Source organism: Scyliorhinus canicula, chromosome 3 (assembly GCF_902713615.1).
Source record: "Scyliorhinus canicula chromosome 3, sScyCan1.1, whole genome shotgun sequence".
In the NCBI taxonomy this organism is placed as follows: domain Eukaryota; kingdom Metazoa; phylum Chordata; class Chondrichthyes; order Carcharhiniformes; family Scyliorhinidae; genus Scyliorhinus; species Scyliorhinus canicula.
Window position 1 is genome coordinate 105620280 of NC_052148.1, and position 102715 is coordinate 105722994.

Genomic DNA, 102715 nt, shown 5'->3' on the forward strand with positions numbered 1-102715 from the left:
GTGACCCAAGCCGGGAATCAAACCTGGGACCCTGGAGCTGTGAAGCCACTTTGCTAACCGCTGTGCTACCGTGCTGGCCCCAGGGTTTCTGGAGGGGAGGAATTTAGCGCCGAACAGAAGGCTGCTAAATGTGATTATGATGTCCTCCGAGGGAAGGGAGGTGGAAGTCGCCATGGATGCAGAGAAGCCTTTGATTGAGTGCAGAGAAGGCCTTTGATTGGGTGCAGTGGGAGTATTTGTGTGAGGTGCTGGGGCGGTTTGGGTTTGAGCAGTGTATTGTGGACTGGGTCCGGTTGCTGTACCGGTGGCAAGCTTGCGGACGAACCAAGTGAGCTCGGATTATTTTAGGCTGCATTGGGGGACGAGGCAGGTATGTCCACCCACCCCACTGTGGTTTGCCTTGGCCATAGAGCCATTGGCGATGGCGTTGAAAGTGTCAAAGGATTGGCAAGGGATAGTACGGGGGGGGGGGGGGGGGGGTGGGTGGGGGGTGGTGGAGCACATGGTCTCACTATACGCTATCCCGCTGGGGGGGCATTGGAGAGATTATGGGGATCCTAGCAATAATCAGGAAGTGGGTAGTGGGGGAGGGGTCAGTGTGGGAATGGGTGGAGGTGGCCTCATGTAGGGGCACTGGTAATGACACTTCTGCCGTTCTTGCCGGCTCGGTACTCCAGAGGCCCGGTGGTAGTGGCTGACTTGAGGGTGTGAGGACAGTGGCGGAAGCATATGGGAGTGGAGGGGGCGTCGGCATGGACACCTATTTGTGGCAACCACTGGTTTGCACCGGGGGAGGGGGGGGCTTGATGGAGGGTTTTGGAGGTGGCAGCGAGCTGGGATCGAGCGGTTTAGGGACCTGTTTGTCGACGGCAGCTTTCTGTGCTTGGAGAAGGAGTTTGAGCTGCCCGCTGGGAATGGGTTCCGCTACCTGCAGGAGAGGGACTTTGTGCGGAGGCAGGTTTCGACCAGGAGATACAGGACAAGGTAGTATTGAAAATGGTAGAGAGGGAGGGGAAGGTCTCGGAAATTTATAAATAGCTGATAGAGTGGCAGGGGGCCCCGATAGAGAGAGGTGAAACGAAAATGGAAGCAAGGACTGTGCAGGGAGTTAGAGGCGGGGTTGTGGGAGGATGCCCTGAGTAGAGTCAAGCCGTCCTCATCGTATGCCAGGCTTAGCTTGATACAATTTAGAGTCCCCAATTATTATTTTTTTCCAATTACAAGGAAATTTAGCATGGCCAATCCCCCTAACCTGCACATCTTTGGGTTCTGGAGGTGAAACCCACGCAGACATGGGGAGAATGTGCACACTCCACACAGACAATGACCCAGGATTCGAACCCAGTTCCTCAGTGCCGCAGTCCCAGTGCGCCACATGCCGCCCTCCACAGGGCACATATGACTGTGATTTATGGATCAATCATGTCGACATGTTTCGGGCATGTCCGAGGCTTAGGAGATTTTGGCAGGGATTTGCCAATGTCATGTCAAAAGTATTGAAAGTACAGGTGGTTCCGAGTCCAGAGGTGGCGTTTTTTGGAGTGTTGGAAGACCCGGGAGAGGCTGATGTTTTGGCTTTTGCCTCCCTGGTAGCCCAGAGGCAGATGGCATGGAGGGGGCTGGTTGAGGTGGGAAATAATTAGTGGGATTGGTTGGTTTGGTGTTATTTGCTTTGTTGCTTTTTCCTCTTGAAAATTGTTAAAATTATATATCTGTAATGAAATATTTTCAAAAACAAATGTAGGTCTACCCCTTTCCTTCCCTCTCGGATGATAATTTCAGAGTCTATACCGAACCCAGCTGAGTGCATTAAATGATCAACATTTACAATTCAATTCATCTCATTATTCTATTAACTGGTTATTGTACCACTGATATAATATGAACATCAGTACTCTGCTCTCTTCAATATTAATCAATACTCCCAACCACTTTATAGTACATTCACTCTAACAATCACTCTGGGAAGTATATTCCCATCTGTGTGGAGTATCAAAACCACCAAGTTATTCTTGCAAGTCTAGCTTGATATCTCTACGACAGTACAAATTTCACATGTGACAATGATTGATGTAACCCATGCCCCCAATTTGGGCTGAGCTGAGCATTTCCTAAAGAAGAATGTTCAGTCACAGATGCTGCTTCTTATAGACACTCTGAGCCAACATAGATGTCCAACAACCTTCATCTGTTGCTTCTGTGCAGATTCTTGACCAGGGACTCCCAGCTTCACAGCCCTGCCCCCCACTGCTAATTTTCCATCATCACAGGAACCTTGGTAGAATTCTGTGTGTGACGTTGTTTAGATTGGGACATTGGGAACTTGTACACATAATCTTGATGGGTTGGTGATCAGGTTTCTGTAACATGTCAAACCCCAATGATGTGGACGATCTTGTCACTGCAGCCTTCTTCCACTTCATGGCTGGTCAGACATACAGGACAGGATTCTCCATCGCTGACGCCAAAATCAGGAAAGTTGATTGGGCGGAGAATCGGTCTGTCGCCAAAATCGTAGCTGGTGCTGATTTGACACCAAATCGCAATTCTCCAGCACCTCGACAGCGTTGTCAATGCATTCTGGAATGCATGTACAGTAAACACCGTTTGCATATCATTAGCGGGCCCGACCCGGTATTCTCCGGGCCTCCACGACTCCCCTCCAAAGGGCCGAGTTCCCGACAGCGCGGTTCATTTGTGTTTTTAAAAATCATGAAACCAACGTCGTGGCTGCTGAGGGAGACAGGATGTCGGACACAGAAAGGTCCAACCATGGGATGCCGGACTGGACACTGACTGGGCTGGCTGGGCCTGGGGGAGAGAGGGGATGACTGGGGAATGGACCGAGTGGCCGGGGTGACCCCCCACAGTGCTGGGGTGTTGTCCAGTCATGGAACACCATTGCCATGGCCTGCAAGTGCACCCCACTGATAACCCACCTTGGCCCCTGGTTCTGCAGAGTGATGCCGTTTGGGTGCTCCCCCACCCCCACCTAGCCGCCACCCACCGGTGGGGCATCACGCGGCCCTACCAAGGGCAATGACCACAGTAGCACCTACGGGGGTGCCAGGCGCGGGCCGTGGAGCATTCTGCTGGCAAGGGCAGTGCCATCTGACTTTACTCTTGGCATCAGGACCGGTGCCAGCATCAGAGACCCCATGGTGCCAGGCAACGACAAGGCCACGGGTGCAGCAGCAGAGCCCGCAGTGCCAATTGGGGCCGCCATGTACCTGTTGGACCTGGTTGGGCATAGGGATACGCACCATGCTAACATGTTGACCTTTCACCCCCCTGTAGACAATGGATATTGGAATTCAACCAGCAATGGTAGCCTTCCTGCCAGTTGCCACAGCCCTGGGAGATGCCCTGCGGCTATACGAGCTGGCGCTGCCTGAGGAAGAGGAGGAAGCTGCAGTAGCAGAGCATGCCCCAGAGGAACAGGACGCTACCACCCAGGATGGAGAGGTGGCCGCTCAACTGACCAAGCGGAAGGAAGTGCAAAGGAGGCGCCGCATGAGACCTTGTGTGTACCGGCAGCGCCTGTCTTTTGACGATATGTCGGACTGGACATGCCATTGAAGACTCCGGCTGAGCAGGGAAGCAACTGAGGTCTCCCATGCCTGCTTGGCCCCATGTCCAGCCCATTCCTCCCCTTCCCCCACATCCTCCTCGTCGGACGAGGCCTGGCATTCAGCCTCCTCCTCCAGCACGTCTGCGCAATGTTGTGGGGGATGCAGCAGGCGTGCTTAGGCCGCCACGATACCGCTGACCCTCTAGGCATCATACTGGAAGGCCCCTCCAGAGTGGTTCAGGAACCTGAACCTTGAGGGGGCTGAAGCACCGCTCGATCACACCCCTGGTCGCTGCATGGATGTGGTTGTAGCGGGTCTCAGCATCTGGATAGGAGTCATCAGCCACAACCACAGCAGGTAATCCCTGTCGCCTGGAGCCAACCCTCCAGCCGGGGTCGTGACGCATCTCAAACATGTCAGAATTTGTGCAAGATATCCGCACGATCATGGCACAACTGGCACCATGGGGATATGGGGGAGGTTCCCACTGGCCATCAAGGTGACAGTCAGCCTGACCTTTTATGCGGCAGGGACCTCCCAGGCGCCACGTGGGGGGCAGTCTGGGATCTCACAGACTTCGGTGCACAGGTGCTCGGGGTCATCATGGAGGCCCGGTCTGCCCAGTCAGCACATCAAAGTGGATTAGCCAACCAGGATGCCCGAGCAGCGGGATTTTCCGCCATCACCGACATGCCCCGCGTCCAGGGGGTGATCGGCAGGATGTATGTCACCCTATGAGCACCTGCAGATGACAGGCCGCTCTACACAAACCGAAAGGGGTTCCACTTGATGAACGTGCAGCTGACATGTGACCATCAGCTGCGCATCACACACGTCTGTACCCGATACCTGGGCAATGTGCATGACTCCTTCATCCCGGCACACTCAACAAATTCTGACATGTTTGAGATGCGTCATGACCCCGGCTGGAGGGTTGGCTCCAGGACATGGGCCCAAGCAGGCATGGGAGACCCCACGACATGTGCACCAGGGCCAACGCGCACGGGACACTCTGATCACCTCCAGATTCACCGAACGGGATGCGGGGGAACTGGCCAGGGGCACGGATACCACATCCCACCCCATACCACCAGCCCCCCTCCCTGCCACCCCCACATCGGCACCCCTCACCGTGATACATACCTCCCGCACTACGTGATTTGGGCCCTGAGTTGGCAGTGCTACCCGGTTCTGCCCGTTTCCCACCAGATGCTCCAAGGACAGGAAGTGGGGGACGGGGTGGAGTCCAAGGTGCGGTGTTCCAGCACCTCCCCTGTGGGAGTCACCGGCACGGGCCCCATCACGTCCTCCTCCCTCGGGGTGCCTGATGGCTCCAGGGTTACACCATTGGATGGGGTGTGAGCAGCCCCTGAGGCTCCCCCGATGCCTGGCACTGCCAGTCCTGGAGGCCCCACTCTGGTCTTGACCAGGGTCTGCATGCTCGTGGCTATGGAGCAAAGGGAGTGGACCATTTCTTTTTTTTTAAATTTCGAGTACCCAATTATTTTTTTTCCAATTAAGGGGCAATTTAGCGTGGCCAATCCACCTAACCTGCACATCTTTGGGATGTGGGGGTGAAACACACGCAGACATGGGGAGAATGTGGGAGTGGACCATTTCTGTCTGGGACTGTGCCACATCACCCATTGACTGTGTTACCACCTTCTGGGTCTGTGTCACATCAGCCAGTGACTGCACCATCTCCCTATGGGACTGGGCCACCTTCCTCTGTGTCTGTGCCACATCGACCAGCGCCTGGGCATTGCTGCCGATGTTCCCAGCCATGGCCTGCTGTGACTGGTGATGCGCAATCAATAACTACTGAAACGATGATGTAGTCCGAATTGAAGGCTCTAATCAACAAGATGTTTCCCCAGCAGCTCGAGTACAGAAAGAAGGCCGGCTGCTGGGCAACACGGGTTCTTGTACCGCGCCTCACTGGGCGAAGCTACCTTACGTTCCGACCAATGAAATGCAAACACTTGGGCCAATGAGCAGCGAACCTTCTCCACCAATGGTAGCTCACACTCCCAGGTACCGTAGTACCTCTAGTCATACTACCACAACTGGGTAATGCTGAGAAGCGCCGCTGCAATTTCCAGGTGGCTCTGGCACATGGCTGCCTGTGAGTCGGAAACCCTGTCCTGGGCCTCTGCCAGCGCCTGCACTCAATGCGCCAGGCATTGGACATGCTGATACGTAGGCAAAACCCTTGCCCACAATGTCTCCACCGTGGACGCCACCTGTGCGGTGTTGTCATGGGTGGCACGCATGGACGACACCACCTCCGGCTCCTGCACAGGTTTGGACTCCTCCACCTGCGGGTGTTGGATGTTCGCCGATAACCACTCCTGTAGTCCCTGGCTCTGTGACTGCATCTCCACAATCATTGGGACTGTTTGTTCCAGAAGCCCGAAACCCCTATGAACGGCAGCTAGTTCCTGGAGCCAGCCTGCCCTCTGTCTGTCCGCCCACTCTGGACTTCCTACCTCCACCTGATGTACCGGATCAGCTGTGTGGTATGCACCAGAGAGAATGTCCCAGGAGCCTCTTCACTAAAGTGCCCAACCGAGGTGAGTGTCTCTGGGATGGTGGCGCCAATTCAGACTCGAGCTCTGTGGTGTCCTGTGTCTCGGGTCGAGGGCTGCTGTTCAAGCTGCTCTTCTCATCATTGCTTGGCTCATGGGGGAGCTCTGACTGTGCCACTGGCTGGGGGCGGGAGACACCTGATGGACCCGCCTCATCGCTAGCAGGTCCTGCAAGACACAAGATAATGTTTAGCCCGTGGGCCAAGGGAAGAGTGGGGACACGGGTGAGAGTGGTGTGGAAATGTTGTTCGGGGGGGGGGGGGGTGGTTGACACATGCGTCACGGGGAACCACAACACAATGGGGTCTCAGTTCCTTGCCCACAGACGACCTTCACCCTGGTGACCTCCCTTTCCTCCAGGTCCTCGACCATGTCCAGGGCCCTCTGCTCTGCCACAGTGAGGGGCCGCAGGTCCGGTGCCCCCCTTCCATTTTTCTCCCTCTCCCGCCGGTGGGGAAAAACAGAAAACAACAGCGTTAGTCAGTCTGGTGCATGCAGCCCAGGGGGTGGGTAGCAGGTGGCCTCAATGGCCACGGCACCCAGCCATGGCGGCTGGCATGGGTGTCGGCTAGTGTTGCAGGGTGGGAGTTTGGCCACCCTCTGGGTATGGGGGTCTCGGGGTTATGGGTGTGTGGGACAGGTTAGTGCTGCCTGATGTGTTGGGTTTGCTGGGTCTGTGATGACTGCGTTTACCAGAGCAGTAGAAGAGACAGGCTACCAACACTTGTAATAGCACAACTCTATTTTATTTAACTATGAGCTGTTAAACATACTTGCACTGTGGGTCGACACTATGTTAGGTTGACTGAGGACCTATGGCTAACCTGACCAGCCTATACTGCTAGCACATGGCAGATGTTCGTGTTACTGATTACGGGCTCTGGCTGTCTCAGAGGCTGCATCCCGAATGAGCAGGAAAACTAAAGTCACTCTGGCTTTATAGTGACCGTGCCCTGTCTGGTGATTGGCTGCTGTGTTCTGTGTGTTGATTGGTTTTTCAGTGTGTCAGTCAGTATGTGTGTCTATGCACCATCATATACTTGTGTGTATATTATGACACTGCCTACTCACCCTGGCTACCGTGAAGAGGTCGTGCAGTTTTTCTGGGACTGCCGACCATTGGCACTCACCAACTCTGCCACATGCGCCCAGTCATGGTGAATGGTTGCAGATAGCAACCTCCTGAGTCAGGATCAGGATCAACCGTCTCTCCTCCACCGTGTCCAGGAGGGACTCCAGCTTACGGCCGCTCACCTCGCTGCCATCTTGTTGGCTGAGATGGTGTGTGGGGGCCGTGGAGTGTGTGTTCACGGCTCCAGCTTATCAGCCTCTGGAGTGTGAATCTCGGACCCGGCGAATCCGGCACTGTTTCTCATTGGAATCGATTGTGTTATGTGGTACCCGTACTAGCCCATTTACAGTAGCTGAATCAATTCGGATGTGCCGCCAGTATTGCTGCCATGGAATTTCACGAATCCTGCGCTGGTGTCAAAACTTCAGAAACAGGGGCCGGGATTCTCTGAGCCTCCGCGCCAAAATCACACTCGGTGCGAGGGCGGAGAATGGGGCGTCAGACCCATGATCGTGTCCGACGCCGGGACGTGAACCTACGCCGACCGGAGAATTAGCACTAGTCATGCCCGCGCGGTCAATGTGGCACCGGTCGGGGGCCGTTGAAAGAGTCCCCCGCGGCAATTCTCTGCGGTTGACCGGCCGAGTTCTCGCCGGCGTGGTTCATGTATGGTTCCACCCGGCGAGAGCTCGGCATCGTGGCTGCAGTGCCCGTCCTGGTGGGGGGGATCAGTCTCTGGGGGAGGCATCCACGACAGCCAGGCCCACGATTGGGGGCCACCGATCGGTGGGCGTGCGTTATCTGGGGGGGCCCTACCTTCTTGCCCACCGGCCCGTTGTGTGGGTCCACCATGTTGCGCTGGGCCGGCGTGGAAGTGGCCACCGCACGGTCCCGCGGCCTGCAGTTCAGGGCGGCGTATCGGCAGCCAGAGCTGTGTGGAGTACTCCACGCCGTGCTGGCCCCCTGTGGGTCACAGAATCGCTGGGCCAAGAGGCCGTTGTCGTCGGCGAGAAACACTCCGGCGTCAACACTTCACTGCGGTTCCGGAGAATCCCAGCCAGAGAATTCCGCTGACAGTCTTCCTTTGTCTGTTCTGCAATGGACAACGTTTTGGATCACAATGTGTCCGGCATCTTTCACCGACCTTGCTGCCATGTGTGGCTGTACCAGGAGCACCATTCAAGGGTTCACTGGAGAGCACAACATATCCACCTTGTCAAGATGGGGATCCATGGAAAAGATACTATTAACATACATAGGTCTTTTGATGGGGACTATCCTGGGCTTACCACCGAGCGGTATTGTAATTGTAAATCCGCCTCTGGATTGGTGAATAAGTTTTGTCCTCTGAAGAGGCTTTTGAATTAGCATTTCCAAGAATCAGCGCGCCAACCCAGACATAATGGAAGCACAGTGATTAGTTATGATGGGGAGATGCCGGCATTGGACTGGGGTGGGCACAGTAAGAAGTCTTACAACACCAGGTTAAAGTCCAACCGGTTTGTTTCGAATCACTAGCTTTTGGGGCACAGCTGATCTGCGGACCACTTAAATCTGGACAAATACCATTGCGTGGTCAGATTTCATCAGCTATCTTATTGGTTCATTCACCTGAGGAAGGAGCAGTGCTCCAAAAACCTGTTGGACTTTAACCTGGTGTTGTAAGACTTCTTACATTTATTAGTTTCTAAGTGCTATCTATAGCTTGGTCACAGGAGTGCATTGGTCAAGGCAGTGGCTTAAATCTGGACAAATACCATCGCGTGGTCAGATTTCATCAGCTTTTTATTGGTTCATGAAATGAAATGAAATGAAAATCGCTTATTGTCACGAGTAGGCTTCAATGAAGTTACTGTGAAAAGCCCCTAGTCGCCACATTCCGGCACCTGTCCGGGGAGGCTGGTAGGGGAATTGAACCGTGCTGCTGGCCTGCTTGGTCTGCTTTAAAAGCCAGCGATTTAGCTGAGTGAGCTAAACCAGCCCCAGACCTGAATTAGGTCTTAGTGCAATATATGTGAGTTCGTGATTGAATGGGTGAGTGGGCGATTGGGTAGCCGGGTGGGGGATAGTCGGGTCAGGTCAAGGAGGTGATTGAGGTCAGCAGTGGTACGCTGGCTAAGCACTGAATTAGACCAGGTATTAACCAGCGTAACATTTCCAGGTAAGTCTCACATATCTCGGCCAAGTGTCTGAGCTCAGATTTTCAAGGAGGGTCCTGAACAGCGGCAACAGCCCATCGGAAGTTTCAGCGTATGTGCACCAGGACTTCCGTGGGGCCTGTACTCATGTCTCCCAATTTCAGTCCAACAGTCCAGATGCTGTCGGGTCTGGACCATTGGTTTCAGATCCATCTCCTTTGAAAATCAGAGCTGACTCCTCAAGCCACGCCTCCTGATTACGCGTCTCAACAAGCCCGCCCTCAGGCCATCTTGAGCCAATGAGGTGGAGGCTCCGCCCCTTTCCGGTGTCAATCAGTCGGCGGGGAAAGGTCAGAGGTTTTGTTAATGCAACATGGCGGCGGCCAAGAAGCGAGAGCAGTCGGCAGCAGAAAGCGGGTCGGAGTCGGCGGACGAGGAGTGGGTGGGACCGCTGCCCTCTCAGGCTGTGCAGCCGAAGAAAAGGAAAGGTAGCTGAGCCCGTCCGATTGCCGGCGACACCTAATCCGAATTAGATTGAGGAACATTCCCCATCATCAACATGCACCACCCCGACTATATAATTGCTCCAAGAAAACTGTGATGTGGAGATGCCGGCGTTGGACTGGGGTGAGCACAGTAAGAAGTCTTACAACACCAGGTTAAAGTCCAACAGGTTTGTTTCAAACACAAAGTGTTTGAAACAAACCTGTTGGACTTTAACCTGGTGTTGTAAGACTTCTTACTGTCCAAGAAAACTGACCAAGAGCATGGTCAACGCTGCCCCTGAAAGAATTCCGGAAAGGGTTTCAAGCAAAGCAGCATTTTGGGTTAAAATAAGCCCTCTCCAGTAAGGGATTAAGAATCCGTTTGTGCAGGAATGTGACCTTAAAAGTGGCTTGCAGACATGCAGTATTGATGTTATATCTGCTGGTCTCTGGTGTGACATCTCTGTGGATTCTAACTCTTAGACTGCCTGATGCCCTTATGAGACTGAGAGTTTGGAGTGAGTGGAGGTTTCACTTACCCTGGCGGAGTGCATCAGGTCATTCCTATGTTTCCCGGACTGCAGGGCCAAAGCCATGGCTGCTGACCTCACTGGCGACCACCTTCCAGGCTGGTTTGGTTAGGTAGAAAGACCTCCTGATCCAATCCCTCGGAAGAGTATCTCCCACTTTTACTGTACGGCCATAGAGACCTCGCTGAACCATGCAGTGGAGGATTGTGGCAGCCATGGTGAAGCAGGGACTTTACAGCACACCTGGTCTGCAGTGAGTGAATGTCTGTGCGTGTTCCATTTAAATATGATGAAAGGATCTTCAACTCTGTGAGGTAACGGCAGGCTGAACAAAGCCCTGCCCTCGCTGCTGCAAGTTTCAATAAGGTCTTTGTTGATGCATAATTAATAGGAAAGTCAGGCAGATAAATCTGACGTGACCAGCAGGAACCAAGCCAGCTCCCCCATCTGTCACCGCGTTTGATCTCCAGAATGGGAAATTCTGCAGTTTCGCCTATCTTTTCTAAAAATTAAGTATCCGTTGTCCAAACTTTGTCATGTTGCAGCTACATCGGCTTAAAGGCTATTAAGGGGACAGCATAGTAGCACTGTGGTTAGCACAGTTGCTTCACAGCTCCAGGGTCCCAGGTTCGATTCCCGGCTTCGGTCACTGTCTGTACGGAGTTTGCACGTTCTCCCCGTGTCTGTATGGGTTTCCTCCGGGTGCTCTGGTTTCCTCCCACAGTCCAAAGATGTGCAGGTTAGGTGGACTGGCCATGATAAATTGCCCTTAGTGTCCAAAAAAAGGTTAGGTGGGATTACGGGGATAAGATGGAGGTGTGGGTTTTGGGAGGATGCTCTTTCCAAGGACCGGTGCAGATCCGATGGGCCAAATGGCCTCCTCCTGCACTCTAAATTCTAAGCAAAACTATTAATTTCTATCTGTGCTTTTAATTTAGTGCACTTTCTGCAAATACTTTGCACATTCAGATGTGATGTTGTTATCTTTGTTTTTTTTCTAATTTCCTTGGTGTCACTAATGCCTGTTTATCTTTGCTACTTTCACTGTCTGTTCCTTTTTTGTTATCCCTGTTTGTTTTCACCCAAAATGCTGCTTTGCTTGAAACCCTTTCCTGAATTCTCCTACTTTATCTTTGTTTGCTTAAAGCAGTGAGTATTACCTTGTTATGTGATTTGCCAGGGCATTGGCCCTAGCATGCTTTAAGTGAAGCCCACCCCAACAGAACAGCTCCCTCTTTTCCCAGTATTGGTGCCAGTGAAATTAAGCCTTGAAATTAAACCACCGTCTTCTACACAAGCCACTAGCTACACATTTAACTTCTAATCTCTTTATCCCTATGTACCAGCACATGGTTTAGGTAACAATCCAGGAATTATTACTCGTTGCTTTGTAACTTAACTCCTTAAATACACTCAGCAGAATATAATTCATAGTTCTATGTTATTAGTTCCTATGTGGATCATGACAACTGAATCCTTCTACTCTCACTCCAATATCTATTCCAGCTGCTTTACCCTGGCACTGGGTGGGTACAACTTTCAGAACTCCTGATTGTGGCTGCAGAGAACAGTGTTTACTCTCCCTGAGCATACTGTCGTCTATCACTACCACTCACCCACTTGAATGGTCTCCTGCACAGTGGCATTATGGTAGCTTGCCCATCAGTCCTGCACTCCATGTTCTCATCCAAAGGTAGCAGTTGGTCAGAAGTCTGCTATTGTCAGATGCAGAAAAAAGTGTAATTGAAATGGTGGGGTAGGAATGATGCGATTAGGAATCACAAAGGTGATTTATGCATGCAGGCAAAAGACATGGCTGAGGTACTGAATGTGTACTTCACAGCCATCTTTACCAAGGAAGAAGATGCTGTCAAAGTCATAGAAAGGCTAACTATATAAAATTGATAGTTCACAAGGACTGGATGAAATGCACCTGAAGATAATGAGGGTAGAAATTACTGAGATGCTAGCCATAATCTTCCATTCTTCCTTGGATACAGTGATGGTGCCAGAAGATTGGAAAATTGCAAATGTTACACTCTCTTTTTCACAAAAAGTGTAATAAATGGATCCAGCAACCAGCAAGGTGCTCTGGATAGACCTACAAAGTGAAGTAAGCCCAGAGCTATAACAGTTTTCCTTTCATGTGAATGAAACTCCACTTCACAGATGGGTCTAAAGAAATTAGTTAGCAAGCCAAATTCTGCCCAACAGCAAACCTGGGTAGCTTCGTTACGATGGGGAGAAGGAGGCCCAGGGTGAAACTTACTGGGAGCGCAACGTAAATTGTTCACATCTGAACACACCTGGAAACAAAGGCAAAAACAACTGAGCTGACAGTGGATAAACTTTCGGTATCCGAGAGTTCTGGTAGAAGGAGAGAGGGAGGTCTCACACAGAGTCAGAGGACTGCAGCTAATGTGATGAGACAAGTGTGTGTCTTTTATGTCAGCTACCAGGCAAAATGTGAGGGAAGATAATCTTGGGTTGAAGATGTGAGTCCTGTGGAAATCTAAGGAATAGGGAAGATTTGGCCTGGGATGGGTGGGAGGAGGAAAGAATCTCTGGAGTGGGCCTTACTACTGATATTTGGTTCTGTACTTATCTGGAAACTGAGAAATGCTGTTTGATGGTCACTCAATCTTGTACCTTGGCGAAATGGGGGGAAGTGAACCCATTAGAAGCTAGGAGTGATGTTGAACTGGCTCTTGTGAAAAAAGTTTATGCAGAGAGCCAATGTAAAGTATAACCATGGTGTGTGGTTTGCTATCATGTTAAGAGTCAAAGGAGGGTGATCTTTCTTTATTAGTTGCCCAATAGCAATTGTTTAGTTGGTGTTGCTTTTAGTTGGTTTGTTACAATAAAAATATTAAAACTTGAAATCTTGATGTACAATTCCTTTATGTGGGTCACTGGGAATTCAAATCTTTTATTTAAAGTTATTAGTCTCCACTGGGATTGTAATATCTGCTATAATTAGAAATACACTTGCTTTGTTTCTTCGCAGTTCTTGACTTTGAACATGTGTATCTGGACAACTTGCCGAGTGCTTCAATGTATGAGCGTAGCTACATGCACAGGGATATTATTATGCACATGGTGTGCACCCGGTGAGATCTTCTTTCATTTTTTAAAACAAGAAACAAACTAGAATTTATATGCCGTTCAAGTGATTTGATGTTTATTATTGTCATATTTATTTTGGATGTTGTCTTAGTGTGGGAATTATATAAGTTACTTGCTAATTTTGACAATTAACAAGTAATTCTGCAGACAAATGTACTGTTTTATGACCAAGCAATGTAATTTATTTGAGTAGTTATTTAAATTTAATTCTTGTGATGTTTCTTTGTTTTTATCTGTCTCTCATGTAGCTCTTTGTATTGATCCACAAATTGAAGATTTCCCTTTTTTTCCATTTGCTTGCTGCCACATGGGCCTAAGGTTCCCACTCCCTTTTAAGGGATTTTCTGGCACATGCTCTTACTGCTCCCATCCTCCCATTCAGTCACACTTCCTTTCATCAGACCCTTTTTCAGCATTCTACTTTTGTCGATATTTTATCTCGCTTGACACTATTTCTCTTGTCCCAAACCTGTCTCCCCAATGCCCTTCTTCCTACCTTTCATCTTCTATGAGCCTCATCTTGTTGCACACTGAAGTTTCATTCGCTCTTCGCTGATTTGTATTGGTCCCCATTCCTCCAGCACATTACATTTAAAGTCATCATAGCCTTCTAATGCCCTGTCTCACCCTCAACCTCCTTCATTTTTTGTCTCGGCCTGATCCTCTATCTTCTTTTAAAACTACTCTTCCTGCATACCTTGTAACTTCATCCTCCAGAACTTTCAACCACTTTGGCGCTTCATGGTTTCCCTCTCAATCCTCAATTTCTCCTCATTCCACCTTTTAAAATCTTCCGAAAATCAAGATTTAGGTCACTCCACCGAATCTGGTGTCCTTTGTCTTATTTTTGTATTTCCTTTTTTTTTTCTCTCCTTGCTACCTACCCCCATTCCTCTGCTGCCCACCATTTCTACTTCACGTGAAGCTGCTTGGATTGCTTATTGTTTTAGAAGTGCTGTATACATGCAAATTGTGTGGAATATCCCAGAGGATTTTTTCAGTGTTTTTTCCGCCCATCTGCATTGGGAAAGTTGATGCAAACCATTGTCTGATCGTAAAGGTAAAAAAAAATAAGATGTGGTTAAATTTGCTACTATTATACAATTCCAAAGCACAACTACTAATTGTATTCTTTGTGTGCAATTGAAAGTAATTATTTCTGACCCTGATGAAAATTATTCAAGTTTAAAATTCAAAGCATAAGCAATAGAGACTTTGGAAGCAAAGATGTATGCATAAAATTATAATTATTGTTGTAATTAACTTGTTACATTTGAATATTGTTGATTGGACATTGATTTTTTTTTTCTCTTACAGTTAAATTGCTGAAAGATTCCCCTTTATGAGTCCAATTCTACAATGAGGCCAGTTTTCCAATGAGTGTGCTTACTAAGCCATTATTGTTTCATTTGTAACCAGGACCGATTTCATAATAACCGCCAGTCAAGATGGACATGTCAAATTCTGGAAGAAGAAGTATGACGAAGGAATAGAGTTTGTTAAGCACTTTCGCAGTCATTTAGGTAAAATACTCTAATTTTCTAAGTTTTATATGTGTATCTTAGAATTTTAAGTGACCATCAAAGCAAAATAAAATATATTTGGATAATCACACTTGTTAAGAATAAGCTGCAGCAAACGAATGGCACTTTGATGTTGAGATTTGTGCCTCGATGCTAACAAGAAAGTAAAAAATATCTAACGTGTAACTTCTATCTTGCTGTAACCAGGCAGATAGATTGAACTCTCTGTTGCAGAGAAAACCCCCATTTTGTGTGTTTTTGTTTAGCGTGACTGTATAAATAGGAAACTTTCCCAAATGGCACTGCCAGCCACAGCCTCAATCCCTGGTTTAGTGCAGTTGATGCTCATGCATTAAGAAACATGCCAAAATTTAGTTTCAGCTTCAATGATGTCAGCTTTCACAACTGAGGTTTATTAAAATACCCCACTGAGCTACTGGTTCCACAGGCTGTTGATATCCCCATTCTCTAGTAATTGGCTGGCTCAACAGCCTGCACCCTGTATTCGCAACCCTCCAGCAGCCTCTGACCTGCCACTTAATCAGCAGGTCATCACCTCAAGGTTATCCCACCAGGACAGGGCCTCCACTTCGACCACATGCATAGCCATGCTCTCAAATTCCTCAAAGTTGATGTGGGTTGTGACGATGAAGAGTGGTCGGGAGCCAGTTAGGCCAGCCCAATGCAGATTCCCGTGGAGATGCTCGCTCAGGCCCAAGCTGGTATCCGCCATCAGGTCCTCATGCAAACCCTACAACACCTAGATGTTAACCAGACCACCGGCGGCGACCACCGGCCCCACTCCTGTAAGAGTGATCCTGTCCATATATGGAAGATTTCTGAGAGCTGTTTTGGTTCTGATGCCATTTCTGCTATGAGAACCGAGGTAAAATAATGTTGGTTCTCCTTATTATGCATTGTGGAAGAAACTTTATTTGTTGCTATCGACATTATAGGAATTTCATGCTGCAAATGTGGACTGAGGCTATCTTAACTAATACAGTAAAGATAACATTTCACTATTTGGCGTATTCTGTTTAATAAGATCATGGCTGATCTAATAGCACCCTCAAATCTCTCAACTAATGGAAAGATTTTGGAGGAACAAATTTGCAAGGAAATTACAGAGAAGTGCAAAATCTAGAGCAGTTATATGAACGTATAAGCAATGAGCAGGAGTAAGCCATTCAGCCCCATGCCATTTAATAAGATCATGTGTGATCTAATAGCACCCTCAAATCTGTATTCCGCCGACCCCGATAACCTACCACGCCTTTGCTTATCAAGAATCTATCTACCTATGCCTTAAAAATATTCAAAGACTACCTCCACCACGTTTTCAAGAAAAATGTTCCAAAGACTCACAGTGACAAATCTTAACCTCCCATCCATTTTAAATGGGTGACCCCTTATTTTTAAACAGTAACTACAGGTTCTAGACTCTCCCTCAAGTGGAACCATCCTCTCCACATCCACCCTGTCAATACCCCTCAGGATCTTGTATATTTCAATCAAGTCACATCTTTCCTTCATCGGAAGGGGTATTGAGTACAAGAGTTGGCAGGCCATGTTACAGTTGTATAAGACTTTGGTTCTGCCACATTTGGAAGACTGCGTACAGTTCTGGTCGCCACATTACCAAAAGAATGTGGATGCTATGGCGAAGGTGCAGAGGAGGTTCACCAGGATGTTGCCTGGTATGGAGGACGCTAGCTATGAAGAGAGGTTGAGTAGATTAGGATTATTTTCATTAGAAAGACGGAGGTTGAGGGGGGACCTCATTGAGGTCTATAAAATCATGAGATATAGACAGGGTGGATAGCAAGAAGCTTTTTCCCAGAGTGGGGGACTCCATTACTAGGGGTCACGAGTTCAAGGTGAGGGGAGAAAAGTTGAAGGGAGATTGCATGGAAAGTTCTTTACGCAGAGGGTGGTGGGTTCCTGGAACGCATTCCTGGAGGAGGTGGGCACGATAGTGTCATTTAAGATGTATCTAGACAGGGCAACACGGTGGCCTAGTGGTTAGCACAACCGCCTCACGGCGCTGAGGTCCCAGGTTCGATCCCGGCTCTGGGTCACTGTCCGTGTGGAGTTTGCACGTTCTCCCCGTGTCTGCGTGGGTTTCGCCCCCACAACCCAAAAATGTGCAGAGTAGGTGGATTGGCACGCTAAATTGCCCCTTAATTGGAAAAAATAATTGGCTAATCTAAATTTAAAAAAAAAAATGTATCTAGACAGATACATGAATGGGCAGGGAGCAGAGGGATACAGATCCTTAGAAAATAGGTGACCGTTTTAGATAGAGGATCTGGATCGGCGCAGGCTTGGAGGGCCGAAGGGCCTGTTCCTGTGCTGTAATTTTTCTTTGTTCTAAACGCCAGTGGTTACAAGCTTAGCCTGTCCAACCTTTCCTCATAAGACAGCCCACCCATTCCATGTATTAGTCTGGTAAACCTTCTCTGAACTGCTTCGAAAGAGTTTACATCCTTCCTTAAATAAGGTGACCAACACTATACATAGTATGCCAGGAGCAGCATCAGGCATAATGAAAAATGAAGTGTCAACCTGGTGAAGCTACAACATAGGACTACTTGCATGGCAAACAACATAAACAGCAAGTGATAGACAGAGCTAAGTGATTCCACAACCAGTGGATCAGATCTAAGCTTTTCAGTCCTGCCACATCCAGTTGTGAATGGTTGCTGCACAAACAACCCCATCCTCAATGATGGAGAAGGCCATCACATCTGTGCAAAAGACAAAGCTGAAGTATTCACAGTAATCTTTAGTCAGAGGGGCAGAGTGGATGATCCATCTCTGTCTCCTCCAGAGGTCCCCGGCAACACAGATGTCAGTCTTCAGCCAATTCGATTCTCCTCACTTGATATCAAGAAATGGCTGAAGGCACGGAATACTGCAAAGTCTATGGGACCTGACAAAAATATTGAAGACTTGTGTTCCAGAACTTGTCGCACCCCGAGCCAAGCTACAGCTACAGCACTGGCATCTACCCAGCAATGTGAAAACTGTCCAGATACGTCCTGTACACACAATGCAGGACAAATCTAACCCGGCCAATAACCGCTCTATCAGTCCACTCCCTTATCAGGAAAGTGATGGAAGGGGTCATCAACAGAGCTATCAATTAGCACTTATTCTGAAATAACCTGCTCACAGACACTCGGTTTGGATTCCGCCAGGGCCACTCGGATCCTGACCTCAGTACAGCCTTGGTTCAAACATGAACAAAAGGGCTCCACTCCAGAGGTGAGGTGAGAGTGACTGCCTTTGACATTAAGGCATTATTTGATTAAGTATAGCTTCGAGGAACCCTAGCTAAACTGGAGAATGCAAATTGGTGGGGGGGGGGGGACTCTGTACTGATTGGAGTCATACCTGGCATCTCGAATAACGACGAGTCCGAATACAGGAGGGAGATAGAGAACCTAGTGGAGTGGTGTAACGACAACAATCTCTCCCTCAATGCCAGCAAAACTAAAGAGCTGGTCATCGACTTCAGGAAGCAAGGCACTGGACACACCCCTGTCAGCATCAATGGGGTGGAGGTGGTTACCAGTTTCAAATTCCTAGGGGTGCGCATCACCAAAAGTCTATCCTGGTCCACTCACGTCGACGCTATCACCAAGAAAGCACAACAGCGCCTATGCTTCCTCAGGAAACGAAGGAAATTTGGCATGTCCACATTAACCCTTACCAACTTTTACAGATGCACTATAGAAAGCATCCTATCGGGCTGCATCACAGCCTGGTATGGCAACTGCTCGGCCCAGGACCACAAGGAACTTCAGAGAGTCGTGAATACCGCCCCGTCCGTCACACGAACCTGCCTCCCATCCATTGATTCCATCTACACCTCCCGCTGCCGGGGGAAAGCGGGCAGCATAATCAAGGATCCCTCCCACCCGGCTTACTCACTTTTCCAACTTCTTCCATCGGGCAGGAGATTCAGAAGTCTGAGAACACGCAAGAACAGACTCAAAAACAGCTTCTTCCCCACTGTCACCAGACTCCTAAATGACCCTCTTATTGACTGACCTCATTAACACTACACCCTGTATGCTTCATCCGATGCCAATGCTTATGTAGTTACATTGTATATCTTGTGTTGCCCTATTATGTATTTTCTTGAATTTTGTTTAATTCCCTTTTCTTCCATGTACTGAATGATCTGTTGAGCTGCTTGCAGAAAAATACTTTTCACTGTACCTCGGTACACGTGACAATAAACAAATCCAATCCAATCCAAGATGTGGTTGTTTCAGGTCAGCCGTCTCCGTGCCGGGACACCACTGCAGGAGTTCCTCAGGGTAGTATCCTGAGCTGAACCATCTTCAACTGCTTCATCAATGACCTTCCCTCCAACATAAGGTCAGATGTAGGGAAGTTCATTGATGATTGCACAATATTCAGCACCATTCGTGGCTCCTGAGACAGTGAAGCAGTCCACGAGCAAATGCAGTAAGACCTGGACAATATCCAGTGGCAAATAACATTCGTACCACAAGTCCCAGGCAGTGATTATCTCCAGTAAGAGAGAATCCAATCATGCCCCTGATATTTAGTGGCATTACCATTACTGAATCCCCTATCATCATCCTGGGGGAATACCATTGACTAGAAACTGAACTGGACTAGCTATATAAATACTGTGGCAGCTAGAGCAAGTCAGAGACTAGGAATCCTGCGGTGAGTAACTCACCTGACTCCCTAAAGCCTGTCCACTATCTACAAGGCACAAGTCAGGAGCGTGATGAAATACTCTCCACTTGCCTGGATGTGTGCAGCTCCAACAATGTTCATCTACAAGATGCACTGCAGGAACTCACCAAGGCTCCTGAGGCAGCACCATCCAAACTTACGACCACTGCCATCTCGAAGGACAAGGGCAGCAGATACCTGGTAAAACCACCCCGGAAATTCCCCTCCAAGTTACTCACCATCCTGATTTGGAAACATATCGCCACTCTTTCACTTTTGCTGGGTCAAAATCCTGGAACTCCCTCCCTTACAGCATTGTGGGTCCACCTGCACCACATGGACTGCAGTAGTTCAAGAAGGGAATTCACCACCACCTTCTCGAGGGCTTTTTTGGATGGGCAATAAATGCTGGCCTAGCCAGTAAAACCCACATCTGTAAAGATGAATTTTTAAAAATTGATCTTGCCAGTGCCCTGTATAATTGAAGCATGATCCCCTTCCACTTTTCTATTCTATTCCCCTGACAATAAATGATAACATTCTATTAGGTTTCCTAATTACTTGCTGTACCTGCATGCTAGTCTTTTGTGATTCATGCACTAGAACACCCAGATCCTTCTGCAATCTCTCATCATTTTGATGATGCTTTTTAATCTTCCTGTCAAAATGGGCAATTTCACATTTTCCCACATTACACTTAATTTGCCAGATCTTTGACTACTCGACCTATCTATATTTTTTGCAGCCTCCTTCTGTCCTCTTCACAGATTAACTTGCCCACCTATGGGTCAACTGCAAATCTGGCAAGCATCCCTTTAATCACTTCATCCAAGTTCTTTATGTAAATTGTAATCATTGATTCCTGTGGCACACCACGCGTTACATCTTGCCAACCTGAAAAAGACGTCTTATACCTACCCTTTGTTTCCTTTTAATCAGTCAACCATCGATCCATACCAATATGTTACCCCCTTTGAATGAGCTTTTATTTTCTGCAATAACCATGGAGGGGGCTTTAATTATCTTAACATAGACTGGTGTATGATGTTTGAAGGGTTTCTGACGTCTGTGCAGAGGAAGTTTCTTGGATCAGCATGTTTCTGCCTCAACGAGGAAGGAGGCGTAATGCTTCTGATTCTGACATGTGGATCAAGTGTCAGTAGGGGAATATTTAGGAGACATTGGTCATAGCTAACCTAACCCATACAATAATATGGGAAAGGACTCTGGGGCAATCCAAAAGAGAAAACAAAAATAGGGGAGAGCCAATTTCATTGGAGCGAGAAAAGATCTGGTTCAGCTAAATAGGAATCAAAGATTGGCATGCAGAACTGTAATTGAGCAATGAGCTACCTTTAATGAAGAGAGTTCAGATATAGTTGAGGTACATTCCCAAGAGGGGGTGAGGGAGAGCCACAGCGCTCTGGATGACAAAAGAGAGAGCAAGGTGAAGCAGAGCAAGTTTCAAATTGTTGGGTTGAGAGTACAGGTGAATACAAAGTTCAAACAGGAAGTGATAGAAAGAAAACAAAGAGAGAGTATGAGAAGAAATTGACAGCTAATATTTAAAGGGAATCCAAAGGTTTTTTATTGGCGGATGATTATAAAAGAGTGGTAAAAAGAAGATTGGGACTGATTAGTGACCATAAAGGGGTTTACTCATGGGCTCAGAGGGTATGGCTGTCTAAATGAGTACTTTGCATCTCACTTTACCAAGGAGCAACAGACTGCTAAATTCAAAGCAAAAGAGGATGTATTAGGAACAGTGCATATGGTTAAAATTGACAAAAATATATTAGAACGGCTAGCTGTACTCTGATCTCCTGATTGTGGCTGCAGAGAACAGTATCTATCTCCCACCACATTGTCCCATATCACTATCAGTTTGCCCATCCACCCTGCAGTCTTTGATCTCATCCTTAGCAACCTTGGTAACCACTGGCCAAAATCCTCTATCAGCATATACAGGGTAAAAGTATAATAAAAGGAGGGTGGTGCAGATTAGGGACCAAAAAGTAGATTTATGCATGGAGGCAGAGATTGTTAAAGTACTAAATAAATATTTCACATTTGTCTTTGCCAAGGGAGAAGGTGCTACAAAACCATAGAAAACCTAGCTATTCTTAAAGTTGATAAGTTACCAGGACTAAATGAGATGCATCCAAGGATACTGAGAGAAGTAAGGGTAGAAATTGTAGAGGTACTGGTCATAATCTTCCAATCCTTCTTGAATAAGGTAGTGGTGCCAGAGGTTTGAAGAATTGAAAGCGATACGTTTGTTCAAAAACATGGTGTGGAGGTAAATCCACCAACTTCAGATGAGTCACTTAAACTTTGGTGGTGGGAAAGCTTTTAGAAACGATAATCCAGGACAAATTAACAGTCACCTGGGCAAACGTGGATTGGTTAAGGAAAGCTGGCATGAATTTGTTATGGGCAATAATGTTTAACTAACTTGCTTGAGTTTTATTTATGAGCTAACCGAGAGGTTGATGAGCATAATATGGTTAACATGGTGTACATGGACTTCCAAATGGGTTAGTCGCTGATAAAAATACACTATACCAATATAGTTTTTTAAAAATACTATAAATCACCTTGATAGGAAGGATAGGAAACAGATTTTTTTTTAATTGTTGAGAAACTGCTAAATGTCTTTAGTGATTTAGATGCCCTTGTAAACAAAACATAGAGAGTTAATATGAAGGTGCAGCAAGTATTTAGGTAGAATTGAATGTAATGTTTATTGCAAGGTGGCTGAAGTATAAGGAGAAGGCTGTACAGGGCTGGGGTGAGACCACAATGGAGTACTGCACACAATATTGACCAGGGACTAATATATTTGCAGCAAAGATTCATTTTTTTTTTAATAAATGTTTTTATTCAGTTTTCATATTTTATATTGAACAAATTACAAATTGTTAGGAGAGAGAGAAAAAAAAAACAAACACGCAAAAATTAACATACATATTTACAGGTAAGCATCTTCGTAGTAGTAACTGCCCCCCCCCCCCCCCCAACATGTTTATTTAGTTTGGTTTTGGGCCTTAGCTAGCCATCGAACCCCCGTAACGAACCTGTAGCCCCCCCCTCCCCCTACCTTCCCCCGACTATTCTTCCTCTTGTACATTGGCCACAAATAGGTCCCGGAACAGTTGCATGAATGGCTCCCACGTTCTGTGGAAGCCGTCGTCCGACCCTCGGATGGCAAATTTGATTTTCTCCATTTGGAGAGATTCCGAGAGGTCGGACAGCCAGTCCGCAGCTCTGGGCGGTGCTGCTGACCGCCAGCCAAACAGGATTCTACGGCGGGCGATCAGGGAGGCAAAGGCAAGGGCGTCCGCCCTCCTCCCCAGGAATAGATCTGGCTGTTCTGAAACCCCGAAGACCGCCACTATCGGGCATGGCTCCACCCTCACTCCCACCACTTTGGACATAACCTCGAAGAAGGCTGTCCAGTACTCCACGAGTCTGGGGCAAGACCAGAACATGTGGGCGTGGTTGGCCGGGCCTCTTTGGCACCGTTCACATCTGTCTTCCACCTCCGGGAAGAACCTACTCATACGGGTTCTTGTTAAGTGGGCTCTATGTACCACTTTTAGTTGCGTCAGGCTGAGCCTTGCGCACGTGGAGGTGGAGTTGACCCTATGCAGTGCTTCGCTCCAGAGTCCCCACCCGATCTCCATCCCCAGGTCGTCCTCCCATTTCCTCCTTGTTGCGTCCAGTACGGTGTCGTCCCTATCTACCAGTCGGTCATACATGTCACTACAGTTCCCTTTCTCTAGGATACTTGCGTCCAGTAGGTCTTCCAGTAGTGTCTGTCGTGGCGGTTGTGGGTACGTCCTTGTCTCCTTTCGTAGGAAGTTTTTGAGCTGCAGGTACCGTAGCTCGTTCCCCCCAGCTAGCTGAAATTTCTCTGTCAGTTCGTCCAGTGTTGCGATCCTGTCGTCCGTGTATAGGTCCCTGACTGTCAGTGTCCCCCCGTCCTGCCTCCACCTTTTGAAGGTGGCGTCGGTCAGTGCTGGTTTGAACCTATGGTTGTTGCAGATGGGAGCCCTGTTCGACATTTTGGTCAGGCCAAGTTGCTGCCGCAGTTGGTTCCAGGATTGGAGGGTGGCTGTCACCACTGGGCTGCTGGAGTGTTTTTTGGGTGGGGATGGGAGTGCTGCCGTGGCGAGGGCCCGGAGGGAGGTTCCCATGCAGGAGGCCTCCTCCGCACGCACCCACTCAGCTTCTGGCTCCTGGATCCATCCCCTTACTCGCTCGGCTGTTGCTGCCCAGTGGTAGAATTGTAGATTCGGGAGGGCTAACCCTCCCCTGGTTTTTGTTTTTTGTAAGACCTTCTTTGGGATCCTAGCATTTTTACCCCCCCATACGAACGCCATGATGAGTTTGTCCAGCGCTTTGAAAAAGGCCTTGGGGATGTAGATCGGAATGGATCTAAACAGGAAGAGGAACCTGGGCAGTACGTTCATTTTGATCGTCTGAACTCTCCCCGCGAGGGAGAGCGGGAGTGTGTTCCATCTTTGCAGGTCCTTTTTAACTTCCTCCGTCAGGCTGGTGAGGTTCCATTTGTGGATCCCTTTCCAGTCATGGGCTATTTGGATCCCCAGGTAGCGGAATTTATGTCGGGCTTGTTTGAACGGCAGCCCCTTTAGTGCTGCCCCCCCCCCCCCCTTGCGGGTGTACTGGGAAGATCTCACTTTTGCTCATGTTGAGTTTGTAGCCCGAGAAGGCTCCAAACTCTTTCAGGAGCGCGATGATTCCGTCCATGCTGCTTTGTGGGTCCGAGATATAGAGGAGCAGATCATCCGCATAGAGTGAGACTCTGTGCTCTCTACCTCCCCTTCGGATCCCCCTCCAATTTTTTGCTGCCCTGAGCGCGATTGCTAGCGGTTCAATTGCTAGTGCGAACAGCAGCGGGGACAGTGGACATCCTTGTCTGGTGCCCCTGTGCAGCTGGAAGTATTGGGAATTGGTATTGTTGGTCTGTACACTCGCCATGGGAGCGTTGTACAGGAGCTTTACCCAAGCGGTGAACCCTGTTCCAAGCCCGAACCGCTCCAGTACCTCTATGAGGTATTTCCACTCGACTCTGTCGAAGGCCTTTTCTGCGTCCAGGGAGACGATCACCTCTTGTGTTCTCTCCCCGGAGGGGGTCATTATCACGTTCAGCAGGCGCCTGATGTTCGCGGTCAGCTGTCTACCTTTGACAAAGCCCGTCTGGTCCTCTGTGACCACCTCAGGTACACAGTCTTCTAGCCTTTTGGCTAGGATTTTGGCCAGTATTTTGGCGTCTGCATTCAGCAGAGATATGGGTCTGTATGACCCACATTCCGTTGGGTCTTTGTCTTTCTTAGGTATCAGCGAGATTGAGGCCTGTGCTAACGTGGGTGGCAACGTGCCCCTAGCTAGCGAGTCTGTGAACATCTCCCGCAGGTGCGGGGCCAGCGCTGTCGCAAATTTTTTGTAGAAGTCCGCCGGGAATCCGTCCGGTCCCGGCGCCTTCCCCGCCTGCATGGAGCTAATGCTCTCCATGATCTCTCCCAGTGCTAGTGGTGCTTCCAGATCCCGTTTTCTGCCCTCTCCCACAACTGGTATGTTCAGTCCGTCAAGAAACCGGTTCATCCCAGCCTTCCCCGTTGGGGGCTCTGAGGTGTACAGCTCTTGGTAGAAGGCCTTGAAGGTTTTGTTAATCCTCTCTGGTTCTGTTTCCAACGTGCCTCTGGTATCTCTGATTTGCGCAATTTCTCTGCTGGCTGCCTGCTTTCTCAGCTGGTGGGCCAACAGGCGGCTGGCTTTGTCTCCGTGTTCGTATAGGGCCCCGCGTGCCTGGCGGAGTTGGTGTACTGCTTTCCTGGTGGAGAGCAGGTCAAAGTTCCTTTGTAATTCTTTTCTCTCCGCCAGGAGTTCTACAGTCGGGGCCTCGGAGTATTTATGGTCTACCTCCAGTATGGAGTCGACCAGCTTCTGCCTAGCCACCCTTTGCAGCAAAGATTCATGATATTGATTCCTGGAATGAGAGAGCTGTCCTATTAATCAAGATTGAGAAAAATGGGTCTATACTCTGGAGTTTAGATGAGAGGTGATCTTATTGACCCATACGATTCCAAGAGTGCTTGACAAGATCACTTCTGAGTGGCTGTTTCCCCCTGCCAGGAGATTTTAAAACTGGGGGACATAGCCTCAGCTTGCCATTTAGGACTGAGTTAAGGAGACATTTCTTCACTTTGTGGCCTGTGAATCTTTGGAATTGTCAACCCTAGAAGGCTGTGTATGTTAAGTTATTGAATATATTCAACTTGGATCGCCAAGAGTTTTGGGCACCAAGGGGCTCAGGGGATGTGGGGATTGGGCAGTAAAGTGGAGTTGAGGCCAAAGACCAGCTATGATATTGAACGGTGGAGCAGTCTTGAGGTGCTGTATTGCCTACTCTTGCTCCAAGGTCTTATGTTCTTGCCATTTAGTTTGAGATAATATTCATAAACTGGACAAAGATTATGCACACAAGTTCAAACTGGTATAAGGCAAATTTAGAACTAAATCCCTAGAGTGGCAACTAATGTTGGGCTGAGTTGAAACATGCTTTTAAAAATAACTAATCTTATGAAATTATCGTAAGAAGTCTTATAACACCAGGTTAAAGTCCAACATGTTTGTTTCAGACACTAGCTTTCGGAGCACTGCTCCTTCCTCAGGTGAATGACGAGGTATACAGTGCTCCGAAAGCTAGTGTTTGAAACAAACATGTTGGACTTTAACCTGGTGTTGTAAGCCTTCTTACTGTGCTCACCCCAGTCCAACGCCGGCATCTCCATATTATGAAATTATCAGTAGTATGTACAAGAAAAATCAATGAAAAGCTGCAGAAAGACTTTAGTGAATGTTACATGATAGTATTGCAGGCTCATTTGTATTTCTTTTTTTTTTAAATGCAGGAGTTATTGAATCTATCTGTGTTAGTGCAGAAGGAGCTCTGTTCTGTTCTGTTGGTGATGACCAGGCAATGAAGATTTTTGACGTAGTGAACTTTGATATGATTAACATGCTCAAATTAGGGTAAGGAATGAACAATTAAGCATTGTTTTTTTTCCCTGTTTGGAGCAATGCATTTGGTAGTATATTAATGCTATGAAACTGAAATTGCACAACTCAACATGGCATACATTTCCTGATGTTCGATAAAATTGCTGTTTTTAAATAAGAAGTATTAATAGCCACCAGTGCACTTTTTAAAGAATAATGATGAAATGGAGCCATTGTTTCATGAAATTGGTCACGGTGAGCATTCATAACTTACCTGTCTGCTCTCCAATAACCCTTGGTTCCCTTGTAGGTCAAAAGTCAGTCTAACTCGGCCTTGAATACATGTTTCAATAAGATTACCTCTCATTCTTCTAAACACCAATTAGAACAGAAGCTGAACCTTTCCTCATAAGGCAATACGTTCGTCCTCGGAATCAGCTTAGTGAACCTTCTGTGAACTTCTTCCAATGAATGTATATCTCTCCTTAAGTGGCCAAAATGTCACCCCACCTGTGCTAAGGACTCCATACTATTCTCCCAGTTTTTCCATATTCATCACATCCATTCACTTAATGCTGCATTCCACATCAATTCTTCCAATACGTTTTCCTTTTTCGTTAACGCAGGATTCTGCATTATTATGTTTGATGGGGTACTCTACCTTGGCTGTCACATTTTCCTACTTCGAGACTCATCCCTTCCCTGGACCACCAAAGGATCCCTTGTCCTCATCGACCCCAGCGTCCTCCACATTAATATTGCCATAACCTCCAGCATAATGCCACCTCCAAGTGCATCATCCCCTCTGCCTTTAGCGTTCTGAAGGGGCTTTCCACAAAACCCTGGTCCATTCCTCAACCACCCGCACCTGCACTAACCCATGCAAGCACGCAAGATGTGACACTTGCCCTTTTAACTTTCTGCTGTACCGCCCCAAACATTCCTTCCCAGTGAAACAATATTTTCTTTCAATTTAATTTATTGTTTTTGTTGCTCATGATGCAGCCTCCTTTACATCAAATGCAGATTGGCTGATTACTGAATACTTCGATTCAGTCCACAAACGTGAACCTGAGCTGCTTGCTGTTTTAATTCTTCTCACTTCCATTCTGACCTTTCTTCCTTTGGCCGTTTACGCTGTCCCAGTGAAGCTAGAGGTTCAACATAGCATCTTTGATTAGGCACCTAAAACCTTCCCGATTCAATAATTTCAGACCACAGCCACTGCTTCCATTGTTTTGGACAGCAAATTCTGGTAATGATAGAGAACTTGTGTTTCTTTAAACACACATGAAGAAGGCAACAGGAACCAACCTCCTGTAGTCTTTTCCCTAGTCTTATATTTTATTTTTTCATGCAATGTGAGCTTCGCTGACAAGGCCAGCATTTATTGTTTAGCATCCCTAATTTTTCTTGGGAAAGGGATAATAAAACACCTTTTTGAACTCCTGCATTTTATCTGGTGTAGGTAACCACTGTGCTGTTAGGGAGGCAGTTCCAGGCTTTTGACCGACTGCCAATAAAGGAACAGCGATATAGTTCTAAGTCGGATGGTATCTGATATGGAGGGAAACTTGCAAGTGTCTTGGCTGCCCTTTTCCTTGTAGGTTGTTGAGGTTGTGGGCTTGGCAAGTGTTGTCGAAGGAACTTTGGTAAGTTGCTGCAGTGCATCTTGTGGATTATACACACTGCTGCTACTGTATGTCGGTGGTGGAGAGAGTGAATGTTTGTGAATGGGGGGCCAATCAAGCGGGCTGCTTTGTCCTGGACGATGTAGAGTTTCTTGAGTGTTGTTGGAGTTCATCCAGACAAGTGGAGAATAAATATTCTATCACATTCCTGGGGCAAAATTCTCCGACCCCCAGCAGGGTCGGAGAATCGCCTGGGGCCGCCGAAAATCCCGCCCCGCCGTGGCAGAGATTCTCCGCCACTCAGGAAGTGGCGGGGGCGGGAATCTCGCCACTCCGATCGGAGAGGCCCCTGCGGTGATTCTCCGGCCCAGATGGGCCGAAGTCCCGCCGCTGGGAGGCGTCTCCTGCCGCCGAGGTTTGAACCAACTCTGGTGGCGGCGGGATTGGTGCCGGGTCCGGGGGGGGGGGGGGGCGATCGGACCCCGGGGGGTGCCCCCACGGTGGCCAGGCCCACGATCGGGGCCCCCCGCTCAGACTCTGGGCCAGTGCCCTGGGTGCACTCTTTCTCCAACCGCCGCCGCCATGGCGGAAGCGGAAGAGAAACTCACATCGCGCATGCGCCGGTGGTGACGTCACCGACGGTGCATGCGCCAACCGGCGAAAGCCTTTCGGCCAGCCCCGCTGCCGGGCGGCGGGCCTGAAAGGCCGCTGGCGCCGGTTTTTTGCGCCAGTCTTCTGGTGCCAACCGCTCCGGCGCGGGGCTAGCCCCCAAAGGTGCGGAGAATTCCCCACCTTTGGGGAGGCCCAACCCCGGAGTGGTTGGCGCCACTCCCCTAAGCCAGGACCCCCCGTCACGCCGGATAGGGGAGAATCCCGCCCTAGACTTGTGCTTTATAGATGATGGCCAGGCTTTGAGAGTCGGGAGGTGCGTTACTCACTGCAGCATTGCTCGTTGAAATTGAAAATGTGAGTGTCTTTATGGGCAACTGAATAAAGCTCCATAAATTGTGGAGAAATGATCAGAGGACCTGCCCGTGGGCAGGTCATAACTACAATAAATCAATATATAGATGAGAAACCAACAAGAAGTATTGAACTAAATGAGTCAAAATTAACTTTAGATAAAAGTAGCCACAGTCCCAGATGCTTTCCCCTTTGAAGGGGAGAGCTGACTGGTGGTATTTTAACCTGAGGATCACCACCCCTTAGACGAGGGACAAGGTTGAGAAGGCGAGCCTTCATGAATAACCTTCATGAGTAAATTAACTTTATCTTTTACAGGTACCATCCTGGCAAGTGTGGGTGGATTTATTCACCAGGCGATGCTATATCTGCTGTGGCCTGTTCGGAAAAAGTCACTGGCAAGATCTTTGTATATGATGCCAGAGGAAGCAACCAACCACTCCATGTGTTTGAAAAACTGCATTGTTGTTCTCTCACCGAGATTAACTTAAATTCTGTCTACAAGGTTGTAGTATCGACTGACAAATCAGGAATGTTGGAATACTGGACTGGGCCACCCACAGAGTACAGGTTCCCCAAAAATGTGCAATGGGAGTACAAGACAGATACAGACCTGTATGAATTTGCAAAATGTAAATCATACCCAATAAGCATCACTTTCTCTCCTGATGGGAAAAAAATGGCTACTATTGGTTCTGACCGCAAAGTACGGATTTTCAGGTTTTTGACTGGAAAGCTCATGAGGGTGTTTGATGAATCCCTTACAGTAAGTGAAAAACCTATTTTTAAGAATCTAACATTTTTTACCCTCAATTATTGTCTGTAATGGGAGATGAAACACTTTTTCCACTTGTTGCAACAATTCATGTACAGATCCCAGATGTAACCTGCCATAAAGCTGCCTGCATTCGTGTTTGAGCTAACCTTAATTCAACTTTGTCTCTCAACAGCCAGTCATTAGCCACTGTGAGATTGCTAATTTAGACCCAATTTTGTCCTGAACTTTAGGCAGAATTTTGCTGTGAGCTTGCATTCAACAGACTGGATTAGGATTGTGAATATTTACCAAAGAAACCATTTTCATGTATGGAAATGGACGGTGTCTGTTGGCTGTTCAGCCATAGGAGGGCATTTGGGCTAAATCGAATCCTGCCCACTGTCCCAAGACATTTTATTCAGCAGTGACAGATATTGATGTTGGGCCTCTTGAAGCACACATTTAAAGCAGCTCCTTGCTACAAGCAGTAATCAGTGAATTAACTTCACGTTCTTTGTTCCATTTTGCCTATACCATTCTCCTGACTTTGATTTTATGCATCTTTCTTCCATCTGGCAAAGACTTCAGTTATCCTTCTGCTATAAGCTGGTATTCTCCTGTTGTGTTATGCTGCTTCGGATAACACAGGCTGCTACTTGATGCAGTCTTAACTAGAGGATGCTCCAGATTCTGAAATGAGTTCAACGTGTTTATTGAACTATTAACACAGTTCTCAAATGAGTTTGACTCTCTGCTAATCTAACTGTAGTAACTCCGTCTAACTGTACCAGCTTGCTCTAAGCAACGTGCTGGGGTGTGATGCTGCTGATCAACCCTGTCTAACTCTCCTAGATGTCTGTCTGTGGAAAGAGGCAGGGTGTTAGTGCCTCATCCCTTTTATAGTGTTTATGTCATGCCCCCTTGTGGTGATGCCACCTCTGTGTGTCCTGACTGCCCATTGGTTGTGTCCTATTGAGTGTTCACTGGTTGCATGTTTGCATATCATGACATTCTCCCTCAAACCCTCTTTCCTGCCTCAAGAGTTCATTGATGTTTACAGTCATTCCTTCAGTAACTGCCTGATTCTTTCAGTTCTTATCTCTGTGTTCTGTGTGAAGCACCTCCATGTTTATTTTTCAAAAAAATTTCTGTTTCCAATTAAGGGGCAATTTAGCGTGGCCAATCCACCCACCCTGCACATCTTTTGGGTTGTGAGGGTGAGACCCACGCAGGCATTGGGAGAATATGCAACCTCCACGCGGACAGTGACCCGGGGCCGGGTCCTCGGAGCTGTGAGGCAGCAGTGCTCACCACTGTGCCACCATGCCGCCCTGCCTCCGTGTTTCTGTTCCAGTGGTATGCAGGTTATAGCATTAAGGGCACCACTGAATTTGTATATGGTGTATAGTAGTTGACAGATGGAGCTTTTATTTTTACATACAGACTGGGAGCTACCATTTACTTGTAGCCCTTGCTCTTGTTCTCTGCTTGAAATGCTTTTTTGGAATATCTTGTATCATCCAGGGGGAAAATTGCAAAAAGATGGCACTTCCATTTTGCCAATAATGTAAGGCCACCTTAAGGTACTCTTAACTTGGCACCAAGCAAGATTTTACAGCCTTTCCTGCCGACGGGATCTTCTGGTCCCGTCAAAATCAACCCCTACCTCAGGTTCTCTGGCAGGTGGGACTGGCAAACTATACAAATTGTCATTGATTTCGGTGAGACCAAAAGATCTCGCCAGCAGCCAATGGCGAGCTGCCTCTGCCGTAGCAAAAGCCATGGCGGGGGGCACTGGAAAGTTCCAGCCACTGTCTTTTAACTATACCTGCTAAAATATTCCCATGTCGTCTCCTGGACTTTATCACAAACTGTCATGAAACAGAGTCAATTTTCCTATCAGCTCTTTGCTAACATGTATATTTAAAGAAAACATTTGGATGCTAACATGGCAAGCCCTGTGCCTGTGTCATTAATTATTCCTTTCTGAACAGCAAGATGTAAAACCAGCAGTCTAGCTCAGCTCTGCCAACATTGTTCAACACTTGGCACTTGCAGCCTAACTGGGCCATTAGATCCCAGAAGTGTTAAAGTTAAAAGCTTACATGTGATTTCCATTTTCATCGATGTCTGTGGGAAGGAAATTGTAAAGCTTGACCCATCCCCTAAACTGCTGTAGATCTATTCAGTGTATTCCACCAGGTCTGGAATTCATAGAAAGTTTATGAAGAATCTTCATTCATAATTATTCTGTCATAGAATTCAGTGCTCTATGAATGGAACTCTTTTATTTTAATGTTTTTAAGATGTTTACAGAACTGCAACAGATGAGACCACAGCTTCCTGACATGGAGTTTGGCCGGCGTATGGCTGTTGAACGAGAACTGGAAAAAGTGGATGGAATAAGGCTAACAAATATCATTTTTGATGAAACTGGACATTTTGTGCTGTATGGTACAATGCTGGGAATCAAAGTAATAAATATAGAAACAAACAGGTATATAATCCATGAAAATAACACTGCACAAAGTAAATGCAATAGTAGACTGGCAATGATTAAAATAGTGGTAGAATTGAAAATTTGATTTCCTATTACATGATTCTTTAGGTTTTTTTTCTCTTCCCTTCCTGTATAGTTTGTGACAATTTGCGTTTATTTGCCACCTTCAATTTAATGGGTATCTGCAAATACAGAAGCAGAAAAGAAGGCGAGCCAGCTATTATTACAGGATGTGGACTTCACTGGCTAGGCCAGCATTTGTTGTCCATTCCTAATTGCTCTTGAGAAGGTGGTGGTGAGCTGCCTTCCTGAACCGCTGCAGTCCATGTGGTGTAGGTACACCCACAGCGCTGTTAAGGTAGGGAGTTCCAGGATATTGACCCAGCGACGGTAGAGGAGTGACAGTATATTTCCAAGTCAGGATGGTAAGTGGTTTGGAGGGGACTTGCAGGTGGTGGTGTTTCCATGTATCTGCTGCTCTTATCCTTCTAGATGGTGGTTGTTGTGGTTTTGGAAGGTGCTCCCTAAGGAGTCTTGGCAAGTTCCTGCAGTGCATCTTGTAGCTGGTACACACTGCAGCTACTGTGTGTCGGTGGTGGAGGGAGTGAATGTTTGTGGAAGGGATAGCAATTAGGCAGGCTGCTTATCCTGGATGGTATCAAGCTTCTTTAGTGTTGCTGGAGCTGCACTCATCCAGGCAAATGTGGTTTATTCCATCACACTCCTGAATTGTGCTTTGTAGGTGATGGACAGGCTTTGGGGTGTAAGGAAATGAGTTACTCGCCGCATTATTCCGAGTCTCTGACCTCTTGTAGCCATAGTATTTACATAGCCAGTTCAGTTCAGTTTCTGGTCAATGGAAACTGGTGTTTTGAGATTTTTCTTCCACCAAACAGTCTCACAAATAAAATGTCATGGGGAGAGGGACTTGGTGAGATGTGTAAGACCCAGATACATGAAGACTGTGTCACTGATGACAGAATAGAAGAAGAAACGCCAGAATGGGAAGACTATGATTGGCATCATTTACCACGCAGTGATTTTGGCTGTCAGTTGTGGTAATGGCGTCTTGATACAGGATGCAGCACAACTGGAGCCCATCTTGAGTACCAGCTCTCTTGAAAGAGCTATCCAATTAATCACATTTCCCCCACTCTTGCCCCATAGCCCTACAAAAGTTTCCGTTTCAAGTATGTATCCAATTCCCTTCCGAAAGTTATTGTTGAAACTGTTTCCATCTCCCTTTCAGGCAGGGCATTTTAGATCATAACATCAGTAATCTACTCATTCACTATTGAACAGAATATACAACATCCAAACAGGTAATTTGACCCAATTACGAAGATGCATTGAATGAAAGTGTTTTTGATTATTTTGCATCTCAATAGTAACTTCCAATTCTGGTGGGGATCAAATTAAGGGCTTTCTTCAGCCACACAAGCTTTCAGTACAAGTTAAACTTGTGCTCTACAAGACATATATTCAAATCATTCTCCTTATGGTTTGGCATCAGAAGCAAGCGGCATTTGTTTAGCAATAACCTCCTCACTGACGCTCCGTCTGGGTTCCGTCAGGGTCACTCAATTCCTGACATTACAGCCTTGGCTCAAACGTAGACAAAGGAGTTGAACTCCAGAGGTGAGGTTGAGTAACTGCTCTTGACATGAAGGCAGCCTTTGACTGAGTGCAGCATCGAGGAGCCCTGGCAAAACTGGAATCAGTGGGAATTGGAGAAAAGACCCCTGCTGGATGGAATCATACCTTGCACAAAAGAAGGTGGTTGTGATTGTTCAGTTCCAGGATACCATTGCTGGAGTTTCTCAGCTTCAAGTCCTTGGCCCAGCCATCTTCAGCTGCTTCATAAGGTCAGAAGTGGGACGTTTGCAGATAATTGCACAATGTTCAGAGCTATTTGTCACTCCACAGATACTGAAGCAGTCCAGATCCAAGTGCAGACAATGTCCAGCTTGGGATAACAAGTGCCAAGTAATATTTGTGCCACACAAGTTTGAGGCAATGACCATCTCCAACAAGAGAATCTAACTATTGTCCCTTGATATTTAGTAGCATTACCGTGCTAAATCCCCCAATAACAACATCCTGGGGCTTATCATTGACCAGAAACTGAACTGGACTAGCCATAAAAATACTGTGGCTACAAGAGCAGGTCAGAGGCTAGGAATCCTGACTCCACAAAGCCTGTCTACCACCTACAAGGAACAAGTCAGGAATGTGATGGGATACTCTCCATTTGCCTGGATCAGTAGCGCTCCAACAACACTCAATAAGCTTGACATCATCCAGCACAAAGCAGCCCGCTAACCAGAATACTTAGACAGCACCTTCCAAACCTCGGACCACGATCGTCTAGCAGGGTGAGGGCATCAGAGACATGGGAAAGCCACCAACTGAAAGATCCCCTCCAAGTTGCTCACCATCCTAATTTGGAAATACATCGCCGTTCCTTCACTGTCACTGGGTCAAAATCCTGAACTCCCTAACAGCACTCTGGGTATACCTACACCATGTAGACTGCAGCAGTACAAGAAAGCAGCTCACCACCAACTTCTCGAGTTCGCGATGGGCAATAAATGCTGACCTAGCTGTCAATGTCACATCCCTATGAATGAATTATAAAAAATAGAAGATTAAACTGAGTCAACTGTCCATTTGAGACTTAATAGCAATTATTGCACAGAACCATGACCATATCCTATCTAGTGTTTTTCAGCATTCCAATTTCTTTCGGCACTGAACCTCTGGAAAGTTATATGCCTTGGAAGGGATACTACAAAATTTGGGAATTGGTATCTGAATGATACCAGATTTTAAATGGTTGAATTAGGAGGACTAGTTGCATAAACTTGATTTGTATTCCCTTAAAGTTTAGACAGTTGGGTGTCAAGGTCTTGAAAATATGATTTGATTTTTTTTTTCTTGTGTGGAATTCCAATAGGGAGATTGGGTGGGGGGAGCACAATCTAAAAATTAGTACTAAGATATTTTGCAGTGAAATCAAACATTTTTCATGCAGGGTAGTGGAACTCTAGAACTTCCTCCAGCCCCTCCTCCCACACACCCACAAAGCTGCAGGTGCCAGATCAGCAGCATTTTTGAAGACTATTGGTTATTGTTGAGTAAGGATGGCGAGAAATGGTGTAAAGGCAGAAACATTAGCATGGTGTTTAGCATAAATGCTTCACAGCTCCTAGGGTCCCTGGTTCGGTTCCCGGCTGGGTCACTGTCTGTGCGGAGTCTGCACGTCCTCCCCGTGTGTGCGTGGGTTTCCTCCGGGTGCTCCGGTTTCCTCCCACAGTCCAAAGATGTGCAGGTTAGGTGGATTGGCCATGCTAAATTGCCCGTAGTGTACTAAAAAAGTAAGGTTAAGGGGGGGGGGGGGGGGGGGGGGTTGTTGGGTTACGGGTATAGGGTGGATACGTGGGTTTGAGTAGGGTCTATTGAGTTGATGTGCAAACCAATTGTATCTGATTGACTGGCTGAATGTACTCAAGTACAGGAAGGATTAAAAGCATTTTGCCTTTACTGGAGGAAAAAGCGTATCCTTAACACGATGGAGAAAATAAATAGAAAAGTTGATGGGCAAAAACATTCCATATAATTTTAAAAATATCTTTTGGAAGTGAAGAGGTACTTCGGGAAATGTTTCCAGATGGCAGGAGCACAGTGACTGAAGAGTGGCTGGCAGTGGTTGAGTAAAGGGAGAGGAATGAGGAGTGAACTGAAGTTCAAGAGATGAGGAGTGAACTGAAGTTCAAGAGATGGAGGGTGGCATGGTGGCACAGTGGCTAGCGCTGCAGCCTCGCGCCAGTGGTCTGATTCATTTCTGGCCTTGGGCTACTCTATAGTTTGCACATTCTCTCCGTGTCTGCGTGGGTTTCCTCCAGGTGATCTGGTTTCCTCCCACAATACAAAGATGTGCAGTTCAGGTGGATTGGCCATGCTAAATTGTCCCTTTGTGTCCAAAGATGTGTAGCTTAGTTATGGGGATAGGGCTGCACAGTGGGCCTAGGTAGGGTGCCCTTTTGGGGATCGGTGCAGACTCGCTGAGCTGAATGACCGCCTCCTGCACTGTAGAGCTTCTATGGGTATGGAAATGTGCAACCAGAGGACATTAGTGCAGTAAGTGGAGTGATTTTAAAGCAATGTGTGGGCCTTGAAATCAATCTGCGGCACTTAGCAGAGCTATGAAAGGACATGGTAAAGTTTGTTTTAAATCTGAACAAAGTTGACACAAAAGGTGAAACCTTAGTGAAAGTGGCTTCCAAAGAGACAGAAAAGCACAAGATTTTGTTCCTTGGTCCAGGTTCTCTAGTTGGAATGTTTGATTTTTGGTTGTCCTATTGCATTGTATTTTCTTTGCTACCTTTCCAAGTTACTGCTCAAGTAATACACAAACTAATAGGACATTCCTGGAAGGATTTCAAAATGCTCTTAAACTAAAGGTGGTGATGGATAATGTATTGCCATGCTTTTAATTGCTATGGTCACATGTATAACTTGAAAACATAATGATCTTTTTCCCCCTTTTGAGGTGTGTGCGTATCTTGGGTAAACAAGAAAATATCCGAATGGTGCAACTAGCCTTGTTCCAGGGTGCAGCTAAACAGGCACAGGTTGTAATAACCATGGAAATGAAAGCTTCTGACAACCCTGTGCTACAAAACGTTCAACAGGATCCAACAGTATTCTGTACAGCATTTAAAAAGAATCGATTTTATCTGGTAATTGGGAATTTATGATAAGCAAATTGGTCAATAATTTCCAATATTGAAAATTTTTTGTCTACCTTCTGAGCAGTACAGAAAATTGTAATTGCATATCCTTGTCAAGAATGCTTAATGCAGATTGGCTTAATTCTTAAAAAAACTTGCATGCATTTCATGTTTCATAAGTTTCCTTTTACTTTGTATAGTTTGCATCGGCTAAAATGGCAAAGTGATACAGGTCAGGTATCCAAGGTTTTGGGTGGGGGGAGGGGTGCATATATAGCTTTATATACTCATTCTACCAGATATTGGCGCTCTGATTCAAGATTTAATCTACTAATAAGGCAAAAGTAATGAATAACCCATAAAGTTCAAACAGAATGGACTAGTCATGAAGGAACAAACACAAATCAGCAAGGGTTGGACTGCCAGGGCTCAACAGCCATGCATCCAGTTAAGACGTCATTGCTTTCTGATAGCCAAAAGAACTTTAACACGATTACATGTTATGTACATAATGGTAAAGTGGGCTAAATAGCTGGCTTGTAATGCAGAACAATGGCAGCAGCGCGGGTTCAATTCCCGTACCGGTCTCCCCGAACAGGCGCCGAAATATGGCGACTTGGGGCTTTTCACTGTAACTTAATTGAAGCCTACTTGTGAAAATAAGTGTATTATTATTATTATTAATAATAATAATAAATCAACCTTTTTTTTAAAATGTATTCTTTAACTAAGCTGTTGGCTACATTATTATTTAAAGTTTACAAAGAGGGAACCGGAGGACACAAAGAGCGCCGAGTCTGATCGAGATGTCTTCAATGAGAAACCCTCCAAAGAGGAGGTCATGGCTGCCACACAAGCAGATGGTCCCAAGCGTGTTTCAGACAGTGCGATTATCCACACAACTATGGGAGATGTACATGTTAAGCTTTTCCCTGTTGAGTAAGTTTTCAAGTGTATGTCAAACTATTTTCTTGTGAAATGTAACTTTTGTGCTTTAAAATATCTGGTAAATTGTGAATAATTTTCAGCTTTTTGGACTAGTATCAAGTAAAATGTTTGCTCTAAGAAGCTTTTCATGAAAATTCTGTTCTGCTTTAATTGAAACTATGTTCTGTGCTGGACTGTAAACTTTCCCCTCAAATTAAAAAAATGCTCCTGCTGTAAGACCTGACATTGTGAGCTTCCAGCACAAATTAACTCCAAGTAGATTAAAATTGCACTTATTTACACCCTTTTGGGTAAAGACATTTATTTAATCCTGTCCACTTTTTTTCCTTTTAATGTATTTCCTCTGGTAATAATAACCAACACTTTTTTGTTTCCTTGTATGAAGGTGTCCAAAAACTGTGGAAAATTTCTGTGTGCACAATAGAAATGGATATTACAATGGGCATATATTTCATCGTATCATTAAGGTACTTTTGACAGTTTATAGAATCATAGCATGGTACAGAATAGAAGGAGGCCATCCAGCCCAATGAGACTTTACTGGCTTTCAAAGAACAATCCAGTTAGGCCCAGTGGTCCACTCTTGCCCCACATCCCTGCAATTCTTTCTCCTTCAAATAGTTATCCAATCTGCTCTAGCCCTCCCTGTTGTAAGGAAAACAGTCTTAGATCCTCCAGTCGGTCCACGTAACTGTAATCTCTTTACCGTGGAACTATTCTGGTTAGTCTCTTCTAAAGACTAAAGCTTTTACATCCATCCTGAATTATGCTGTTCAAATTGGACACCGTACTCCAACTGAGGCTGAACCAGTTTTTTGCATCGGATCTCTTGTGCTGCTAAAGTCCCATATTATAATTTAGAAAACTGAATGGCCATCTATTTGAATAAATATTGGGTGGTTATTGATATAGAACCGCCTGTGCAGAAGTTTTATTTTAGGTATTTTCTATTCTAGAAGATTACGAGGGAAAGGCAGATTAAGCCTAACAGTTTAACCTGGAATACGATGTGCAGAGCTGGAGATTAAAACTGCTTGATTGATTAACCTGTAGAATTAGATTACTAAATTGTATACAATATTTATTTTCAATTGGTATGGATAGTACAGCATAGAATGATTTAGGAGTGCAGAAATTAAGTTTTATGTGTGTTTTATAATTAAGTAACGGAGCAGAATAACAGCATTGAGACTTTTTGCATTAGTTCCTCAAATCTCTAAAGTATCAATTGCAGCACATCTAAAAGTTGTATCAAAACTGAAAATCCTTAGACTAAAGATCTCATTAGTGGTTCATTGTAGGGATGTTCCTAATAATTATCATAGGTATAGAAAACATTGCAGTTGGGTATTTGGTGAAATGAAGCTCGACCATAAAATGATTTTTTTATTAAAAAAAAGAGAAGTTCATGTTGATCGAAAAGAAGAGTGGATTATTTTTGGTGTGATCAATCAAATCAAAAACATATAGTAAATGTTAAGACAAAGCATCTGCAAATATAATTTGAATTCATGCATCTTTACATAGGGTTTCATGATTCAAACTGGAGATCCAACTGGCACAGGGATGGGTGGAGAAAGTATTTGGGGAGGAGAATTTGAAGATGAATTTCATCCAACATTGAGGCATGATCGACCATATACACTCAGTATGGCAAATGCAGGTGCCAACAGTAATGGATCCCAGTTCTTTGTGACTGTTGTACCCACAGTAAGTCTTTAGTTTTTTGTGGTTATTCAGAATTAAATGTTATTACTTATCACTATTTAATTTAATATCCAAAACCTAAAGTTGTTAAAAATACTTTTTTTCATGAGATATCAGCATCACTGGCTAGGCCAGCAATTGTTGCCCATCTTTAATTGCCCATGGGACGGTGGTGGTGGTGAAACTGCCTTACGGAACCGCTGCAGTCCATGTGGTGAAGGTGCACCCAGGGTGCTGTTAGGAAGGGTTCCAGGATTTTTGACATGGCGATGGCGAAGAGACGGCGATATATTTCTAAATCAGGATGGGGCAGCACGGTAGCATGGTGGTTAGCATAAATGCTTCACAGCTCCAGGGTCCCAGGTTCAGTTCCCGGCTGGGTCACTCTCTGTGCGGAGTCTGCACGTCCTCCCCGTGTGTGCGTGGGTTTCCTCCGGGTGCTCCGGTTTCCTCCCACAGTCCAAAGATGTGCGGGTTAGGTAGATTGGCCATGCTAAATTGCCCGTAGTGTCCTAAAAAGTAAGGTTAAGGGGGGTTGGGTTACAAGTATAGGGTGGATACGTGGGTTTGAGTAGGGTGATCATTGCTCGGCACAACATCGAGGGCCGAAGGGCCTGTTCTGTGCTGTACTGTTCTATGTTCTAAGTGTGGTTTTGAGAGGAACTTGCAGGCGGTGGTGTTCCCATGGATTTGCTGTTCTTGTCCTCGGTGGTAGAGGCAACAGGTTTAGAAGGTGCTGTCAAAGGGGCTTTGTTGTGTTGCTGCAGTGCATCTTGCACATGGTACACACTGTTGCCACTGTGCATCGGTGGTGGTGGAGTGAAGGTTTAAGGGGGTGCCAATCAAGCGGGCTCCTCCTCCTGTATTGTGTCAAACTTCTTGTGTTGTTGGAGCTGTAAAGTATTCTATGTCACTCCTGATTTGTGCCTTGTAGATGGTGGACTGGCTTTGTGGAGTCAGGAGGTGATTGACATGCTGCAGAATTCTCAGCCTCTTACCTGCTCACAGTATTTATGTGGCTGGTCCAGCTCAGTTTCTGATCAATGGTAACCCCCAGGATACTTATTGAAGAAAACAACAGCCACACTTCCTAATTTAAAATGATCTTTGTCACTGTAATAACACTTTGAAAACTTATTTCCTGATTACAAAGCTTCATAACCTAATGCTGTTATTTAAAATGGTTCTCTGCTTCATAAATGTTTATACATGTCCAGTTAAGTGCTCTAGAGCTTGGTGCCAAACATTCCATGTCACTCCTGATTTGTGCCTTGTAGATGGTGGACTGGCTTTGTGGAGTCAGGAGGTGATTGACATGCTGCAGAATTCTCAGCCTCTTACCTGCTCACAGGTTTGGTGGTTAGCAAGGAGAGGCAGTGGCATACTATTATTGTCACTGGGCTAATAATTCAGAGGCTCCGGGTAATACTGTGGGGAACCTGAGTTTGAATCCCAGCGCAGCAGATGGTGGAATTTGAATTCAATAAAGAATCTGGAATTGGTTCACTGATGTCCTTTAGGGAAGAAAATCTGCCATCCTTACCTGGTCTGGTCTACATGTCAGTTCAGATTCACAGCAATGTGGTTGACTCTTAATTGCCCTCTGAAATGTTCTAGCAAGCCACTAGGTTTAAGGCAATAAGGGATGGGCAACAAATGCTGACCTTGTCAGTGATGCCTACATCCTATGAGTTTTTAAAAAATCTGTGAAAAGGGTAAAATGGAGGCTGTATGGACTAGTAATATTCAATTACTTGAATGCAAAGCATAGTGAATTTATGAAATGGATTTCAGTGGGACCAATTGTGTCAGCACACTGGAGAGTTGGATAAGTATATGGAGAAAAAACCGGTTTGACAAACAGAATTAGAGAAGTAAGCTATTTGACTCCTCAAGCCTACTCTACCATTCAATATGATCGTGGCTGAATTTACATTTGAGTTATGTCTTCCCATTCTATACTCATATCCCTTGATTCCCAGAGTACCCGCAAAACTCTAGCTTGAATAAAGACAATGACTCAGCATCCACAGCTTTCTGGAGAGAATTCCAGAGGTTCGTAACACTTTGAGTGAGTTGTGAGAAATATTGAGCTGTGAGAGATTGGGGTGGCAGGGTGGCACTGTGGTTAGCACTGCTGCCTCACAGCGCCAGGGGCCTGGCTGCAATTCCAGCCTTGGGTGACTGTATGGAAATTGTACTGTCTGCCCAAATTTCCTGCAGTCCAAAGATATGCAGATTTGGTAGATTGGCCATGCCAAAATGTTAGGTGGGGTTACGGGCATAGGGTGGGAGCATGGGCCTAGGTAGGGTGCTCTTTCAGAGAGTCGGTGCACACTCGAATGGCCTCCTACACTGTAGGGATTCTATGATTGTGGAATATTCTGCAGCTTGGACTCTGAAACCAGCCAAACGAATTGCACTGTTATTTTCTGATCCTGACCAGTTAAATGCATAATGGGTAATTATTATGTCCAATTGTGAAAAACTAGTTAGTAGTGAAAGGATCTATAAATGGCTGCCAGTTGTAGTCAACATATTGGGAAATTAAATGTAAAACTAGCTAATTCACACATTGTTTGCAATCTTTTCCAAAACGATTTAATTAAAAAAAAATTAAAGTTAAACTATAACTCGGTTTCCTCCATTTGATCTTGTATTTTCAGTAAAAAGTCTACTCTATAATTTTACCGTTTAAATGATTTCCTATTTTTTATTCTTTTACAAGATGTGGGCTTCATTGGCTCGGCCAGCATTTATTGCCCACCCCTACTTGTCCTGGAGACGGTGTGGTGAGCTGTCTCCTTGAATCACTACAATCCATGTGGTGTTGGTGCACCCACAGAACTGTTAACGAAAGAATCCCAAAGTTTTGACCCAGTGACAGCGAAGGAACAGTGGTACCTTCCAACAGTTCCAAGGCAGGATGGTGTGTAGCTTGAAGGGGAACTTGCGCATGGTGGTGTACCTAGTATTCTAAACTTTAAATGAGATTTGAACAGATTAGCTTAAAGATAATTACCAGACAACATCTATTCATTATCCAGACGCCAGGTAACATAGATCTTGAGGATGAGACAAGGTGTAGAGAGTTGAGACTTGTCTGAGAGAATGACATCAGAGTAACCATATTAAAAATCCAAGAATACAGTGAAAGAGCATCTTTATTGTCAGGTCAGTGTAGCATGCTCAAAGTTCAGAAAACACCTTGGTGAAATAGAGCCTCTGGCTGTGCCCTTTATCTCTCCCCGACAACCCCTCCCATATTTTATTTGATCAATTTCATTTATTATTAAGCAAGAAATCATTGTTGAAAAAACTTAAAATTGTACAATTTGTGAAGCTTCTTTATCAAATTGTTTATTGGCCATTTTTATTGTGAAATGTTAAGTAGTAACCGGGTTTAATTTTTGTTCATTCTAGCCGTGGCTCGACAACAAGCATACAGTTTTTGGCCGTGTGACAAAAGGAATGGAAGTGGTCCAGAGGGTTGCCAATGTGAAATGTAATCCAAAAACAGACAAGCCTTATGAAGATATCAGTATAATCAATATTACTGTAAAATAAAAGTTCTACCGTAACCAAGTCGAAAATATAAATTGAAGATTGTTTCCATTTTGTGAAAGTAATTTTGTAACTTTATTTTTTTTACAGAAGGGATGGATGGGTTTTGTAATGTTTATCCATGTAATGCCAATAAATAGTGGAAAATCATGTCCTTTTAAACAGTGAAGCCTGTGGTACTGCCTCCGTGTCTGATTTTAAATTGTACATTTGGACCTCGCTCAACCTGCTCCAGTATGTAATGTTGACTGAGTTAGAATTAAATGCTTTTCCTCCTCCTGCAATATATGAATTTAATTTCATACAGCTCCTATTACTGCACAACAATATATCACTTGCAGTAGGCAACCTTCAGCTGCAAAATAATGGAAATATGTTAATTGTGTGTGCGTTGTAAGCATACACCTGAGTTGGATTCTCCGCACCCAGACGCCAAAATCTAGGCCGTCTGCAGGGTGGAGAATCCAATTTGACACGCAAAATTGGGACCGGTGCCGGTTCCCCAATTCTCTGGGTCCTGCAGAGTGTGCCGCAAAACACCTACAGCGGCCATTGCTGGAGGCCCAGCCCGCCATTATCTGCCCTTGCCGGCCGGCTGAAGTCCCAACGGTGTGGATCTAATATGGTCCGTGGCCGCCCTGGTCGGGGGCGGGCCGATCGGAGGACCGAGGGGGGGGCCTTATACTCGGCTGGGCAATGTTTGGTCGGGGTCAAGCGCACGGCCAATCAGAGAATCTATCTTTAGTGTCCAGCTCCGCGGTCTGAGTCCGCCATGGAGCACGGTGCGGCCACTGGAGGTCGTCGCTGCGGTACGCATCCGCGGCCGTTGGCCCGGAAGTCAAGTGGCCTGTATCTGCAGCAAAAGTTGCTAGATTTCCGCCAGTTTTTCTGGCGTGAAAGTCCACGGTTTTCACAATACGTGGAGACATAGTCCCAAAAACAGAATCCAGCCACTGGTGTGTGCCCCCAACTGTTGCAACCCCCGAGTTGTTATATTCGGGATGGTACTTTGGTAACTTCTCTGGGAGGCTTATAAGCAAAGAACTTGTAACACTGCAAGATGCTTTTATGTAATCATTTTCTATATCTCTGCTTATTTTGTGATTTAAAGAGGTCGGTATACTTTGAAGAGAACCACAGAAGCATTTAAAACTATTGAGATGCAAGAAATGATGGCCTACCAAGGTTGGTTAGCTGCCAGTATTAACTTTTCATGAGGGGATTTGGCATGGAAGATGGGTAGGTGATGTACAGCTCAGCATCACCTACAGATTTGAGACCAAGTGTCTTAAGCAGTTTTGGTAATGTGATCTTGGATGATAATTCCAATGTTGTGGATGGTTATCACATAAGTGAAAGCAAGTGTAAGATGGTGGTAGTTGAGATATAAATTGTACTACAGGGGATGATATAGCACATTTGCCTAATATTTAGGAATTTAATTTGATTTATTGTCACGTGTATCGAGGTATAGTGAAAAGTATTGTTCTGTGTACAATCCAGGCAGATAGTTCCATGCATGAAAAAAACATAAGACATGCATAAATACACGACGTTACATAGGCACAGGCATCAGGTGAGCATATGGAGTGTAGGACAACTCAGTGGAGAAGGTGTGTGAAGAGATTAGTTCAGTCCATAAGAGGGCCATTCAGGAGTCTGGTAACAGCAGGAAAGAAGCTATTTTTTAACCTGTTTGTGCGTGTTCTCAGACTTGTATCTTCTATCCGATGGAAGAAGTTGGAAAAGAGAATAACCTGGGTGGCAGGGGTCTTTGATTATGCTGCCCGCTTTCTCAAGGCAGTGGGAGGTGTAGACAGAGTCAATGGATGGGAGGCGGGTTCACATGATGGACTGGGTTGTGTTCATTCCTGTAGTTTCTTACGGTCTTGGGCCAAAGTTGCCATACCAGGCTGTGATGCAGACAGATAGGATACTTTTTTTATGGTGCATCTGTAAAATTTGGTAAGAGTCTATGTGGACATGCCAAGTTTCCTTAAATTTCCTGAGGAGGTATAGGCGATGTTGTGCTTTCTTGGTCATAGCATCGATGTGGGTGGACCAGGACAGATTGTTGGTGATGTGCACACCTAGGAATTTGAAGCTGTCAACCATCTCCACCTCGGCCCCGTTGATGCAGATAAGGGTGTGTACAATACTTTGCTTCCTGAAGGCAATTAACAGCTCTTTAATTTTGCTGGCATTGAGGGAGAGATTGTTGTCGCTACACCACTCCACTAGGTTCTCTATCTCCCTCCTGTATTTGTTGTTCAAGATCCGACCCACTACGGTCATGCCATCAGCAAACGTGTAGATGGAGTTGGAGCCAGATTTTGCCAGTCGTGTGGATAGAGTACAGTAGGGGGCTAAGTACACAGCCTTGCAGGGCCCCGGTATTAAGGACTATTGTCGAGGCGTCATTGTTTATCCTTGCTGATTATGGCCTATGGGTCAGGAAATTGAGGATCCAGTGCAGAGGGAGGAGCCAAGACCTAGGTTTTGAGTTTTGATATGAGCTTGGCTGGAATTATGGTGTTGAATATGGAGCTGTAGTCAATGAATAGGAGTCCTGACGTAGGAGTCTTTGTTGTCGAGATGCACCAGGGATGTGTGTAGTGCCAGGAAGATGGCATCCGCTGTGGACCAGTTGTGGGGGAGTAACAGGGGAGAAGATGAAATATGAGTGCAAGCTAGCTAGGAAAATAAATGATAGGAAGAGTTTTTTTCAATATATAAAAGGTAAGAGAGGCAAAAACAGACATTGGATCACAGGAAAATGTGGCTGAAGAACTAATAATAGGAAACAAAGAAATGGCAGAGGAACTGAATAGTTATTTTGCATCAGTCTTCACGGTGAAAGGCACCAGCAGGATGCCAGAGCTCCAGGAGAAACAGGGCAGAGGTGAATGCAGTGGTCATCACTAACGAGAAGGTTCTGGGGAAACTAAAAGGTCTGAAGGTGGATAAATCACCTGGACCGGATGGACTAAACCCCCAGGGTTCTAAAAGAGATAGCTGAGGAGAATGTGGAGGCGTTGGTGGTGACCTTTCAGGAATCGCTGGAGGCAGGAAGGGTCCAGAGGACTGGAAAGTGGCGAATGTAACACCACTGTTTAAGAAGGGAGGGAGGTAGAAGATGGGAAATTATATTTGGAGTCTTATTAAAGATGAGATTGTGGAGTACTTGGAAGAGCATGGTAAAATAGGACTGAGTCACCATGGCTTTGTCAAAGGGAGGTCGTGTCTGACAAATCTGTTAGAGTTCTTTGAGGAGGTAACAAGGAAGTTAGACAAAGGAGAACCAGTGGAGGTGATTTATTTAGATTTCCAGAAGGCCTTTGACAAGGTGCAGCAAAGGAGACTGTTAAATGAGCCCAAGGGTAAGATACTGGCATGAATAGAGGATTGACTGACTGGCAGAGAGTGGGAATGAAGAGGTCTTTTTCAGGATGGCAGCCGGTGACTAGTGGTGTGCCTCAGGGGTCTGTGCTGGGACCACAACTTTTCACAATTTAAATTAATGATCTGAAAGAAGGAACTGAAGACACTATTGTTAAGTTTGCAGATGATACAAAGATCTGTAGAGAGACCGGCTAGGAGAGTGAGCAAACAAGTGGCAGATGGAATACAATGTGGAAAAGTGTGAGGTAATGCACTTTGGCAGGAGAAATGGAGGCATAGACTATTTTCTAAATGGGGAAATGCTTAGGAAATCAGAAGCACAAAGGGACTTGGGAGTCCTTGTTTAAGATTCTCTTAAGGTTAATGTGTAGGTTCAGTTGGCAGTTAGGAAGGCAAATGCAATGTTAGCATTCATGTCGAGAGGGCTAGAATACAAGACCAGGGATGTACTTCTGAGGCTATATAAGGCTCTGGTCAGACCCCATTTGGAGTATTGTGAGCAGTTTTGGGGCTCGTGTCTAAGGATGGATGTGCTGACCTTGGAAAGGGTCTAGAGGTTCATAAGAATGATCCCTGGAATGAAGAGTGTGTCGTATGAGGAATGGTTGAGGACTCGAGTCTGTACTCATTGGAGTTTAGGATGAGGGGGATCTTATTGAAACTTACAGGATAGTGGTTGGGCTATGGATCAGTAGGCACCTTGATGTTTGTGTAGCAGTGGTCGAGGACGTTGGCGCCCTTGGTAGGACAGGGGTTGTGTTGGCAGAATTTTAGCAGTATGCTCAAGGTTGGCCTGGAAGAAGTCCCCGGCCACGATGAACAGGTATTCTGTTTGACTGTTATTTACAGCAGTGTACAATTCATCGAGTTCCTTCTTCACTTCCACCTGGGGTGGGATGTAGACTGCTGTGATGATGGCAAAGTGAACTGCTGAAAATTTGAACCAGCATGCACTCATTACAATACAACTTGAGTTGCAGAAAGGACAATTTCTAACATCACTTCCATTCCTAGTGCTGTGGAGCAGACTAGTGTGGTAGCAAATAGCAGCACTAGCAGATAGTCGAAGACTAATTTGAATTTGATGCTCGAGTCACCAGTTAATGAGATACTAGGATTTTAGAGTCCATGATGCATATTGCTCTGTGAGTGATCAGTTCTCTCCATCGTGGGTCAGCAGTGGGACTATGCTGATGACTGCAGATTTTTCAGCAGCATCCCCAACTCCTCATACTGAAGCAGTCTGTGCCTATATGCAGCATTCAGGCTTGGCCTGATAAGTAACATACCACACAAGTGACATGCAATGACCATCTTAAAGAGGAAATCCAAACATCTCATGAAATTCAATGGCATCACCATCCTGGGTTTTACCACTGACCTGGACATATAAATACTGCAGCTACAAGAGCAGGTCAAGGCTAGGAATTCTGCAGTGTTACTCACCTGACTCTCCAAAGTCTGTTCAACTGCAAGGCACAAGTCAGGTGTGTGATAGAATACTCTGTACTTTCCTGTGTTATGATACCTGGCTTATTGTGATGAATTCCAACCCCACTTGAAGTCTTTGGCTGCCCAATAAGTCACCAGGTTTGTAAATTTAAAGTTTTTATTAGCTATACTGTTTTTTTTAAATTTTTTTTTAATAAATTTAGATTACCCAATTATTTTTTCCAATTAAGGGGCAATTTAGTGTGGCCAATCCACCTACTCTGCACATTTTTGGGTTGTGGGGGCGAAACTCACGCAGACACGGGGAGAATGTGCAAACTCCACACGGACAGTGACCCAGAGCCGGGATCGAACCTGGGACCTCAGCGCCGTGAGGCGGTTGTGCTAACCACTAGTTATTAGCTATAATAGGCAGAAAATACGATTGGCTATTATTTAAGTCCTAACCACCCCTCCCTTTAAACTTGCCCCACCATCTACAGAGGGGTGTAAAAAAGATAATACAATAAGGGGATAAAAGTTTCGGTTTCAGATGGACATCTTACAGGTGGATTCTTTTAGTCAAGGCCTTCAGTTGGGTGTTCTTGTTTTCAGTCTGTAATGGTTTTCAATGTAGATTCATCAGGATCATAAGACTTCTTTACAGATTCAGAAACACAGGCAAGAAGCATATGTGGAGAAAGGGCGAGGGCAGCTCACAGCTTCTCTCAATGTCCAGGACCTTTTGTGTCTCTGGGTTCTCTGAAAACCCCCGCCTGACAGAACCCAGTCACTGTTGCCAGATAGAATACGGTATTTGGCCAATTCATTGGCCACCAGCCAACCAATTGAACCTCTCGGGTGCCACAAAGTCTCAGTTCTTCTGCTGGATCTCCATAGCAGTGTACTATTTTGCAACTTTTGAGTTCCTACTTTCTCTACTCAACTTAGACATATGTCTATTAAATATCCTCGAATCAATAATGATAAAGTAAAAGAAATGGGAAATAAGGGAATCAATAGGAAGAGTCCTTACACCTGATAAGTGCAGCTGTAGTAACACTCAAGATGCATGCTACCATTCGGCACAAAACAGCCGACTTGATTGGCACCACATTCTTCACTGACGCAGAGACAGCAGTGTGTACCATTACAAAATACACTTCAGCTATTCAGCAAGGATCCTTCAACAGCACCTATCAAACCCACAACTTGTACCACCTAGGACAGGTACAGAAATGCATGTTCCTCTTCAAGCTACACAGCATCCTGACTTGAAACTATATTACCATTCCTTCATGCTGCTGGGTCAGAATCGTGGAATTCCCTAACAGCACCAGGTGGACTGCAGCCATTAGAGAAGGTGGCTCACCAGCACCTTAGAGGGCAACTGGGGATGGGCCATAAAGGTTGTCCTGCTAGTGATGCCCACACCCGTGAAAATTAACCAATAGATTTTATCAACCAAGTATCCGTTTGCTTTGAACAACTGAATATTTTATTGATTTTGAAAGTACATTTATTCCACGTATATTAATTTCTTGGCACAGGATTATTTAAACTTGGTTAACATACACCATTGTGTAAGTACGACCATTTTTCAGAGATGACAAAGATTCGTGTGTTAATCTGAAGTCTTTTTTCTCACTCCCAAACTGCATAAAAACTCAATTTGTCATCGCTACATGCACAGCTTTGAGTTCAAGGCATGCAAACTAGAACCTACAAACTACCTAACTTTCGATATGTGGACAATATCAGTTACTTGTTGCACAGCTGCTTTTGCTTTCCCTCTATTGAGAAAGGAAGATGAATTGTCTACGACTCTGCCAGATAAGTAAAGCACAAGTCAGAAACTATGTTGTACTCTATAAGAATTTAGTATATTCTTTAATTCAGCTTAGGCAAAAAAGTGTTTAAATAGTAAATGTAACATTGTACATGTTAATGTGATGTTTAAAGAAAATGCTTGGCAGCACTATTTATTGAAAAATATTCCATTTGACATTGCTACATACTTTGCAACCAGTTGGCAGTAACAGAATTACTCTGGCGCCTTAAAGACATGGTCTTTATTTCTACAAAGCTGCTGTGGGACTGAGTTGGGTAAGGAGGCCTGACTTTGTGAATCACAGCACAATACAAATTGACTGATAGTTGAGTCTACAAACTGAACAGTACTTTGAATAATAAGTGTTTGCCCCATTTGCTTCCTAACTCTGAATTTCTGTACTTTCTTTAATATAAGCTTATGACTGTGTTAACAAGCATTCAAGCTACTAAGACTGAGGCACATCTAGTTCTCAACAATAATTAGTAGTTATTTGACAGCCAAGCTATCTCACATCTCAGGATTTCAGGAATGTGTGGTTAAAGCACAATACACACCCATCTGAACCACTGAATAGCATTGTATTGTGCATTTGCCTCGTAAGAGATGACTTGTTTCATGTTAAATCAATACCTTGGTTTAAGTTTCACAGCATCACTAAAAAATAAACTAGATTCAGGAAAAATAATTAAGTGGTAGCACGTTGAACTGGTTTAGAGCTACAAGAGGATCATCTGTACTATTCACAATAACAGACAATAACAAATACACAATTTCCTAATTGAACTTATTTTCTGAAAATGAAACACTCAAATACATTAATACATTTTAAGTCTGTTTTACAAACTTACTGCCTGCATGTCTTTGCTCACTTAAACCAAATTTGGCTATTCTTCAAATACAACACAAGGCAAAGATGTCAGAGAGAGACGTGCAAAGCAGTTAGTTACAGGCAAAAGTTATGGTAAAGCTTGTTGTTGCAGTAGTATTAGGCTACATCCAACACACCCGCAGCCACCAATTGTCTTGAGAGCCAGTCCAACCCCTCGTGTAGTCCTATTCCACTCTGGGCGTCACAGCCTTGAATGTGCCAGCTACGACCACAGCACAACTTGTGCAGACTGAGTAATTCCGTTATTTCTTCGACAGCAAGTGCTCCAGTCACATCCTGTTGAACAAATGGAAATGAAGTTTCTTAAAAAAAATAAAGCAACATATTTGATCAAATGACAATTAGTCAATCCAAACTTTCAATTCAATTCTTCTTTCCTGCATCATTGATGCATACCATTTTTGCATACCATCCTATTTTGGGTAAATTAGTAAAACCACACATAAAATTTATAATGAATATTTTCAGATCTTGCTGTGTCTTTTTGGAAAACCTTTAAATTTCCTGCTCAGCCACCTGGAGTGACAATTAGTTCTAATTGTAAGCCTTTTTTATTCAAGAATCTGATTTCTTGACTCACTCCAATTTTCTTGATCTTGTTAGAAAGTACCCCATATATCAGAAAATAACGTTTTTTTCCAGCTAATCAAAATTGGTAAAACTTTTTTTAAATTTAGAGTATTGAATTTTTTTTTCCCAATTAAGGGGCAATTTAGCGTGGCCAGTTCACCTACCCTGCCCATCTTTTTGGGTTGTGGGGGATGAGACCCACGCAGACATGGAGAGAGTGTGCAAACTCCACATGGACAGTGACCCAGGGCCAGGATCGAACCCGGGTCCTTGAAGCAGTGAGACAGCAGTGCTAACCACTGCACCACCATGCTGCCCTATTAATTGGTAAAACTTGGGACTTTAATTGGTGACTGCTATTGACATACCTGTTTATTGGCAAAGATAAGGAGTAAAGCATCTCTTAACTCTTTTTCAGCCAATAACTTGGCTAACTCACTGTGCGCTTCCATCAATCGGTCCCGGTTGCTGCTATCGATCACAAATACAACTGCTGAAGGAATAAAGCCCAAAGAATAAACATCACTATAAACAACAAACGTAAGATGTCAAAACCATTAAAAAAGTAAATTCCCATTTTCTTCCCCTCAGAAAAAAAGCACTGACTTTACATAGATCATAGTTCCATGTTCACGAGCCTACCTCTGAAATATTGCCCAAGGTGGGATTATTCATATATAAAGCAATCAGTGTTAGAACATAAAACATAGAACAGTACAGCACAGAACAGGCCCTTCAGCCCTCGATGTTGTGCCGAGCCATGATCACCCTACTCAAACCCACGTATCCACCCTATACCCGTAACCCAACAACCCCCCCCCCTTAACCTTACTTTTATTAGGACACTACGGGCAATTTAGCATGGCCAATCCACCTAACCCGCACATCTTTGGACTGTGGGAGGAAACCGGAGCACCCGGAGGAAACCCACGCACACAGGGGGAGGACGTGCAGACTCCACACAGACAGTGACCCAGCCGGGAATCGAATCTGGGACCCTGGAGCTGTGAAGCATTTATGCTAACCACCATGCTACCCTGCTGCCCCTAATTGATGAACTTTTGAACCAGGAGTACAGATATATAGGGACAGGCACATAAAGTAGGCAGGAGTTAATTGAAGACTGGAAGCAAAATCAGGAAAATAAGCATGAAGAAATCCAATGATTACATTACAATTTTGTTATTCACAGACATCAACACAGCTGAAGAAAACACACACATAACATCAGAACTAGTGCACTTTATGAAATGCCAACGTCTAAATATATTTTGTAAACTACTTCAAAGTTAAATGTTTGGTTTATAATAAGCCTACAATATTAAGGCTGAATAAAAAGTATGTTAATACTGTATGCAATGGGTAAAATGCAAACATCTACCTTCTCCAGACAATAGGAACAGATCAGAGTTCATTGTTTTTTCTATATGGAATTCGACAGATGCTGCCAGACCTGTAGAGTTTTTCCAGCATTTTCAGTTTTTATTTTATTTTTATACTTTATTCAGACAATAATAGAAGAGAATGATCACCAGTAAACAAAGTGGTTCAGATAGGGATAATGAGCAAGCACTGTTTTTGACAATGAATTGCTTATATACACCATTTTCTTGTATTCATTTCCACTTCTCTATCAACCACTTTAGCCAGTAAAACCAGGTTGACCCTGGTTCAGAGACTCTGGACTGTCATGAGGGAGCACATTCACAACACGTTACTGTATAATGCTCTGCCTCTTGGCATGGTAGACGTCATACAAGGATTGTGAACATACGAACAAGGCTCCTTGAGCCTGCTCTGCCATTTGATAAGATCATGGCTGATCTGATAGTAAACTCAAATCTGCATCCCACCCTCTCCTGAACCTATCACCCGCTTGTTTACCAAGATTTTATCCGCTTCTGCTTCCACCACCTTTTCAGGAAGAGAATTCCAAAGACTCACGACCTTCTGACTGAAAGAATTTCACCTCATCTCCATTTTAAATGGGTGACCCCTTATTTTTAAACAGTAACCCAATTCTAAATTCTCCCACAAGAATCGGGCAATAGCACGGTAGCACAGTGGTTAGCACTGTTGCTTCACAGCTCCAGGGTCCCAGGTTCGATTCCCATCTTGGGTCACTGTGCAGAGTCTGTACGTTCTCCCCGTGTCTGCGTGGGTTTCCTCCGGGTGAACATAGAACATACAGTGCAAAAGGAGGCCAGTCAGCCCATCGAGTCTGCACCGACCCACTTAAGCCCTCACTTCCACCTTATCCCCGTAACCGGGTGCTCCAGTTTCCTCCCACAAGTCCCGAAAGATGTGCTGTTAGGTGAATTGGACAGTCTGAATTCTCCCTCTGTGTATCCGTACAGGCGTCGGAATGTGGCGACTAGGGGCTTTTCACAGTAATTTCATTGCAGTGTTAATGTAAGCCTACTTGATTATTATAAAAAAAAGAAAACATCCTCTCCACATCCACTCTGTCGAGACCCCTCAGGATCTTTATGTTTCAATCAAATCATCTCTCACTCTTCTAAACTCCAGCGGGTACAAGCCTGTCCAACCTTTTCTCACCAGACAACAGACCCATTCTCAGCATTAGTCTTATAAAGCATCTCTTTTTTTTATAAATTTAAAGTGCTCGGGGTTGAGACCCATGCAGACATGAGGAGAATGTGCAGACTCTACACAGATAGTGACCCGGGGTCGGGATCGAACCCAGGTCCTTGGCACCGTGAGGCAGCAGTGCTAACCACTGCCCACTGTGCCGCTCTTTGATAAAGCATCTCTGAACTGCTTCCAAAACATTTACATCCTTCCTTAAAAAAGATGACCAATACTGTACACCTTACTTCTGTCCTGTATAACTGAACATAACCTCCCTACTTTTGTAACCAATTCTCCTCGCAACAAACAATTACATTCTATTAGCTTTCCGAATTACTTGCTGCACCAGCATACCACCTTTTGAGATTCATCACCAGGACACCCAGATCCCCCTGTACCTCAGAGCTCTGCAATCTCTCATCAATTAGTTTATAAGCTTTTTATTTTTCCTGCCAAAAAGGGCTATTTCACATTTTCCCACATTATACTCAGTTTGTCGAATCTTTGCCCACCCACTTAACTTATCTATACCTTTTGTAACCTCCTTATGTCCTCTTCACAACCATCTTTCCTATGTATCTTTGTGTGACGAATGTTAAGTAAAACACCACCATGAGGGCAATGTCAGGGACTTTAGGTTCACATTGTCCTGCTTGCCATTTGTCGCAAATTGTGCTTCTTTAGATGGAAAAAGCCATGAGCATTCCCAAGCTTCCCATTCGCATAGACTTGAAAACCCACTCCCCCCCCAAAAAACTTCAAATCACATTGGCCATTCTGGGAAACAGCAGCTAAAATTAATGCAGGCAGTATCCACCAACTATCCAAATGGGTGGAATGAGACACTTGCAGCATAAAGAACCAACAGTTCATTGCTGACCCCAACTGCAAAGGACCCTGGCTTCATCCAGCATTTAATCAAGTCCTCAAAGGGAATGAGGTATGTAACCATCTGACCCATGAGTGGAACATGAGGGGCGGTCCTAAGTGCATCTACGTCCATGAAACATCACATCAACCTGCCCACTAAGATCTGTGGTGGGAGACACTTCATTTGTCCACTTGGTATTTCACGGCACCATCGAATAGATAACCAAACTAGACATTCCATTATTCGATTTTCCTGTCATGCTAAAGTAAGTAGTAACGTAAAGGTATTTTGTAAGATATAAAAGTTCCAGATTTGTTATAGGAATAAGGGTGAGACTATCCATGCTCACCGTTGAGTATAAATTGGACAACATTTCTAGCATCCTCATCTACTCAGTTAGACATGGAAAACCAGAGGTTGCTGCCAGAGGTTCTTCTGCACCTTCACACGCTTTGCTACAATGATAGCTCACAATGATTCAGCATTCAAACACATGAACGGCATGAAGTTGCAGCACTTAACCATTAAACAGGCCAGAGAAAGTTAGGGTTGGTGCATTCGCGTATAGGTGAATTTTAAATTGCATGCAGAGTCTTCATTACAGCAAAATAACTTCCCTAGCTCTGTAAATTTAATTTTGCAAGTGTGGAGTCTCATTCCTTCAAAATGTCATTATTGCTGGACATTTATTTATTTTTACTTCCATCTCTTATCACTCTTTTAATCTACCTATCTTTCTTTCTATTTCACTTTCTGTACACTATTTTGCAGTTAATTAAATATTGTCTTCCATACTTCCTCATTTAGATTCTGTATGCCTGTGAAGATTCTTCCAATCTGATTGATTGAGGAGACATGTTCTTATTTTCCCTATTCTCACACGCTACAGATTCCCTTTCTAGAGAGTGCCATGCTGAAAAGGATGCAAATCCTGCAAGTTGCGAAAACAAAAGCTCATGATCAATCTGTATGACGAAAAGGAGGGGAAAATTAGAGTACGAGGGGAAAGATAGCTAGAAATATTAAGACGGCTAGTAAGAGTCTCTGTAATTATTTTAATATACCGAGTTAACAAAGTGAACGTTGGTCCTATAGAAAGTAAATAAATAGGAAACAAAATGGCAGATTATTGAGTAGGTATTTTCACTATGAAGGAGACCAGTAACATCCCAGAAAAAATAGTAAATGGAAGTGAGGAATTCAAAAACATTATAACCACCAAGGAGGTGGTACTGAGCAAACTGTTGGAGCGGCGGACCGACATATCCGCTGATCCTGATGGACTTCATCCCAGGTGTTATGTTCAGTGTTCTATGTCTAGCAAGCAATCCACAGAATTGCTTGTGACTTGTCCAAACCAGGATCTTTATTAATACACACGTGGTAAGGTAACAATCAGATACAGAGCAAGTTATCATGGAGTTTCTTTATACTTCCCTGGAACTACCCCTATGCACGAATGTACTCATGTGCGTTTGAGGATCACCGGATCTGCCCTGTTAAAGATGTTATAGCAGGGCACTTAGAAAAATTCAATCAGGCAGCGTCAACGTGGTTTTGTGAGGGTTTAACCAACCTACTGCAGTTCTTTGAAGTAGTAACACATTCTGTTGATCAACCGGAACTGGTGGATGAACTGTACTTAGATTTCCAGAAGGCAGTTCAAAGACAATTAGGGATAGGCAATAAATGCTGGCCAAGCCACATCCCTTGAATTAATAGTAAAAATAATTGATAAGGTTAATACCTAGGTTATTGGGGAAAATAAGAAGCTTATAGTGCAACATACTGGCAAGGATAGAAGATTTGCTAGTTAACAGAAAACAGACTAGGCACAAATGGGCCATTCTCTGGTTGGTAAGATATAACAAATTGTGTGCCACAAGAATCAGTGCTGGGGCCTCAACGTTTTACAATTTATTTAAAATGGCATGGATAAAGAGACCAATGATATGGTTGCTAAATTTGCTGATGACACAAAGGTAGGTAGGAAAGTAAGTTGTGAAGAGGACATAAAAAGGCTTCAAAGGGACACAGATAGGTTAAATGAGTGAAAGATCTAGCAAATGGAGTATAATGCAGGAAAATCTAAAATTGTCCATTTTGGCAAAAATAATTTTAAAAAGCTTATTCTATAAATGGTGAGAAATTGCAGCTCCGAGATACCAAGTGATCTGGGTATCCTAGAGCGTGAATTACAACAGGCTGGTTTGCAGGTTGTTAGGATCCCAAGTAAAAACCCAACAATTTGCAATTTGTAAAACTAAGAAAAAGTGACTTTTAGGAGCGATAACATTGACCCATAGGTATCTTTTATGTTAAAACTAACTTTAATTTAAACACAGTATTAACCTCTACCCTATCCCCGTATCTCTACCCTATCCCCGTAACCCCCACTTAACCTTTTTGGACACTAAGGGCAATTTAGCATGGCCAATCCACCTAACCCGCACATCTTTGGACTGTGGGAGGAAACCGGAGCACCCGGAGGAAACCCACGCAGACTCGGGGAGAACGTGCAGACTCCACACAGAGAGTGACCCAAGCCAGGAATCGAACTTGGGACCCTGGAGCTGTAAAGCAACTGTGCTAACGACTATGCTACCGTGCTGCCCCACTCGAGTTTAGAAGAGTAAGAGGCAAGCTGATTGAAACATAAAATCCTGAGGGGTCTTGACAAGGTGTTATGTGGAAAAGATGTTTCCTCTTGTGGGAGAATATAGAACTAGTAGAACGAGGGGCCACTGTTTAAAAATAAGGGGTTGCCCATTTAAGACAGAGATGACCACAATTTGTTTTTTCTCGGAGGGTTGAGAATCTTTGGAACTCTCTTCAACTAAAGATTGTCTTTGAATATTTTTAAGAAAGGTATGTGGATTAGTATTAATGTTTCAAGGGGTGAAAGGTTATCAAGGGTACACGGGAATGTGAAGTTGGGATCACCATCAGATCAACCATGATCTTATTGAATGGCAGAAGAGTCCTGAGAGGCTGAGTGCCTACTCCTGCTCCTAATTCGTATGATCAAAGGCAGCTGGAAGCACAATGAATGGTTCACATCCTTCCCTTATCTTGATCTCAAAATCTGGACCCAAGTTGTTGAATTCTTTTTTAATTTAAAGATTTTCATAGCAAAATCCAGCAAACAGAAAAATATCAATGCAGTCAATAATCTAATAAATGAATAAAAATTCATGTACAGCAGCAAATATAATAATAATAATAATAATAATAATAATCGCTTATGAAGTTACTGTGAAAAGCCTAGTAAGGGAAAGAAAATTGGAAGAGTATATCCAGTAACAAGCAGGATACACAGTACCTGTGTGCCACAACAGTATAATCATCTACATGGATACTAACTACCAAAGTGTCCACACAAATAGAAATTGCTTTACCTTGTGTGTTGAGGTAATAATGCTTCCAAAGTGGCCTCAGTTTATGCTTGCCTCCTACATCCCAAATAGTAAATTTTAAATTTTTGTATTCTACAGTTTCTACGTTAAAACCTGCAATGGAGGGGGAGAAAGTGTTAATTTTACAGTTTCATGAGATAACGTTGACAAAAATAAGAAGCCATCCTAAAACTAAAGTCATAAATTGAAATTCAGGCTTCAATTTGAAAGACACTGCATTGAAAAATAATAATTGATCGGGAGATGCACACAAAGACAGACAAAGAGGTGCTGGGAGAGAAAGAGAAAAGAGACACTGCTTATTCAACTGCTGTGGATGGCCAAACATTGAGAAACATTTGTCATTATTAGTCTCAGCAGCTCTAATCTCAGCATTTTCAAAGATTGATCTTGAGTGCAGAGATACTTATAGAAATAATACAAATGTGGTTTTCAACTGTATGAAAGTAAATATACCAATTAATTATTCTGAAAGATAGAGCATGTGAACATTTACTGTTACTAACAAAGCAATAATGAGCACTAAGAGCCTATGTAAATTACCTATAGTAGGAATAGGCTGCATAAATTCATCCTGCTTCAGTTTGAAGAGAATGGTTGTTTTGCCTGCTCCATCCAGTCCGATAGTGACTACACGTATCTCCATCTTGGGCCCAATATGGACTCGGTTATCCTATTGGGGAAAAATGTAATTTGAACTTATCTTCACTCCTTTGCAATAAATACAAATTCAACTTCAAAATCAATTTGCCTTTTTGATAAGATTTTACACCACCCGATAGTTACATTGGGTCAAAGTTGATTTTAAAAGTGAAACAAATATTTGATATACACCCATTTGATTATTTGCCAATATAATAATTCAGACTCTTATTTGGTACCAGAACAAAAAATGCTCTCAGTCAACAACATCTCTGGTAAGAATATGCAAGTTCATGTTTCAAGTGTACACCCTTCATCAGCGCTGAAAAGTAATTATATAAACAAGACAAAGAAAAAAATGATGGAAAAGGGTGAGGAGGGAAGAACAAAAAACACACAAGGAAGTAGCATTTATTTTTTGTTTTGCTGCAGTTTGTGTGGTATGGATACACCCACAGAGCTGTTGGGAAGGGAGTTTTGGTATTCAGGGCGGCACAGTGGCAGTGGTTAGCACTGCTGCATCACAGCTCCAGGGACCCGGGATCAATTCTGGCCTCGGGTGACTGTGTGGAGTTTGCACTTTCTCCCTGTGTCTGTGTGGGTTTCCTCCGGGTTCCTCCCACGGTCTAAATATGTGCAGGTTATGTGGATTGGCCATGCTAAATTGCCCCCCCTTTTTTTAAGAAAATATTTCATTGAGGCATTTATAATTTTAACAATTTTAAACATTAAATTTCAACAACAAAAACACAGCAATATAACCAACAAACCCCCCTCCCCGAGCACAGACCCCAGCCAACATGTCTTACATAAACAGTGCCACCTTTGCCCCCCTCCGTTTGTTCTCCTGCCCTCACTGTCTCTCCCACGCCTCTTACCCCCTGCCCTGCCCTGCTGACAGCTTAATTTTTCTCGAAAAAGTCGACTTGTGACAAAAAGTGATCATTATTATTATTATAATAAACGGCTGCCACCTCCGAGCAAACCCCTGCAACGAACCCCTCAAGGCGAATTTAATTTTCTCGAGTCTGAGAAACGCCGCCATGTCGCTAACCCATAGCCCCAACTGCAGGTGTTCCAAGTCCCTCCATCCTAGTAAGATCTGACTCCGGGCCACCATGGAGGCAAAGGCCAGGACGTCGGCCTCTCCCACCCCCTGGGCTCCCGGGTCTTCCGACACACCAAAGATTGCCACTTCTGGACTCGGCACCACACTCACTTTAAGACCTCTGACATGACGTCAGCAAACCCCCGCCAGAAACCCCTCAGCCTTGGATATGCCCATAACATATGGACATGGTTCGCAGGATTCCCCATACAGCGTCCACACCTATCCTCCACCCCATGCCCACACCTATCACATCCCTCTAAATTCCCCTGAAGTGTTCAAAAGGTTAGGTGGGGTTACTGGGTGTAGGCGTGGGCTTAAATAGGGTACTTTTTCCAAGGGCTGGTGCTAGACATGATGGGCCGAATGGCCTGCTTATGCACTGTAAATTCTATGATTCTCTGATTTTGACTCTGTGACAGAGAAGACTGTGATATAGTTGCAAATCTGGATGATGTGCGACTTGGAGGGGAAATTGCAGATGTGGTGCTTCCATGCATCTGCTGACTTTGCTTTTCCAGGAGGTATAGTTTATGGATTTTGATGACATAATCAAAGACCCCTCCCACCCGGGTTATTCTCTCTTCCAACCTCTTCCATCGGGCAGGAGATACAAAATGCTGAGAACACACAAACAGATTCAAAAACAACTTCTTTTCCACTGTTACCAGACTCCTGAATGACCATCTTATGGACTGAACTGATCTCTCCACGGAGCCTATCTACTGAGTAGTACTACTTCACTCGATACCTATGTATAGGATTGACATTGTGTATCTATCGTATGTCCTATGTTTTTTCATGTATGGAATGATCTGTCTGGACTGTACACAGAACAATACATTTTTCACTGTACAACGGTACACATGACAATTAACCCATATCCAATCCAAATCCCACCGATTCGTCTGGCTCTGGTTACCTCACCACACAGAGCATTCTTGGTCATGTGACCATTTCCCATCTTGCAGATGTATCTGAGCTAAAGAAGCTGCTTGTGTTTGAGAAGTGCTCTCAAATGTGGGAGCTCGGTCTGAGAGGGCAGCCACATTCATGATTTTGTCCTGCCACAATATACCCATAATGTGCCGTAGACAGCAAAGACAAACATTATTCAGCTTCTTTTCTTGATAGATTTAACTTGTCCATATTTCACAGCCATACAACCAGTTACTGAGAACACAGGTCTTATAAACCATCAGCTTGGTCCCAAGAGCAAGCTTGATGTTACCCTATGCACCTTTCATGAATCAGCCAAAGATGGTAGCTGCTTTTCCAATGTGTGTATCAAATTCTGCATGAAGGGACACACTGTCTGTCACCGTGGACCTGAGGTAGCAGCATCTGATAACTACTTTCAGGGGGTGTTACTTAGTGTGAGTAGAGGCAGAGTTCCATGGCCACAGTTTTCTTGACACTTTTGTCAAGGAGAACAAGTTACAAGCATGAAAGACAGTCCTTATAGCGATGTTTCTGTGTGGGTGACTAGTGCGGCGTCAATGTAGGTTTCCTCTGGGTGCTCCAGTTTCCTCCCACAAGTCCCGAAAGACGTGCTTTGCAAGTCCCGAAAGACGTCACCTGCTTTGCATGTCTAGCCTCAATTTTCTGCTTCAAGACCTGGTCAACTCAGCCAGTAGCCAGCTGGGAGGGAAGTATGGGCTGGAGCAGGGGGAAATATTTAGATACATGGAGGTTCGAGACTTTGTCAGAAAGGAGGTACAGAGCTTCCCGGTAGAGCCGGCTTCCACATTGCCGGAGGAGGTGCTGACGACAGAGGGACTGGAGAAGGGGGTATTGTCGATGGTTTACAGGGCTATTTTGGAACTGGAGAAGGCACCACTGGAAGTGATCAAGGCAAAGTGGGAGGAAGAGTTGGGCGGGGATATGGAGGAGGGGTTCTAGTGTGAGGTGCTCCGGAGGGTGAACGCCTCCACCTCGTGAGTGAGGTTGGGGCTGATACAGCTGAAGGAGGTATATAGAGCACACTTCACAAGGGCGAGGATGAGCCGGCTCTTTGGTGGGGGGGGGGGGGTCCAAACCATGTTCGTATGTTTTGGTCTTGTCCAAAGCTGGAGGATTACCGGAAGGAGGTTTTTAGGGTAATCTCTAAAGTGCCCCCAATTAAGGGGCAATTTAGCGTGACCAATTCAACTATCATCTTTGGGTTGTGGAGGCGAGACCCACGCAGATACGGGGAGAATGTGCAAATTCCATACGGACAGTGACCCAGGGCCGAGATCGAACCCGGGTCCTTCGTGCCGTGAGGCAGCTGTGCTAACTACTGTGGCACCGTGCCACCTATGTACTGTTTATACAAAATTGCCTTTGTCCATTTTTGGCTTTTTTCTTTTTAATTCAACCTTTCATTTTAATGCTTTATCAATTTTATTTTGTCTTGTTTCTTTTTTCTATTGTCCAAATTTTCTTTACTTTCCTGTGCGTGCCCATTTTTGCACTCTGCTGTCCTTTTAAAATTGCCACATAGCAGACAACATGAAGGGATCACTTCCTGTGCTCGGCCCGATTGTCCTCCGAGCAGAAAGTTCTGGGCTGCTGTGTGGCAGTGCACTGCATAGTTTAGTGGGAACAGTGGTCCCAATGTTGTAACCTGGCCCAGTTTGAGTTACTTATAATTGTTGATTATTTTTATTGTGCTTTAAAGGATAAAGAAGCATTCATTCCACATTCATATTGCTTGTTTTATTTGAAGATGGTTAACTGGGATAAGCAAATTAAGTATTTTTGTTATACTTTCTTCAACTGATTTGGCAGGCCAAAGAATTGTGTTTGCAGTAGTGTGCCAAAAAAAATTGACAACTTTTGCTTGGCAATCAATACAACTAGATGAAAAGAAGATAAAGCAGATTAAGCCTCAAAGGAACCACTGAATGATCAGGAAAAGATACTGCACCTTTGTGAAGGTGACAGGGATACTAGCATCCAGCTGAATGTGATCAGCGAGTTCTGTAAACTGTTGTTGTTGTTTCTGTAACGTTTCCAGCAAACGGGTTATCTCCTGTTTGGCCATCACCACACGACAGTCATCCTAGCCAGGAAAAAAAAACATCAATCACACTGAGCTCAACTACCAGTGCAAGGACTGCATTTCATTATATTTAAAAGTAGATGAAGCATTGTGGTGCAACATAACTTTGTAAAACATCAGTAAAGCTGTGTGTTGATGCAGGATTAACTAATGAGAAAAATCAAAAGATAAACAATATGCAAAACACAATCTTTTGTTCTGATTTATTACACACTCAAAACATATCATTACATTGTTTTTAGATACTGACTTATGCTCTGATTTTACGAAACTTCCTGTTTTTAATTCAATGATGCAACTAATCTTGTTGCATATTAACTTTTGAGTGAACTTCCATTCATACAGCACATTATCACGTCATCAAGATGTTCAAAAGCACTTTCTTTTTTTAAAATAAACATTTTATTGAGGTATTTATGGCTTTACAACAAAAGAAAAATAAGAAATGTACATGAATTTATAAACATAGCGCAAAAGTCGTCTTCCTCCCTTACAGGTCCCACCTTTATTAACCCCCTACTCCAAGCTAAGCTAACCCCACTCCCCCTTCTGCTGACGATTAATTTTCCACAAAGAAGTTGACGAATGGATGCCACCTCTGGGCGAACCTTAACATTGACCCTCTCAGGGGCAACTTGATTTTCTCCAAACAGAGAAAGCTAGCCATGTCAGATAGCCAGGTCTCCGACTTCGGAGGCTTTGAGTCCCTCCAAGCTAATAATATCCGTCTCCAGGCTACCAGGCAAGCAAAGGCCAGAACGTCTGCCTCTTTCTCATCCTGGATTCCCGGATCTTCCAACACCCCGAGAATCGCCACCTCTAGACTCAGTGCCACCCTTGTTTTTAACACCGTGGACATGACATCTGCAAACCCCTGACAAAACCCCCTAAGCTTTGGGCATGTCCAGAACATGTGGACATGGTTCGCTGGCCCTCCCGCACAGTTGGCACATCTATCTTCTACACAAAAGAATCTGCTAATCCGGGTCACTATCATGTGAGCCCAATGAACGACCTTAGACTGTATCAGGCTGAGCCTGGCATGTGTTGTGGACGCGTTGACTCTACTCAACGCGTCCGCCCAGAGACCATCCTCTATTTCTCCGCCCAGCTCCTCTTCCCATTTGCGCTTCAGCTCCTCCGTCTGCGTCCCCTCTGACCTCATAAGTTCCTTGTAGATGTCAGAGACGCTCCCTTATCCCACCCACCCTCTGGAAACTACCCTATCATGTATCCCCCTTGGTAGTAGGTGCGGGAAGGTTGAAACCTGCCTACATAGAAAGTCCCGCACCTGCAGGCACCTAAATTTGTTCCCCTCACCAATCCAAATTTCCCCTCCACCTCCCTCAGGTTAGGAAAGCTCCCCTCTATAAACATATACCACATCCTCTCTATCCCTGCTCTCTGCCTTCTCCGAAACCCCCCGTCCATCCTTCCCAGGGCAAACCGGTGATTATTACAGATTGGAGACCACACTAATGCTCCCTCCGATCCCACATGTCTCCTCCATTGCCCCCAGAATCTCAGGGCCGCCACCACCACGGGGCTGGTGGAGTACTCTGCCGGCGGGAACGGCAGAGGCGCCATTATCAACGCCCCCAAGCTGGTGCCGTTGCGTGAAGCCGCCTCCATACGCTCCCATGCCGACCCTCCCCTTAACGCCCACTTCCTGATCATGGCTATATTCGCCGCCCAATAGTAATTACTGAAGTTCGGCAGCGCCAGCCCGCCCTTTCCCCGGCTCCGCTCAAGCAATGCCTTTTTTACTTGCGGGGTCTTGCCCGCCCATACAACGCCAGTGATTACTTTTTTGACCCGTTTAAAAAAGGACCGCAGAATAAAGATGGAGAGACACTGAAACAGAAATCCCGGGAGGACCACCATCTTCACCGTCTGCACCCTCCCGAGCGCGTCCCACCTCCTAAAATCGTCCTTCATTTGGTCTACTAGTCGGGCCAAATTTAGTTTATGCAGCCGTTTCCATTCCCGCGCCACTTGGATGCCTAGGTACCAAAAGCTTCCCTCTACTACTCTAAAGAGCAGTCCCCCCAGTCGCCTCTTCTGTACCCTCGTCTGGGCCACAAACATCTCACTTTTCCCCATATTTAGTTTGTACCCCGAAAACCGGCCAAATTTCCCCAGAACCCTCATGATTTCTTCCATCCCCTCTGCTGGGTCAGATACATACAGGAGTAGGTAGTCTGCAAAAAGCGAGACGCTATGTTCCACTCCCCCCTGGAACCTGCCCTTTCCAGCCCCTTGCAGCTCTCAGTGCAATTGCCAGCAGCTCTATGGCTAACGCGAACAACAGTGGGAGGCAAAAGCACTTTCAAACCAATGGTTTGCCTTTTGAAAAGCAGTCACTGTTGTTATGGAGTTATTTTATATAACACGGTTTAACAAATAGCGAGTAAGATGAAATGCCAGGCAAAATATTTTGGTGAGGTTGGTTGACATAGCATCTTTTACATACATGACAACAGATAGATGGGGCCTCAGTTTAATGACTCATCCAAAAGATGGCACTTCCGACAGTGCAGCACTCCCTCACTGTTGCAGTGTTTAGTTAATATTGTTTTTAAGTCACATTAGAATAAACGTCTTAAAATGTGAAATCTTACCATGTCATTCTTTTGGCTCTTATGAAAAGAAATTTGAACTTCCAGTTATCGGTCTCTATAGAGATCGTAACAACAGGAAAACAAACTTTGGATGAAGAGGCTACACTCTCAAGTGTACTTCTCACTGGTATTTTCAAATCAGTGCCTTTAGCTCCAATGAAATGAAAGCCTCGTGTGTGTGCTCAACTTTTAGAGTGGGCTAGAATCCACAAGCTTCTGACTCACAGGATTCACAAAACAAGTGAAGGGTTGAAATTATAATCCTTGATAAACTGAATTTCCAATCTATGCCACTTTGGAGGTCTGCCAGGATGTAAATATACGAAAAAGTAGAAAGCAAGAAACAAGAGCATGCATCAAGCAGGTTTATAACAGCATTAGAATGAGACCTGCAACAGTCATCCATAAGATTATGTTGTCTTCGGACCGTGTCTTTATATTTGAGGTCAAATGAAGGAGATCATGCAACCTATTCTGAAGTCTGCCCGATAGTAAGTCGGGATGGTTTGATTGTTAGAGATCAAAGGAAGACTTAGATTGTTTTACTGGGATGAAAAAGCAAGATATTTGCTCTTGCAGATAATGGCATCAGCCTGTGTGCTGCCAACAGTGGAGACTGATTCCCCATGTCCCAGAAAAGTGTTGTCCATTTAGTTCCAAGATGAGAGAGTTGGGCTCTCGAGGATAGCTAATTAGCATTTCTACCTAGATATATTTCTTCGGTTGGGCTAAGAATAAGTGGTGTATTCCGTTCTGTGGTTTAAAGTACAAGTTCCCTAAAAAGATAGTGTTTAGTTAATATTGTTTTTAAGTCACATTAGAATAAACGTCTTAAAATGTGAAATCTTACCATGTCATTCTTTTGGATCTTATGAAAAGAAATTTGAACTTCCAGTTATCGGTCTCTATAGAGATCGTAACAACAGGAAAACAAACTTTGGATGAAGAGGCTACACTCTCAAGTGTACTTCTCACTGTTATTTTCAAATCAGTGCCTTTAGCTCCAATGAAAAACATTACAAAGTGACTACAGTTCAAAAGGACATTATTTGGCTGTGAAGTGTTTTGGGACATCCCTACATTGCAGAAGGAAGCCCATCGAGTCTGCACTGACCCTCCAAAAGAGCATTCTACCTAGGTCCACTCCCCCGTCCTATCCCCGGAAATATTCAACCTAACCTGCAAATCTCTGGATACTAAAGGGAAATTTACCATGGCCAATCCACCTAACCTGCACATCTTTGGGCTGTGGGAGGAAACCAGAGCATCCAGAAAAAACCCACACAGACACAGAGAGAATGTGCAAACTCCACACAGTCACCCAAGGCTGGAATTAAACCCATGTCCCTGTGCTGTGAGGCAGCAGAGCTAACCACTGTGCCACCGTGTTGTGAAAGGTGTTATATAAATGCAAGCCTTTCTTTCTATTAGAAATTTACTTCATTTTTCTTGTTTTTTTTTCATTAATTACATTATATAGATTTAAAATGAAAGAAATATCCACCACATTTTACAATTAATAGAAAGCCACCAAGAGTTTTCAAAATTACTGTTGTGAAAAAGGCAGTTACCAATTTTATTATTGTCTTAAAATTAAATTTGCATTCAACCAGAGCTGCAGATGGTCCATTTCTAGTATTATCCATTCATACACTTCACTGAATTTCAGTACAGCTGAAATAGGTGTTCCATTATTATTATTTAATCATTCCCCCCGCTTCAATCTCATTCCTTCATTTTTCATCAGCCATGCCCAATCTTAATTACTGGAACTGCTTCAGCAAGTTGAGAAATCAGAAGGGTATCTATGTGGTGGGGGGAGGGGGGGTTCCCCTATTCCATTTGAAAAAATGCTGGAGAGCCAATCTCAAGGTATGATTTTTAAAAGGTACGATTCTTCCTCTAAGAGAAATGCAAGATTAAAATCTTTGTGCCAAACAAATGTGGGCAATAGATATGGGTTTTATGACCGGTTTAACGATCTTGAATAAGGGTTACATATTAATGGTGTTTCATGGACTCAACACCTACCTGTTGTAATGTTTTTTCACAGTGAAGACAAGCTGTTGAAACCTGAGACAGTAGAATTGTCATGTCCTCTTGTTGTTGTCTCAGCCATATCAATTTCTCCCGTACGTGAGCGTCAACTACACTCAGTGCCATTTCCTCCTGCCGAAAGAGGGTTTCATGCAGTTCTGCAAAATATGCACGAACACAGGAACGTGCATTCTCAGCACTGCCCGGAACCTATCAGAGGGGCAAATAAGAATTAATATGGACCATATTCATATCAGGTATATTGTAAGCTCTAAGGTGGCTTTATCAAAATAGATCTTATTTAGTACACCCAGCTAACAAAAGTAATATGGACTTGAAACGTTAACTCTGTTTCTCTCTCCATAGTTGCTGCAGACATCACAGAATAATAGTGAAGAAGAGATCCTTCGGCCCATTGGTCTGCACCGCGCATGAAATACACCTCACCTGCCTACCTAATCCCATTTGCCAGCACTTGGCCCATAGCCTTGAATGTTATGACATGCCAAGTATTCATCCAGGTACGTTTTCAAGAATGTGAGGCAACCCGTCTTTATAAACCTCCCAGGCAGTGCATTCCAGACCGTCAACACTTTCTGTGTAGAAGAGTTTTTTCTCAAATCCCCCCTAAACTTCCTGCCCCTGATCTTGTGTCTCCTTATTATGACCCTTCAACTGAGGGGATCACCTGCTCCCTACTAATCCTGTCAATGACCCTCATAATCCTGTATACCTTGATCAGGTCGGCACTCAATCTTCTCTGCTCCAGCGAAAACAGCCCAAGCCTATCCAACCCCTCTTCATATCTTAAATGTTCCATCCCAGGCAGCATTCTGGTGAATCGCCTCTGCACCCGCTCCAGTGCAATCACACCTTTTCAACCTCACCAAAGTTCTATATAACTCCAACATGACCTCCCTGCTTTTGTAATCTATACCTTGATTGATAAAGGCAAGTGTCCCACATGCTTTTTTCACCACCCTATTAACCTGTCCTTCTGCCTTCAGAGATCTATGGACAAACATGCCGAGAAACCGCGTAGTATGGTAGCACGTGGTTAGCACTGTCGCTTCTCAGTTTCAGGGTCCCAGGTTCGATTCCCCACTGGGTCACTGTCTGTGCGGAGTCTGCACGTTCTCCCCAGTGTCGGGGTTGGTTTTACTTTACTCAGAGAGTAGTAGGGGTGTGGAACGCCCTGCCTGCAACAGTAGTAGACTCGCCAACTTTAAGGGCATTTAAGTGGTCACTGGATAGACATATGGATGAAAATGGAATAGTGTAGGTCAGATAGGCTTCAGATGGTTTCACAGGTCGGCGCAATATCGAGGGCCGAAGGGCCCGTACTGCGCTGTAATGTTCTATGCCATGATCCCATTGTTCCTCAGAACTTCCCAGTGTCATGTCATTCATTGAATACTTCCTAGTCACATTACCCCTTCCAAAGTGTATCACCTCATACTTCTCAGGGTTAAATTCTATCTGCCACTTTTCTGCCCATTTGACCACCCCATCTATATCTTCCTGTATCCCAAGACACTCAACCTAATTGTTAACCACCCAGGCAATCTTTGTGCCATCCGCAAATCTACTGATCTTACCCCCCCACATAGTCATCTTAGTCATTTTTATGACTGACAAACAAAAGGGGACCCAGCACAGATCCCTGTGGTATGCCACTGGACACTGGCTTCTAGTCACTGAAGCATTGTCTGTCATAAGAACATAAGAACTAGGAGCAGAGTAGGCCATCTGGCCCCTCGTGCCTGCTCCGCCATTCAATGAGATCATGGCTGATCTTTTGTGGACTCAGCTCCACTTTCTGGCCCGAATGCCATAACCCTTAATCCCTTTATTCTTCAAAAAACTATCTATCTTTATCTTCAAAACATTTAATGTAGGAGCCTCAACTGCTTCACTGGGCAAGGAATTCTATAGATTCACAACCCTTTGGGTGAAGAAGTTCCTCCTAAGCTCAGTCCTAAATCTACTTCCACTTATTTTGAGGCTATGCCCCCTAGTTCTGCTTTCACCCGCCAGTGGAAACAACCTGCCCATATCTATCCTATCTATTCCCTTCATAATTTTATATATTTCTATAAGATCCCCCCCACATCCTTCTAAATTCCGAGTACAGTCCTAGTCTACTCAACCTCTCCTCGTAATCCAACCCCTTCAACTCTGGTATTAACCTAGTGAATCTCCTCTGCACATCCTCCAGTGCAAATATGTCCTTTCTCAAGTAAGGAGACCAAAACTGAACACACTACTCCGGGTGTGGCCTCACTAACAGCTTGTACAATTGCAGCATAACCTCCCTAGTCTTAAACTCCATCCTCTAGCAATGAAAGACAAAACTCCATTTGCCTTCTTAATCACCTGTTGCACCTGTAAACCAACTTTTGGCGACTCATGCACTCGCACACCCAGGTCGCTCTGCACAGCAACATGTTTTAATATTTTATCATTTAAATAATAATCCCTTTTGCTGTTATTCCGACCAAAATGGATAACCTCACATTTGTCAACATTGTATTCCATCTGCCAGACCCTACCCCATTCACTTAACCTATCCAAATTCCTCTGCAGACTTCCGCTATCCTCTGCACTTTATGCTTTACCACTCATCTTAGTGTCATCTGCAAACTTGGACACATTGCACTTGGTCCCCAACTCCAAATCATCTATGTAAATTGTGAACAATTGTGGGCCCAACACTGATCCCTGAGGGACACGACTAGCTATTGATTGCCAACCAGAGAAACACCCATTAATCCCCACTCTTTGCTTTCTATTAATTAACCAATCCTCTGTCCATGCTACTACTTTACCCTTAATGCCATGCATCTTTATCTAATGCAGCAATCTTTTATGTGGCACCTTGTCAAAAGCTTTCTGGAAATCCAGATATACCACATCCATTGGCTCCCCATTATCTACCGCACTGGTATTGTCCTCAAAAAATTCCACTAAATTATTTCGGCACGAGCTGCCCTTTATGAACCCATGCTGCGTCTGCCCAATAGGACAATTTCCATCCAGATGCCTCGCTATTTCTTCCTTGATGATAGATTCCAGCATCTTCCCTACTAACAAAGTTATGCTAACTGGCCTATAATTACCCGCTTTCTGCCTACCTCCTTTTTTAAACAGTGTCACGTTTGCTAATTTCCTATCCGCCGGGACCACCCCAGAGTCTAGTGAAATTTGGTAAATTATCACTAGTGCATTTGCAATTTACCTAGCCATCTCTTTTAGCACTCTGGGATGCATTCCATCAGGGCCAGGAGACTTGTCTACCTTTCGCCCCATTAGCTTGTCCATCCCTACCTCCTTAGTGATAACATAGAACATAGAATTTACAGTGCAAAAGGAGGCCATTCGGCCCATCGAGTCTGCACCAGCTCTTGGAAAGAGAACCCTACCCCCCTACCCAAGGTCAACACCTCCACCCTATCCCCATAACTCAGTAACCCCACCCAACACTATGGGCAATTTTGGACACCAAGGGCAATTTATCATTGCCAACCAGAGAAACACCCATTAATCCCCACTCTTTGCTTTCTATTAATTAACCAATCCTCTATCCATGCTACTACTTTACCCTTAATGCCATGCATCTTTATCTTATGCAGCAACCTTTTGTGTGGCACCTTGTCAAAGGCTTTCTGGAAATCCAGATATACCACATCCATTGGCTCCCCGTTATCTACCGCACTGGTAATGTCCTCAAAAAATTCCACTAAATTAGTTCGGCACGACCTGCCTTTTATGAACCCATGCTGCGTCAGCCCAATGGGACAATTTCCATCCAGATGCCTCGCTATTTCTTCCTTGATGATAGATTCCAGCATCTTCCCTCCTACCGAAGTTAAGCTCACTGGCCTATAATTGCCCGCTCGCTGCCTACCTCCTTTTTTAAACAGTGGTGTCACGTTTGCTAATTTCCAATCCGCCGGGACCACCCCAGAGTCTAGTGAATTTTGGTAAATTATCACTAGTGCATTTGCAATTTCCCTCGCCATCTCTTTTAGCACTCTGGGATGCATTCCATCAGGGCCAGGAGACTTGCCTACCTTTAGCCCCATTAGCTTGCCCATCACTACCTCCTTAAGTGATAACAATCATCTTAAGGTCCTCACCTGTCATAGCTTCATTTCCATCAGTCACTGGCATGTTATTTGTGTCTTCCACTATGAAGACCGACCCAAAAAACCCTTTCAGTTCCTCATCTCCCATTATTAAATCTCCCTTCTCATCCTCTAAAGGACCAATATTTACCTTAGCCACTCTTTTTTGTTTTATATATTTGTAGAAACTTTTACTATCTGTTTTTATATTCTGAGCAAGTTAACTCTCATAATCTATCTTACTTTTCTTTATAGCTCTTTTAGTAGCTTTCTGTTGTCCCCTGACGATTTCCCAGTCCTCTAGTCTCCCACTAATCTTTGCCACTCTATATGCTTTTTCCTTCAATTTGATACTCTCCCTTATTTCCTTAGATATCCACTGTCGATTTTCCCTCTTTCTACCGTCCTTCCTTTTTGTTGGTATAAACCAAGCATCGTCAAACTCAGGGGCACAACCCGCCGGTGGGTCGCGGGCGGGTGTTGGGAGGGTCGCGGAGCCGTCCGTCGCGGTGCTCCCAATCGCACAAATCCACGAGCAACAGCCGCAAGCAGCCAGCTTTTAATAATGCCGGCTGCGAGCGGCCTTCAAAATGGCCAGGAACAGATAAAAACAATTTGGCCGCACTGCACACGCATGCACAGTGCGGCCCCATTTGTTTTTTTATATGGTCGCAGCCTTTTTGTTTTCCAAGTTCGGGGGGCCAAAGGGACCATTGGGGCCAAAGGGACCCAAAATCATTTTCTCAATTTTTGTCAGCAACAAACAAGGCAGGAGAAAATGGTGGGTTGCTCAGGTCGGCCGGCGTGGGTCGCAAAGGTTGGCCGGGTTGGGTCCCGAAGGTCGGCCGGTAGGTAAAAATGGGTCCCCGGCAAAAAGGTTTGAAAAACACTTGAATAAACCTTTGCTGAGCACTGTGAAAAATCGCTTGGAAGGTTCACCACTGTTCCTCAACTGTTTCACCTGTTTCATCACCCTGTCTCCAACAGCTAAGCCAATTTTGAATCCAGTTTATCAAGTTATCCTGTATCCCATGTGCCTTCTTTATAAGTCTCCCATGTGGGGCCTTGTCAAAGGCTGTTTTTTTTTCAGCATTTTGTGTTTTTATTACAATATTTTGTTATTAGGTAGCAAGAAAACTCATCAAAAATAGATTTATCTCTGTAGAAAAATGTATCATTTTGGAAGTTACCATTTTCTTTTCCTCCCACATCCTCAATTCCTTGCACTATTGTTAGCCAATAAAACAAAAGCAATTCTGATAGTTAAGTGAAATGAGGCTTCCTTGGTTCAGAATGTCTCCAGAAGTCCTAGTGACCAGCAAGTAATAAGGAAATAAAACTGGTCATTATGCAGGAAACAGTAAGCCAATATAAAAGCAGCACCACTTTGTGCTCATTTCATTTTTCAGATACTTAAATACTGTGCTTGTTAATTTCGTCCAGATAGTCAACGTGGTCACAGCTACACTATGGCCACAGCTTGGGCAGCACGGTAGCACAAGTGGATAACACTGTGGCTTCACAGCGCCAGCGTCCCAGGTTCGATTCTGCACCTTCTCCCAATGTCTGCTTGGGTTTCTTCCAGGTGCTCCGGTTTCCTCCCACAGTCCAAAGACTGGATTGACCATGATAAATTGCCCTTAGTGATCAAAAAGTTAGGAGGGATTATTGGGTTACGGGGATAGGGTGAAAGTGAGGGCTTAAGTGGGTCGGTGTATACCCGATGGGCCGAATGGCCTCCTTCTGCACTGTATGTTCTATGTTCTAATCCTCAGGAATGATCCAGCTATATTACATGAGGCTGACATTGACCAATATCTAGGATCAGTGATTACATTTTAATAAAAACTGTATAACAGCCCATGAAACAAAAATATTAAACTTTAAAACAGTGAACTTCTAGAGAACACAAGCAGATTTTTTTCAAAAAGTTGACTGGACACAACAATGATCAATAGTGTTTCAGTAAAGCAAATTGGGAAATAACGTCGGGGCAGACCAACGATATTATTCTGAACAATTTATAGCCTTGAACTCGGAGGAATGTCCCAAAGAAAGACATGTTAGACTTACATGATCTGTGTGAGCCATTCCAATTCTGCTTTCTATTATTTGTTCTCCTCCTTCAATCTTCTGAATAATTCCACCAAGTTTTCTAGAATAGTCAGAGATTTCCTCTGTAAAAGTACGGATACAGTGTGCCATATCTAAAATGGATGCACGGATTTGATTTGCTTCAGTTTCTAAGAGTATATTCTGAAATTATAAAAAACAATCACATTATAAGTGTAGATTACATTAACTAGTATGTCACCAAACAGTAATAGACCTCAACTTACATGCCTATTGATGAGAAACTTTTTTTAAAATGCCATCTCCTTTTCAACCCCATTTTTAAAGTTTCTGAAACCCCCTTTAAGAACAAAGAGAATAAAGAACATTACAGCACAGGAACAGGCCCTTTGGTTCACCAAGCCTGCATCGATTCAGATTCCTTATTTAGACCTACTACGTATTGCCCAAAAGATCTGTATCCCTCCACGCTCCATCCATCCATGTGCCTATAAAGATACATTATAATGCTGCTATCGTGCCTGCCTCCACCACCTCCACTGGCAAATGTTTCAGGGATCCACCACCCTCTGTATGAAAAACTTTCCCTGCACATCTCCCTAAACTTCCCCCCTCTTGCCTTGAACCTGTGCCCCCTTGTAATTGAGTCTTTAAGTCAACTATCACTTTTCATGTTTGCTTGGGTTTCGCCTCCACACCCCAAAGATGTGCAAGTTAGGTGGATTGGCCATATCTTTTTATTAATACAGTAAAATTATATACAAGGCCAAACGGTACAAACACTAATTTTATGCTAAATTGCCTCTTAATTGCAAAAAGTAATTGAGTACTCTAAATTTTTTTAAACTATCACTTTTCAGTCAAATAAGAAACCAAGTTGTGTTCCATATCACATAGAACCAATTGTTGAGAGGTGAACGAGCATGATTACCCACATTCCGGGTACCTCAGCTGAAATAAAACCAATACATCACATTTTGATCAAAGCTACATCTTGATGGAGTGCTTAATAGATTACAATACATTACCTGATCATTCCTAGCTACAGAGTTTAGCTTGATTCAATTTTCAACTAAAGACAAAGTTATTTCATGGGCACATTTCACCACCAATATATTTTTCCAAACATTTTCACCTGGACTGCTGATGACTGCAAAAATACTTATACAGGAGCTCATCTCTTCTGGTGCTTAACATCATAGTTCCAAAAATGGCTGTGCTGTCCAGCTGAAATCCGATCTTTGTTTTATATCAGAAAATTCAGCTAATTGGTTACAAACAACTGAAGTCACTTACAACACAACTGACTGCTTGTAAAGCACAGGTTCCAGGTCAATTACAGCTTTCTTTTGGTGCTCTTTTGTTTGTTTGGAAGAGAAAAAACTTGCTGTGCATTTAGAAGGCTGGCAGCATGTGATTTAATGGAAGAAATGGTAATTGGGTCTCGAATGTGGTCCAGAAAGCAAGTCCTGTGATTGGGTAGGAGATTGTGGGGTTATGTTTTTTTAAATGTTCCAGTAAAAACAAAAGAAATGATCAAAACAATTTATTTGTGAAAAGATCGATCTAAAAGTAACCTTTTGGTAATAAAACCTGGGTGGCTTGCACATGGGTTAGTCAGTGTGGGGTAGGCCAGGTGTATGCCTATATCTGTGTGATTGTAGGGAAAATAGGTAATCAGAAGTGAAACAATTTTATAAATTTGAAGAATAATACGAGGATGAAATTGGACAACTGGGCAGTGGGAGGTGTGACATTCTACTGCACTATTCTAGTGATGCTCAACGCAAGCTTGAGGGACAGCACCTCATCTTTTGATTAGGCACTTTACAGCCTTTCAGACTCAACATTGGATTGGATTGGATTGGATTTGTTTATTGTCACGTGTACCGAGGTACAGTGAAAAGTATTTTTCTGCAAGCAGCTCAACAGATCATTCAGTACATGGGAAGAAAAGGGAATTGAACAGAATTCAAGAAAATACATGAGAATACATAATAGGGCAACACAAGATATACAATGTAACTACATAAGCATTGGCATCGGATGAAGCAGACAGGGTGTAGTGTTAATGAGGACAGTCCATAAAAGGGTCATTTAGGAGTCTGGTGACAGTGGGGAAGAAGCTGTTTTTGAGTCTGTTCGTCCGTGTTCTCAGACTTCTGAATCTCCTGCCCGATGGAAGAAGTTGGAAAAGTGAGTAAGCCGGGTGGGAGGGATCCTTGATTATGCTGCCTGCTTTCCCCCGGCAGCGGGAGGTGTAGATGGACATTGCATTCAACTATTTCAGATCCTAATCCCTGCTCCATTTGGTTTCCTTTTCTTTGCATGTTTCGGTTTATTTTCTTTTAACCAAAATAACACCTGCTCTAAATGAAAGGCCACAGACCTGAAACATTAACATTTGTTTCTCTCCACAAATGCTGCCATATCGAGAGTATTTCCAGCATTATCCGGTTTTTACTTAAAATGTCCAGCCTTCACAGTATTCTGCCTTAAAACTGGCGAGAGATGTGAGATTGTTTAATAGAGGGTGTATGCTCAGAGTGCACATAGGGACCACTTATAATCTCCAGCTGTTGAGACTGAAGAAAAGAAGAAAACTGTCAATGAAAATCATCCATTTTTACAGGATGGGAGAAGGCTACTTGGTCTGGTGCACCTACATTGGTGCTGAGCTATTCACAGTTAATTGGATAGATAAGGGTAAAAATTAGTGTAAAGTATATTTCAACCCTGGGCATTTAAGCTTGTGAGAAAAAATATGACAGATGAAGGGAGTTTAATATGTAATGTCATTGCATGTTGGAAGCATGTCAGCCTTCCAGAGAAAAGAAAACTCTTCTCTTTGCTAGCATCAAACACCACGGTCAACTGTTTAGAGAGATAGAGGAGAAACTTTCAAGTAACCTTTCTTTTTGAAAGATAGCCTTGCATACTAAGACACTAATGTTAAACATAAACAATAGATAGGCCTCTGTCTCAGCGGATTCTGTTTTTAACCTGCTCATATCCATTATTAAAATCTTAAACAAAAGAAACAATGAATTAAAAATACTAATGCCTATGTTCCATTTTAAATTGTCTGATGACAGGACCTTGTTGCAGGCTGCAATACTTAACATATTAAATAAATTTCAAGTACCTTATGCCCTTGATGCTTTGCATATTCCTTGCAAACACAGCACATTAGAGGACTTGATTGACATCCTTCCTCTAAACAAACAAACTCGATCACGTGCACCTGGTGTTGAGAGCACATTGTCTTCTCATGCGGTTTGTCAGCCAGAGGTACTCGCCGATGTTTGGCTAATGTCCGTGTGGAGTGTGTTACCTGGGAGCAGTCTACACAAAGATGAGTTGCACACACGGTACAGTACATAGATGCAACGTGGTTTTCATCTTCATCACAGCGGATAATACGCTTCAGAAGAATTTACATCAAAAAAGTAGACTGTTAGTTTGTATACTGTCAATAAACACTAAAATGCTCTCTGTCCAATTGTAGTTGGTTTACTACACTGGTAGAAACTGAAAGTACAGTACATTATATTAACATTACTGGTTGATATAAAATCACCTCAATTTTATCACAATCTGGACTAAAGAGCTCTAAAATATTTGTTATATTATTATCTATTAGCAGGAAAACAGTAAATGCTGGAAACACTCTGCAAGCCTGGCAGTATTTGGCAGTTCTGATGAAAGGTGATCAAACTGAAATATTAGCTCCGTTTCTCATTCCACAGATGCTGCCAGATCTGCTGAGCATTTCCACAATTTTCTGTTTTTAATTCAGATTTTCAGCATGCACAGTGTTTTGCTTTTGTACCTATCAGTATACTTCATGCTACTTTGCACAATGTTTGCTGGATGCATCAGAAATGATAACTAACATCTGCTTCTGTTGTTTTGGCAAAACGTTTGCTCCCTTTACTCGTGGTGCATTGCTTTATTTAGGAAAACAAAATCATAGGTTTACCCAAGGAACAAAAAGGAGCCAAAATCCCCATCCGTCCATCAAGTACAGCAGATGAGAATTGAAAGCCTACATAATATCAGCACCTGACATTAGCTACCAGTTCTGAAATCAACTGTACCACAATGTCCAATTATAACTTTTGCCATATTATCTAAACTTAAATCAGGATCAGAGTTCAGAAGGCAACGTAGAGAATCATAGAACAGAACAACTCAGAAAGGGGCCATATGACCCACTGAGTCCATACTAGTTCTTCAGATTAGCAACCCTATCAGTCCCTCGTCTCAGCATTTTTCCTGTTATTGATGATTTCTTTTCTCTCATCCAATTCTCTTTTTAAAGCTACTGTTGGATATATAATCAGCACCAAATCTGAGAATATATTCCAAATAATAATCACTCAATGCGCAACAATGGTTTTTCTCACTTCGCATCTGGTTCTTTAGTCAATCATCTTAGATCTGTGCCATTGGAAAGAATTTCTCTTTGTTTACTCGTTTTCAATCTATCACAACTTTAAACGCTTCCATCAATCCTCTGAACCGTCACTGTTTTAAGCAGAACCACCCCAGCTTCTCCAGGCAATCCACATAACTATAATCCCTCATCTCCGGAACCATTCTAGCAAATCTCTTCTGCACCCACGCCAAAGACTTCACACACTTTCTAAAATGTGGTGCCTAGAATTGGACGCAATATCCCTGCTGTAACAAAACCAGAGCTTTTATACAGGATTAGCATAACTTTCTGACTTTTGTATTCGATGCCTCTATTTATAAGCAGGATTCCATATGTTTTATTAACTGCTTTGCTAACCTGACCTGTCTCCTTCAAAGATTTGTGCACAAAATAACCGAGGTCTCTCTTCTCTTTGCACCCCCATTAAAACATGTATTGTCTCTCCTCATTCTTCCTACCAAAATGCATCACAATTTTCTACACTGACTTTTATTTACCATGTACCATCAAATCTACCAGTGTTTGTTTTCCTGAAGTCTGTTATTAGCCTTCTCACTGTATTTCCAAGTTCATGTCATCTACAGTGCAGGAGGCCATTGGGTCCATCGAGTCTGCACCGACCCACTTAAGCCCTCACTTCCACCCTATCCCCGTAACCCAATAACCCCCCCTAACCTTTTTGGTCACTAAGGGCAATTTATCGTGGCAAATCCACCTAACCTGCACATCTTTGGACTGTGGGAGGAAACTGGAGCACCCAGAAGAAACCCATGCAGACACAGGGAGAACGTGCAGACTCTGCACAGACAGTGAACAGCGGGGAATCGAACCTGGGACCCTGGCGCTGTGAAGCCACAGTGCTATCCACTTGTGCTACCGTGCTTCCCTAAGTCACTCAACCAAGTCACTTAAACAATTTTTCCTTAGAATATTCATTCTGGCTCCGCTTTATCAGTCCATGCCTGTCCAAATTGTTGCTCATGCTCTCCTAGATTAGATAGCTTCCCCATCACTGATGCTAAATCGGTCAGCCTGGAGTTTCCAGGTATGTCCTTCTGCCCCTATTTCTGACTATGGCTGCAATCCTCCAGTCCTTTGCCATCACCCCTGTATCAAAGGTTGTGGCCAACATCCCTGAAATTTCTATCTTTACTGCCCTCAGCAACCTCGGATGCACTGCATTCTAACTGGGTGAATCATTCAATTTAACTACCACCAACCTTTCTGGGGCCTCCTATTTATCTATATTTATCTACTTAGTATCTCAGCAAACCTGAAGTTCACCATAGCTTTGGCAAAAATCCCCAAAGTTGTCATTTAGTACTTCAGCCATGCTTTCTGTCTTCACCAATAGTCAGTCCCACCACTCCTCTGATAACCCTTTTCATCTTCAATCTTCCAGAAATTAGTGACAAATACACAGCTTTAAATAAACTGAGTTGACAGTTACCAACCTGAAGCCTCGCATGTCTAAAGACTCAAACCCCATCAATTGCCACTTTCATGGTAAAAGCAACCAACTTCCTCTCAGCCTCAACCGCCCTCTCCTTTTTCCTGTCACTCATGATAACTTGATGTCTGTCAATTTCAACCACAAATGACTTGATGTCTGTCAATTTCAACCACAAATTCTTGCCTCCAACTCCGGCACCATTATCTTCCTCAGATCATAGAGTTTTCCACCTACCATGATAGTTATAGTTACATACCTCTCCTGATATTCCCAGAACCTCCTCAGATGCTCCATGGTGATTGGCAGTGCCATTTTGCAAACGTTCCAGGAGCTCCAACAAAGCAAAGTTTTTCTTTAAGCCCCAGACACCCGAATCACCTGTCAAATTAATTCATATTCAGTCTGCATCAAATCTTCAATATTTTCTTTTAAATTTCCACTCTCATCCACCCAAGGCTATCCTTGAGTACTGACAGTTTTTCAGTTGTTATCCTACATTCATTTCACGAGAAATGAGAATATGGGTGTGGAATCAAACATGTCATAATTCACTCAGCGTTTTGGGATAAGGTAGAAACACTGCAGCTATATTCAAAGTGCAAAATGGAATTAAGTCCATCATGGTGAAGATAATCTAGAAAATGCTGAGGGAGAGAAAAAGCAGTATAGGACTTCATATTGGCAAAGTTCATCACCTGTTTTAAAAATGGTCTCAACATATCTACAAAAGAACCATTCCAATTTAACAAAATGCCACGTGAATGTCCAGTGGCTTCTTATCCCATATAACAATTATTTTGCCCCAAGTACCATTCATGCCACACAAGTGCCAGGCAATGACCATCTCTAACAGGAGATAATCCAACCATCTTTCCTTGAAATTCAATGGCGTCTCTGAAACCCCCACTATCAACATGTGAGTCACCACTGCCCAGAAACTGAACTGGCCAGCCATATAAATACTGTGGCTACAAGAGCAGGTCAGAAGCTGGGAATCCTATGCAGAGTAACTCATTTCCTGACTCCCAAAAGCCTGTTCAACATATGCAAAGCACAATTCAGGAATACGATGGATATACTCTCCATTTGCCTGGATGAGTGAGGCTCCAACAAGACTCAAGGAGCTCAACACCATCCAGAACAAAGCAGCCCATTTGATTGGCACCCCATCCACCACCTTAAACATGCACTCTCTCCATCACCAGTATGTCTAATTGTGATCTCGGATCACACTGCGGAATTGGATGGATGTGGTAATGGAGAAGGGGGCAGCCCAGAAGCCAAGGTGGAGAATGGACGTGGGGTTATTTGCAAATCGGAGATTCTGTGACATATTGGGAAGATGATACAGGAGTATGTGGAGTTTAATTGCATGGGGAGGTCTCACCGTCAATGTTCTGGGAGGTTCCAGAGGCGGTGGTGAGAGGGGGGGGGGGGGGGGGGGGGGGGGGTGATCTTGTTTAATGCCAAGGTAGATAGGGAGGAGTGGGAGGAATGCCAACGACTGATAGAAGAGATTTTGGAGGTGGATGGGAGGTACACGGGGGACCCATAAGACATAGGAGCAGAATTAGGCCATTTGGCCCATCGAGTCTGCTCCGCCATTCAATCATGGCTGATATTTTCTCATCCCATTCTCCTGCCTTCTCCCCATAACCCCTGATCCCCTTATCCAGGATCCAGGGCTCCTGGCAAAGAGGAAGGACTTGCATGCGAGGTTTAAACTATTGTTCACAGGGAAAGTGATGCGTCAGTTGAGAAGGGCATGGGGGACTATTTACGAGTAGGGGAGAAGGCAGGGTGCATGTTAGCAGGTCAGCTCTGTAGGGAGTCCGCGGCAAGGATAGTTCCGAGTCAAAACAGGACGGGAAAGTTGGCGGTGGCTCTGAAACAGATTAATAAGATATTCAAGGAGTTTTATAGGGACTTGTCTAAGTCAAAGCCACCAGAGGAGGAGCGGGAGATGAGGGAATTTCTGGGTGGGGTAGAGTGCAAGAGGTTTGGGGAGGCAGTGAGGGCAGGGTTGGAGGAGCTGGTGGGGATGGAGGAGGTGAAGGTGGCGACTGGGAGGATGAAGACAGGGAAGGAAGCGAGGCCAGACAGGTTCCCAGTCGAATTTTGCAAAAGATTTACAGATCGACTAGTGCAGTTAATGATGGGAATGTTTGAGGACACGATGAATAGGAGTGCCTGGCCCCAAATGATGGGGCAGGCCTCCATCCCGTTGTTGCTTAAGGATAAGGATCCGGAGTGTGGTCATATAGGCCCATATCTCTGCTGAATGCAGGCGCCAAGATATTGGCAAAGGTGCTGCCGTTAAGATTGTTGGGGTGCCTTCCGCAGGTGATTGGGGAGGATCAGACGGGATTTGGAAAGGGCAGACAGTTGTCCTTGAATGTGGTGCTTTCTCCAGCAAAGGGAAGGGAGATGGAGGAGATGGTGGTGTTGGATGAGGAGAAGGCGTTTGATCGGGTGGAATCGAGTCACTGGATAAATTTGGGATTGGGCCGAAGCTTGTGGTGCGGGTGCAGCTGTTATAAAAGGTGCCAGTAGCGAGTGTGCGCACAAATAGTATGAACTCAGGGTATTTTGTACTGCACCGGTATACAAGGCAGAGATGCCCCATGTGCCCCCTTCTGTTTGCATTGGCTACAGAGCCCTTGGCCATTGCGCTCAGGAGCTCAGGGGTGTGGAAGGTAATAGTGAGGGGGTGGGTGTCCTTATATGCAGGTGACTTGTTATATAACTCAGAGCCAAGCTCTTCGGTGGGGGACATAATGGGTTTGCTTCAGAGATTTGGGACTTTTTCAGGGTACAAACTGAATTTAGGGAAAAGTGAGTACTTTATGGTCTTGGGTCGAAGAGGGGGCATTGATTTACGGGAGGATTTTGGAGGATGGGGTGTCCAAGGAGGGGGTTAAGGCGGAGGGACTGTGGTGCGAGATGCTGCAGAGGGGATATGCCTCGACTTTGTGCGGGAGACTGATACAGCTGAAGGGAGGTGTACAGGGCGCATCTTACAAAGTCTAGGATGAGCCGGATGTTCGAAGGAGTGGAGGATGTCTGTCAGTGATGTGGTAGGGGCCCTGCGAACCATGTACATATGTTTTGATCCTGCCAGAAGCTGGAAAGGTTTTGGAAGACGGTGTGCAGCGCCAACTCAGGGCTTTTACATGTGGATGTGGAGCCCTGTCTCCTAGAAGCCATATTCGGAGTGTAAGGCCAGCTAGAGGTGCAGGCGGGTGCGGGGCATATGTTATAGCCTTGGCCTCGCTGATTGCTCGCAGGCGGGTCTTGTTGGGGTGGAGGTCAGCTTCTCCACCCTGTACCTCGGAGTTGCGGGAGGACCTGTGATGGGTTCTACAATTGTTTTGGGATTTGTTTATCATGCATTTTCAAGAGTTGATTACCATTGGCTTTTGCTGGGTGGTTTGGTGGGGTTGTTGTAAATTGTAAAATTGTTGAAAATTTGTGGAACAAAAATACTGAAAAAAAAAACATGCAGTGTATACAATCTACAAGATACATTGCAGTAACTTACCAAGACTCCTTCGAAAGCACCTTCTAACTTATAAGGGCACCTAGAAGGACAAAGGCAGCAGACACATGGGACCACCCACAAGTTACATTTCAAATCACGCACCACCTTGACTTGGAAATATATTGCCATCTCTTTACTATCACTGGGTCAAAATCCTGGAACTCCCTTCATGCACCGTGGGTGTCCCAACAACACAAGGACTGCAGTGATTCAAAAATGTGGCGATGCGGCATTGGACTGGGGTGGGCACAGTAAGAGGTTAAAATCCAACAGGTTTATTTGAAATCGCAAGCTTTTGGAGCGTTTGTGATTTCAAATAAACCTATTGGGACTTTAACCTGGTGTTGTGAGACTTCTTTCTGTGATTCAAAAAGGCAGCTCACCATTACCTTCTTAAGAGCAAATAGGACGGGCAATAAATGTTGGCTTAGCCAGTGACACCCACATCCCATGATCAAATAATAAAAAAAAGCATAATTTACTTCAAGTTCCTGTGATCAACTTGCAGTTTTTATGTGCATGATTAAAACGAATGAAAGACTTTAATTTATGTGGTCCCTTTCACAACCTTAGGGTGCCCTAAAGCATTTTAGAGTCAATGACATATTTTGACATATAGCCTCTATTTTAATGTACAAAATGCAGCAGCTAACTTACACACAACAATCTCCCAAATAACCAGTTTATCTGTTTTAACAATCTGTTTAGTTGAGTGATAAACATGAACCAGTACTGTAGCAGAACTCCTCTGCTCTTCTGTAAAATAGTGTCACGGGATTCAAAGTCAATAATTAACGAAGTTCGTTAGAGAGAAGGTTAAGAGGTGCCTTAATTGAGGCATACAAGATGATCAGAGGATTGGATAGGGTGGACCGTGAGAGCCTTTTTCCTTGGATGGTGATGGCTAGCACGAGGGGACATAGCTTTAAATTGAGGGGAGATAGATATAGGACAGATGTCAGAGGTAGGTTCTTTACTCAGAGAGTAGTAATGTCCTGCGTGGACTGCCCTGCCTGCAACAGTAGTGGACTCGCCAACATTAAGGGCATTTAAATGGTCATTGGATAAACATATGGATGATAAGGGAATAGTGTAGATGGGCTGTAGATTGGTTTCACATGTCGGTGCAACATCGAGGGCCGAAGGGCCTGTACTGCGCTGTAATGTTCTATTGGATGGATTGGATTTGTTTATTGTCACGTGTACCAAGGTACAGTGAAAATTATTTTTCTGCGAGCAGCGCAAACAGATCATTAAGTACATGGGAAGAAAAGAAAATACATAATAGGGCAAACTCGTTGGAATTTAGAAGGATGAGGGGGGATCTTATAGAAACATTTAAAATTATGAAGAGAATAGATAGGATAGATGCGGGCAGGTTGTTTCCACTGGCGGGTGACAGCAGAACTAGGGGGCATAGCCTCAAAATAAGGGGAAGTAGATTTAGAACTGAGTTTAGGAGGAACTTCTTCACCCAAAGGGTTGTGAATCTATGGAATTCCTTGCCCAGTGAAGCAGTTGAGGCTCCTTCATTACATGTTTTTAAGGTAAAGATAGATAGTTTTTTGAAGAATAAAGGGATTAAGGGTTATGGTGTTCGGGCCGGAAAGTGGAGCTGAGTCCACAAAAAATCAGCTATGATCTAATTGAATGGCGGAGCAGGCTCGAGGGGCCAGATGGCCTACTCCTGCTCCTAGTTCTTATGTTCTTATATTAACACAAGCTATACAATGTAACTACACAAGCACCAGCATCGTATGAAGCATATAGGGTAGTCTTAATGAGGTCAGTCCATAAGAGGGTCTTTTAGGAGTCTGGTAACAGCGGGGTAGAAGCTCTTTTTGAGTCTGTCCATGCGTGTTCTCAGACTTCTGTATCTCCTGCCTGATGGAAGAAGTTGGAAGAGTAAGTAAGCCGGGTGGGAAGTGTCTTTGATTATGCTGTCCGCTTTCCCCAGGCAGCGGGAGGTGTAAATGGAGTCAATGGATAGGAGGCAGGTTTGTGTGATGGACTGGGCGGTGTTCACGACTCTCTGAAGTTTCTTGGGGTCCTGGGCCGAGCAGTTGCCATACCAGGCTGTGATGCAGCCAGATAGGATGCTTTCTATGGTGCATCTGTAAAGGTTGGTAAGGGTTAATGTGGACATGCCGAATTTCCTTAGGGCGACGTATTGTCAAGGTGCAGTGCATCTTCTCAGGACAAGTGGACCTCACGATCAGTCAACAGAAAAGCACATTTCTGCTGGACAATGTTGGTCCCATTAACTTTTGTGTTGCTTTCTTCTACTTGGTCGCTATTCTGAAATGTTCTATTTAGAGCCCAACCAGCTTCAACCTAATGTCACTATATTAGGACCATTGGGCAGTTTGTGGCAGTGGCAGGCCTTGTAAGGGTTCAAACTAAATTTGCAATACTGTAGCAAGCCAATAAACTTGAGAACTTTTAAGTAGTAAACCATAAAGGGCGGCTCGGTCGCACAATGGTTAGCACTGTTGCTTCACAGCTCCAGGGTCCCAGGTTCGATTCCTGGCTTGGGTCATTGCCTGTGAGGAGTCTGCACGTTCTCCCAGTGTCTGTGTGGGTTTCCTCCGGGTGCTCTGGTTTCCTCCCACAGTCAAAAGATGTGCAGGTTAGGTGGATTGGCCATGCTAAATTGTCCTTAGTGTGCAAAAAGATTAGGTGGGGTTATTGGGTTATGGGGATGGGGTGGAGGCGTGGGCTTAAGTAGGGTGCTCTTTCCAAGGCCCAGTGCAGACTCAATGAGCCAAATGGCCTCCTTCTGCACTGAAAATTCTCTAATAAAAATCTCAAACTGAAGCACGCATTAAGAAATTCAAAAATATTCAACTATAATTATTAGAAATATAAATTGCTGGACCAACCTAATTCAGTCACCTGTCGGTCAAATGGACAACGTATCGCTCTCCCCTGCAGTGGAAGGCGGGTGAGACAATCATGGCAGACAGTATGACCACAAAGGAGCAAGCGAGGTACTTTGTCTCCCTGCAGCGAGAATACGTCTTCACAAACTCCACATTCCAGAACCTAAAAATTAAGAGAGTGAATGAATAAATTGCTGCATGAAGTACAGCACAAAGCTAAACCAACTAAACAAAATCCCAGATGCTGAAGAATTGGTTTGTACTGAGTGAGGGCAATCAGATATCTGGCAGGTTTCCTCTTCAATTATTATTCAATAACCTTAATAAATGTGCATACCTTGGTTGTCATGGCCAATGTGGTCATCAAACCAAATTGATTGCCCTATTCTCCTGAGAGCACCAAGATCTTTGCTGGGGCACGATTTCAACAATGCCAGTTATCCTCCAGTACTGTGACCTAGGTGAAGATTATTCATAAAAAGGTTTGGCAGTGAGTGCTGAATGGCTATTAAACCACACATCTCTTACAACCAAGCTTGGTCCCATTTTCACTATCTCCATCTGAAATGAAATAGCAATCAAGAGTGAGAACAGACTGATTGCCATTCGTACTTCTGGGTTAGTGTGGGGGAAAATATAAAACTGCTATTTCCAACCCAACAAGGATCAAAGCACGCTTAGGACTGAACCAACTTCTTTCTGATCATGAATAAACTCAAAGCCACGAAGGAAATATTTTATATTCTAAGTAATGTGAGTACAGTTATTTGGTGGTTTAAAAAAATTCATTGTGTGGGCTGGTTAGGCCGGCATTTATTACCCATGCCCTTCAGAAGGTGGCAGTGAGTTACCTTCTTGAACCGCTGCAGTCCCTGCGGTGTAGGTACACCCATAGTGCTGTTAGGGAGATAGTTCCAGGATTTTGACCCCAACAGTGAAGGAACAGCGATATATTTTCAAGCCAGGGTGGTGAGTGACTAGGGGGGGGGGGGGAACCTCCAGGTGGTGGGGTTCCCAGTTATCTGCTGGAACAAAACTTGAGTATTGCCGAAAAAATGAGAAGTGCTGCCAAAGGTTCTCATCTTGCATTCATCGTGACAGATTCGCAAGAACACCAATTCTGAAGGGAACAATACTGCATGAGAAGAGAGTGCTGATTGGTTGACAAATGGGTTCTGATTGATAAAGGCATTGCCATGGAGAATGCACCAGGGGATGGGAAACTGCCAAGTTATTTTTAAAATTCCAACCAGGCAGGTCGACTCTGATTTGTCAAGGTATTGCCATGGGAAATTAAGCCAGGAATGGTTGTCCCCCAAGCTTTTGTTTAACTGAAAAAGGTGCAATGTGTGGATGTGTTTTTACTGATTAGAAAAGGACATGACCCTGTATGAAATAAAAGCAAATTACTGCGGATGCTGGAATCTGAAACAAAAGGGAAAATGCTGGAAAATCTCAGCAAGTCTGGCAGCATCTGTAGGGAGAGAAAAGAGCTAACGTTTCGAGTCCGATGACTCTTTGTCAAAGCTGACAAAGCTTCGAGTCATTGGACTCGAAACGTTATCTCACATGACCCTGTATGTCAATATGTAGCTTCTAACAAGCATAAGTGAGCACACTGAGAGCCCGATTGATGATCTTAAATTAGTTGTCAGTGTAATGATTAGCACACTCAAGGTTGTTTAGTAAATGTTTTCCAATCGCAGAATCACATTTAATGTTGGACACTATGTTTTGGTCTTGCGAGCATGGATCGGTTGTGTACAGTCAGTACTTTGCTGCCAAAGAGACCTGCTGTTTGACACGATCATTCATTGGAATGTATGGCCTACATACCTGACATGACACCAGCACTAAAATTCATAGAATCATAGAATTCATGTATGAAGATGGTGGCTGATCTTGAGCTTCAACTACATTTTCCCACCCAGTCCTCATATTTTTTGATTTCACGAGACCCCCAAAATCTGTCAATATCAGCCTTAAATACATTCAATGATGGCGCACCATAATCCTCTGGGATAGAGAATTCCAAAGATTCCTAACCCTCTGAGTGAAGAAATTTTTCATCGCCGTGCTAAATGATCAGCCCTTTATCCTGAAACTGTGCCTTGAAGCCTACCTGTGACAATAAGCTATTATTAGGGGCTGGTTTAGCACAGGAATAAATCGCTGGCTTTGAAAGTAGACCAAGGCAGGCCAGCAGCACAGTTCAATTCCCGTACCAGCCTCCCCGAACAGGCGCCGGAATGTGGCAACTAGGGGCTTTTCACAGTGACTTAATTTGAAGACTACGTGTGACAATTAGCAATTTTCATTTCATTTCATTTACCAGTCAGGGAAAAGAACCTCTGTGTCTAATCTGTCAATCGCCATCTGAATCACAAATGTTTCAATGAGATCATCTCTCATTCTTCTAAACTCCAACGGATATAGGCCCAAATTTACTCAGCCTCGCATCATAGAGGGAACAATCCTGTGAACCTTCACTGTACTCCTTCCAATCAAATGTGGAGACCACTACTCTCCAAAGTCACATACAATTGTAGCAAGACTTATTTATTCTTATTCTCTATAATCCCCTTTCAATAAACATCAACATGACATTTGCTTTCCTAATTGCTTGCTGTACGTGCATGCAAACTTTCTGCAATCCTAGTCTGAGTACACTATCGCTCTGAACATCAGCATTTACAAGTTTCAAGCCTTTTTAAAAAAAAACATTTTATTAAGGTATTTGTAATTTTATAATAATAACAGTAACAACAGTAAACAATTCAAATCCAAATATAAATGTATTGCATAAATCATCTCCATCCCTAACAAGTCTCTCCTACCCAAAACACAAAATAGCCTAACTTCCCCTCCCCCCTTCCTTTTAAAAAGATGCTAGGGCGGAACAGTGGGTATTGCTGCCTCACAGCGACAGGGTCCTGGGTTCAATCCCGGCATTGGGTGGATTTTGCACTTTTCCCTGTGTCTGCAAGAGTTTTGGTTTCCTCCCACAGTCCAAAGATAAGCAGGTTAGGTGGACTGGCCAAGCTAAATTGCCCCTTGGTGTCCAAAAATGTGCAGGTTAGGTCGGGTTACAAGTATAGGGTGGGGAGGTGGCTCTTTCAGAGTGTCAGTGCAGACTCAATGGGCCTAATGGCTTCCTTCTGCACTGTTGGAATTCTATGATTCAATGCTGTTTTTCTGTCCAGACGATCAAAGTGAATAAGCTCACACTTCCCCACGTAATACTCCACCTGCAACCTTGTTACCCATTCACTTAACCTGTCCACATCTCTTTGCAGCCTCTGTGTCCTCCTCACAGCTTACATTCCTATCTGGTTTTGCATCATCACCAAATGTAGATTCATTACTCTGTGTCTTTGTCGAAGTCAATACTATAGATTGTAAATAGCTGAAATACAGCATAGATCCTTGTGACACTCCACAAGTCATTGCCTGCCAACTTGAAAATGCTCTAGTTATCCCGACTCTCCGCTTCTTGTCTGTTAACCAATCCTCTCTCCGTGCTAATATATCACCCCCAACTCCATGAGCCACTATCTCGTTGTCTGGCATCTTAATGTTGAATGTTGTTGGAACTGTACTCATCCAAGCTAGTTGAGAGTATTCCATCACACCCCTGACTTTTGGAAATTCAAATATACAACATCTACTGATTCCCTTTCAGCTACTCTACTAGTTACACCCTCAAAAAACTCTAATAAATTTGTCAAACAGAACTTTCCTTTCATAAAACAATGCTGACTTGTTCTAATCATTCTATGCTTTTCTAAATGCATCATTTGAGACATCCTTCATACAGTAATAGATTAAACACTTGCCTGATGACTGTTGTCAGGCTAACTGGCCTGTAGTCCCGTTTTCTCTCGCCTTCCTTTCTTGAATAGCAGTGTTATATTTGCTAACTTCTAAGCTGCTGGCACCCTTCCAAAATAGAGGGAATTTTGTAAAATCATAGCCAGCACACCCACTATTTCTGCAGCTATCCATTTTAGAATCCTAGGATATAGGCCATCAGGTCCTGTGGATTTGTACAATTTTAGTCCATTGAGTTTCTCCAATATTTTTTGCCTGCTAATATTAATTACCTAAACTTCTTCACTCATATTAGCCTCTATGTTATCCTCGATTTCTGGTATGTAATTTGTGTCTTCTATTGTGAAGAAAGATACAAAATATCTGTTCAATGTCTTTGCCATTTCCTCATTCTCCATGATAGTTTCTCCTGCTTCTTGCTTATAATGGTCCAATATTGCTAGTTCAGCTACTCTTTTTTATATAATTGTTTTAATTAGTTGTTTTTTATATCTTTCTGGTTAGCTTATTCTCACATTCCATTTTTTTCCCTTTTTGATTATCTCTTTGGTGGCCGTTGGTCGGTGACTCGGAATTCTGCGACAAATAGCTCACCTCTGGCTCCACAAAGCCTGTCCGAACAACATCACATGGACTACAGCGGTTCAATAACGCAGCACATCACCAATCTTTCAATGCAAGATGGCTAACAAATGCTGGCCTTGCCGGAAAATGCTCACGTTTCATGAATTACTTTTTTTTTAAATCCAGGAAAGATGTGGCAGACATTCAAAGCCTTGAGAGAGGAGGGGGAGGTTGGAGATGGGGCAGTATTTGCAATGACAGAAGGGGGTGATGATTGCTTTTCTTTGACTGGAAGGGTGATGACAGTACATTTGAAGGAGGGGAAGTACCCAAAGAGAAAACTTAGCAATATTGACTAACATAGAGCAGGAAGGGATGTTCGTGGTTATCGATTTAGTGGGAATAGGGAGCAGGAAATGGGCCTTATGAACAAGATGTGCTTGGAGAGCAGAGAATCCCTACAGTGCCGAAGGAGGCCATTTGGCCCATCGAGTCTTATTCGAGGGGCGATAGGACAAGGATACAAAGTCAGGTTGAGGCAGGGGGAGCAGTTTGGCCCAGTGACCTGGGGAAGGTGGAAGAGGATAGTCTCAATCCCAAAGACGTAGCGGTCCCTGCACTTTGCGGGGGGCGGGGATACCAGGCCTGCAGATCCGAGCTACAAATCAAGTCCTATCCCTGGAGTGAGTGAGATTTGGGTGCGCGCAGAGGCCGGACTCACCTTGACGGAGCAGCCGGTGGCGCCCCGCAGGCTGCGGGGGCCGCTCTCCGCCACCGGCAGCTTCAGCGGAGCGGCCGCCATTGCGGAATGTACCAAACCCCACACAGCGGGAAGGGGGGCATTCAACAGCTCCAAATCACAACTCGGCAGCATTCCATTAGAGATAACAAAATAGCTTCACATAACACCCCAGCAAATAATTCAGCATATTTGCCCTTACCGCCATTGACTCTTACATACCTCATATATTGACCCTGTTTAAAAAAAAATTAAATCTTCCCTCAAATCCCGATGGTACTGTCCGAATGTTCCTGCGCATCACAATGGGCTGGCAAACTGCGTATGCTCACACTGTGGATCTTGGCTTCACCTCAGAACTCAGATGTTGACGCGAGTGTAGGCACCTGGGGCAGGGGTTATTCATGTCACCCAGGCAGCTTTAGTTAGTCTCCCAAAAATGCATCTCACCAGGTCCTTACGCAAAGGAGATTATCACGAAATAGTAGAGTTTAACCTATAGAAAATACAGAATGAAGTTCAGGGGATCTCCGTGAAACTGTTCAACAGCACAGATGAGTTTACAGGATATGAAGGACGAGGACTGAGGTCACTTGGTCCATATCAGAACATCGAGCCAAAAGCATCCTGTAACTTTATTTTGCACTACCTCATTGCATCGTAAATACATTCAGGGTTTTCACCTCCATGACTCTCACAGAAGCCCCCATTCCAAGCATTCTGCATTCAGATGAATTAACACAGTGTTCTTCAAACTTTTTTTCCGGCAACCCATTTTTACCAACAGGCCAACCGTCGGGACCCAACCCGGCCGACCTTCGTGACCCACGCCGGCCGACCTTTGAGACCCACGCCGGCGATCTGCGCAACCCACCATTTTCTCTTACCTTGTTTGCTGCTGACAAAAATGGAGGAAACGGTTTTGGATTCCTTTGGCCCTCGTACACACTCCTCCAATGGAACCTGTTAGAACATAGAACAGCACAGAACAGGCCCTTCGGCCCTCAATGTTGTGCCGAGCCATGATCACCCTACTCAAACCCACGTATCCACCCTATACCCGTAAACCAACAACCCCCCCCCTTAACCTTACTTTTTATTAGGACACTACGGGCAATTTAGCATGGCCAATCCACCTAACCTGCACATCTTTGGACTGTGGGAGGAAACCGGAGCACCCGGAGGAAACCCACGCACACGGGGAGGACGTGCAGACTCCACACAGACAGTGACTCAGCCGGGAATCGAACCTGGGACCCTGGAGCTGTGAAGCATTTATGCTAACCACCATGTTGGTTGGTAAAACCATGTTGGATGAACGGGAAGTCTTCCGGTGTCGGAAAGTATGGAGTCCCCATCTGTCCAAAGTTCAGAGTTTTTTTCCTGTAAAATTTTATCAAATAAACCCCCCCCCCCAACTTGTAAAATAAAATAAAAAATAAAATAAGTTAAATAAATGAAAAAAATGAATAAACCCCACCCGAACTTGTAAAAAAATAAAATAAAATAAATGAAAAAAATAAAAATTAAATGAATAAAATAAATGAATAAAAACCACTACAGAACTTGTAAACCAAAAAGCTGCAACCATTAAAAAAAATAGCGGCCGCACTGCGCATGCGTGCCCGATCATCGTACGTGCATGCGCAATGCGGCCAAATTTTTTTTACATGTTTGCGGCCGCTTGCAGCCGGCGTTATGAAAAGCCGGCTGCTGCATGGGGATTTGCGCGATTGGGAGCGCCGCGGACAACGGCTCCGCAACCCTCCCGACACCGCCCATGACTTTGAAGAACACTGAATTAACAGACATCAACCTTAAAATTACCTTTTACAACAAAAGCTGGCATTTATTTGGCATATTTAACATAGTGTTGGGTAAACCATATCTTCACAAACTGGGTGGCGCAGTGGTTAGCACTGCTGCCTCCACACGAAGGACCCGGGTTCAATTCCAGCCTTAGGTGATTGTGTGGAGTTAGCACTCTCCCCCTGTGTCTGCGTGGGTTTCCTCCCACAGTCCAAAGATGTGTTGGTTAGATGGATTGGCTATGCTAAATTCCCTCTCGGTGTTCAAAGGTATGCCAAGGTGGGGTGCTCTTTCAGATACAAAAACAGAAAATACTGAACAATCTCAGCAAGTCTGACAGCATCTGTGGAGAGAAAAGGGAGCTAACGTTTCAAGTCTGGATGACTCTTTGTCAATGCTGCTCTTTCAGACAGCTGGCGTAGACTTTATGGGCCAAATTGCCTCCTTCTGCACTGTAGGAGTTCTACTTCTATGTATTTTTTTCTTTTATAATATTAAGGACACTATCATTTGGACATTTGGATTTTCTTTTGAAGTTGTGAGTGATGTGTTAGGCAGGTTGGTTCGACGTTGACTGCAACTGGATGCAGGGAAGCTAGAAACAAACGTCTGACACAGGAGATGATCCAACACTGTTTTATTTAACTATGGACTGCTGTACATATTCAGTTGTGAGTTGACACTCTACTAATCCAACTGATGACCTCTTACTGGCTTGACCAGACTTACTAGCTACCGCATGGTGATAGTGCTCACTAACTTGTGCACTCTGACTGCCTCATTAGCTGGGTCCTGAGAGAGGGAGAGTCTTAATGCCCTGTGGGCTTTATAGTGGTGGTGTCCTGTCTGGTGATTGGTTGTTCTGTGTTGTGTGTTCATTGGTCATCCTGTATGTCAATCACTGCCTGTCTGCATCTCATTATGTACATAAGTGGATTTTATGACAGTGAGTACACCTTGGTCTGTCAACAAACACCCCTTTTTTAGGAAATCACATGATTTCAGCTACCTGATCAGCATGGTACTCGGGAGGAAGAACTGTTTGTTTGAACTGTAATTATTTTAATAGATGGGAAGAAAGTACTGGTTTAAAGGTAAAAGGCAAGTGACTTACTGGAAATCACCTGATTGAGGAGCTTTAAGTTTTGAACCTGTTGTATTTAACTCTGTTTTGGAAAATAAGCCAAGAAGGAAGGCTGCTCTAACTCGCTCTCTCCCTGTCTCACCTGAAATTCTGTGTGTGTTTATCAATGTGCAACCAGAGAATCCTCATCTGAGTATAACTTGTATGCATTCAGAAAGCTGCAAAGCTAAGACAAGAAGAATTGAACCAGCTCAGTATTCTCCTCCACACCAAAGCTCTGTTGGTGAGAACCTCCAGGCATCTGGGGGCGAGCTGGTCTTCACATGAGGAAGCTCCAAATCAACAGCATTGAAACCATGTGAACTTTATTGTTTATTTTATAAAGCCTATCCACCAAAGCCCTTCTCTGCAGAGACTTTCTGTTTTTTCTTTGTTTGTTTGTGTGTGCATGCTGAAGTATTTTTAAAAATAAATTTAGAATACCCAATTAATTTTTTCCAATTAAGAGGCAATTTAACGTCGCCAATCCACCTACCCTGCACATCTTTGGGTTGTGGGAGCGAAACCATGCAAACATGGGGAGAATGTGCAATCTCCCTACGGACAGTGACCTAGAGCCAGGATCGAACCTGGGACCTCGGCGCCAGGAGACAGTAATGCTAACCACTACGCCACTGTGCTGTCCTACTGAAGCATTTTTAAACAGGGATGATAGTTGTACTTTCAGAGTACAATTTTGTATTAACCAGTTATTGCAACTTGTTCTTTTTAAAATAAGTTTTTTTAAATTAAAAAATCAATCATTCTGTGTTTATTGAAAGAAGCATTGTTAAAGTTTCTTTTATCCTGGGTCTAACATCAGCAAAGGTAAATAATTGGCCATTTTGGCAAGTGAATTTAACTTTAAAACTAATGGTAGTAGTGCAGTAGATAAACTGTGCACTCCTCCCAAAAAGGTTGTAGCAATAAAAAAATGTCCCAAGACACTTACAGGACTGTAACTTATTTCTTTATCATATTTCCACAGTTATTTTTAATTTTTAAAAATAGATTTAGAGTACCCAATTCATTTTTTTTCCAATTAAGGGACAATTTAGCGTGGCCAATCCACCTACCCTGCACACCTTTGGGTTGTGGGGGCGAAACCCACGCAGACATGGGGAGAATGGGCAAACTCCACACAGACAGTGACCCAGAAACCAAAGAGAAAATGCTGGAAAATCTCAGCAGGTCTGGCCGCATCTGTAGGGAGAGAAAAGAGCTAACATTTTGAGTCCAGATGACCCTTTGTCAGTGATCCAGAGCTGGGATCTAACCTGGGACCTGGGTACTGTGAGGCAGCAGTGCTAACCACTGCTCCACCATGCTGCCCATATTTCCGCAGTTTAAAATAATATAACAGATTTGCCTTTGATTTTGTTTATCTCTCAAGACAGCTCCTTTCCAGAAGGAAAATAACCTTTACTCATATCTCAGATTGGTAACCATAGCTCTAGACCAGCCTCACGGTTCTATTTCTGCATGATGATCCACACTCAACTGTGTCTCGGTGACCAGAGATAGACACAATACTCATATAAAAGCAGAAACTCTGGGTGTACCTACACCCACTGGACTGGAGTGGTTCAAGAAGGGAGCCCACCACCACCTTTTCAAGAGCAGTTAGCGATGATTAACAAATGCTGACCTAACCAGCACCTCTCACAACCCAAGAACAAGTACTAAAAAAAAGAAATACATCATAAGTAGGTAACATCTGTGGAGAAAAACACAGAAATAAGGGTTCAGTTTGATGATTAGGTTTTCAGCACCCTTGGGATTTTATTTTTGTACCAGAGCACTGCAGTTTGATCATTATCACTTCTGATATATCTGTATTTTGCTGGTTCAACATCCTAGCTTATTTTTGATTGCTATATTATACTAATTGGGCATATTTAATATGCAATCCACAATCCTAAGCCTATTTTCACTTTTCATCATCATCTGCAAATAGTCATCTGTACTTGTCAACATTATACTCACCTGATGAAGGAGCTGCGCTCCGACAGCTAGTGATTCCAAATAAACCTGTTGGACTTTAACCTGGTGTTATAAAACTTCTTACTGTGCCCACCCCAGTCCAATGCCGGCATCTCCACATCTTGTCAACATTATATCTAATTTTCCATTGATCATCCCACGTATATTTTGTCCAACTGACTGTAATTCAGTTTTTTCTGCATCATCTAGTTTGAGTTTCTTCCCATCTTTGTATCCTCAGCAAATCAGACCATCTTCTGCGTCTATTGAATCTGCAGCATTCCCTCAATGAAAGAGACAAGGAACATAATTCAAATGAGTGAAAAATAAACTTCAAACATTTCTTTACTCAAGCGACAACTAAAGTTTGGAATCATTTACCAGGTAAATTAATGCAGTCAGACACAGTGATGGGTTTGGGATGGGGGAACGGTGGGGACGGGGGGAGGGAGTGCGGAGGTTGGTGGCAGGTGCATGGTGGCTCCAAAATTAAGTTAGATGGTAGACAGACTATTATGGAGTGCCAGGCTGGCCAGCTCAATAGTCCATGGCAGGCCTAAATATGTGATAGAACATTTTTTGATTTAACTGTCCATTGCATTTTGTTTTGGAATCAATTAACGCTTTGAAGAACTACCATTGCTAATAAATACTTACTTAACAAAAAGCTTTTATGGGTGAATTGAGTTTTGTTTCATACATGCCTTCACATCATCTTAATAAAAATAAAGATAAATGATATTTATAGACAGCATCCTTATTTCATTTTTATTTATTCAAGGGACGTGGCTGTTGCAATGCCTGCATTTTCTGCCCTTTAAGAATTGCCCCCAAGAAGGTGGTGGTGAGCTGTCTTCTTAAACCACTGCTGTCCATGTGATGCAGGTACACCCACATTGCTTTGAGGGAAGGAGTTCCAGGATTCTGATCCAGCGCCATTGAAGGAACGACAATATACTACAATGCTGAGTGGCTTGGAGGGGAACTTCCTGATGGTGGTGTTCATGTGGGTCTGCTGCCCTTGTCTTTTTAGATGGGAGTGGTCATGGGTTCAGAAAGTTCTGCCAAAGCAGCCTTGCTTAGTTCCTGCAGTGTACCTTGTAGATGGTACACACTGGTGGCACTGTTCAGGGGAAAGAAAGTTTGCAGATAGGGTGTCAATGAAGCAGGCAGTTTTGTCCTGGATGATTTCAAGCTTCTTGAGTGTTGTTGGAGCTGCACAATTCCAGGCAAATGGACAGTATTCCATCACACTCCTGACTTGTGCCTTTAGATGGTGGGCAGGCTTTGGGGTGTTAGGAGGTCAGTTACTCGCCACAAGATTCCTCGCCACTGGCCTGTTCTTGTAGCCAAAGTATTTATATGGCTGTACAGTTCAGATTCTGTTGAATGGTAACTTCTAGGCTGTTGATAGTGGGGGATTCAGTGATGGTAATGCCATTGAATGTCAAGGGATGATTGTTTGATTCTCTCTTAGAGGTATTCATTGCCTGGCACTTGTGTGGCCCGAATGTTACTTTCCATATGTCAGCCCAAACCTGGATATTGTCCAGGTGTTGCTGCATTTGGACATGGACTGCTTCAGTATCTGAGGTGTCACAAATGGTGAAGAATCTGAGAAACTCCTGCAGTGATGTCCTGGAACTGAGATAACTGACCTCCAACAACCACAATCATATTCCTTCGAAAGCAAGAACATTCGCCTTCGCTCCAGTCTGCAGCCCCGTCGAGTCCAACACCCCGAAAATAGTCACCAACAAACAAGGCTCCAGATCAATGTTATGAATCACGGACATGGTGCCAAAGAAGGAGACCCAAAAGCTTACCATCCTTGGACAAGACCAGAACATGTGGGTGTGATTAGCAGGCCTACGAGTGCAGCGCTCACACCTGTCCTCCACTTCATCAAAGAACCCACTCATCCTAGCCTTAGCCATTGCAGCCCCTCACCCAGAGTATATTCTGCACCTTTGCAACCCTCAGTGCCTCCTGCAAGTGGTGTTCAACATGGAAGGGTACAGATTCATTAGCTGAGGGGGGAAGGTAAATGGTAATCAGCCCATGTTCAACCTGATGCTATGAGAAGCCATGTAGTCTGGAGTCGATGCACAGGGCAACTCCCTCGATTGTATACCACTGTCCCACCGCCTCTGCTGTGCCTGTCCTATTTATGTATTTCAATAGCAATTATGTTCTTTATTCGGAATCACATAACAAATTTAGATTTCAGAAAGAGAGCTAAGGTAAGCATGTGTTGGGTATGTTTGATTGTGATTATCAGTTAAGTAGATTTGTTCTATGTATATTTATATTGTTGTATTATATCTGGCTCTATCTAATCTGAAAAAAATTAATAGCGGATAATCTGCTTTATACGATGCAGGTAAGTGTTACTGCCTTTTGTGAAGTAACGTAATTTTTTTTACCAAGGCACTCTCAAAAACTTCCCTCAATTTTACTAGATGATACAATTTTGAATAACTAATGCATACATTTCTTTGCAGACTTTATGTTTTTCTTGTTATTTATGCATCACCATCGTCTTCAAAAATCTATGTTGTGTCTTCATTAATTTCCCTTCAGGAATAGAAACTTCTGCATCAAGGTGAGAGACAATTGTACTGTCATCTTGCCATTTCCCCATTAGAATAGTGGTTAATATCCCCGCCTCTCATGTGGGAGTCTGGGGTTCAATTTCCGACGGGGAATGTATTTTTGGGGTGGCACTGTGGCACATTGGTTAGCACTGCTGCCTCACAGCTCCAGGGACCCGGATTCAATTCCAGCCTCGGGTGGATGTCTGTGTGGATTTGCACTTCCTCCCTTTGTCTGCGTGGGTTTCCTCTGGTTGCTCCGGTCTCCTCCCTGATGCACGATCAATTGCACAAAAGACTTAGATTGGTACAACTGTGGCTTTATTACAGTCAGATGCTTGGCCTCCTACTGCAGCTGGCGAAATGGCAGATCAGAGGAGGACACGCATATTTATACAGCTTCTAAAGGGCAGAGCTAGCCGGCAGGGCTACCGGCGAACCTGTAGTGCAGGTCTTACCTTACATCCCCTAATACAGGTGCACACAGTGGTTCACCATACTCCCACAGTCCAAAGATGTGCAGGTTAGGTGGATTGGCCATGATAAATTGCCCCTCAGTGTCCAAAAGGTTAGATGGGGTTACTAGGTTATGGGGATAGGGTGGAGGCATGGGCTTAAGTAGGGTGCTCTTTCCAAGGGCCGGTGCAGACTTGATGGGCCGAATGGCCTCCTTCTGCACTGTAAATTCGATGATTCTATGACCTCAGTGCATAGTGAAGTCTTCCCATTTGATCTTGCTTTTTCCTACAGAGTTACATTTTGCCTCAACTTTCTAAAGTAGTATAGATGAAATGTAAAATTCAGTGAGGATTGAATCTGCATCGGCCATTCTGCTTTCCTGCACAAGATGCAAAAGTGATTCTGTAATTGCTGTGACTACTACTGATACTGTAGGATCTACTCCATTCTAAATTCCACATCATTTATATCAAAATTCGGGCAGCATGGTAGAACAGTGGTTAGCACAATTGCTTCACAGCTCCAGGGTCCTATGTTTGATTTCTGGCTTGGGACACTGTCTGTGCGGAGTCTGCATGTTCTCCCCGGGTGTGCGTGGGTTTCCTCCGGGTGCTCCGGTTTCCTCCCATAGTCCAAAAATGTGCAGGTTAGGTGGATTGGCCATGATACATTACGCCTAGTGTCCAAAAAAGGTTAGGTTGGGTTACTGAATATGGGGATATTCTCCAATGTGTCAGATTAAGTATTTACCATTTTGAGAGTTGAACAATGTGGACAGCATTCATCATTATTTGTATTGTTTCATACCTCCGTGACCTCTCTGCAGCCTTAGTCATGGTTTATTACACATTCTTCTCCCATGCCTCTGCCATTGGCCAGCTCATGGTTCCATTTTTACTTATCGAATTTATCAGGTTCTTTGTCTTAGCCGCAAAGAGAAAGAATCAGTGCTGGTACGCAGCGATTTCGTATAACATAGTGCAAAGGATTTATTTACAAGATGCTGCTCAAACACGGTACAGTGATGAACTCCACAAAAGCCCGCAAAAAGCTCCAATGGCACCATTGCACAACATGTGTCATTACACTGACCAATGCTGTTACTCTGATACATTACCCAATTGTAGCCAGAGAATCTTCACTCTTGGTTTCTCTTTCCCTCTCACATCTCAGAAATTCCCCAAGGTTCTAACTTGATCCCCTTTCTTTTCCTCATCTACATGTTTCCATTTTATGACAGCTGCAAACATGAGATATGTTTCAACGTGTATGATGAGTACCCAGCTCTATCATTTAAAAAAAAACAAAGAACAAAGAACATTATAGCACAGGAACAGGCCCTTCAGTCCACCAAGCCTGCGCCGATCTAGTTTCCGTATTTAGACCTACTACTTATTGCCCAAACAATGTGAATCCCTCTGACAGTCCTCATCGCTATACACATTTCCACCAACCTTTGTGTCGTCCGCAAACTTACTAATCAGACCAGTTACATTTTCCTCCAAATCATTTACTATGAACAGCAAAGGTCCCAGCATTGATCCCTGCAGAACACCACTAGTCACAGCCCTCCAATCAGAAAAGCACCCTTCCATTGCTACTCTCTGCCTTCTATGACCTAGCCAGTTCTGTATCCATCTTGCCAGCTCACCTCTGATCCCGTGTGACTTCACCTTTTGTACCAGTTTGCCATGAGGGACCTTGTCAAAGGCCTTACTGAAGTCCATATAGACAACATCCACTACCCTACCTGCATCAATCATCTTTGTGACCTCCTCGAAAAATTCTAGCAAGTTAGTGAGACACAACCTCCCCTTCAAAAACTGTGCTGCCTCTCGCTAATACGTCCAATTGCTTCCAAATGGGAGTAGATCCTGTCTCTAAGAATTATCTCCAGTAATCTCCCTACCACTGCTGTAAGGCTCACCAGCCTGTAGTTCCCTGGATTATCCTTGCTACCCTTCTTAAACAAAGGAACAACATTGGCTATTCTCCATTCCTCCGGGACGTCACCTGAAGACAGTGAGGATCCAAAGATTTCTGTCAAGGCCGTAGCAATTTTCTCTCTTGCCTCCTTCAGTATTCTGGGGTAGATCCCATCAGGCCCTGGGGACTTATCCACCTTAATATTTTTCAAGATGCCCAACACCTCGTCTTTTTGGATCTCAATGTGACCCAGGCTATCTAAACACCCTTCTCCAGACTCAACATCCACCAATTCCTTCTCTTTGGTGAATACTGATGCAAAGTATTCATTTAGTAGCTCGCCCATTTCCTCTGGCTCCACACATAGATTCCCTCCCTTGCCCTTCAGTATACCCACCCTTTCCCTGGCTACCTTCTTGCTTTTTATGTCCGTGTAAAAAGCCTTGGGATTTTCCTTAATTCTATTTGCCAATTACTTTTCGTGACTCCTTTTAGCCCTCCTGACTCCTTGCTTAAGTTCCTTCCTGCTTTCCTTATATTCCACACAGGCTTTGTCTGTTCCCAGCCTTATAGCCCTGATAAATGTCTCCTTTTGCTTTTTGACAAGGCCTACAATATCTCTCGTTATCCAATGTTCCTGAAATTTGCCGTATTTACCCTTCTTCCTCACAGGAACATGCCGGTCTTGAATTCCTTTCAACTGACATTTGAAAGCCTTCCACATGTCAGATGTTGATTTACCCTCAAACATCCGTTCCCAATTTAGGTTCTTCAGTTCCCGCCTAATATTGTTATAATTAGCCTTCCCCCAATTTAGCATATTCACCCTAGGACCACTCTTATCCTTGTCCACCAGCACTTTACAACTTACTGAATTGTGGTCACTCTTCCTGAAATGCTCCCCTACTGAATCTTCTACCACCTGGCCAGGCTCATTTCCCAATATCAGGTCCAGTACAGCCCCTTCCCTAGTTGAACTATCTACATATTGTTTCAAGAAGCCTTCCTGGATGCTCCTCACAAACTCTGCCCCGTCCAAGCACCTAGCACTAAGTGAGTCCCAGTCAATATTGGGGAAGTTAAAGTCTCCCATCATAACAACCCTGTTGCTTTTACTCCTTTCCAAAAT

The 102715-nt window shown here is 44.4% G+C and overlaps 2 protein-coding genes across 4 annotated transcripts; one reads left to right on the top strand and one right to left on the bottom strand.

Annotated features, from left to right (window-relative positions):
- The first annotated feature begins 9719 nt into the window (after positions 1-9719).
- On the top strand, positions 9720-43751 carry ppwd1 (peptidylprolyl isomerase domain and WD repeat containing 1). Its single transcript, XM_038791040.1, has 11 exons — positions 9720-9858; positions 13393-13495; positions 14931-15034; positions 26692-26812; positions 29692-30139; positions 32437-32627; positions 37183-37372; positions 38121-38302; positions 38697-38778; positions 39839-40021; positions 43442-43751. Exons 1-11 carry the CDS (start codon positions 9744-9746, stop codon positions 43583-43585), a joined length of 1863 nt encoding a protein of 620 aa, XP_038646968.1. The 5' UTR covers positions 9720-9743; the 3' UTR covers positions 43586-43751.
- Positions 43752-49890: 6139 nt separating this feature from the next.
- Positions 49891-91828, bottom strand: trim23 (tripartite motif containing 23). Of its 3 annotated transcripts, none has more exons than XM_038791042.1 (11): positions 91675-91828; positions 86559-86721; positions 80392-80513; positions 77387-77665; positions 74242-74424; positions 68036-68251; positions 63249-63383; positions 59131-59260; positions 58570-58680; positions 52077-52198; positions 49891-51414 (listed from the first exon to the last, which is right to left on the bottom strand). In XM_038791042.1, exons 1-11 carry the CDS (start codon positions 91825-91827, stop codon positions 51235-51237), a joined length of 1794 nt encoding a protein of 597 aa, XP_038646970.1. In that variant the 5' UTR covers position 91828; the 3' UTR covers positions 49891-51234. The 3 variants fall into 3 exon arrangements, with proteins under 3 accessions (XP_038646970.1, XP_038646969.1, XP_038646971.1); XM_038791041.1 differs by having other exon boundaries at positions 52077-52201; XM_038791043.1 differs by lacking the exon at positions 91675-91828 and adding an exon at positions 86896-86922 and having other exon boundaries at positions 52077-52201.
- Positions 91829-102715: the final 10887 nt, after the last annotated feature.

What these genes read in the sequence shown, in the direction of transcription:
- ppwd1 (XM_038791040.1), top strand. Translation starts at nt 9,744, where the DNA reads ATGGCGGCGGCCAAGAAGCGAGAGCAGTCGGCAGCAGAAAGCGGGTCG. An exon ending in ATGCACATGGTGTGCACCCG is followed by an intron (nt 13,496 to 14,930) that starts GTGAGATCTTCT and finishes ATTTGTAACCAG; the next exon opens with GACCGATTTCATAATAACCG. An exon ending in GTTAAGCTTTTCCCTGTTGA is followed by an intron (nt 38,303 to 38,696) that starts GTAAGTTTTCAA and finishes CCTTGTATGAAG; the next exon opens with GTGTCCAAAAACTGTGGAAA.
- trim23 (XM_038791041.1), bottom strand. Translation starts at nt 91,827, where the DNA reads ATGCTGCCGAGTTGTGATTTGGAGCTGTTGAATGCCCCCCTTCCCGCT. An exon ending in CCACCGGCTGCTCCGTCAAG is followed by an intron (nt 86,722 to 91,674) that starts GTGAGTCCGGCC and finishes CTTAATTTTTAG; the next exon opens with GTTCTGGAATGTGGAGTTTG. An exon ending in GAATGGCTCACACAGATCAT is followed by an intron (nt 68,252 to 74,241) that starts GTAAGTCTAACA and finishes CCCCTCTGATAG; the next exon opens with GTTCCGGGCAGTGCTGAGAA.